The sequence below is a fragment of the Coregonus clupeaformis genome, chromosome 29, assembly GCF_020615455.1.
Source record: "Coregonus clupeaformis isolate EN_2021a chromosome 29, ASM2061545v1, whole genome shotgun sequence".
Lineage (NCBI taxonomy): Eukaryota > Metazoa > Chordata > Actinopteri > Salmoniformes > Salmonidae > Coregonus > Coregonus clupeaformis.
In genome coordinates, this window is record NC_059220.1 from 25,744,154 (window position 1) to 25,888,332 (window position 144,179).

The window sequence follows — 144,179 nt, forward strand, 5'->3', positions numbered from 1 at the left end:
CAGGTTGCTTCCATCCTTAAAATTTCAAAGACAGCGGTTCATAAGAACAAGGTCAAGCAGCAGACATTGCGGACAACAAAGCTACAGACCGGCAGAGGGCGAAAACGACTCTCTACTGACCGGGATGACCGCCGACTCATTCGAATGTCACTCAACAACCGTAGGATGACATCAAGTGACCTACAAAAAGAATGGCAAACGGCAGCTGGGGTGAAGTGCAAGGCAAGGACGGTTCGAACCAGGCTCCTAGGGGCAGAGCTGAAGTCGTGCAAAGCTAGAAAAAAGCCCTTCATCAATGAGAAGCAAAGAAGAGCCAGGCTGAGGTTTGCAAAAGACCATAAGGATTGGACCTTAGAGGACTGGAGTAAGGTCATCTTCTCTGACATGTCCAATTTTCAGCTTTGACCAACACCTGGTTGTCTAATGGTTAGACAGAGACCTGGAGAGGCCTACAAGCTACAGTGTCTCGCACCCACTGTAAAATTTGGTGGAGGATCGGTGATGATCTGGGGGTGCATCAGCAAGGCTGGAATAGGGCAGATTTGTCTTTGCAAAGGATGCTTCCTTTTGCTCTGACATTGTTCCCCAACTCTGAGGATTGGTTTTTCCAGCAAGACAATGCGCCATGCCACACAGCCAGGTCAATCAAGGTGTGGATGGAGGACCACCAGATCAAGACCCTGTCATGGCCAGCCCAATCTCCAGACCTGAACCCCATTGAAAAATTCTGGAATGTGATCAAGAGGAAGATGGATGGTCACAAGCCATCAAACAAAGCCGAGCTGCTTGAATTTTTGCGCCAGGAGTGGCATAAAGTCACCCAACATCAATGTGAAAGACTGGTGGAGAGCATGCCAAAATGCATGAAAGCTGTGATTGAAAATCAGGGTTATTCCACCAAATATTGATTTCTGAACTCTTCCTAAGTTAAAACATTAGGATTGTGTTGTTTAAAAATGAACATGATTTTATTTTATTTTCATTATTCGAGGTCTGACAACACTGTTATTTTGACCAGTTGTCATTTTCTGCTAATAAATGCTCTAAATGACTATATTTATTTGGAATTTGAAAGAAATGTTGTCAGTAGTTTGTAGAATAAAACAAAAATGTTAATTTCACCCAAACACATACCTATAAATAGTAAAACCAGAGAAACATATTTTTGCAGTGGTCTCTTAATTTTTTCCAGAGCTGTGTATATATAAATATATATTTGCTAGAAAATCAAACATATGGGGGATTGGAAGTGATGCAGACAATTACATTGATGGAAGTTACAGTCTATCTGCAATATTAAAGCTGATCTACCCCCTAAACAAAAAATTACAAAAAATAAATAATAATTCTGAATTCAATGTCTGATTTGTTATTGTTACCCATTTACCAAGCACTGCCCTTTAGAGGCTTTCGAAAAGCTCCCTGGTCTTTGTAGTTGAATCTGTTCTTGAAATTCAGTACTTGACTGAGGTACATTACAGATGTTGTATGTATGGGGGACAGAGGAAGGGGTAGTCATTCAAAAATCATGTCAACCCCTATTATTTCACACAGAGCGAGTCCATATAACTAATTATGTGAATTGTTAAGTCAAATTTTACTTCTGAACTAAATTTACCCTTGAATACTTATTGAACGACTATATTTTAGTTATTACGTTTTTATTAATTTGTAGGATTTTTCACTTTGACATTATGGAGCTCAATGACAAAATTACAATTAAAACTCTTTCAATCCCACTTTGTAATTTAAAAAAATGTTGGCACTGTATATGTTTATTATTTATTGAATTGGACTGTGTCAGTTTGAATATAGACAGACACGCTGTGATTAAATGATCCTTTCAAACTCTGGCAATGTGTGTTTGTGTGTGCATGTGTATTCTGTGTTTATTTCCATGTCATTCCTCGAGCACTACAGATAATCAAGTGCTATTTTCATGTGATGCATTTGCTCCATTGTTTACATGATGATTAGCTAGCTAGGTTTCAATTAACTTGTACAGTGACTTTTTTGTAGACATTTAGAAAGTTTGCATAGAAAATAGATGCGACAATTGCCTGCCATTGTGTGTTTCCATTGAACTGTCTTGTCGATTAAAAACCAATAGGGTCCAGCCGCGACATCATCTCTCAGAGCAGTCATCCCTCAGGGTCTCTTTGCTGCCACCTACTGATATGTCATCTCTCAGAACAGTCATCCCTCAGGAAAAGTGGGGGTGTCGAAAGGAACCATATAAGGGGAAGTGGGGGTGTCGAAAGGAACCATATAAGGGGAAGTGGGGGTTTCGAAACGAACCATATAAGGGGAAGTGGGGGTTTCGAAAGGAAACATAAGGGGAAGTGGGTGTTTCGAAAGGAGTCTTTGAAACACTAGAAGTGCTTGAATTCCATAACTACTAGAACCGCCATGACTTGATATTTCAATTATTATTATTTCAAATATTCAATAATAAATAAACGTAACATTACATACATGGCTACCGGTAGGTAACGTTCAAAGACATATTCACTCACTGTGAGCTGTAATAGTTTTTTGTTGCATAACTGAAATCCCTTACTGTCATCTCTGCAGACCATGACTAATGTCCGATAAACCAAAAGACATCTTGGCACCTTTCGAAACCCCACTTCTTCTTTATATATGGAGCATGATGGAGCCGGAGGGCATGGCTGCCGTTTTATGGACTCTTAACCAACCTGCTATTTTGTGTGTTTTTCGCATTGTTTGTAACTTATTTTGTACATAAGGTTTCTGCCACCGTCTCTTATGACCAAAAAGAGGTTCTGGACATCAGAACAGAGATTACTCACCTTGAACTGGATGAATAATTTTTATTTTATGACACACGACAGGGCCCTCATCCCCGTCATTTGCAGTAGAAAGAAAATGAGATATTGCGGAAGGTTACCCACTCGCCGACAAATTCTCACAAGGCACCCTGATCGCCGCCCCCTGTTTTTTTACTTATTTTCTTAATGCGAATGATGGGGATTTGGGCCTTGTCTGGGAGCAACATTATATCCTTCACGGCAGACTTATTAAAGAATGAATCTTCCTCCAGTTCGAGGTGAGTGATCGCTGTTCTGATATCCAGAAGCTCTTTTCGGTAATAAGAGACGGTAGCATCAACATTATGTACAAATAAGTTACAAACAATGCAAAGAAACACACAAAATATCACAACTGGTTAGGAGCCCGTAAAACGGCTGCCATCCCCTCCAGCGCCGTCCTGCCAAGTTTGGTAGGCTACTAATGACCATCAGCAGCATCAGCGCTTGGAGAAGCCTAATTACCGTGACTAAATGGTCACATGGAATTTGACTGCTTTCATGACTCGTGACCGCCAGTGTGGCGGTAATACGGTCAACGCAACAGTCCTACTTATCGTCATGGTCCATGCCATGGTGAAACTTGCATTCATGTAAGTAATTTTTACAAAAATATAAATGCAACATGTAAAGTGTTGGTAGCATGTTTAATGAGGTGAAATAAAGGATCCCAGAAATGTTCCATATTCACAAAAAGTGTATTTCTCTAAAATGTTGTGCACAAATCTGTTTACATCCCTGTTAGTGAGCATTTCTCATTTGCCAAGATAATCCATCCACCTGACAGGTGAGGCATATCAAGAAGCTGATTAAACAGCATTATCATTACACAGGTGCACCTTGTGCTGGGGACAATAAAAGGCCACTCTAAAATGTGCAGTTTTGTCACAACGCCACAGATGTCTCAAGTTTTGAGGGAGCGTGCAATTGGCACGCTGACTGCATGAATGTCCACCAGAGCTTTTGCCAGAGAATTGAATGTTCAATTCCCTACCATAAGCTGCCTCCAACATTGTTTTAGAGAATTTGGTGTCCAACTGGCCTCACAACCACAAAATAAAAATCAACCCCTGTTGAACGGATAAAATGTTAGTCGCTCTTTAGAACATTTCTCCTACATCTGCCGTTTTCGTTATTTGTTGCGAGATTGCTTTTGTGGAATAAACCTTGGTCAATGGAAACCTGCCTACTGTTCTGATGAAGTTCACTGATGGAAACTTCAAGCTTTTTAACTTTGCTTAAATAAAACGATGCATTTTTAATGGTGAGCAAGTGTTGCAACTTTTCCTTCTGAAGGAAACCTTGACATGATACAACTGTCTACCTCTGGGGTTTAATCCAGACTAAATCCTTCAATAACCTGAGGCCATTTTTTTTTAGAATGTTTAAACCAAATCAAAAGGATCTTGCATTGTCTTAATTCTGTCTCCTTAAGCGGTTTGACCACAGTAAAAGTCCAGCAACACTTCCTATTACCTAGCTTTTTGTTCAAACACACCTTTTCTGTATTCTAAGGACTCTGAGTAGACTGGACCCTGGTTTTATGGACACACAATCAATCGTTTTTCCTGTACAGTGAAATTTGTTTGTGCAATACAACAACAATACAGTAAGACTTTTCTTAAACATTTACTTTTCAAAATTACATCCTTGAACAATAGCATCTGTAAATTAACAATTATACAATCAAAATAATGTTTTCTTATTTTAATTGTGTATATTTTTTGTCAGTAGGCGAATATTATGTACTTAACATTAATTTACTTAAGCTACAACTATTTCTCAATGTGCTCCACCTTATAATATTCTTTATCTTATATAAAGTAGAAATCCTCTTTAGATTTTCCCCCGATGTGTTTTTTTACATTATGCACTATGCAAAGCTGCAAAAAATATAGATTTTTCCTATCATACACCTAGCGTTTTACCACGGACTTGTATTTCGAAGGCAAAATCTGAAAACTGGAAGTCCCGTGAAGCTAAAGCCTGTGCAATCTGGGATCCTGCCCTAAACACTAACCTTAACCCTTATGCCCTTACCCTAACTATAACCATAACCTAACCCTACCATTTTAAAACGTTAACTTCCCAAGGATCCCAGATTGCACGGACCGTGACGCTAATAGTGTTCAAAGTTTGTAGTTACCACATCCGGGTCTTTTGCGTCCTTAGCTACCACTCCAAAAGAAAAACATCACCACGCCTGCTTCAACAGCTATCAGGTATCTAGACTATATTTATAATTTAACGAAAAATACAACAGAACATTTGATTTATTTACCTATATACTTAATTCAAAATGCTCGATTATAAAATTGGGTTACGTTAACGTTACCAGAGCACCCATGGATATTACGAGAGGCAGTTTAGACGATATCTCCCGCCCGGCATCCAGCGAGCGTTCTCGCCCCGGTAGCCGTGTATCAACTGTGTTAATGCCTGACGTCGGGAGAGTTTGTCACCCCAGCCCGACGTCCCTGGTGGTCCTGAGCGATGATGCCCCCAACAATAAGCAGGTACCGTACCTGCAGTGGCGATTTTAGCATGTAAATCTTGTTGAGGCAATAAAAATAAATAAATAAATATGCATGCCAGCAAAGCCACTACACAACACAACACTAAACAATACATTAATTGCACTATAATGGTGACAAACGGTGCCCACAAACTGTTAGGGCCTTCATAAAGCTGTCCCAACACAACAGCAGAGCTTTCTTTTCAGCACCATGGAGTGAATCCTTACCACCCCTTCACCTGGCTATCAGCGGAGCCTTGTCTGGCAGCGAAACAGTTAATTCAGCCTCATTTACTGCCTTAAAAAAAAAACATAGCTGATATGGCTGACTTGCTTGAACAAATGTGGTTTCTACTGACAATTGAGATGTACAACCTATGGCATAAGGGAATGATGAGCGTATAAGAGGCAATCCGTAATTTCCATTAAGACATTAATGAGCGAGCTAGGACGGACGTAGTCAATATAACTATTTGTTCAGCACTTTTGAAATGTACAGCGACAGAATTCATTACATGGGCCGTTCTTACAGTATTCTCCCTGTACACCAAGTTAGAACCATAGGATCAATTATTTATTTATTTTAAATAAATAAATAAAGGGGGCATATAAGCAGACAATGAAAACTCTTACAATATTCGATGATTACAGTTCTCTAAAACAGGCTATAGGCTACATGTGCACCACCAAGTCAGAACAGTAGGCTAAGTTATGAGGGGGAAAGGGACCAAATTATTAGGGTGAGGCACATGGGCTACTAACAGCTTCTACACAACATACACTTAGTATTACTTTCTTAGCTACAGTATACATATCTCCCTGGCATATTACATCATTTATGCAGCAGCCTACAAGACATTTTTGGACTCACCTTGTTGTGCTGTGTGCAATTGAACAGGAAAGTGGTTCGGCGGTCCTTCTTGTGGGCAGATCTTGTCATCAAACTTTGTCATCAAAGTCTGGCATTCTCTGGATTTATGGTGCTTTCAAGAAAACTGGGAACTCTGAAAAAAACAAGGTTGAATCATGTCGTCAGTGATCTTCAGGTCAGAGCTCTAGAAAGATAATTCTGTGTTGGATGACCGTTCAAAACGTATTGTTTTTTTCAGAGTTCCCAGTTGTCTTGAACTCACTGAAGTCTGAGATTTCCCAGTACCGAGTTTCCAGTTGTTTTGAACGCGGCAGAAGTCATGCTGGATTGACAGCATGGCCAATGTATTCAACAAATTTTCTGGACCATGGTGTTGCATGTGAATGTTAATCCTTTTAATCTTGGAAAAGAGACCCTTAAATGCAGACTTGGACCACACACCTTCTTTCACATTTTGTTACATTACAGCCTTATTCTAAAATGTATTAAATACATTTTTCCCTCATCAATCTACACACAATACCCAATAATGACTAAGCGAAAACAGGTTTTTAGATATTTTTGCAAATGTATTAAAAATGTAAAACAGAAATACCTTATTTACATGAGTATTCAGACCCTTTGCTATGAGACTCGAAATTGAGCTCAGGTGCATACTGTTTCTATTGATCATCCTTGAGATGTTTCTACAACTTGATTGGAGTCCACCTGGGGTAAATTCAATTGATTGGACATGATTTGGAAAGGCACACACCTGACTATATAAGATCCCACGGTTGACCGTGCATGTCAGAGCAAAAACCAAGCCATGAGGTCGAAGGAATTGTCCATAGAGCTCCGAGGCAGGATTGTGTCGAGGCACAGATCTGGGGAAGGGTACCAAAAAATGTCTGCAGCATTGAAGGTCCCCAAGAACACAGTGGCCTCTATCATTCTTAAATGGAAGACGTTTGGAACCACCACGACTCTTTCAAGAGCTGGCCGCATGACCAAACTGAGCAATCGGGGGAGAAGGGCCTTGGTCAGGGAGGTGACCAAGAACTCGATGGTCACTCTGACAGAGCTACAGAGATCCTCTGTGAAGATGGGAGAATCTTCCAGAAGGACAACAATCTCTGCAGCACTCCATCAATCAGGCCTTTTTGGTAGAGTGGCCAGACTGAAGCCACTCCTCAGTAAAAGGCACATGACAGCCTGCTTGGAGTTTGCCAAAAGGCACCTAAAGGACTCTCAGACCATGAGAAACAAGATTCTCTGGTCTGATGAAACCAAGATTGAACTCTTTGGCCTGAATGCCAAGCGTCACGTCTGGAGGAAATCTGGCATCATGTTTTTCAGCGGCAGGGACTGGGAGACTAGTCAGGATCGAGGGAAAGATGAACGGAGCAAAGTACAGAGAGATCCTTGATGAAAACCTGCTCCAGAGCGCTCAGGACCTCAGACTGGTTCACCTTCCAACAGGACAACGACCCTAAGCACACAGCCAAGACAATGCAGGAGTAGCTTCGGGACAAGTCTCTGAATGTCCTTGAGTGGCCCAGCCAGAGCCCAGACTTGAACCCGATCTAATATCTCTGGAGAGACCTGAATATAGCTGTGCAACGACGCTCCCCATCCAACCTGACAGAGCTTGAGTGGATCTGCAGAGAAGAATGGGAGAAACTCCCCAAATACAGGTGTGCAAAGCTTGTAGCGTCATACCCAAGAAGACTGGAGGCTATAATTGCTCCCAAAGGTGCTTCAACAAAGTACTGAGTAAAGGGTCTGAATACTTATGTAAATGTGATATTTCAGTTTTTAATTTTTGATACATTTGCACAAATTTCTATAAACCTGTTTTTGCTTCGTCATCATGGGGTATTGTGTGTAGATTGATGAGGGAAACAAACAATTTAAATCATTTTAGAATAAGGCTGTAACGTAACAAAATGTGGAAAAAGTCAAGGGGAAAGTAATACTAAGTGTATGTTGTGTAGTAAGCTGTTAGTAACCCATGTGCCTCACCCTAATAATTTGTTGCCTTTTCCCCTCATAACTTAGCCTACTGTTTTGACTTGGTTGTGCACATGTAGCCTATAGTCTGTTTTAGATAAGTGTAATCATTGAATATTGTGAGCTTTCATTGTCTGCTTATATGCCCCCTTTATTTATCTTACGGTTCTGACTTGGTGTACAGGGAGAATACTGTAAGAACAGCCCATGTTCTGAATTCTGTCGCTGTACATTTCAAAAGTGTTGTGTTGTGTAGTGGCTTTGCTGGCATGCATCTAAAAATGATTTTTTCAGTTTGCCCCACCAAGATTTACATGCTCTGTGTGTGGCCATCAAGATTTGTTTGCTCGAGACCTAAGATACGTGCACATGATTCATGCATACTAACCGAAGTCTTGCAGCTGTTTACATGGTTTTGCGCATGTGCCAGGTGATAGAAATTTTAACAGCAGTACCGTCGGTTAAATAATACTTTCTTATGGATATTTTGGCAAAAATGTTGACCCACTGAAGGACCAACTGCACAGACAACCGGTAGGGTAAGTCCAGATGTAACCTCATCCCCAGGCTATTGCGCACAGAGCATATAAACCTGGGATATCAAAGATTCAAAGTTGGCCTTAGTGGGAGTGACCCACTGAGTAAAGTATTTGAATCATAACATTTATGTGAATCACACGTCTGCGAGGCGTATTGTGGGAGATGATTGGTTGGTAGATTAAGCCAAAGCCGATATGTGCCTGGAGTTTCTCCACGTCTTTCTGTTTTGGCTAACGGTCTTTCTGCATTGGTTTAAAAAGGCCACGTTTGATGCGTTGGTCCTCCAGACTTCGCACATTTGGGCGGAAGTGTCTGGGAACGAGATTAGTTCAAATGTAATTTGATTCAACATTCTGGCTTGTAAGGAAACTTTCCACGTTTTTGCAGCTTTGTTTCAGACTGTATACCAATAATTGGTATCACAGTCTGATTTATTACATTTTACATTGACATTTTAGTCATTTAGCAGATGCTCTTATCCAGAGCAATTTACAGGAGCAATTAGGGTTAAGTGCCTTGCTCAAGGGCACATCGACAGATTTGTCACCTAGTCTGCTCAGGGATTCTAACCAGCGCCCAATGATCTTAACCGCAAGGCTACCTGCCGCCCCTATAATTAGACAAGGGTCGGAGCAGTTTGAGAGCAGTGTTGCCTATATTCAACCGGTAGAAAATGAATGGTGGCAGAAGGCGGTAATCTAACGCTATGTTAACTTTTATGCCTATCTGAACTATACTGAAATAGTAAGATCATCTTGTTGTGTACTCTTAACTTGGCTTTTAAAAAATTATTTTACTGTTACCCAGTCCTTACAAGGCAAGCCAACCCTTTATCCTAAACGTTGCTAGTTTAAAAAATATATATATCTGCCTCTAGCCAAGTTTCTAGACCGAGTGGGACTCAGGTCTTGTTATAACATATACCCACCCACCTTGCTAGTTATTCCCGACCCGTGACTGTGCCTGTTAGGCAACACTTTTCCCACCTCCGAAGGTACAGTATATCAGTAATCGGTAGACGGTTCTGATTGAAAAGTCGTCATTTGTATCACTGCGGAGTGCCCAAGAAACAATTAAATCCAATTGTAACAATATTGAGTAGTTATTTATGATGCAAGGTGGTTTGTATATTAGTCAGTCTCGACTCTCCTTTAAAGCCGGCTGTAATGTCGAAAGCGCACGTTTTCGCTGCCTTCGGCTGAGTGGCTTTCATGTGCACGAGCACCGCTGATCGGTGCTCGTGCAGTGTTCCGCCCCCCCGCCTAGCTCCATTGAAAATGTATGGGAAACTGCCTCCACTTCTTGTCTGGAAAGCCCTTAAGACGGAATGTTAATGTTAAAATAACTATACTTACTGTTATTAACTGTAAACATGACGGCTAACGTTGTAGGGCTAATCTGCCTCCTGACTTTCCCCATCAATGGGCCTAGAACCTGCGGTTTGAATAGATGTTACAATTACTTTCCTAGGATCACAGCAACTCGCATGAAAACCTCAAGTCTCCAGATGAAAGTCTTCCTGAGAAAGGTAGGCATAAGTACATATCACTATGACATTTTAGGAAGTGGAATATATATATATATATATATATTTAAAAAAAGATTAACGTGTGTGTATGTATGCATCTCTTTGAATGAATGTCCAGATCACTTCATTGGAGATGTATCTGATGAGGAGAACGAAGATCCAGAACTCCAGATGGCCATCAAGAAAATGAAAATACTTGATAAAATCTTGGCTTCAAGGATCTCAAATGAAAAAGAAGTCAAGAGAAAAGGGAAGGAGCTCCATCAAAAACTATGGCAGGAACTTTTGGTAAGCACAGGGATACACAGAGTACACACATGAAATGACATTTAAAAATGTGTATATGCTAAAGGCTATTTTCTACCTATTTCTGTGCAGCAGATAAAGCCCAACAGATATTCAGAATGGGCAGATGAAGCAGAAAATACAAGGATGTTTTTGGCCCTGGCTCCTTCCAGTAGTAAGTGAAATAGTATACAGTAATTCCAGAACGCAGATCATTGTGGATACTGTCTACAACACATTGACTGACTTTGAGGACAATGTACTCATATGCCAAATTACGATTCCATGATAAACAAAAAAAACATTATTTATACTGTATATCACCATTTCCGATGAGCTTTTTTTTGTATGGGATATGTCACAGCAAATTGATAATGTTATTTAGATTCAGTCTCAGAATTTGAATATGGTAATTTACTATTAATATGCAGGCTATGTGTTATAATACATTTTCATTCACCCTAGCTCATGGATCCAGTGAAGAAGTAGACTTTGTTCCTGTGTTTGGGACTCAAGTGCCTAACAAAGAGTATGAAAGACACAACAGACAAGTGGAGGAAAGTGAGTTTGTTTAAATATGCTGAAACATAATTATACACTTTACATCATTAAGTTGCTCATATGTATGTAGGCCAATTTACACTGTAACTAGTCCTGTAACAAAGTTAGGCCTACATTGCAATGCAGTTTTAGTATTCTATGCTAGATGGCAGTATAACCTAGGAAACAATGTAACTGTTTTGTACTTTCACTGTGTATTCAGTTTTCTTGGTGCTTTCATTTCTGAAAACACCACATAGGCTACAGGTTTCCCTCTAAACTATCCATGAACAACTTTTCCCATCTTCTTTTAAATTTGCTGTATGACATGTCACTCAGTCATAGTTTGAGAGCCATGAACATTGTGGAGTGGGCTCTTTTCTAATTGCATGTATTTCAGTGGTTTCAGAAAAATAACATGCATCAAGTCAAATCAAATCAAATTGTATTTGTCACATACACGTGTTTAGCAGATGTTATAGCGGGTGTAGTGAAATGCTTGTGCTTCTAGCGCCGACAGTGCAGTAATATCTAACAATTAATATCTAACAATTTCACAACATATACCCAATACACACAGAACTAGGAAGGAATGGGATTTAAGAATATATACATATATGGAAAAGCAATGACAGAGCGGCATGGACTAAGATACAGTAGAATATTATAGAATAGAATGCAGTACAGTGGGGAAAAAAAGTATTTAGTCAGCCACCAATTGTGCAAGTTCTCCCACTTAAAAAGATGAGAGAGGCCTGTAATTTTCATCATAGGTACACGTCAACTATGACAGACAAATTGAGAAAGAAAGATCCAGAAAATCACATTTTATGATTTTTAATGAATTTATTTGCAAATTATGGTGGAAAATAAGTATTTGGTCACCTACAAACAAGCAAGATTTCTGGCTCTCACAGACCTGTAACTTCTTCTTTAAGAGGCTCCTCTGACCTCCACTCGTTACCTGTATTAATGGCACCTGTTTGAACTTGTTATCAGTATAAAAGACACCTGTCCACAACCTCAAATAGTCACACTCCAAACTCCACTATGGCCAAGACCAAAGAGCTGTCAAAGGACACCAGAAACACAATTGTAGACCTGCACCAGGCTGGGAAGACTGAATCTGCAATAGGTAAGCAGCTTGGTTTGGAGAAATCAACTGTGGGAGCAATTATTAGGAAACGGGAAGACATACAAGACCACTGATAATCTCCCTCGATCTGGGGCTCCACGCAAGATCTCACCCCGTGGGGTCAAAATGATCACAAGAACGGTGAGCAAAATCCCAGAACCACACGGGGGGACCTAGTGAATGACCTGCAGAGAGCTGGGACCAAAGTAACAAAGCCTACCATCAGTAACACACTACGCCGCCAGGGACTCAAATCCTGCAGTGCCAGATATGTCCCCCCTGCTTAAGCCAGTACATGTCCAGGCCCGTCTGAAGTTTGCTAGAGTGCATTTGGATGATCCAGAAGAGGATTGGGAGAATGTCATATGGTCAGATGAAACCAAAATAGAACTTTTTGGTAAAAACTCAACTCGTCGTGTTTGGAGGACAAAGAATGCTGAGTTGCATCCAAAGAACACCATACCTACTGTGAAGCATGGGGGTGGAAACATCATGCTTTGGGGCTGTTTTTTCTGCAAAGGGACCAGGACGACTGATCCGTGTAAAGGAAAGAATGAATGGGGCCATGTATCGTGAGATTTTGAGTGAAAACCTCCTTCCATCAGCAAGGGCATTGAAGATGAAACGTGGCTGGGTCTTTCAGCATGACAATGATCCCAAACACACCGCCCGGGCAACGAAGGAGTGGCTTCGTAGAAGCATTTCAAGGTCCTGGAGTGGCCTAGCCAGTCTCCAGATCTCAACCCCATAGAAAATCTTTGGAGGGAGTTGAAAGTCTGTGTTGCCCAGCAACAGCCCCAAAACATCACTGCTGTAGAGGAGATCTGCATGGAGGAATGGGCCAAAATACCAGCAACAGTGTGTGAAAACCTTGTGAAGACTTACAGAAAACGTTTGACCTGTGTCATTGCCAACAAAGGGTATTTAACAAAGTATTGAGAAACTTTTGTTATTGACCAAATACTTATTTTCCACCATAATTTGCAAATAAATTCATAAAAAATCCTACAATGTGATTTTCTGGATTTTCTTTTCTCATTTTATCTGTCATAGTTGACGTGTACCTATGATGAAAATTACAGGCCTCTCTCATCTTTTTAAGTGGGAGAACTTGCACAATTGGTGGCTGACTAAGTACTTTTTTCCCCCACTGTATATACAGTGGGGAGAACAAGTATTTGATACACTGCCGATTTTGCAGGTTTTCCTACTTACAAAGCATGTAGAGGTCTGTCATTTTTATCATAGGTACACTTCAACTGTGAGAGACGGAATCTAAAACAAAAATCCAGAAAATCACATTGTATGATTTTTAAGTAAACCATTTGCATTTTATTGCATGACATAAGTATTTGATACATCAGAAAAGCACAACTTAATATTTGGTACAGAAACCTTTGTTTGCAATTACAGAGATCATACGTTTCCTGTAGGTCTTGACCAGGTTTGCACACACTGCAGCAGGGATTTTGGCCCACTCCTCCATACAGACCTTCTCCAGATCCTTCAGGTTTCGGGGCTGTCGCTGGGCAATACAGACTTTCAGCTCCCTCCAAAGATTTTCTATTGGGTTCAGGTCTGGAGACTGGCTAGGCCACTCCAGGACCTTGAGATGCTTCTTACGGAGCCACTCCTTAGTTGTCCTGGCTGTGTGTTTCGGGTCGTTGTCATGCTGGAAGACCCAGCCACGACCCATCTTCAATGCTCTTACTGAGGGAAGGAGGTTGTTGGCCAAGATCTCGCGAAACATAGCCCCATCCATCCTCCCCTCAATACGGTGCAGTCGTCCTGTCCCCTTTGCAGAAAAGCATCCCCAAAGAATGATGTTTCCACCTCCATGCTTCACGGTTGGGATGGTGTTCTTGGGGTTGTACTCATCCTTCTTCTTCCTCCAAACACGGCAAGTGGAGTTTAGACCAAAAAGCTCTATTTTTGTCTCATCAGACCACATGACCTTCTCCCATTCCTCCTCTGGATCATCCAGGTGGTCATTGGCAAACTTCAGACGGGCCTGGACATGCGCTGGCTTGAGCAGGGGGACCTTGCGTGTGCTGCAGGATTTTAATCCATGACGGCATAGTGTGTTACTAATGGTTTTCTTTGAAGCTGTGGTCCCAGCTCTCTTCAGGTCATTGACCAGGTCCTGCCGTGTAGTTCTGAGCTGATCCCTCACCTTCCTCATGATCATTGATGCCCCACGAGGTGAGATCTTGCATGGAGCCCCAGACCGAGGGTGATTGACCGTCATCTTGAACTTCTTCCATTTTCTAATAATTGCGCCAACAGTTGTTGCCTTCTCACCAAGCTACTTGCCTATTGTCCTGTAGCCCATCCCAGCCTTGTGCAGGTCTACAATTTTATCCCTGATGTCCTTACACAGCTCTCTGGTCTTGGCCATTGTGGAGAGGTTGGAGTCTGTTTGATTGAGTTTGTGGACAGGTGTCTTTTATACAGGTAACAAGTTCAAACAGGTGCAGTTAATACAGTTAATGAGTGGAGAACAGGAGGGCTTCTTAAAGAAAAACTAACAGGTCTGTGAGAGCCGGAATTCTTACTGGTTGGTAGGTGATCAAATACTTATGTCATGCAATAAAATGCAAATTAATTACTTAAAAATCATACAATGTGATTTTCTGGATTTCTGTTTTAGATTCCGTCTCGCACAGTTGAAGTGTACCTATGATACAAATTACAGACCTCTACATGCTTTGTAAGTAGGAAAACCTGCTAAATCGGCAGTGTATCAAATACATGTTCTCCCCACTGTACATATGAGATGAGTAGTGCAAGATATGTAAACCTGATTAAAGTGACTAGTGTTCCATTTCTTAAAGTGGCCAGTGATTTCAATAGGCAGCAGCAGCCTCCAATGTGCTAGTGTTGGCTATTTAACAGTCTGATAGCCTTGAGATAGAAGCTGTTTTTCATTCTCAGCTTCATTTCCAGCTTTGATGCACCTGTACTGACCTCACCTTCTGGATGATAGCGGGGTGAACAGGCAGTGGCTTTTGGCCTTCCTGTGACATCGGGTGCTGTATGTGTCTTGGAGGGTGGGTAGTTTGCCCCCGGTAATGCGTTCGGCAGAACGCACCACCCTCTGGAGAGCCCTGCGGTTGTGGGCGGTGCAGTTGCCGTACCAGGCGGTGATACAGCCCGACAGGATGCTCTCAATTGTGCATCTGTAAAAGTTTGTGAGGGTTTTAGGTGCTAAGCCGAATTGCTTCAGCTTTCTGAGGTTGAAGAGGCTCTGTTGCGCCTTCTTCACCACACCGTCTGCGTGGGTGGACCATTTCAGTTTGTCGGTGATGTGTACGCCAAGGAACTTGAAGCTTTCCACATTCTCCACAGCGGTCCCGTCGATGTGGATAGGGGGGTGCACCCTCTGCTGTTTCCTGAAGTCCACGATCATCTCCTTTGTTTTGTTAATGTTGAGTGAGAGGTTATTTTCCTGGCACCACACTCCCAGAGCCCTCACCTCCTCCCTGTAGGCGGTCTCGTCATTGTTGGTAATCAAGCCTACGACTGTTTTGTCGTCTGCAAACTTGATGATTGAGTTGGAGGCGTGCTTGGCCACGCAGTCATGGGTGAACAGGAAGTACAGGAGGGGGCTGAGCACGCACCCTTGTGGGGCCCCAGTGTTGAGGATCAGCGAAGTGGAGATGTTGTTTCCTACCTTCACCACCTGGGGGCGGCCCGTCAGGAAGTCCAGGACCCAGTTGCACAGTGCGGGGTTCAGACCCAGGGCCTCGAGCTTAATGATGAGCTTGGAGGGTACTATGGTGTTGAATGCTGAGCTATAGTCAATGAACAGCATTCTTACATAGGTATTCCTCTTGTCCAGATGGGATAGTGTGATAGTGTGCAGTGTGATGGCGATTGCATCGTCTGTGGATCTATTGGGGCGGTATGCAAATTGGAGTGGGTCTAGGGTGACAGGTAAGGTAGAGGTGATATGATCCTTGACTAGTCTCTCAAAGCACTTCATGATGACAGAGGTGAGTGCTACAGGGCGATAGTCATTTAGTTCAGTTACCTTTGCTTTCTTGGGTACAGGAACAATGGTGGCCATCTTGAAGCATGTGGGAACAGCAGACTGAGAAAGGGAGAGATTGAATATGTCCGTAAACACACCAGCCAGCTGGTCTGCGCATGCTCTGAGGACGCGGCTAGGGATGCCGTCTGGGCTGGCAGCCTTGTGGGGGTGAACATGCTTAAATGTCTTAATCACGTCGGCCATGGAGAAGGAGAGGCCACAGTCCTTGGTAGTAGCACTGTGTTATCCTCAAAGTGGGCGAAGAAGGTGTTTAGCTTGTCTGGAAGCGAGAAGCCGTTGTCGGCGACGTGGCTGGTTTTCCTTTTGTAGTCCGTGATTGTCTGTAGACCCTGCCACATACGTCTTGTGTCTGAGCCGTTGAATTGCGACTCCACTTTGTCTCTATACTGATGTTCTGCCAGTTGAATTGCCTTGCGGAGTGAATAGCTACACTGTTTGTATTCTGCCATATTCCCAGTCACCTTGCCATGGTTGAATGCGATGGTTTGCGCTTTCAGATTTGCGCGAATGCTGCCATCTATCCACGGTTTCTGGTTAGGGTAGGTTTTAATAGTCACAGTGGGCACAACATCACCTATACACTTCCTGATAAACTCAGTCACCGTTTCAGTGTATATGTCTAAATTATTTTCAGAAGCTACCCGGAACATATCCTAGCGTGATCAAGTTTAATTGATACATGGTAATATGGAATAATTGCTTCGATTGTTGACAATGTCTCTCCAAAATGTCTCAGGATGATACTAGGCAGAACCTTCTAGTGGTTCTTAAACTCGTGAGTTTACACGTTTACCTGCTGGAATCCCAAAAATGCATGAACAACTCCCACCAGTGGAGGCTCCTCAGAGGAGGAAGGGGAGGACCATCCTACTCATTAAATTTCATAAAAATAAAAAGAGTGAAACATAAAAAAAAGTTATCCTTTTTAGATAAAACTATACTAAATACAGTGCATTCGCAAAGTATTCAGACCCCATGACTTTTTCCACATTTTGTTACATTACAGCCTTATTCTAAAATGGATTAAATTGTTTTTTCCCCTTGTCAATCTACATAAAATACACCATAATGACAAAGCAAAAATAGGTTTTTAGAAACGTTTGCAAATGTATAAAAAAATGGAAATATCACATTTACATAGGTATTCAGACCCTTTACTCATTACTTTGTTGAAGCACCTTTGGCAGCGATTACAGCCTCGAGTCTTCTTGGGTATGACGCTACAAGCTTGGCACACCGGTATTTGGGGAGTTTCTCCCATTCTTCTCTGCAGATCCTCTCAAGCTTTGTCAGGTTGGATGCGGATCATCGCTGCATGGCTATTTTCAGGTCTCTCCAGAGATGCTCGATCGTGTTCAAGTCTGGACTCTGGCTGGGCCACTCAAGGACATTCAGAGAGATTCAGAGTCCCAAAACCACTCCTGCATTGTCTTGGCTGTGTGCTTAGGGTCGTTGTCCTGTTGGAAGGTGAACCTTCTCCCCAGTCTGAGGTCCTGAGCACTCTGGAGCAGGTTTTCATCAAAGGATCTCTCTGTACTTTATTCCGTTAATCTTTCCCTCGGTCCTGACTAGTCTCCCAGTCCCTGCCGCTGAAAAACATCCCCATAGCATGATGCTGCCACCACGATGCTTCACCGTAGGGATGGTACCAGGTTTCCTCCAGACGTGACATTTGGCATTCAGGCCAAAGAGTTCAATCTTGGTTTCATCAGACCAGAGAATATTGTTTCTCATGGTCAGAGTCCTTTGGGTGCCTTTTGGCAAACTCCAAGCGGGCTGTCATGTGCCTTTTACTGAGGCGTGGCTTCCGTCTGGCCACTCTACCATAAAGGCCTGATTAGTGGAGTGCTGCAGAGATGGTTGCCCTTCTGGAAGGTTCTCCCATCTCCACAGAGGTAACTCTGGAGCTCTGTCAGAGTGACCATTGGGTTCTTGGTCACCTCCCTGACCAAGGCCCTTCTCCCCCGATTGCTCAGTTTGGCCGGGCAGCCAGCTCTAGGAAGAGTCTTTGTGGTTCCAAACTTCTTCAATTTAAGAATGATGGAGGCCACTGTGTTCTTGGGGACCTTCAATGCTGCAGACATTTTTTGCTACCCTTCCCCAGATCTGTGCCTCGACACAATCCTGTCTCGGAGCTCTACGGACAATTCCTTCAACCTCATGGCTTGGTTTTTGCCCTGACATGCACTGTCAACTGTGGGACCTTATATAGACTGGTATGTGCCTTTCCAAATCATGTCCAATCAATTTAATTTACCACAGGTGGACTCCAATCAAGTTGTAGAAACATCTCAAGGATGATCAATGGAAACAGGATGCACCTGAGCTCAATTTCGAGTCTCATAGCAAAGGGTCTGAATACTTATGTAAATAAGGTATTTTATGTTTGTTTTTGAAAATCTAAAAACCAGTTTTTGCTTTGTCATTATGGGGTATTGTGTGTATATTGATGAGGAACATTTTTTAATTTAATCCATTTTAGAATAAGGCTGTAACGTAACAATGTGGAAAAAGTGAAGGGGTCTGAATGCACTGTATTACCAAATAATTGATTAAAACACGCTGTTTTGCAATGAAGATCTACAGTAGCCTCAACAGCACTCTGTAGGGTAGCACCATGGTGTAGCTAACTTCCGTCCTCCTCTGAGTACATTGACTTCAATACAAAACCTAGGAGGCTCATGGTTCTCACCCCCTTCCATAGACTTACACAGTAGTTATGACAGCTTCCAGAGGACAGCCTCCAACCTATCAGAGCTCTTGCAGCATGAACTGACATGTTGTCCACCCAATCAAAGGATCAGAGAATCAATCTAGTACTGAAATCATAAGCCACAGCTAGCTAGCACTACAGTGCATAAAATGTGGTGAGTAGTTGACTCAAAGAGAGAGAAAGGCAATAGTTGAACAGTTTTGAACAAATTAATTTCTTACAAAATGAAGGAGAAACGAGAGAGAGGGGAATAGCTATATTTCATTTTTTTTCCCTCACTTACTTAGCTAGCAAATGCAGCTAACTAGTTTAGCCTACTCAAACACCCGGCTCAAACTGAGGGATGCTATTTTAGCTAGCTGGCTATGACTATCCAACACAACACTGGAACTCTTCCAAGTCAAGGTAAGCTTTTGGTTTGACTAATTTACAGTGAGGGAAAAAAGTATTTGATCCCCTGCTGATTTTGTACGTTTGCCCACTGACAAAGACATGATCAGTCTATAATTTTAATGGTAGGTTTATTTGAACAGTGAGAGACAGAATAACAACAAAAAAATCCAGAAAAACGCATGTCAAAAATGTTATAAATTGATTTGCATTTTAATGAGGGAAATAAGTATTTGACCCCTCTGCAAAACATGACTTAGTACTTGGTGGCAAAACCCTTGTTGGCAATCACAGAGGTCAGACGTTTCTTGTAGTTGGCCACCAGGTTTGCACACATCTCAGGAGGGATTTTGTCCCACTCCTCTTTGCAGATCTTCTCCAAGTCATTAAGGTTTCGAGGCTGACGTTTGGCAACTCGAACCTTCAGCTCCCTCCACAGATTTTCTATGGGATTATGGTCTGGAGACTGGCTAGGCCACTCCAGGACCTTAATGTGCTTCTTCTTGAGCCACTCCTTTGTTGCCTTGGCTGTATGTTTTGGGTCATTGTCATGCTGGAATACCCATCCACAACCCATTTTCAATGCCCTGGCTGAGGGAAGGAGGTTCTCACCCAAGATTTGATGGTATATGGCCCCGTCCATCGTCCCTTTGATGCGGTGAAGTTGTCCTGTCCCCTTAGCAGAAAAACACGCCCAAAGCATAATGTTTCCACCTCCATGTTTGATGGTGGGGATGGTGTTCTTGGGGTCATAGGCAGCATTCCTCCTCCTCCAAACACGTCGAGTTGAGTTGATGCCAAAGAGCTCGATTTTGGCCTCATCTGACCACAACACTTTCACCCAGTTCTCCTCTGAATCATTCAGATGTTCATTGGCAAACTTCAGACGGGCCTGTATATGTGCTTTCTTGAGCAGGGGGACCTTGCGGGCGCTGCAGGATTTCAGTCCTTCACGGCGTAGTGTGTTACCAATTGTTTTCTTGGTGACTATGGTCCCAGCTGCCTTGAGATCATTGACAAGATCCTCCCGTGTAGTTCTGGGCTGATTCCTCACCGTTCTCATGATCATTGCAACTCCACAAGGTGAGATCTTGCATGGAGACCCAGGCCGAGGGAGATTGACAGTTATTTTGTGATTCTTCCATTTGCGAATAATCGTACCAACTGTTGTCACCTTCTCACCAAGCTGCTTGGCGATGGTCTTGTAGCCCATTCCAGCCTTGTGTAGGTCTACAATCTTGTCCCTGACATCCTTGGAGAGCTCTTTGGTCTTGGCCATGGTGGAGAGTTTGGAATCTGATTGATTGATTGCTTCTGTGGACAGGTGTCTTTTATACAGGTAACAAGCTGAGATTAGGAGCACTCCCTTTAAGAGTGTGCTCCTAATCTCAGCTCGTTACCTGTATAAAAGACACCTGGGAGCCAGAAATCTTTCTGATTGAGAGGGGGTCAAATACTTATTTCCCTCATTAAAATGCAAATCAATTTATAACATTTTTGACATGCGTCTTTCAGGATTTTTTTGTTGTTATTCTGTCTCTCACTGTTCAAATAAACCTACCATTAAAATTATAGACTGATCATTTTTTGTCAGTGGGCAAATGTACAAAATCAGCAGGGGATCTGCTAAACTGCTTACTGACTGTACACTGCACTACATGATTGTAGCAGGTTTACTAACGCATTAGTTCTATTAGCTATGTTGACTATGACGTTACTTTAGCTAATATGGTGACAACAATGTAGGCTGTGTGTAGCGGTTATGATATGGTTTGGCTTGGAATGTTTTTTTAGCCTGGTCACATACAGCTGATGTGTTGTGCATTGAAGTCCACAAGAGAAGGGAAAAGGTGAGAGGAGGAGAGCGCATAGATGCGAGAAGGAATACAACCTGGCTGCTATGAAAGTGAGCTGTGTTTACGTGTGATCAGGGGTGTATTCATTCCGCCGATTCTGTTAAAAAACGTTTCTGAAACAGAAGCAAACGGAACGAAACGGGGATAAACATACTTTAATTTCATCAGCTAGATGTTCTCTCGACCTGTGTGCATCTACATAGTAAACTTTCATTCATAGGCTAGGTTGTATCAACCTCATGATGGGTAGGGAAAATGTGAGTATCATTTATGTAGTAGCCTAAACCTATCAATGTTACATTGAACTGGGTGAATGGAATATGAATGACAGTCATCCAATATGCTGTAATAGAAATAAGGCAATGCTCATAATTTTTTTTTGTTGAAAAGTAGTCCTCCCTCAACTTAAACTGCACCGACCGCCACTGACTCCCACACAGGTGAAAAGGACCTCAACAACACAGCAGCAGACTTGGCTGAAGTGGGTCAAGAAGAGAGGGCAGACGAATCAGAAGGCAGCCAGAGTGGAGTTCCCAGGGGCAAAAATAAACCAGACTTTGTGAAGAAAAATATTGAGGTATGTCAAAGTTTAATGTTGGGCCAGGTGCAGTGTCAGACTGTCACATGACTTTGGACAAGTCTCACATTACGTGTGTTTTTTTTTTTCACTGGGAAAAATAAACTCACAAAAAAAGAAACGTCCCTTTTTCAGGACCCTGTCTTTCAAAGATAATTTGTAAAAATCAAAATTCATTGTAAAGGGTTTAAACACTGTTTCCCATGCTTGTTCAGTGAACCATAAACAATTAATGAACATGCACCTGTGGAATGGTCGTTAAGACTTACTACAGCTTACAGACGGTAGGCAATTAAGGTCACAGTTATGAAAATTTAGGACACTAAAGAGGCCTTTCTACTGACTATGAAAAACACCAAAAGAAAGATGCCCAGGGTCCCTGCTCATCTGCGTGAACGTGCCTTAGGCATGCTGCAAGGAGGCATGAGGACTGCAGATGTGGCCAGGGCAATAAATTGCAATGTCTGTACAGTGAGATACCTAAGACAGCGCTACAGGGAGACAGGACGGACAGCTGATCGTCCTCGCAGTGGCAGACCACGTGTAACAACACCTGCACAGGATCGGTACATCCAAACATCACACCTGCGGGACAGGTACAGGATGGCAACATCAACTGCCCGAGTAACACCAGGAACACCCTCCATCAGTGCTCAGACTGTCCGCAATAGGTTGAGCGAGGCTGGACTGAGGGCTTGTAGGCCTGTTGTAAGGCAGGTCCTCACCAGACATCACTGGCAACAACGTCGCCAATGGGCACAAACCCACCGTCGCTGGACCAGACAGGACTGGCAAAAAGTGCTCTTCACTGACGAGTCGCAGTTTTGTCTCACCAGGGGTGATGGTCGGATTCGCGTTTATCGTCGAAGGAATGAGTGTTACACCGAGGCCTGTACTCTGGTGCGGGATCGATTTAGAGGTGGAGGATCCGTCGTGGTCTGGGGCGGTGTGTCACAGCATCATCGGACTGAGCTTGTTGTCATTGCGGGTAATCTCAACGCTGTGCGTTACAGGGAAGACATCCTCCTCCCTCATGTGGTACCCTTCCTGCAGGCTCATCCTGACATGACCCTCCAGCATGACAATGCCACCAGCCATGCTGCTCGTTCTGTGCGTGATTTCCTGCAAGACAGGAATGTCAGTGTTCTGCCATGGCCAGCGAAGAGCCCTGATCTCAATCCGATTGAGCACGTCTGGGCACGTCTGGGACCTGTTGGATTGGAGGGTGTGGGCTAAGGCCATTCCCCCCAGAAATGTCAGGGAACTTGCAGGTGCCTTGGTGGAAGAGTGGGGTAACATCTCACAGCAAGAACTGCCAAATCTGGTGCAGTCCATGAAGAGGAGATGCACTGCAGTACTTAATGCAGCTGGTAGCCACACCAGATACTGACTGTTACTTCTGATTTTGACCCCCTCTTTGTTCAGGGACACATTATTCAATTTCTGTTAGTCACAAGTCTGTGGAACTTGTTCAGTTTATGTCTCAGTTGTTGAATCTTGTTATGTTCATACAAATATTAACACATGTTAAGTTTGCTGAACATAAACGCAGTTGACAGTTAGAGGACGTTTCTTTTTTTGCTGAGTTTATATAGTTCTTCAACTCAAAGACTCAGGGGCCTGATTGAAAATAACTACAATCTGATCTGATGAATGATTGTTGTCACTACTTTGTCAAACATGACAGTTGGCGAGTGGTGCAGGAGGCCCAATGCAGATGACACAGGATGAGAAGTATCGTCTCGAGGAGCTCCTCAGAGACATGGAGGAAGAGGAAGGGGACAATGCTGGGAAGGCAGGCTGTGAGGTAGGCCAAAATACAGCTCTGATGGTGAGCATGTGGTGTAGGATGACTCTTGTTTTCAAGTGTCTGAATGTGGCAAACAGAGTTCATCTAGACTGCACCATTTGTCTCTCACAGCACTTGGTCTACACACAAACATTTCACTTATTATGTTTAGAGTAGTAGTAGCCAGTAGACACTCGTTATCATGGTGTGAATAGTTTGTAATGTATTGAGCAACTTCTTTCAAGCACTGTGTTACTCACATAGCTGTTATGGTTGTTGCTATGGCCAATACTCATGAGTACACAGAGAAACTGTTTAAATGAACAACCGTTTGAAATCATTTGCCAATCAGATGATATTGTAAAAATCTAAGTGGCCTAACTAAACTGGCCTAAACGCTGACCTACTTTACAAGTATAGCACATGTTGTAATGTAGGTTAGATATGGGCAATTCCACGGTAACAGAGTGATGCTGAGACACAGATTTTTTTCTTTAAAATGTATGTCAAATAAAACGCAATGGTGGCAAAGTTAAACAAACCAAAGTGAAATATCTGAGTCTCAGCATCACTCTGTTACTGTGGAATTGCCCATATGCACGTTTTGAAACAATGACTACTTGGCAACGACAGTAGCTGATTTTGACTCCCCATAGTCGTTATTTACCAGATGTCATGTGCCATGCAAAGGTCACAGGGATTGCCACATCTTCTGAATATTAGACAGCAATCTTATTGCTTCACTTTAGTCACAAGATTCAGTATTATGGTTTATTCGTATGTGCTGAAAATCTGTGCTTATGTAGTGCCAGGTGCATTTGAATAGCCCCTTGTGTTCCTTTGTTTAATATAATTTGTGAGAGTGTTTGCTACATGGGGAAAACCATTTTCTGTTCTGCAGCCACCCTCTGATCCACACCCTGTAAACTTAAAATTGTTGATTTTCAGATGCAATTTTCCCCAAATGGCTTAGCTGGCAGCTTTGGCTGCAAAGCTGAATTTTGAGGTCAGTTATGATTAACCTTGCCCTGCTGTGATGAGAAGACCTAGACTAGCACTTATCTCTCACATACGGTACCATTTAGTCTGACCAGGACTGCCATGCATCCCTGGAACGTCTTGCCAACGTTTTGAAGTCTGGCTGCCGTATTTATGATGGTTTCCTTTACTTTTTAGAACAATACTACTGTAATTGCGTGGTGGATATCAAACTGAGGGGAGCATAGATGCTGGAGTCTTTTATTGGTTAGAATAAGACTTCCTGTTATTGCGCGGTGTGCTGTTATGAATGGCTGTTGGACAGGGAGCACATATTTCATGTTGATAGTCAGGAATCCACGGTGACCATGCGGGCAAGTGCATCCAGACAGGGAACTTGGCAGGGCCAAGTAGGACTCGTAATCAACTACAGGCCATAGCGCTGCGTCTCTGTCTCTCCTCCTGAAACACTTTTATGATGACCTTTCCTCCATTACTTGCACAATCCTCAACTGCATATTGTACTAGAAACCCGGGGTGATAAACATGGCATCACAGTGAGTGCTCTTTATAAGGCTGCCTTTCCATAAACACAGGAAGACTTGTCTCTTTAAAAAGTTAATCGCTTAGGCCTACCTCAGGCCTCACTGTGTTAGCAGTGTAGGACAGGACACAATGTTCCTCAAATTTTTCCTCACATTAATCTTACAGATCATAGGTACAGTATATAGGCCTTTTGATACAGGGTGTTGAAGAACAACTCTGTGCCTCATTCTCTATGCCTCAACAGTTTAAATAAATAAATTGTGCGTTCAGGATCCTGGATAGCTCTGTTTCGTCATGTCTCCTCCTAGATCAATCCTGTTGTGCTGCACATCCAGTAGCAGACTGATTTGTCTGACAATGTGTCAATTTGTGCTACTAACAATAAGACTGTCCTCTTTTTACATTCATATTCTATCATTCTACTGTATTCACATTCGATTGGTCGACTGTATTACTACGTGTTTTTATCACTAAGTAATCACACACAAAAAAACAGTAACTGGGCATATAACTAATGGGCTATAATGTTATTGAGATGGGTCATTTTGAAGTCCTTGGTTTGTGCTAGTTGGTAGTTGAAGCTTTATGGCTCTGTTTGTTGATAAAATATTATCCTGTTCACTCATCTTCATGCACTGAGATCATAGCGTTAAAGGGTTTGGCTCTCTCTGTGGAGCCACTACTGAGATCTCTGAGCTTAGCAGTAGGCTGCTGGACAAGTCTTAGCTCACTACTGGGCCCAAAATGAGCTCACCACCCACCTGCTGTTTCATATGATTTAATGTAAGCCTTACGAGACAGTCACTCATTGTGAGGCAGAGGCAATTGTTAAATATCTGGCATTTTGGAGAGTTCTTGGCAAGACCCATGGAGTGTCCAGTAGTCTGTCTTCCATCCAAAAGCTAATTCTGGGTGCAAGAAAGAGTTGTATTTAGAGTGCCTTTCGTAAAGAGTGTGTAATTTGTGACTGTAGTTTGGATGGGAGGTAAAATAGTCCAATTTTATTTTTGAATAATAACCAGAGAGGTAGATTTAACTTGGACATGGCTTAGGTCAGGTTTTGAAGATATAGGGTCTGCCAAGTATTTCTGACAGAATTATCAGTTGAGAGTTTTTTGGGCTCAACCTTTTTTCTTTTGTTGTTATTTGGGGGAAGTGTTTGTGCCCTTGCTACTTGGAGGGAGGGGCCGCTTGTCATATACTTCAGCCTATATGTTTGTCTTCTTCCTAGGGAGACATGTGGGTCGTTCCAGTACCAGCGGGTGAGGGTTACACCCCCGAACCAACAGAACGAGACCAGCTAATTCACATTGACTCCAGACTGCAGCTCCTCCTTCCTGTTGAAGACTTCCTGTCTGTGCGAAGCCCCTACCCTGACCACAGTCTGCCCCAGGCCCAGGTATGTACTGTACAGCCCAACTGTCTACTGCCTAATAGGTCTGGGTTCACAAAGGTGCCATTAACAACTCAAAACACCATCTACGCCTGCAAAGAGTCAAGGTCATGAAGACTCATAACAAGGTCAACACAGTGGGACATCAACTACAGATTCTTGTAAAAGCTTTGTTCATTGAACCTCAGGGAGACCCACTCCCACTTTCCTTAAATGGGAAAATGTGTGATTTTGTGTTGGTAGTTTGCACCCTAACTTTAGTACTCTTATATTGAGTCATATTTCCCACAACACCCACACTAAATGCAACATAATTGCATAGTTTACCCCTTGTAAATTGTCCCCCCCCAAAAAACATTTGTCTAAGCATCAGCAAGTTGTAGGCTACTTTAAGTTGCTTCTAGACTGAGCTTGAGAAATGCCCAATAAATATTCATTCACTTTTCATATGTTGCGTGCACAAATCTATCTGACTCTTACCCATTCTAATGCAGTACAACAAAGTATATTGAAAATATAAACAAATCTGGGTTTGAGGCAAAGGATGACGGGAACGAGTTCCCTTCATAAAACTACCACTATGGAAGAGGAACATTGTGTCCATTGATTCACATGAGGATTCCAACATCTCCTTGTGTGCTGTTTGAATGTACTGTTCTGGCATGGCATGGTAATTTATATGCTCATTAAAACCCTATGTGGTACTTGAAAGTCAATTCTCAACTGTTTACCATTTCAACACTGAATATCTCATTTATCTTAGATTTGAATTTCAAAGACAGAATAATAAGGCTAATTTATTCAGCTTCTACACTAGGAAAGCAGAAGCTGTACTTTTCTTCAGGTTAGGTAGATGAGACTGAGAGCTTGTTGAGGAGCATGACTCCTCTGGCTCTCCTCCTTTACTGGGTTTTTGAAGAAGAGGAATCAACACAATAAAAGATGGCAATGGTCATAATTAGTATTGATACCCCTTCGGTAAATACCATTTTTGAGGACATTTAAGTTCATTGTATTGGCACCAGATTAACTTTTGTCCTCACTTTAGTGACTTCTCCCAGACATGAGCTCACTCAGAATTATCTCAGAACCTTATTGCTAAATTCACTAGGCCAGATGGCATCCTCATCAGTGTCTTCTGTAGAGGCCATGTTCCTGGGGAATATGTTTTTGAAGTAATAAAATGTTTTAGGATAAGAATTTGGAGCATCTAGGGTATCATTTAATTCTGTCACTTATTGGATCACAGTTTGGAAAAATAATGGCCATGGAATCCCAGCTTTTCAATGTCAAGTTCACGTTGTATTTCGTAATGTCCTGAGTATTTATTGTGTTGGAGAGGAGTAGATTCATCTTTGCCTGTCCGATTTGACCTTTTTTTTCTCATGCTCCCACCAGAGGCCTATATCTTCTCAACCATTCAAAGAATATTAATTACAGAATGTGACACTGGAGGGACCATATGAAGTTTGATGTCAAAAGGTAAAAATAATATATTAGATGTTGCAAGCGGCTGTGCCCATAAAGCAGTTTGATTCCTATGTCTGAGGGGGCAGGGACTTGAAGGTATGGTCACAGTTATGGCATGCATATTAAAGCTGGACTACAGTGTCAATAAATCGCAAGCTTGGGACTATAAGGTTCTGTCTGCATTTTTGTCAACATTTAGTTATTGACATGTTCTGTTCAATGTTCCCTACCTATATAGTACTCTGAATACCCCAATTAATGTTGTTAATTTCAAAAGAATACAAGACAGACATTGCTGACAACATTCAAACTAATGAGGGTTCGGAACTTTAAAGCCAATTATCTCAGAATCATATTTTGGCAGATAGAACATTATAGTCCCAAGCTCTCGAAATCACTATCTACACCAGCTGTTCATTCTGCCTCAGTGGCGGTAAATCCAAGGGTGGTCGTAAACGTAAATATGCTTTTGTTTTGTGGTTGCCTTTCTTCTCGGCAGTAGCTTGCACCAGTCTGACTCCTAATTCAAACCGTTTGGATGCACTGTAATAGCCTGCTTACGTGCCGTATACATACCGCCAAGTTATCGGAAAAAGTTATTTCTTGGAAAGTTCTTCCTTGCTCACACTATACAAAATGAATATTGTGCTGATTTAAATGAAAGATGCATGGATTCCTGAAAGATCCATGTTGTTAAATGGCACATAAACCAGAACAAGTCTGGTATTTGTTGATTATAAGAAACACTCGTCAAATGGCCATTTCACGGCAAGGGTACTCCTGTCTCAGGTGGAGGGCTTACATAAGAGAGGCCCTGAACTCTTTCCCCTTCAATATTTTGCTTTTTTATTCTAGGAAGTAGCCATGTATCATATCAATCTCATACCTTATCTGGAATAGGATGGTAACAGAACCTAACTTTGTGCTCTGTGTTATAAACATATAGTTAACCTCACCTTGTTACAAATAGGATGTGGTACCAAGAAGTTGTGGACATGGTTGTCTATCATTACTGTAAATGCACCAGCCCCTTACAGTGTGTTTATGTGGGAATGTGTGTACCACCAACATGTTAAATCCAGAGGTGGGGACTCTGTTATGAGCATCAGCTGTTGGGTGGTGCTGCTTTTACATATCCTTATAACACATGCTATTCCTGCAAGAGGTGGCTGGTAGAGAATGTAGTGGTCAAAAGGGGTGGTCACCATGGCAGCAGATGCAGTGGGATTTGACTGTGGACCAGTTTTCTTAGTGACCGTTGCGATTGCACCTGATCCCCAAGAATATCAAGGCCTTGTTTACATTTGCCTAGTAACTCCAGCATTGCTATTGTTGTGTGCTGGCAGGCTATTTCTGCTATAAGGCTATGACGTCACTTTGTGGGTTTTGATGAAACCCATGGTTTCACTGCACTGAATGGTGAGTCAGAGACCAACACAGAAAACGCCCTGCTGACCACCACATGAGCAGAGTTTACTAGGCCTATACTTTGCAAACTCAGCTTATTTGATATCTTAAAACTTCTTAGCAGATTTGGCAACGTGTACTAGCCCATCTTGCCATCCCATCGCTACAGGAGTAACAAATCACGTCGAGGCTTTGGAGATCGTGTCATCTCTCAAGCAATCACAAATACTCCTCAGTCCTAAAATGACCTAGAACGTTGTATGATGTTTTGAGCACTTCTGTTTGTTTTTCATTGTGTGCCTTGGCCTCAACAGGACTAGAGTAATTGATATGAAAAAATAGCGCCAGTGTAGATTTCAACAGAACAATATCAGTTCATCTAATCCTTTGCCAATAGGAAGATAAGAGTATAATTATTTGCCTTAATATTAGAAGAAAATGTCCTCCTTGATGTATTAAAAACACTTTTGTATCTGTCCAACTCGTAGTACATTGCACATTGTTAAACCAATCTGACACAGTTGAGCACCAAGCCATTTAGACAAGGCAGTCAACCTATGGTCTGTCAGGGGCTGAAAAGTCTGGTATCAACCTTAATTTGAGGATAAAGTATAAAACAGGATGGTAAAGAGAGCTTGGCCTTGGGAGCAGTGAGATGTCATCTGGTGGCACTTTAATGTTTCTTGCATGGGTAAAGAGACTGTACTCCACACCCTTCCCTTCCCTTCCTTCCCTAGCCTGTAATTCCCATGAATCAGGTTTATAGGCTCTTTATAAACAATTTTCCCATTGGTGTTATCCACAGGAACACTGGTGTTTATTTATTTGGTTAACTTTCTTTTTTTTCTTTTTTATTCTGATGTTAAGACTCATGAGTTTGATATACAGTGAGGGAAAAAAGTATTTGATCCCCTGCTGATTTTGTACGTTTGCCCACTGACAAAGAAATGATCAGTCTATAATTTTAATGGTAGGTTTATTTGAACAGTGAGAGACAGAATAACAACAAAAAAATCCAGAAAAACGCATGTCGAAAATGTTATAAATTGATTTGCATTTTAATGAGGGAAATAAGTATTTGACCCCTCTGCAAAACATGACTGAGTACTTGGTGGCAAAACCCTTGTTGGCAATCACAGAGGTCAGACGTTTCTTGTAGTTGGCCACCAGGTTTGCACACATCTCAGGAGGGATTTTGTCCCACTCCTCTTTGCAGATCTTCTCCAAGTCATTATGGTTTCGAGGCTGACGTTTGGCAACTCGAACCTTCAGCTCCCTCCACAGATTTTCTATGGGATTAAGGTCTGGAGACTGGCTAGGCCACTCCAGGACCTTAATGCGCTGCTTCTTGAGCCACTCCTTTGTTGCCTTGGCCGTGTGTTTTGGGTTATTGTCATGCTGGAATACCCATCCACGACCCATTTTCAATGCCCTGGCTGAGGGAAGGAGGTTCTCACCCAAGATTTGACGGTACATGGCCCCGTCCATCGTCCCTTTGATGCGGTGAAGTTGTCCTGTCCCCTTAGCAGAAAAACACCCCCAAAGCATAATGTTTCCACCTCGATGTTTGACGGTGGGGATGGTGTTCTTGGGGTCATAGGCAGCATTCCTCCTCCTCCAAACACGGCGAGTTGAGTTGATGCCAAAGAGCTCCATTTTGGTCTCATCTGACCACAACACTTTCACCCAGTTCTCCTCTGAATCATTCAGATGTTCATTGGCAAACTTCAGACGGGCCTGTATATGTGCTTTCTTGAGCAGGGGGACCTTGCGGGCGCTGCAGGATTTCAGTCATTCACAGCGTAGTGTGTTACCAATTGTTTTCTTGGTGACTATGGTCCCAGCTGCCTTGATATCATTGACAAGATCCTCACGTGTAGTTCTGGGCTGATTCCTCCACGAGGTGAGATCTTGCATGGAGCCCCAGGCCGAGGGAGATTGACAGTTATTTTGTGTTTCTTCCATTTGCGAATAATCGCACCAACTGTTGTCACCTTCTCACCAAGCTGCTTGGCGATGGTCTTGTAGCCCATTCCAGCCTTGTGTAGGTCTACAATCTTGTCCCTGACATCCTTGGAGAGCTCTTTGGTCTTGGCCATGGTAGAGAGTTTGGAATATGATTGATCGATTGCTTCTGTGGACAGGTGTCTTTTATACAGGTAACAAACTGAGATTAGGAGCACTCCCTTTAAGAGTGTGCTCCTAATCTCAGCTCGTTACCTGTATAAAAGACACCTGGGAGCCAGAAATCTTTCTGATTGAGAGGGGGTCAAATACTTATTTCCCTCATTAAAATGCAAATCAATTTATAACATTTTTGACATACGTTTTTCTGGATTATTTTGTTGTTATTCTGTCTCTCACTGTTCAAATAAACCTACCATTAAAATTATAGACTGATCATTTCTTTGTCAGTGGGCAAACGTACAAAATCAGCAGGGGATCAAATACTTTTTTCCCTCACTGTAGGTCTGGGCCTATACTAGTGATACAATGATAAATGGATTTAAGAAACAAAGGCACAGCAAGCCATTTAAACTATGCCTTCTGATTGCCTGCTTTAGGCTATCCTTTATGGGAATCCATTCCCTAGTTACTTGCCTTGCCTGATACAGTTGTAATAATATTACACTGCTCAAAAAAATAAAGGAAACACTAAAATAACACATCCTAGATCTGAATGAATGAAATAATCTTATTAAATACTTTTTTCTTTACATAGCTGAATGTGCTGATAACAAAATCACACAAAAATTATCAATGGAAATCAAATTTATCGACCCATGGAGGTCTGGATTTGGAGTCACCCTCAAAATTAAAGTGGAAAACCACTTTACAGGCTGATCCAACTTTGATGTAATGTCCTTAAAACAAGTCAAAATGAGGCTCAGTAGTGTGTGTGGCCTCCACGTGCCTGTATGACCTCCCTACAACGCCTGGGCATGCTCCTGATGAGGTGGCGGATGGTCTCCTGAGGGATCTCCTCCCAGACCTGGACTAAAGCATCCGCCAACTCCTGGACAGTCTGTGGTGCAATGTGGCGTTGGTGGATGGAGCGAGACATGATGTCCCAGATGTGCTCAATTGGATTCAGGTCTGGGGAACGGGCGGGCCAGTCCATAGCATCAATGCCTTCCTCTTGCAGGAACTGCTGACACACTCCAGCCCCATGAGGTCTAGCATTGTCTTGCATTAGGAGGAACCCAGGGCCAACCGCACCAGCATATGGTCTCACAATGGGTCTGAGGATCTCATCTCGGTACCTAATGGCAGTCAGGCTACCTCTGGCGAGCACATGGAGGGCTGTGCGGCCCCCCAAAGAAATGCCACCCCACACCATGACTGACCCACCGCCAAACCGGTCATGCTGGAGGATGTTGCAGGCAGCAGAACGTTCTCCATGTGCTCAGTGTGAACCTGCTTTCATCTGTGAAGAGCACAGGGCGCCAGTGGCGAATTTGCCAATCTTGGTGTTCTCTGGCAAATGCCAAACGTCCTGCACGGTGTTGGGCTGTAAGCACTACCCCCACCTGTGGACGTCGGGCCCTCTTACCACCCTCATGGAGTATGTTTCTGACCGTTTGAGCAGACACATGCACATTTGTGGCCTGCTGGAGGTCATTTTGCAGGGCTCTGGCAGTGCTCCTCCTGCTCCTCCTTGCACAAAGGCGGAGGTAGCAGTCCTGCTGCTGTGTTGTTGCCCTCCTACGGCCTCCTCCACGTCTCCTGATGTACTGGCCTGTCTCCTGGTAGCGCCTCCATGCTCTGGACACTACGCTGACAGACACAGCAAACCTTCTTGCCACAGCTCGCATTGATGTGCCATCCTGGATGAGCTGCACTACTTGAGCCACTTGTGTGGGTTGTAGACGCCGTCTCATGCTACCACTAGAGTGAAAGCACCGCCAGCATTCAAAAGTGACCAAAACATCAGCCAGGAAGCATAGGAACTGTGAAGTGGTCTGTGGTCACCACCTGCAAAACCAGTCCTTTATTGGGGGTGTCTTGCTAATTGCCTATAATTTCCACCTGTTGTCTATTCCATTTGCACAACAGCATGTGAAATGTATTGTCAATCAGTGTTGCTTCCTAAGTGGACAGTTTGATTTCACAGAAGTGTGATTGACTTGGAGTTACATTGTGTTGTTTAAGTGTTCCCTTTATTTTTTTGAGCAGTGTGTATATATAGCCGTTCGTTCAACAGTATGACAGGAAATTATCACATTCCCCTGTAGTCACTACTTTTCTGAATGTATGGCCCTGGCCAGCTATACATTAACCACTGGCACTGCTCCCTGTTTAGCAATCTGTGTCCTTTAATAAACATCATTGTATAATTAAGCAATAAGGCCCAAGGGGGTGTGGTATATGGCCAATATACCACAAACCCTGAGGTGCCTTATTGCTATTATAAACAGGTTACCAACGTAATTAGAGCAGTAAAAATAAATGTTTTGTCATACCGTTGGTATATGGTCTGATATACCACAGCTTTCAGCCAATCAGCATTCAGGGCTCGAACCACCCAGTTTACAATTAAACCATATGTAAAGCTTGGAGGAATGTATAGTGTGTAATGTTTTTGAAGTCTTGCATGGGTAAAATGTTCTAAACATTTCTCGGCAAAACAGGACCTATACTAACATCAGGTGTAATATATTGCCTCTGTGTTTATGCTATTCACTCACCGTCACAACCCAACAATTCTACTAAAGCATAGGGAGACATTGGAGACCACTAACCAACGTATTTAATTGCCTGTTGTGAGACACAATACATAATATTTGTGCAATATTGTATTCAATGTTGTTTTTGGGTAGTAGATAAGCCATGAGGTTTTGATCTATGCATCAATGATTGCTCCAGACCACCCTCAGTTCCCCAGAAATGAACTATAAAGTCCAGATGACCCACGAGTACATCTTCTAATACCTCAGGAATGTCCAGCAATCAGAATGTCATCTGCTGATGATCCAGCATGCTGTTGTAAAAGCTGAACTCGTGTGTGAGGGAAGGAAAAGGTCAACTTCGACACAAGCTAATATCATAACTAGGACATTTGAAACATGTAAATATACACTACCTTTCAAAAGTTTGGGGTCACTCAGAAATGTCCTTATTTTCCATGAAAACATACATGAAATTAGTCTGAATAGGAAATATAGCAAAATGCATAGGAAATGTAGTAATTGACAAGGTTAAAAATAATGATTTTTAATTGAAATAATAATTGTGTCAAACTTTGCTTTCGTCAAAGAATCCTCCATTTGCAGCAATTACAGCCTTGCAGACCTTTGGCATTCTAGTTGTCAATTTGTTGAGGTAATCTGAAGAGATTTCACCCCATGCTTCCTGAAGCACCTCCCACAAGTTGGATTGGCTTGATGGGCACTTTTTACGTACCATATGGTCAAGCTGCTCCCACAACAGCTCAATAGGGTTGAGATCCGGTGACTGTGCTGGCCACTCCATTATAGACAGAATACCAGCTGACTGCTTCTTCCCTAAATAGTTATTGCATAGTTTGGAGCTGTGCTTTGGGTCATTGTCCTGTTGTAGGAGGAAATTGGCTCCAATCAAGCGCCGTCCACAGGGTATGGCATGGCGTTGCAAAATGGAGTGATAGCCTTCCTTTTTCAAAATCCCTTTTACCCTGTACAAATCTCCCACTTTACCACCACCAAAGCACCCCCAGACCATCACATTGCCTCCACCATGCTTGACAGATGGCATCAAGCACTCCTTCAGCATCTTTTCATTTGGTCTGCGTCTCACAAATGTTATTCTTTGTGATCCGAACACCTCAAACTTTGATTTATCTGTCCATAACACTTTTTTCCAATCTTCCTCTGTCCGGTGTCTGTGTTCTTTTGCCCATCTTAATCTTTTCTTTTTATTGGCCAGTCTGAGATATGGCTTTTTCTTTGCAACTCTGCCTAGAAGGTCAGCATCCCGGAGTCGCCTCTTCACTGTTGACGTTGAGACTGGTGTTTTGCGGGTACTATTTATTGAAGCTGCCAGTTGAGGACCTGTGAGGTGTCTACTCCAGATACTCAACTAGTCTCAAGAAGGCCAGTTTTATTGGTTCTTTAATCAGCACAACAGTTTTCAGCTGTGCTAACATAATTGCAAAAGGGTTTTCTAATGATCAATTAGCCTTTTAAAATGATAAACTTGGATTAGCAAACACAACGTGCCATTGGAACACAGGACTAATGGTTGCTGATAATGGGCCTCTGTACGCCTATGTAGATATTCCATAAAAAATCAGCTTTTTCCAGCTACAATAGCCATTTACAACATTAACAATGTCTACACTGTATTTCTGATCAATTTGATGTTATTTTAATGGACATAAAAATGGCTTTTCTTTCGAAACAAGGATATTTCTAAGTGATCCCAAACTTTTGAATGGTAGTGTATACTGAACAAATATATAAACACAACATGTAAAGTGTTGGTCCCATGTTTCATGAGCTGAAATAAAAGATCCCAGAAATGTTCCATACGCACAAAAAGCAAATGATATGCACAAATGTGTTTACATCCCTGTTAGTGAGCATTTCTCCTTTGCCAAGATAATCCATCCACCTGACAGGTATGGAATATCAAGAAGCTGATTAAACAGCATGATCATTACACAGGTGCACGTTGTGCTGGGGACAATAAAAGGCTCTCTAAAATGTGCAGTTTTGTCACACAACACAATACCACAGATGTCTCAAGTTTTTAGGGAGCATGCAATTGGCATGCTGACTTCAGGAATGTCCACCAGAGCTTTTGCCAGAGAATTGAATTATTAATTTCTCTACCAGAATTTGGCAGTACGTCCAACCGGTCTCACAACCGCAGACCACGTGTAACCACCTCTGGCTTCGTCACCACATCTGGCTTCGTCACCTGCGGGATCGTCTGAGGGGGTGCTGAGGAATATTTATGTCTGTAATAAAGCCCTTTTGTGGGGAAAAACTCATTCTGATTGGCTGGGCCTGGCTCCTATGCCCTCCCAGGCCCACCCATGTCTGCGCCCTTGCCCAGTCATGTGAACTCCATAGATTAGGGCCTAATTAATGTATTTCAATTGACTATTTCATATGAACTGTAACTCAGTCAAATATTTTAAATTGTTGCATGTTGGGTTTATATTTTTGTTCAGTCAGTATATGATCCGACATTGTCCTCTTTTTTTTTTTTTGTATATGTTTTTCTATGTCAGTCAGGTATCTAGTAAGTAGAGGGAGACTGAGAGAGATCAGTGTGGGCTGTAGTGTATGTCTTTGTAGGTTGATTAGTGTGTGGTTAAGGGGTTGTTACTGTTGGATTGACCTCCATGTCCAGGCATCACTCTGCAGGTGGTGCTGACAGGCCACAGCTGCATTTCACACCTCTGTCTGCGAGGTGGGGAGAAGGATTATGGATCATGGCTGGGCAAAGCGTCAGTCTGACTGAGAGGATCTCAGCCGGTGCTTCCGCACGGCACGGCGGACCCCAGAGCTCTCGCAGAGCTCTTGGCGAGGCATGTGGAAAGGCCTTGGCAGATAGCCAGAGTCCACGTGGCACAGCCCAAATACGAAGCTCCGCTGTAGCCCAGCCTGAGAGGGGAGCATGCTTTTCTAAAAAACAACTGCTCTGAATGAGTCAGACAGACAGGCTAGTTCCTGTTTTCATAATACACATTCAGCTTTCACTGCTTACAGTGAAGAGCTCTGTCAGAAGGTCACCTTCAAGACAACAAAATGTTGATAATTTATTAGATATGCAAAACAGTGAGTAACCTTTTTCAAGCTAGACAGGGTCGAGCATGGTTAGCACTAGGATGAGAGTTTAAGCCCCTGCAAGAGCATTAGACCTATGTCAATGTGTATCATGAGTATTGCTTTTAGCAATATCAGTGACCAGAATGCACTGTGGTCCTTGATGCATTATTGATGCATTATTGATTATTGGACAGCGGGCCATCTCTTTGTTTATCTTATTTCCTACTATGTTCGGAAAACACAGGCTCTGTTTGGCTCCTCTTCAGTCTGTTGACAAGGGAGTGGTGCAGTTTCAGTGGCTCTTGTTATTCTTACCTGAATCTGGACTCCCGTAGTCAAGAATAAATCTAACATCAATGTGCTTGCAAGCTGCTGCCATGTATCGACTGTCAGAATAAATATATGGCTCCTATGAGAACACACAACGTGCAGATGGTAAGTGCAAATGTGACCTAATTAGTTGTCTTGTTGCAGTTGGTGGGCTATGCAGTGGTGTCTGTATCAATAGGGATCCAGCTGTTGATCTTGGCAAGCAGCAGGACAGATGGGACCCACATTGGAGCAGGCACTGCTCAGTATCAGTCTCAGTGGCTGTTCTTCACTCCTGAAAAATAAAAGATTTGCACAACGACATGTGTCACTGGTTCAGGTACAGGGCCTAAAAAATACGAAAAATGTCCCCACCTCTGATATGATGCCAGGAGTTATCTTTACTTGTACCACTCTGATGATTGATTGATTGATTGATTGATTGATTGTATTTTAATTTTGTCTTGAGTAGGGCTGTAGCGGTCATGACATTTTGTCCGCCGGTTATTGTCATGCAAAAGTCTGCCGGTCTCATGGTAATTGACCGTTAATAAACTGAAACACCTTTAGCATCTCCAGGCCTCCATGCACACAAGCTGCATACAAGCGACAGATGCATGCCTTTGGAACATCAATTTAATATACACATCAAAAATAAATATATTATGATATGAAGAAAATGTATTTCAGAAGAACAGAATATGAGTTGCCCTACCCTACTGTATGTTATCTGGCTATGCTCCATGCCCCACATTTGTGGGAGTTGGCCTAAATGGATAGGGCTACATTTAAATGTTTCTTACGGAAGAAATATGAAAATGCGTAAGCATGGTAGCAATTTAAAGGGGACAGTTTGAGGATTATCTGAAAGTTATTAGAAAAAAAGTTGAGGACACAACAGTTCACCTGACACAAGACTGAATCCAAACATTACACTGTTGATTTTATGTGCATTTTACATTTACTTTACTTTTCGCCGCATTTGTTGATAACAAAATCTGAAAATATTCTGGATACATTCAGTAACATGTGGGGTAGTTGTAACATAAGACAAAAAAATTGAAAGGGTTTGAGTGAGAGGACTAACTGGTGTCTCAATGTGGCTACACACCTCTCCAAACTGCACACCAGTGGCGGTCGGTGCCGTTTAAGATGAGAATGACCTTATTTCTATTACAGCATATTGGATGACTGTCATTCATATTCCATTCACCCAGCTCAATGTAACATCCATAGGTTTAGGCTACTACATTTTCCCTATACCCATCATGAGGTTGCTACAACCTAGCCTACGAATTAAAGTTTACTATGTAGGTGCACAGGTTCGAAAGAAATTAGAGTAATCAAGGTGACTGACAGTGACACATTCAATACCGCCTTGCACACTTTTGCCTGCATCTAGCTGATCTAGGTGGTAATCATTAGCCAAACAGTTGCAAACAAGAGTTTCTATTGGACAAATTCAGGTATGTTTATCCCCGTTTCGTTCCGTTTGCTTCCATTTAAGAAACGTTTTCGACAAAATCAGCGGAATGAATACACCCGATCACACGCAAACACAGCCACATACAGTGCATTCGGAAAGTATTCAGACCCCTTGACTTTTTCCACATTTTGTTACGTTCCAGCCTTATTCTAAAATTGATTAAATTGTTTTTCTCTCTGCACCTGAGCTCAATTTCGAGTCTCATAGCAAAGGGTCTGAATACTTACAGTACCAGTCAAAAGTTTGGACACACCTACTCATTCAAGGGTTTTTCTTTATTTTTACTATTTTCTACATTGTAGAATAGTAGTGAAGACATAAAAACTATGAAATAACACATATGGAATCATGTAGTAACCAAAAAAGTGTTAAAGTAGCCACCCTTTGCCTTGATGACAGCTTTGCACACTCTTGGCATTCTCTCAACCACCTTCATGAGGTAGTTACTTGGAATGCTTTTCCAACAGTCTTGAAGGACTTCCCACATATGCTGAGCACTTGTTGGCTGCTTTTCCTTCACTCTGCGGTCCAACTCATCCCAAACCATCTCAATTGGGTTGAGGTCGGGTGATTGTGGAGGCCAGGACATCTGATGCAGCAGTCTATCACTCTCCTTCTTGGTCAAATAGCACTTACACAGCCTGGAGGTGTGTTTTGGGTCATTGTCCTGTTGAAAAATAAATGATAGTCCCACTAAGCGCAAACCAGATTGGATGGCGTATCGCTGCAGAATGCTGTGGTAGCCATGCTGGTTAAGTGTGCCTTGAATTCTAAATAAATCACAGACAGTGTCACCAGCAAAGCAACCCCCACACCATCACACCTCCTCCTCCATGCTACACGGTGGGAACCACACATGCAGAGATCATCCGTTCACCTACTCTGCATCTCAGAAAGACACAGCGGTTGGAACCAAAAATCTCCAATTTGGACTCAGACCAAAGGACAGATTCCCACCGGTCTAATGTCCATTGCTCATGTTTCTTGGCCCAAGCAAGTCTCTTCTTCTTATTGGTGTCCTTTAGTAGTGGTTTCTTTGCAGCAACACTTTTATGGTTACTACATGATTCCATATGTGTTATTTCATAGTTTTGATGTCTTCACTATTATTCTACAATGTAGAAAATAGTACAAATAAAGCTAAAACCCTTGAATGAGTAGGTGTGTCCAAACTTTTGACTGGTACTGTATGTAAATAATGTATTTATGTTTTTTGTTTTTTTATACATTTGCAAACATTTCTAATAACCTGTTTTCGCTTTGTCATTATGGGGTATTGTGTGTAAATTGATGAAGATTTTTATTTATTTAATCAATTTTAGAATATGGCTGTAACATAACAAAATGTGGAAAAAGGGAATGGGTCTGAATACTTTCCGAATGCACTGTATGAACCACAATCACTTTGCTCGTTGTATATATAATTCTTTATCGTATTGACGCTCTATCAGGAAGTGTATAGTAGATGTTGTACCCACTGTGACTATTAAAACCTACCCTAACCAGAAACCGTGGATACATGGCAGCATTCGCGCAAAACTGAAAGCTCGAACCACCGCATTTAACCATGGCAAGGTGACTGGGAATACGGCAGAATAAAAAAAAGTGTAGTTATTCCCTCCGCAAGGCAATCAAACAGGAAAAACATCAGTATAGGGACAAAGTGGAGTCGCAGTTCAACGGCTCAGACACGAGACGTATGTGGCAGGGTCTACAGACAATCACGGACTACAACAGGAAAACCAGCCACGTCGCGGACACCGACGTCTTGCTTCAGTACAAGCTAAACACCTTCTTCACCCGCTTTGAGGATAATACAGTACGGCCCGCTACAAAGGACTGTGAGCTCTCCTTCTCCGTGGCCGACGTGAGTAAGACATTTAAGCGTGTTAACACTCGCAAGGCTGCCGGCCCAGATGGCATCCCTAGCTGCGTCCTCAGAGCATGCGCAGACCAGCTGGCTGGTGTGTTTACGGACATATTCAATCTCTCCCTTTCCCAGTCTGCTGTCCCCAGCTAGTCAACTGAGATATGCCATGCATAAAAAGTTTATATGTAAAAAATAAATATAAATAAAATCTGAGAAAATAACGAAATTATAAAGAAATAGAAAATAGAACAGAATATCATGCTGGTAAACTGAGATATTCCATGCATAAAATGTTTGTTTCCTATGCGTAAAAAGCAAACAGAAGATGAAACTATGCATCTAAAACAGACAGGAAAGTAAAAATGTATTAATGTGATGCAGATCAACTGTGTTATAAGTACAAATGTGTTCCATTATTTAAACAATTTGATGCACTGAATTAAGCTAATCTTAAAGCACTTAAAATGAACTTTTAGCAATATGCCATGCATAAAGCTCTTAACCAACAATGCAGTTCAAGAAATAGAGTTAAGAAAATATTTACTAAATAGACTAAAGTAAATTTTTGTATAAAAAGTAACACAATAAAATAACAATAACGAGGCTATATACAGGGGGTACCGGTACAGAGTCAATGTGCGGGGGTACAGGTTAGTCGAGGTAATTTGTACATGTAGGTAGGGGTAAAGTGACTATGCATAGATAATAAACAGCGAGTAGCAGCAGTGTAAAAACAAAGGTGGGGTGGGGTGTCAATTTAAATAGTCTGGGTGGCCATTTGATTAATTGTTCAGCAGTCTTATGGCTTGGGGGTAGAAACTGTTAAGGAGACTTTTGGACCTAGACTTGGCGCTCCGGTACCGCTTGCTGTGCGGTAGCAGAGAGAACAGTCTATGACTGGAGTCTTTGACAATTTTTTGGGCCTTCCTCTGACCTGGATGGCAGGAAGCTTGGCCCCAGTGATGTACTGGGCCGTACGCACTACCCTCTGTAGTGCCTTACGGTCGGATGCCGAGCAGTTGCCATACCAGGTGGTGATGCAACTGGTCAGGATGCTCTCGATGGTGCAGCTGTATAACGTTTTGAGGATCTGGGGACCCATGCCAAATCTTTTCAGTCTCCTGAGGGGGAAAAGGTGTTGTCGTGCCCTCTTCACGACTGTCTTGGTGTGTTTGGACCATGATAGTCTGTTGGTGATGTGGACACCAAGGAATTTGAAACTCTCGACCCGCTCCACTACAGCCCCGTCGATGTTAATGGGGGCCTGTTCGGCCCTCCTTTTCCTGTAGTCCACGATCAGCTCCTTTGTCTTGCTCACGTTGAGGGAGAGGTTGTTGTCCTGGCACCACACTGCCAGGTCTCTGACCTCCTCCCTGTAGGCTGTCTCATCATTGTTGGTGATTAGGCCTACCACTGTTGTGTCGTCAGCAAACTTAATGATGGTGTTGGAGTCGTGCTTGGCCACGCAGTCATGGGTGAACAGGGAGTACAGGAGGGGACTAAGCACGCACCCCTGAGGGGCCCCAGTGTTGAGGATCAGCGTGACAGATGTGTTGTTGCCTACCCTTACCACCTGGGAGCGGCCCGTCAGGAAGTCCAGGATCCAGTTGCAGGGGGAGGTGTTTGGTCCCAGGGTCCTTAGTTTAGTGATGAGCTTTGTCGGCACTATGGTGTTGAACGCTGAGCTGTAGTCAATGAACAGCATTCTCACATAGGTGTTCCTTTTGTCCAGGTGGGAAAGGGCAGTGTGGAGTGCGATTGAGATTGTGGCATCTGTGGATCTGTTGGGGCGGTATGCGAATTGGAGTGGGTCTAGGTTTCCGGGATGATGGTGTTCATGTGAGTCATGACCAGCCTTTCAAAGCACTTCATGGCTACCGACGTGAGTGCTACGGTGCGGTAGTCATTTAGGCAGGTTACCTTCGCTTTCTTGGGCACAGGGACTATGTTGGTCTGCTTGAAACATGTAGGTATTACAGACTCGGTCAGGGAGATGTTGAAAATGTCAGTGAAGACACTTGCCAGTTGGTCCACGCATGCTCTGAGTACACGTCCTGGTAATCCGTCTGGCCCCGCGGCCTTGTGAATGTTGACCTGTTTAAAGGTCTTGCTCACATCGGCTATGGAGAGCGAGATCACACAGTCGCCCGGAACTGCTGGTGCTCCCATGCATGCTTCAGTGTTTGTTTTTTTGTATTTAGCTCGTCTGGTAGGCTCGCTGCTTGGTTTCCCTTTGTAGTCCGTAATAGTTTGCAAGCCCTGCCATATCCGACGAGCGTCAGCGCCGGTGTGGTACGATTCAATCTTAGTTCTGTATTGACGCTTTGCCTGTTTGATGGTTCGTCTGAGGGCATAGTAGGATTTCTTATAAGCGTCCGGATTACTGTCCTGCTCCTTGAAAGCGGCAGCTCTAGCCTTTAGCACGGTGCAGATGTTGCCTGTAATCCATGGCTTCTGGTTGGGATATGTACGTACGGTCACTGGGGGGGGGACGTCGTCGATGCACTTATTGATGAAGCCGGTGACTGAGGTGGTATACTCCTCAATGCCATTGGATGAATCCCAGAACATATTCCAGTCTGTGCTATTAAAACAGTCCTGTAGCGTAGCATCCGTGTCATCTGACAACTTCCGTATTGAGCGAGTCACTGGTACTTCCTGCTTTAGTTTTTGCTTGTAAGCAGGAATCAGGAGGATAGAATTATGGCCAGATTTTCCAAATGGAGGGCGAGGGAGAGCTTTGTACGCGTCTCTGTGTGTGGAGTAAAGGTGGTCTAGAGTTTTTTCCCTCTGGTTGCACATGTGACATGCTGGTAGAAATGAGGTAAAACGGATTTAAGTTTGCCTGCATTAAAGTCCCCGGCTACTAGGAGCGCCGCTTCTGGGTGAGCATTTTCTTGTTTGCTTATGGCCTTATACAGCTCGTTGAGTGCGGTCTTAGTGCCAGCATCGGTTTGTGGTGGTAAATAGATGGTTACGAATAATATAGATGAAAACTCTCTTGGTAGATAGTGTGGTCTACAGCTTATCTTGAGGTACTCTACCTCAAGCGAGCAATACCTCGAGACTTCTTTAATATTAGACATTGCGCACCAGCTGTTGTTGACAAATAGACACATACCCCCACCCCTCGTCTTACCAGACGTAGCTGTTCTGTCCTGCCGATGCACGGAAAACCCAGCCAGCTGTATATTATCCGTGTGGTCGTTCAGCCACGACTCGGTGAAGCATAAGATATTACAGTTTTTCATGTCCCGTTGGTAGGATAAACTTGAACGGAGATCATCCAGTTTATTTTCCAATGATTGCATGTTGGCCAATAGAACGGATGGTAGAGGCGGGTTACACAATGCACCCCGATCTCTGCCCCCTGTATTTCCGTATTTTCTTCACGCGAATGACTGGGATTTGGGCCTGGTCTCGGGGAAGCAGTATGTCCTTCGCGTCAGACTCATTCAATAAATAATCTTTGTCCAGTTCGAGGTGAGGAATTGCTATTCTGATATGCAGAAGCTCTTTTCGGTCATAAGAGACGGTAGCTGCAACATTATGTACAAAATAAGTTACAAACAATGCAAAAAAAAATAAAAAATAGCACAGTTGTTTAGGAGCCCGTAAAACGGCGGTGCCTTGTTGCAAGCAGCATGTTTTGAAATTGTTATTCTGTACAGGCTTCCTTTTCACTCTGTCAATTTGGTTAGTATTGTGGAGTAACTACAATGTTGTTGATCCATCCTCAGTTTTATCCTTTCACAGCCATTAAACTCTGTAACTGTTTTAAAGTCACCATTGGCCTCATGGTGAAATCTCTGAGCGGTTTCCTTCTTCTCCAGCAACTGAGTTAGGATGGACGCCTGTATCTTTGTAGTTACCCATCTACCAATAGGTGCCCTTCTTAGGGAGGAATTGGAAAACCTCTCTGGTCTTTGTTGTTGAATCTGTGTTTGAAATTCACTGCTCGTCTGAGGCAGTATTTCAAAAATCACATTAAACACTATTATTGCACACAGAGTGAGTCCGTGCAACTTATTATTTGACTTGTTAAGCACATTTGTACTGTTGAACTGATTTAAGCTTGCCATAACAAACAGGTTGAATACTTATTGACTCAAAACATTTCAGCTTTTCATTTTTTATTATCTATACACTACCGGTCAAAAGTTTTAGAACACCTACTCATTCAAGGGTTTTTCTTTATTTTTTTTATTTTTTTTCTACATTGTAGAATAATAGTGAAGACATCAAAACTATGAAATAACACATGGAATCATGTAGTAACCAAAAAATATTTTATATTTGAGATTCTTCAAATAGCCACCCTTTGCCTTGATGACAGCTTTGCACACTCTTGGCATTCTCTCAACCAGCTTCATGAGGTAGTCACCTGGAATGCATTTCAATTAACAGGTGTGCCTTCTTAAAAGTTAATTTGTGGAATTTCTTTCCTTCTTAATGCATTTGAGCCAATCAGTTGTGTTGTGACAAGGTAGGGGTGATATACAGAAGATAGCCCTATTTGATAAAAGACCAAGTCCATATTATGGCAAGAACAGCTCAAATAAGCAAAGAGAAACGACAGTCCATCATTACTTTAAGACATGAAGGTCAGTCAATACGGAACATTTCAAGAACTTTGAATGTTTCTTCAAGTGCAGTCGCAAAAACCATCAAGCGCTATTATGAAACTGGCTTTCATGAGGACCGCCACAGGAATGGAAGACCCAGAGTTACCTCTGCTGCAGAGGATAAGTTCATTAGAGTTACCAGCCTCAGAAATTGCATCCCAAATAAATGCTTCACAGAGTTCAAGTAACAGACACATCTCAACATCAACTGTTCAGAGGAGACTGTGTGAATCAGACCTTAATGGTCGAATTGCTGATTTCCGCATGTGTATTTCCCACCGTGAAGCATGGAGGAGGAGGTGCTATGGTGTGGGGGTGCTTTGCTGGTGACACTGTCTGTGATTTATTTAGAATTCCAGGCACACTTAACCAGCATGGCTACCACAGCATTCTGCATCGATACGCCATCCCATCTGGTTTGGGCTTAGTGGGACTCGTTTGTTTTTCAACAGGACAATGACCCAACACACCTCCAGACTGTGTAAGGGCTATTTGGCCAAGAAGGAGAGTGATGGAGTTCTGCATCAGATGACCTGGCCTCCACAATCAGCCGACCTCAACCCAATTGAGATGGTTTGGGATGAATTGGACCGCAGAGTGAAGGAAAATCAGCCAACAAGTGCTCAGCATATGTGGGAACTCCTTCAAGACTGTTGGAGAAACATATTGTTATTTTGGTGCGCATAGAAAGGAGTCATGAGTGCATTCAGGTGCGTGTTCGGTGGCTAATTTTCTTCACAATAGACAAACATAGGCTCATTCTGTTCAGAACAACCCAGGGTATGATGCCATGTCATCTTGTAGCTGTACATCAAACATAGTGATCATAAATGTTGACACTGTATCTGGCATGAGTTTTATGATATGCACATTTGGACTCACAGTTGTTTTGGCTAGCTTTTATGACATCAAAGCGGTATTTATTATAATCTTCAACATCGCATCTTTCAAAATACATTGAGTACTCTTAATTTACAGCATTTCCCTCACTCAGACAACAAAACATTTGCAAAAGTTGGCCAATTAGCGGGAGGGATAGGGGCAACTTATTGTTGCTTGCGTTTCTCAAGTTCAGAACAGCTGACAGTCAAAACCCATACAGCGCTGTGAAGCACAGAGCCTGAACTCTGATGTCATTTATGGCATGTTACTGTACAGCCACTGCGTTCCAATTTAGGCCCTTATCAGTGCCCAAATCTGCCATTGGTAAAGGGCTACAGTGAGTTATGTTGTAACTGAAAATAGTCAAACTGATCATTCAAATTCTTTCATTTGACTTAATCATATAAATACTTAATAAATGAGAGATGGAATCTCTTGGTCAGGTTAGGCATATCTTAATCAGACAAATGCTAAGTTGTCTTTCCACTGTGTAGATATGCTGTTGAATGGATAAAATATGGATATATTGATATCTCTAACCTTAATTACAGTACATTCAATAGAAATAGCACACGATATACATGTAGCCTATGTGGCTATTATAAGTGATAAAATGTATACAAAATAAAACATCCTCAATTATATAAAAAACAAGTCAATGGTATTTCAAGCCTAAATGTACAGTGGGGAAAAAAAGTATTTAGTCAGCCACCAATTGTGCAAGTTCTCCCACTTAAAAAGATGAGAGAGGCCTGTAATTTTCATCATAGGTACACGTCAACTATGACAGACAAAATGAGGAAAAAAAATCCAGAAAATCACATTGTAGGATTTTTAATGAATTTATTTGCAAATTATGGTGGAAAATAAGTATTTGGTCAATAACAAAAGTTTCTCAATACTTTGTTATACAGTGGGGAGAACAAGTATTTGATACACTGCCGATTTTGCAGGTTTTCCTACTTACAAAGCATGTAGAGGTCTGTAATTTTTATCATAGGTACACTTCAACTGTGAGAGACGGAATCTAAAACAAAAATCCAGAAAATCACATTGTATGATTTTTAAGTAATTAATTTGCATTTTATTGCATGACATAAGTATTTGATCACCTACCAACCAGTAAGAATTCAGGCTCTCACAGACCTGTTAGTTTTTCTTTAAGAAGCCCTCCTGTTCTCCACTCGTTACCTGTATAAAAGACACCTGTCCACACACTCAATCAAACAGACTCCAACCTCTCCACAATGGCCAAGACCAGAGAGCTGTGTAAGGACATCAGGGATAAAATTGTAGACCTGCACAAGGCTGGGATGGGCTACAGGACAATAGGCAAGCAGCTTGGTGAGAAGGCAATAACTGTTGGCGCAATTATTAGAAAATGGAAGAAGTTCAAGATGACGGTCAATCACCCTCGGTCTGGGGCTCCATGCAAGATCTCACCTCGTGGGGCATCAATGATCATGAGGAAGGTGAGGGATCAGCCCAGAACTACACGGCAGGACCTGGTCAATGACCTGAAGAGGCTGGGACCACAGTCTCAAAGAAAACCATTAGTAACACACTACGCCGTCATTGATTAAAATCCTGCAGCGCACGCAAGGTCCCCCTGCTCAAGCCAGCGCATGTCCAGGCCCGTCTGAAGTTTGCCAATGACCATCTGGATGATCCAGAGGAGGAATGGGAGAAGGTCATGTGGTCTGATGAGACAAAAATAGAGCTTTTTGGTCTAAGCTCCACTCGCCGTGTTTGGAGGAAGAAGAAGGATGAGTACAACCCCAAGAACACCATCCCAACCGTGAAGCATGGAGGTGGAAACATCATTCTTTGGGGGATGCTTTTCTGCAAAGGGGACAGGGACGACTGCACCGTATTGAGGGGAGGATGGATGGGGCCATGTATCGCGAGATCTTGGCCAACAACCTCCTTACCTCAGTAAGAGCATTGAAGATGGGTCGTGGCTGGGTCTTCCAGCATGACAATGACCCGAAACACACAGCCAGGGCAACTAAGGAGTGGCTCCGTAAGAAGCATCTCAAGGTCCTGGAGTGGCCTAGCCAGTCTCCAGACCTGAACCCAATAGAAAATCTTTGGAGGTAGCTGAAAGTCCATATTGCCCAGCGACAGCCCCGAAACCTGAAGGATCTGGAGAAGGTCTGTATGGAGGAGTGGGCCAAAATCCCTGCTGCAGTGTGTGCAAACCTGGTCAAGACCTACAGGAAACGTACGATCTCTGTAATTGCAAACTAAGGTTTCTGTACCAAATATTAAGTTCTGCTTTTCTGATGTATCAAATACTTATGTCATGCAATAAAATGCAAATTAATTACTTAAAAATCATACAATGTGATTTTCTGGATTTTTGTTTTAGATTCCGTCTCTCACAGTTGAAGTGTACCTATGATAAAAATTACAGACCTCTACATGCTTTGTAAGTAGGAAAACCTGCAAAATCGGCAGTGTATCAAATACTTGTTCTCCCCACTGTATACCCTTTGTTGGCAATGACACAGGTCAAACGTTTTCTGTAAGTCTTCACAAGGTTTTCACACACTGTTGCTGGTATTTTGGCCCATTCCTCCATGCAGATCTCCTCTAGAGCAGTGATGTTTTGGGGCTGTCGCTGGGCAACACGGACTTTCAACTCCCTCCAAAGATTTTCTATGGGGTTGAGATCTGGAGACTGGCTAGGCCACTCCAGGACCTTGAAATGCTTCTTACGAAGCCACTCCTTCGTTGCCCGGGCAGTGTGTTTGGGATCATTGTCATGCTGAAAGACCCAGCCACGTTTCATCTTCAATGCCCTTGCTGATGGAAGGAGGTTTTCACTCAAAATCACACGATACATGGCCCCATTCATTCTTTCCTTTACACGGATCAGTCGTCCTGGTCCCTTTGCAGAAAAACAGCCCCAAAGCATGATGTTTCCACCCCCATGCTTCACAGTAGGTATGGTGTTCTTTGGATGCAACTTAGCATTCTTTGTCCTCCAAACACGACAAGTTCTATTTTGGTTTCATCTGACCATATGACATATGACATTCTCCCAATCCTCTTCTGGATCATCCAAATGCACTCTAGCAAACTTCAGACGGGCCTGGACATGTACTGGCTTAAGCAGGGGGACACGTCTGGCACTGCAGGATTTGAGTCCCTGGCGGCGTAGTGTGTTACTGATGGTAGGCTTTGTTACTTTTGTCCCAGCTCTCTGCAGGTCATTCACTAGGTCCCCCTGTGTGGTTCTGGGATTTTTGCTCACCGTTCTTGTGATCATTTTGACCCCACGGGGTGAGATCTTGCGTGGAGCCCCAGATCGAGGGAGATTATCAGTGGTCTTGTATGTCTTCCATTTCCTAATAATTGCTCCCACAGTTGATTTCTTCAAACCAAGCTGCTTACCTATTGCAGATTCAGTCTTCCCAGCCTGGTGCAGGTCTACAATTTTGTTTCTGGTGTCCTTTGACAGCTCTTTGGTCTTGGCCATAGTGGAGTTTGGAGTGTGACTGTTTGAGGTTGTGGACAGGTGTCTTTTATACTGATAACAAGTTCAAACAGGTGCCATTAATACAGGTAACGAGTGGAGGACAGAGGAGCCTCTTAAAGAAGAAGTTACAGGTCTGTGAGAGCCAGAAATCTTGCTTGTTTGTAGGTGACCAACTACTTATTTTCCACCATAATTTGCAAATAAATTCATTAAAAATCCTACAATGTGATTTTCTGGAGAAAAAACATCTCATTTTGTCTGTCATAGTTGACGTGTACCTATGATGAAAATTACAGGCCTCTCTCATCTTTTAAATGGGAGAACTTGCACAATTGGTGGCTGACTAAATACTTTTTTCCCCCACTGTATGTCTCATCTAGTCTGCTGACGATGGTTGTGATTTCTTGAAAGTAGGGCAGAATAAGCTGTCTTTTCCAAATTAATGGTCTGTCTTTCCCAACGATTTTTTAGAAATGATTTTTTATAAACATGTAGTTAGTGGTGTGAATAAGGTAGTAAAACTAGACTTTAATTTGTATTTTGCCTTGTTTGGTCGGCGTGTTTCTCACTCAAGTGCACGAGAGCAACCTGATCCCACAGTGGTAGTCCATTGTGAGTGAGTCTGAAGGGCTCTAATAACAACCACTTAAAAGAGACATCACATGGAGGTTGTCATCGTTTTCCTCAGGCTCAGGGAAACTACAGGGCATTTATAGGTGAAGCCACACAGACACTACACATGCCATGTGTTAAAAGAGGGCCTTTCTTTGTTAAAATCGAAAATTGATAAAATAATGTCATAGTGCTTGATGAGTTCGTGGCCAGAAACGTGGATATCAATAGAATTGTGATTGACACTTATTGGAAGTAGTTGACACTTATGGAAGTAGTTATGAGGTCTTATGTCAGACATAAATGTATTACATTTGTGTAATGCTTCGTTACTGAGCTCTCAACTCTGAACTCAACTTGTATATGAAATCATAATTGTGTCATAACAATTATTTACTTATTTTTTTTGTTTGCTTGGAACAGGCCTCTCCCATAACCTACTATATCACAATGAGTGAATCTCACTCACAATTTCTATTTTTCATGATATTTCCATCAGTTTTATATTATTAGATCATAAATAGTGCTGCATGTCAAGCTGACCAGAGGATATGGAGACTTTATCCACATATCACTGGTTAGACAAAAAAACAACCCTGTGGTTGGCTACATCCTCTTAGAACCAACAATTATTTTACTTAGTTAGGTCTTAAATGTGCACTCATATATTTTAGGGGTTGGATTGTGACCTTACTATAGGTCATCTATTGGTCACTCAAAGCACGAAAGTGTCAGTGTGAACCCATTGCTGTGAATCACCTTAATGATAATTTACAGTAAAGCACTGTAATGTAAACTATTATAAACATATGTGATCTATGGATTTCTGTGGTAGACATCTGTGTCTCTATGGAGTCTAGACCTCATGATGATGCCTGCTCAGAGTTTCTCTCCTCTGTAACCAAGATCTACCCAGACCTATGGTCTACCCATGAAACAGATCCCATGGTCATGACAAGCTCTCGAGGCCTTCTCATTCATCAACCCTGGATAGTCCTCCAGGCATGATTCATCCATTTCCTCCTGACCCATTTTCAACATTTGCTTTGGATGTAGCATACTGCAGTCTATGTGTCCCCATAAATATGAGATTTATGTTGGACCCCATGAGGAGTGGAGTGGGGTTATTCAGTTTCCTCAGCTCTTACGACGGTTTGGTTTCAACTCTCCTATGTGTCTCAGATTGTTTCTCATAAATCTAAAATGTAGTACAGAAATATACCATTGGGTTTCATTGCATTGTATTGTATTGATTACAGTGCATCATTACAGTGAAGTTCTACAGACAGACTAATTCGACTTTAGGATGATGGCATTTTTATACAATGTAGTTATTGGTTTAAGTGGAAGTCTTTTGATGGTTGTTTCCTGTGTGACAGTTTCAACTCTGCCTCATGGGAGTCCCCTCTGCTTTTATGGTCAAGTGAATGTCTCCTTCTACATGTGTGATGATTAGTGGTGTGTTTCCCATGAGAACATGTACTGTCTGTTGTGTGTCTGTCAGGATCTGGAGGCTGGCTGGGACAGCGAAGGGGACAGGTTGCCAGGAGAGAAGGTCCTGCAGGATATAAGGGAGAAGAGAGGGCAGGAGAGGCGCCTCCAAGAGATCCAGCTGCATCTAGAGCTGCTGGGCCAGGGCCAAGAAATGACTGTGAGTTCAAAGCAGCCACACACATCCACACACACACACACACACACACACACACAACACACACATTATGCATGCACACGCACTGACACAATACATAGTTTGTAGGTGAATTGAAAAGAGCCTAATCACTGCTGGCAAAAATGTCACAGGGCATTGGGCAATTAACCTTAGGTCAGATTAAGCATTTCATTATTTTATTGCACTGTGCCTAGAATTACAGGTAGTTGCCAAAATAAAGGAAATACTTGAATCAATGAGGGATACCACACAGGTGTGGTTCTTGAGCAATTAAAACATCCCATCATTCTTAGGGTCATGTATAAAAATGCCCAGCTGCCCATTATTTTGGCTGCTATGGCTAGAAGATATCTCAGTGACTATGAAGGAGGGGTCTCAAAGGAGCATAGGAGGTTTAAAGGTTGTGTGTCAGTCACCAGATTTCAAACCAATTTAACACTTATGGGAGATTCTGGAGCGGTTTTCATCACCATCAACAAAACACCAAATTATGGAATTTCTCGTGGAAGAATGGTGTCGCAGCCCTCCAATAGAGTTCCAGACACTTGTAAAATCTATGCCAAGGTGCATTGAAGCTGTGCTGGGGGCTCGTGGTGGCCCAACGCCCTATTAGGACACTTTATGTTGGTGTTTCCTTTATTTTGACAGTTACCTGTAAATCCATTGACTTTATTTATTTATGCATATCACGTTTTAGGTCTTTAACTGCCTTATTTAAGAATCCTGAACACATTTTACTCTTAATTTGGGAACTCGTTAATTCCATTGATTGTCTGTGCCCAAGGTTCCTTTTTAGTGTTTAATGGCTCACTGCAATTCTTCCCTCAAATTATTTTCCCCCAATGTCCCCTGGAAACAATTGAGCATGGCCTCGTTCTAGGACTCTGTAGAGTTACAACCACAACTATTACACATGATGGCAAAAGCTCTGGTTTCTAAGGGCAAAAACGCATAAACACAGGAATGTACCTGGAACAAAGGGTGATGGATTTGTTTTCTCCATCCACTGACATTTGTGACTTTAATTTATTGTGTAGCAAAAGAGGGCATCAGCCGTGGATTCAGTGATTCTGCCATGTCATTTTTCAAAGGGGCGGCTCTTTATAACTCCACACAATGTCTTTCTGGGGTACCTGACTGGTAGTATGGATGTTTATTGTAGGTGTCATTTTCGGAGTCTATGAAATATGCCTTGATCCCATTTAGGGCTACCACTTTACCAACTGGTTGTACACTTTGCCATGGTGAACCAGAACTCAACTTATCCATGCTTATTTAAAGCATCAGTAGACACTATTATGCTAAACAGTTAAAGGTCCAATGCAGCTGTTTTTATCTCAATATCAAATCATTTCTGGGTAACAATTAAGTACCTTACTGTGATTGTTTTCACTTAAAATTGTCAAAAAGAAACAAAAATAGGTCACAGGTCCTCAACTGGCAGCTTCCTTAAATAGTACCCGCAAAACACCAGTCTCAACGTCAAATGTGAAGAGGCGACTCCGGGATGCTGACCTTCTAGGCAGAGTTGCAAAGAAAAAGCCATATCTCAGACTGCCCATCTTAATCTTTTCTTTTTATTGGCCAGTCTGAGATGTGGCTTTTTCTTTGCAACTCTGCCTAGAAGGTCAGCATCCCGGAGTCGCCTCTTCACATTTGACGTTGAGACTTGTGTTTTGCGGGTACTATTTAATGAAGCTGCCAGTTGAGGACCTGTGAGGCGTCTGTTTCTCAAACTAGACACTCTAATGTATTTGTCCTCTTGCTCAGTTGTGCACCCACTCCTCTTTCTATTCTGGTTAGAGCCAGTTTGCGCTGTTCTGTGAAGGGAGTAGTACACAGCGTTGTACGAGATCTTCAGTTTCTTGGCAATTTCTCGCATGGAATAGCCTTCATTTCTCAGAACAAGAATAGACTGACGAGTTTCTGGCCATTTTGAGCCTGTAATCGAACCCACAATTGCTGATGCTCCAGATACTCAACTAGTCTCAAGAAGGCCAGTTTTATTGCTTCTTTAATCAGCACAACAGTTTTCAGCTGTGCTAACATAATTGCAAAAGGGTTTTCTAATGATCAATTAGCCTTTTAAAATGATAAAATTTGATTAGCAAACAACGTGCCATTGGAACACAGGACTGATGGTTGCTGATAATGGTGCTCTGTACGCCTATGTAGATATTCCATAAAAAATCAGCTGTTTCCAGCTACAATAGCCATTTACAACATTAACAATGTCTACACTGTATTTCTGATCAATGTCATGTCATTTTAATGGACAGAAAAATAGCTTTTCGTTCGAAAACAAGGACATTTGTAAGTGACCCCAAACTTCTGAACGCTACTGTATACTATATATATATATATATATATAATCGCACCAACTGTTGTCACCTTCTCACCAAGCTGCTTGGCGATGGTCTTGTAGCCCATTCCAGCCTTGTGTAGGTCTACAATCTTGTCCCTGACATCCTTGGAGAGCTCTTTGGTCTTGGCCATGGTGGAGAGTTTGGAATCTGATTGATTGATTGCTTCTGTGGAAAGGTATCTTTTATACAGGTAACAAGCTGAGATTAGGACCACTCCCTTTAAGAGTGTGCTCCTAATCTGAGCTCGTTACCTGTATAAAAGACACCTGGGAGACAGAAATATTTCTGATTGAGAAGGGGTCAAATACTTATTTCCCTCATTAAAATGGAAATCAATTTATAACATTTTTGACATGCGTTTTTCTGGATTTTTTTGTTGTTATTCTGTCTCTCACTGTTCAAATAAACCTACCATTAAAATTATAGACTGATCATTTCTTTGTCAGTGGGCAAACGTACAAAATCAGCAGGGGATCAAATACTTTTTTCCCTCACTGTAGGTTGGAGTCATGAAAACTAGTTTTTTAACCACTCCATGAATGTCTTGTTAACAAACTATAGTTTTGGCAAGTCAGTTAGGACACCTAGTAATTTTTCTATAAAAAAATTCATAAATAGATACATAAACGTAAGTGTAGTTTGTACAATACAGTTAGAGCAGAGCAATTTTGGCATCGAACTCAAACACATTTTGAAATGCAACATAAAAAAACATTCAACTGAATTAATAAATATTTCAATAAATAAACATACATTTAAACAGAACATAATCCAACACACGCATAACGCAAACATTAACATTTGGTAATTATTACTAGAAAGTAATTTTTCCAACAATTGTTTACAGACAGATTATTTCACTTATAATTCACTGTATCACAATTCCAGTAGGTCAGAAGTTTACATACACTAAGTTGACTGTGCCTTTAAACAGCTTGGAAAATTCCAGAAAAGGATGTCATGGCTTTAGAAGCTTCTGAGATGCTAATTGACATCATTTGAGTCAATTGGAGGTGTACCTGTGGATGTATTTCAAGGCCTACCTTCAAACTCAGTGCCTCTTTGCTTGACATCATGGGAAAATCAAAAGAAATCAGCCAAAACCTCAGAAAACTAATTGTAGACCTCCACAAGTCTGGTTCATCGTTGGGAGCAATTTCCAAAAGCCTGAAGGTACCACGTTCATCTGTACAAACAATAGTTCACAAGTATAAACATCATGGGACCACACAGCCGTCATACTGCTCAGTTCTGTCTCCTAGAGATGAATGTACTTTGGTGCGAAAAGTGCAAATCAATCCCAGAACAACAGCAAAGGACCTTGTGAAGATGCTGGAGGAAACAGGTACAAAAGTATCTATATCCACAGTAAAACGAGTCCTATATCGACATAACCTGAAAGGCCGCTCAGCAAGGAAGAAGCCACTGCTCCAAAACCGCCATAAAAAAGCCAGACTACGGTTTGCAACTGCACATGGGGACAAAGATCGTACTTTTTGGAGAAATGTCCTCTGGTCTGATGAAACAAAAATAGAACTGTTTGGCCATAATGACCATCGTTATGTTTGGAGGAAAAAGGGGGACGCTTGCAAGCCGAAGAACACCATCCCAACCGTGAAGCACGGGGGTGGCAGCATCATGCTGTGGGGGTGCTTTGTTGCAGGAGGGACTGGTGCACTTCACAAAATAGATGGCATCATGAGGAAGGAAAGTTATGTATCATGAGGAAGGAAGTTAAAGCTTGGTCGCAAATGGGTCTTCCAAATGGACAATGACCCCAAGCATACTTCCAAAGTTTTGGCAAAATGGCTTAAGGACAACAAAGTCAAGGTATTGGAGTGGCCATCACAAAGCCCTGACCTCAATCCTATAGAACATTTGTGAGCAGAACTGAAAAAGCGTGTGCGAGCAAGGAGGCCTACAAACCTGACTCAGTTACACAGGCTCTGTCATTAGGAATGGGCCAAAATTCACCCAACTTATTGTGGGAAGCTTGTGGAAGGCTACGCGACACGTTTGACCCAAGTGAAACAATTTAAAGGCAATGCTACCAAATACTAATTGAGCGTATGTAAACGTCTGACCCAATGGGAATGTGATGAAATAAATAAAAGCTGAAATAAATCATTCTCTCTACTATTATTCTGACATTTCACATTTTTAAAATAAAGTGGTGATCCTAACTGACCTAAAACAGGGAATTTTTACTTGGATTAAATGTCAGGAATTGTGAAAAACTGAGTTTAAATGTATTTGGCTAAGGTGTATGTAAACTTCCGACTTCAACTGTATATAGTACTAGTCAAAAGTTTGGACACACCTACTCATTTAAGGGTTTTTCTTTATTTTTACTATTTTCTACATTGTAGAATAATAGTGAAGATATCAAAACTATGAAATAACACATGGAATCATGTAGTAACCAAAAAAGTGATAAACAAATCAAAATATATTTTATATTTGAGATTCAATAAAGAAAAACCCTTGAATGAGTAGGTGTTCTAAAACTTTTGACCGGTAGTATATATAACACAGGAAAATCACTTTTTGACTGCACCACACTCTAAAATATATAATAAGATACAAAGTCTGTTTTTAGCCTCATTAGTGATCAACAAATAGGATTTTATGTTAGTTAATTAAGGTCACATTTTCTGAAGGATACTCTAATTATGAAAACCCCCACCTAAATAACGACATGATTCTGTTCCCAGACTAGATTGATGTGTTCTACCTCTTTAGATTTACCCTTAGACTCTAATCAGAACCCACTCATTTAGGAGTTGTAAGAGTAGGGTTCTAGGGTTTGATAGTATTGGACAGAAATAGAAACAAGTGTATAGGGAGACTAGGTTCACATCATTGACATGGTGAGTTTGCTTGGTCCAAACTCAGTTGACTGCTTCATGTTGATGTTCCTGCTGCCTGGTTACAGCCCTTTTGGTACCAGCCAAGTGTGTCTGTCCTTAGGACTTTATTTTGTCATCCATTCTGCATAGTTATTGCCCTGGTTAATGTGCCAGGAACAAGCCTGTAAGAGAGGCAACACAACTTAATCTAGGGGACTAGGGATCCTGTTAATACTGGGATAAATCAAAAACATAATTCTGCATATGCTGCAATGAACGGGAAAGACCCCCCTTCCAAATCAACAGATCCTAAATAAATAGCTTATAACTACCTAGAGCAGTAGCAGTGGTTTCTCTCCCAAAACATGTAGAGGAAAAGAGGTATGCTCTCTCAAATATTTTTTGTCTGAGTCTCTGGAATTCAGCACTTTTCGGAGAGGAGGAAAATCTTAAAAGGTTTGGTGAACTAAACTGTTGATGTAAGTCACAGATTAATGACCAGAGACCTCCTGTGGCCTGTCACATTTGATGGATTTCATTGTGGTTGATTTTGATTTAGGTGATTTAGTCTTATCTGTATGGATCATGGAAACATCAATTTTACCCCAATACAGTGCTATGTACAGGTAACTGCCAAAATAAAGGAAACGGCAACAAAAAGTGTCTTAATGGGGTGTTGGGCCACCACGAGCCAGAACAGCTTTAATGCACATTGGCATATATTTTACAAGTGTCTGGAACTCTATTGGAGGGATGCGAGCGACACCATTCTTACTCCCATAAGTGTTCAATTGGGTTTAGATCTGGTGACTGAGACAGGCAAATGGTTTACATCGTTTTCATGCTCATCAAACTATTTAATGACTACTCGTGCCCTGTGGATGGGGCATTGCCATCCTATGTGGGCATAGCCATGTTAGCCAAAATAATGGCCAAACTAATGGCCTGCCCAGCATTTTTATAGATAGCCCTAAGCATGAAGGGATGTTAATTGCTGATTTAACTCAGGAACCACACCTGTGTGGAAGCAACTGCTTTCAATATACTTTGTATCGCTCATTTACTCATTTAGCTTTATTGGCGTCAGTGAAGCTTCCCTGTTCCAAATTCTCCTGACCCCCCCACTCCTCTCTCATCGAAATCCATCTCTGGAAGTGATGTTTCTCCCACCTTTTGTTCCCCATCTTGCTGGAATGCCTCTGTATCATGTTGAAATACATGAACCTATACATATCGTCTCATTCATTTATTATGACCATCTATTTGGTACATTGTGTGATGATCCCCCCCTCTGTGTTTCTCAGTAACAAAAACATTAAAAGTATTCTTGTTGAGATGTGATAACTCTGCTCTTCAGCTGTCTGCAACAGGTCAAAGTAAAAATGTATTTATTCCCATCAGCTGCAGAAATGTCCCGCACCCTCTTCTGGCTCTGCCTCAATATCAACAGTATGAGGAAGCACAATCTCAGAATTTACAGTAAGACAGGATACATCCAATGGGGCACTCCTCATTTTACTGCTAATACATCATTAATCATGTCATTACCCATTGTCTCAGATTTGACAATGGGTAATGACAATCCAAAGGCCATGTTTTTACACACACTTACACTTTTGACAAAAAAATATTCGATGTTAGATCTCTGTGAAGTATTGTTGTAGTAGATACATTTTTCACACAGTAGTTGTTGACAGACTAGTACAGGTTCAGACTGTGCTGATTAGAAAAGAAGCCTGTCGTATGTGGAATGTGTTTGCTCTGGGCAGGTGGAGATACAGTGGGGGAAAAAAGTATTTAGTCAGCCACCAATTGTGCAAGTTCTCCCACTTAAAAAGATGAGAGAGGCCTGTAATTTCCATCATAGGTACACGTCAACTACAATTATTTATTTATTATTATTTATGACAGAAAAATTGAGGAAAAAAAATCCAGAAAATCACATTGTAGGATTTTTAATGAATTTATTTGCAAATTATGGTGGAAAATAAGTATTTGGTCACCTACAAACAAGCAAGATTTCTGGCTCTCACAGACCTGTAACTTCTTCTTTAAGAGGCTCCTCTGTCCTCCACTCGTTACCTGTATTAATGGCACCTGTTTGAACTTGTTATCAGTATAAAAGACACCTGTCCACAACCTCAAACAGTCACACTCCAAACTCCACTATGGCCAAGACCAAAGAGCTGTCACAGGACACCAGAAACAAAATTGTAGACCTGCACCAGGCTGGGAAGACTGAATCTGCAATAGGTAAGCAGCTTGGTTTGAAGAAATCAACTGTGGGAGCAATTATTAGGAAATGGAAGACATACAAGACCACTGATAATCTCCCTCGATCTGGGGCTCCATGCAAGATCTCACCCCGTGGGGTCAAAATGATCACAAGAACGGTGAGCAAAAATCCCAGAACCACACGGGGGGACCTAGTGAATGACCTGCAGAGAGCTGGGACAAAAGTAACAAAGCCTACCATCAGTAACACACTACGCCGCCAGGGACTCAAATCCTGCAGTGGCAGACGTGTCCCCCTGCTTAAGCCAGTACATGACCAGGCCCGTCTGAAGTTTGCTAGAGTGCATTTGGATGATCCAGAAGAGAATTGGGAGAATGTCATATGGTCAGATGAAACCAAAATATAACTTTTTGGTAAAAACTCAACTCGTCGTGTTTGGAGGACAAAGAATGCTGAGTTGCATCCAAAGAACACCATACCTACTGTGAAGCATGGGGGTGGAAACATCAAGCTTTGGGGCTGTTTTTCTGCAAAGGGACCAGGACGACTGATCCGTGTAAAGGAAAGAATGAATGGGGCCATGTATCGTGTGATTTTGAGTGAAAACCTCCTTCCATCAGCAAGGGCATTGAAGATGAAACGTGGCTGGGTCTTTCAGCATGACAATGATCCCAAACACACCGCCCGGGCAACGAAGGAGTGGCTTCGTAAGAAGCATTTCAAGGTCCTGGAGTGGCCTAGCCAGTCTCCAGATCTCAACCCCATAGAAAATCTTTGGAGGGAGTTGAAAGGCTGTGTTGCCCAGCGACAGCCCCAAAACATCACTGCTCTAGAGGAGATCTGCATGGAGGAATGGGCCAAAATACCAGCAACAGTGTGTGAAAACCTTGTGAAGACTTACAGAAAACGTTTGACCTGTGTCATTGCCAACAAAGGGTATATAACAAAGTATTGAGAAACTTTTGTTATTGACCAAATACTTATTTTCCACCATAATTTGCAAATAAATTCATGAAAAATCTTACAATGTGATTTTCTGGAATTTTTTTTCTCATTTTGTCTGTCATAGTTGACGTGTACCTATGATGAAAATTACAGTTCTCTCTCATCTTTTTAAGTGGAAGAACTTGCACAATTGGTGGCTGACTAAATACTTTTTTCCCCACTGTATGAGGGAATGGAGCAGCTAGAGAATATGGCTCTGACACATGACTCTCAGTCTACTCGTAGGCGGAAGGCTGGCTCTGCTGTCAGAGATCTGTTATGTTCAGTATTCAGGTGGTGTAGTATATGGGCTCTTTGCTCTGCCAATCTGGTCATTTCATAACAGTTTTCCGCATTAGAGCGGTCAAGCTGTCCAGAAAGGCCTGTTTGTTTGTGTCTGTGGGGAGGAAAGCACAGGAATGTGAATGACAGGGGCAGGTCAGTTAAAGCCTCAGGATGGTGCTGCTGCACACTGCACTGCTACACACCCTGGATGAGTATTAAAAAATGATATATACAGTACCAGTCAAAAGTTTGGACACACCTACTCATTCAAGGGTTTTTCTTTATTTGTACTATTTTCTACATTGTAGAATAATAGTGAAGACATCAAAACTATGAAATAACACATATGGAATCATGTAGTAACCAAAAAAGTGTTAAACAAATCAAAATATATTTTAGACTTCAGATTCTTCAAAGTAGCCACCCTTTGCATAGATGACAGCTTTGCACATTCTTGGCATTCTCTCAACCAGCTTCACCTGGAATGCTTTTCCAACAGTCTTGAAGGAGTTCCCACATATGCTGAGCACTTGTTGGCTGCTTTTCCTTCACTCTGCGGTCCAATTCATCCCAAACCATCTCAATTGGGTTGAGGTCGGCTGATTGTGGAGGCCAGGTCATCTGATGCAGCACTCCATCGCTCTCCTTCTTGGCCAAATAGCCCTTACACAGCCTGGAGGTGTGTTGGGTCATTGTCCTGTTGAAAAACAAATGATAGTCCCACTAAGCCCAAACCAGATGGGATGGTGTATCGCTGCAGAATGCTGTGGTAGCCATGCTGGTTAAGTGTGCCTTGAATTCTAAATAAATCACAGACAGTGTCACCAGCAAAGCACCACCACACCATAACACCTCCTCCTCCATGCTTTACGGTGGGAACTACACATGTGGAGATCATCCGTTCACCCACACGCGTCTCACAAAGACACGGCGGTTGGAACCATAAATCTCAAATTTGGACTCCAGACCAAAGGACAAATTTCCACCTGTCTAATGCCCATTTATCGTGTTTCTTGGCCCAAGCAGGTCTCTTATTTTTATTGGTGTCCTTTAGTAGTGGTTTCTTTGCAGCAATTCGACTATGAAGGCCTGATTCACACAGTCCCCTCTGAATAGTTGATGTTGAGATGTGTCTGTTACTTGAACTCTTTGAAGCATGTATTTGGGCTGCAATTTCTGAGGCTGGTAACTCTAATGAACTTAACCTCTGCAGCAGAGGTACAGTGAGGGAAAAAGTATTTGATCCCCTGCTGATTTTGTACGTTTGCCCACTGACAAAGAAATGACCAGTCTATAATTTTTATGGTAGGTTTATTTGAACAGTGAGAGACAGAATAACAACAAAAAAATCCAGAAGAACGCATGTCAAAAATGTTATAAATTGATTTGCATTCTAATGAGGGAAATAAGTATTTCACCCCTCTGCAAAACATGACTTAGTACTTGGTGGCAAAACTCTTGTTGGCAATCACAGAGGTCAGACGTTTCTTGTAGTTGGCCACCAGGTTTGCACACATCTCAGGAGGGATTTTGTCCCACTCCTCTTTGCAGATCTTCTCCAAGTCATTAAGGTTTCGAGGCTGACGTTTGGCAACTCGAACCTTCAGCTCTCTCCACAGATTTTCTATGGGTTTAAGGTCTGGAGACTGGCTAGGCCACTCCAGGACCTTAATGTGCTTCTTCTTGAGCCACTCCTTTGTTGCCTTGGCCGTGTGTTTTGGGTCATTGTCATGCTGGAATACCCATCCACGACCCATTTTCAATGCCCTGGCTGAGGGAAGGAGGTTCTCACCCAAGATTTGACGGTACATGGCCCCGTCCATCGTCCCTTTGATTCGGTGAAGTTGTCCTGTCCCCTTAGCAAAAAAACACCCCCAAAGCATAATGTTTCCACCTCCTTGTTTGATGGTGGGGATGGTGTTCTTGGGGTCATAGGCAGCATTCCTCCTCCTCCAAACACGGCGAGTTGAGTTGATGCCAAAGAGCTCGATTTTGGTCTCATCTGACCTCAACACTTTCACCCAGTTCTCCTCTGAATCATTCAGATGTTCATTGGCAAACTTCAGACGGGCCTGTATATGTGCTTTCTTGAGCAGGGGGACCTTGCGGGTGCTGCAGGATTTCAGTCCTTCACGGCATAGTGTGTTACCAATTGTAGACATAGTTAATGTTGTAAAGGGCTATTGTAGCTGGAAACGGCTGATTTTTTATGGAATATCTACATAGGCGTACAGTGGCCCATTATCAGCAACCATCAGTCCAGTGTTCCAATGGCACGTTGTGTTTGCTAATCCAATTTTATCATTTTAAAAGGGTAATTGATCATTAGAAAACCTTTTTGCAATTATGTTAGCTCAGCTGAAAACGGTTGTGCTGATTAAAGAAGAAATAAAACTGGCCTTCTTGAGACTAGTTGAGTATCTGGAGCATCAGCAATTGTGGGTTATATTACAGGCTCAAAATGGCCAGAAACAAGTAACTTTCTTCTGAAACTCGTCAGTCTATTCTTGTTCTGAGAAATGAAGGCTATTCCATGCGATAAATTGCCAAGAAACTGAAGATCTCGTACAACGCTGTGTACTATTCCCTTCCCTTCACAGAACAGCGCAAACTGGCTCTAACCAGTATAGAAAGGGGAGTGGGAGGCCCCGGTGCACAACTGAGCAAGAGGACAAATACATTAGAGTGTCTAGTTTGAGAAACAGACGCCTCACAGGTCCTCAACTGGCAGCTTCATTAAATAGTACCCGCAAAACACCAGTCTCAACGTCAACAGTGAAGAGGCGACTCCGGGATGCTGACCTTCTAGGCAGAGTTGCAAAGAAAAAGCCATATCTCAGACTGGTCAATCAAAATAAAAGATTAAGATGGGCAACAGAACACAGACACTGGACAGAGGAAGATTGGAAAAAAAGTGTTATGGACAGACAATTCGAAGTTTGAGGTGTTCGGATCACAAAAAAGAACATATGTGAGACACATACCAAATATAAAGATGTTGGAGGAGTGCTTGATGCCATCTGTCAAGCATGGTGGAGCCAATGTGATGGTCTGGGGGTGCTTTGGCGGTGGTAAAGTGGGAGATTTGTACAGGGTAAAAGAGATCTTGAAGAAGGAAGGCTATCACTCCATTTTGCAACGCCATGCCATACCCTGTTGCCGGCGCTTGATTGGAGCCAATTTCCTCCTACAACAGGACATTGACCCAAAGCACAGCTCCAAACTATGCAATAACTATTTAGGGAAGAAGCAGTCAGCTGTTATTCTGTCTGTAATGGAGTAGCCAGCACAGTCACCGGATCTCAACCCTATTGAGCTGTTGTGGGAGCAGCTTGACCATAAGGTACGTAACAAGTGCCCATCAAGCCAATCCAACTTGTGGGAGGTGCTTCAGGAAGCATGTGGTGAAATCTCTTCAGATTACCTCAACAAATTGACAACTAGAATGCAAAAAGGTCTGCAAGGCTGTAATTGCTGCAAATTGAGGATTATTTGACGAAAGCAAAGTTTGAAGGGCACAATTATTTTTTCAATTAAAAATCATTAGTTCTAACCTTGTCAATGACTACATTTCCTATGCATTTTTCTATATTTCCTATTCAAACTCATTTCATGTATGTTTTCATGGAAAAGAAGGACATTTCTAAGTGACCCCAAACTTTTGAACGGTAGTGTAATTCTGTCGATGTGCCCTTGAGCAAGACACTTAACCCTAATTGCTACTGTAAGTTGCTCTGGATAAGAGCGTCTGCTAAATGAGTAAAATGTAGGAGGGGAGGATTCTCCCTGACTCTCTCTAATTCTGACTGACTCAGACTGGGTTTGTTTTGGGCTCTGGCCAAGTGGCCACTGCCTGCCACTGGACGAGACATCTAATGAAAGATTTAATGGAGCACTTTACCATCTAGCAGAAATTAAACATATTTCCATAAAGACTCTCCTGCCAGAGTGTGAATAAGGCTTACTCACCCTTGTATTCACACCCAAAATACTACAGCTCTACAGTCCTTCTGGTCATTATGTATACCTGTAGGTATCAACCCACTTTATTTATCAGAGTCAGGTCAAAGTGCATCTGTCATAATCTCACTAAACGAGTGCCTTGTCATACTGAGCCATCCCTCTGCAGCCCTCTACTGATGAAGACCAGGAGAGGGCTCCCTGTTGTGTCTTGTCTGTTTGACTTACAGAAGCAATTAGGTTTAAGTGCCTTGCTCAAGGGCACATCAACAGATTTTCCACCTAGTTGGCTCGGGGATTCAAACCAGTTGACCGTTTATTGGCCCAACGCTCTTAACCGCTAGGATACCCCAGACCTAAACTTATCCCCAGGATAAGTTGGCCTTAGTGGGAGTGACCATATAATTATATGGGAGTGACCTTATTGAGTAAAGTATTTGTCATAATTTATTTTTTGCGAGTCACACATCCCTCCCTTTATTAGAGGAGCATTGGCCCCAGGTTACTTTGGCTGAATAAAAAAGTGGAGGTATGTGACTGAAGCCTGTGACCTTGTAACTTGAGCAGTCCACAATGTGGGAAGCTAACCCTGAACCCTGTGTGTACAGGAGCTCAACAGAGAGCCCTCTGAGGTGGTGTGGTCCAGGCTGGGATGGGATGCGCTGGCCTGGGCTAGGTGAGGTTGGAGGTATGGGGTGGGGTGGCTGGAGGGTTTGAGGGTGTTGATAGATGCATCTCCAGTGGGCCACCTGTGTGAAGGGGAAGCTATGATCTGTCGACAGCTGTCATTGTTGATGTTTGTTTGAAGAACTTGAACACATTAAGAGAGGCAGTCACTAATCATCTGACTCCAGGGTCTCCTCTTACTCGCAATTCAAATTCTAGAATAAACAAACCTACCACTTCCTGAATTTACCCTGCAAATGTAGTATATGCATGGCCAAGGTTCAGCTGATGTGTTGTTATATGAATTTTGAAAGGTTTAGAATATTTGACTGTCTGAAATGAACCATATGTGACTGTCTGGTGTGCATGTGGTGCAGCCAGGAAGAGTGGGGAATATGGAGAGATGTCTGTCTGTCTGGCCCAGCCTAATTAGGATGCTGTAACAACCGCCAGACATATGGCCTTCTGTGATGGATCTATACACCATGTCTCGTTCTACTCCTTCAGACCTCCATGTCTTCCCTTCTCTAGAATATAGCTGATCCTGACAAGAATCGGCAGCATCACATTTATGCAGAAGTATTTTTGTTCTTCATAGTTTATGTCTTTATAGCCCATACTCTATCATAATTTTTTCAAAACCTGTGCAATTTCCTTTACATAGTGTTACTTACAAATGGATCAGAAAGCTGTAATTCACGCTTTGTGTTTATTGAGCCAGTCAGAAATGAGATCTATGAATCTGGCACCTCTGCCCTATATTTCACATGTCCGTGAGGAGGTTGTATCGCTGTGAGGAAGCTGACCACAACAGGTCCGCAGCTGCACACTTCCTGACTGGCTCGGAGTTGGTCAAAAGCGAACATGTATTATTAACTTGTATTTATTCAGGGTAGCCCAATTGAGACCAGGGTCTCATTCCCAATGGTGCCCCGAGTACATTATTATTGTATTTTTTTACAAACAGGAAGAAACATCTGCATTACAAAAAAGAAAAAAATCATCAAAATAACCACAAGGCACAACCTCAACAACACAATTTCAACAAATAAACCACTACAATCAATCGAAACAACTTCAATCCTCACTGAATTCAGCAGTCCTAAACTGCTCTAGCGGCACAAGGGAATCATGATGTAAGGAATTTTGTAGGTTATTCCAAAAATGGGGGCACTAAAACTAAAGGAGGATTTACCTAAATTGGTCGAGACCAGAGGGACCTCGAGTTAAACAAACCTTTTAATATAGGATGCAGTGGTAATTATTAAAACTGTCACCTGTGATAAAGCGAAAGGCGCTATGATAGATGCCATCCAACGATTTAAGAGTAGTGGCTACTGTAATCTGGTACATGGTGTCACCATAGTCAAGAACTGGCAGGAAAGTTGACTGTACAATCTGCTTCCTGCTATTTAGGAAGAGGAGACAATATATATATATATTTTTTTTTAAAGAAGCCCACTTCAAATCTTAGCTTTTTAACTAGCTTATTTTTAACTAGCTTGTTTTTTAAGGCTAATAGGGATTTATTTTCCTTTACTCTTATCAGATTGAAACTTTACCAGTTGAAAGTATACATAAATACAATATATTTTAGCATTACAAGCTGTATTTTTATTTTATTTTTTATATGCAAATGAGGCAAAACCTCCTTAAAATGTGCTAATTTGCATATTGCGAGAATCTGTTTTTCAACACATTGCTTCATGGCAGAATTATTGTTTTTGTTTTATTGTGATAAGACACTCCATGGTCAGACTTTTACGGAACAGTTTATCAAAATATTGTCATTTCAAGGAATTCTTTAAAAAACACGTATGTGTAAAATGTATGACGGATGCATATTTTGCATATATTTACAAATAAAAGGACACTTCAAATCAACACAACACAAGATATTTAAAAAAAAACTCTGTAAAAGTCTGACTATAAGACCTAAGAACTGTGTGTGGAATAATGTGAATGTACGTCCTTTGAAGCCTGAGAAAAATGTATTGGCTCACAGGAAACATGTTATTTAGAGAACATGGCCAATAAAGATAGGCTAATGCAATTAAAATGTACTTTCCATAAATATGACCATTAATTAATCTCTTATTCATATATCACTTCTAAACTGACAAATAAACATCAAATATACCTTTTACAAATACATTAGCACATTTAATAAAAATTTTCAAGCAATAGAGCATATGCTTTGAATACTTGTCTGTTGGGCAAATCTGCAGTTTTGGTCAAATTCTCATTTCACTTTGCTAAATTTCTCGCATACAAGGCTTTTGTATGGCTGTTGAAAAGTGCAGAACATTCATCAGCTATGCCTGCCCCATATGTAAGGCCCTCTTTGAGTTGTTGTTGGTGCCGCTTTACTTTCTTGACCATCATGGGACCTGTGCCTATGCTTGGCACACTCCATTAAAGCAGCATCAGCTCTCACAACACGCCTCGCATTCTCCTCTCTGATTGCTTCCACTGCCACCAAAGTGCTGTCAAGCCACAATTTGTCCATCACATTTGATATAGCAGTGGCTCCCTCATTGAACATGCCCACTGCCATACTGGCTGCTGCGTCAATGCAGCTTTTGCCCACAAAGACAGTTTTGGGGCATCGCGACCATATTACAGAGTTCAGACATTCATTTGAATTCTGGGTTCCACCGTGCTCTATTCTTTTGAGGAGGTTATCATTTGACATCCTATAATATACAGGTACCATTTTCTGTGCAACGTCTCTATAAAAAAATGTATTGCCTCCATGGTTTTTGTGACTGGGTGGATCTTCACCATTTTCTAGGGCTCACTGGTACCAGCACCAATGCACACACCTATCCCGTAGTTGGAAGTGAATCGTCTCTTGTGCCAAGTGCCATCAAAGGATACATGAATGTCTATGATGGCATCCTCATCCTCCTTCAGCAACTCTGCTATGTCTGGGTCTACTGTATATCTGTGCTCTTCTAATTAGCATTGCAGCACTCTCCATTGACTGTAGCCCTCTCTGCAACTCGGGGGGAGTACTTATTATGTCTGTCGACATTACAGTCATAACTGCAGGACTAAATATCAGCATGTTACCCTATGTACAGTGGGGGAAAAAAGTATTTAGTCAGCCACCAATTGTGCAAGTTCTCCCAATTAAAAAGATGAGAGAGGCCTGTAATTTTCATCATAGGTACACGTCAACTATGACAGACAAATTGAGAGAAAAAAATCCATAAAATCACATTGTAGGATTTTTTATGAATTTATTTGCAAATGATGGAGGAAAATAAGTATTTGGTCACCTACAAACAAGCACGATTTCTGGCTCTCACAGACCTGTAACAACTTCTTTAAGAGGCTCCTCTGTCCTCCACTCGCTACCTGTATTAATGGCACCTGTTTGAACTTGTTATCAGTATAAAAGACACCTGTCCACAACCTCAAACAGTCACACTCCAAACTCCACTATGGCCAAGACCAAAGAGCTGTCAAAGGACACCAGAAACAAAATTGTAGACCTGCACCAGGCTGGGAAGACTGAATCTGCAATAGGTAAGCAGCTTGGTTTGAAGAAATCAACTGTGGGAGTAATTATTAGGAAATGGAAGACATACAAGACATTTACATTTACGTCATTTAGCAGACACTCTTATCCAGAGCGACTTACAAATAGGTGCATTCACCTTATAGCCAGTGGGATAACCATTTTACAATGTTTGTTGTTTTTTTTTTTTGGGGGGGGGTTGGAGTAAAGGGGGGGGTAGAAGGATTACTTTATCCTATCCCAGGTATTCCTTAAAGAGGTGGGGTTTCAAATGTCTCCGGAAGGTGGTGAGTGACTCCGCTGTCCTGGCGTCGTGAGGGAGCTTGTTCCACCATTGGGTTGCCAGAGCAGCGAACAGTTTTGACTGGGCTGAGCGGGAACTATGCTTCCGCAGAGGTAGGGGAGCCAGCAGGCCAGAGGTGGATGAACGCAGTGCCCTCGTTTGGGTGTAGGGACTGATCAGAGCCTGAAGGTACGGAGGTGCCGTTCCCCTCACAGCTCCGTAGGCAAGCACCATGGTATTGTAGCAGATGCGAGCTTCAACTGGAAGCCAGTGGAGTGTGCGGAGGAGCGGGGTGACGTGAGAGAACTTGGGAAGGTTGAACACCAGACGGCTGCGGCATTCTGGATGAGTTGTAGGGGTTTAATGGCACAGGCAGGGAGCACAGCCAACAGCGAGTTGCAGTAATCCAGACGGGGAGATGACAAGTGCCTGGATTAGGACCTGTGCCGCTTCCTGTGTAAGGCAGGGTCGTACTCTCCGAATGTTGTAGAGCATGAACCTACAGGATCGGGTCACCGCCTTGATGTTAGCGGAGAACGACAGGGTGTTGTCCAGGGTCACGCCAAGGCTCTTCGCACTCTGGGAGGAGGACACAACGGAGTTGTCAACCGTGATGGCGAGATCATGGAACGGGCAGTCCTTCCCCGGGAGGAAGAGCAGCTCCGTCTTGCCGAGGTTCAGCTTGAGGTGGTGATCCATCATCCATACTAATATGTCTGCCAGACATGCAGAGATGCGATTCGCCACCTGGTTATCAGAAGGGGGAAAGGAGAAGATTAGTTGTGTGTCGTCAGCGTAGCAATGATAGGAGACCACTGATAATCTCCCTCGATCTGGGGCTCCACGCAAGATCTCACCCCGTGGGGTCAAAATGATCACAAGAACGGTGAGCAAAAATCCCAGAACCACACGGGGGGACCTAGTGAATGACCTGCAGAGAGCTGGGACCAAAGTAACAAAGCCTACCATCAGTAACACACTACGCCGCCAGGGACTCAAATCCTGCAGTGCCAGACGTGTCCCCCTGCTTAAGCCAGTACATGTCCAGGCCCTAGTTTGCTAGAGTGCATTTGGATGATCCAGAAGAGGATTGGGAGAATGTCATATGGTCAGATGAAACCAAAATATAACTTTTTGGTAAAAACTCAACTCGTCATGTTTGGAGGACAAAGAATGCTGAGTTGCATCCAAAGAACACCATACCTACTGTGAAGCATGGGGGTGGAAACATCATGCTTTGGGGCTGTTTTTCTGCAAAGGGACCAGGACGACTGATCCGTGTAAAGGAAAGAATGAATGGGGCCATGTATCGTGAGATTTTGAGTGAAAACCTCCTTCCATCAGCAAGGGCATTGAAGATGAAACGTGGCTGGGTCTTTCAGCATGACAATGATCCCAAACACACCGCCCGGGCAACGAAGGAGTGGCTTCGTAAGAAGCATTTCAAGATCCTGGAGTGGCCTAGCCAGTCTCCAGATCTCAACCCCATAGAAAATCTTTGGAGGGAGTTGAAAGTCCGTGTTGCCCAGCGACAGACCCAAAACATCACTGCTCTAGAGGAGATCTGCATGAAGGAATGGGCCAAAATACCAGCAACAGTGTGTGAAAACCTTGTGAAGACTTACAGAAAACGTTTGACCTGTGTCATTGCCAACAAAGGGTATATAACAAAGTATTGAGAAACTTTTGTTATTGACCAAATACTTATTTTCCACCATAATTTGCAAATAAATTCATTAAAAATCATACAATGTGATTTTCTGGATTTTTTTTTTCTCTTTTCGTCTGTCATAGTTGATGTGTACCTATGATGAAAATTACAGGCCTCTCTCATCTTTTTAAGTGGAAGAACTTGCACAATTGGTGGCTGACTAAATACTTTTTTCCCCACTGTATGAGGGAATGGAGCAGCTAGAGACTATAGCTCTCACATGGCTCTGACACTGTAGGCCTACGTGACAGTCTCATTGTATAGTTTTGTTTTCCTATCACTCTGTTTATTCACGTTGAATACATTTGCTGGAGCAAGGAAATATATATTATTTATACACAGCAAGTCACCTGACAATAATGGCCTTCTCTCCCTTTTTATTTACCTGATATTATTTACCTGATATGAGCTGAGAAGCAAGGAAGGAATCCCTAGGACTTTGCTTATTTTCTTTAGAGCTGCATAACCAAGTCCAAGTTCGTGGGCTAGAAGAACCATCCTCACATTTATATCAAATGCCACATCTCCCCTGGAGCACTCCTGCAGCCTGGAGGAAGTGTAAACACCTCCTAAATGCATCACGATTACCTTCACAGTGTGCACATTCTATCATGACAGAATTACAGAATCCCTGGTTGGTGGGGTCTATGGTGATTGTGTTTAGACACCAGTGTTTAGACACTTAGGGCAAATGATATCATATATAAGTTGGTTTATTTGTAACGTGGAATAAAAGCCATTGTTGGCTGGCTGCTGTCTGTTTGATCGCTGCTAGCTGTCATCTTCATCTCAAGTAATTTGCGTCTCGACGTGCTGCTGCCGGCTACCTCCTTTTCCTCTACCTGTACTGCCATTGCCTCGATCGGCTGATCAGGCCAATTTTTTATTTCATTCACTGCTTTTCTCTCATTGGCTAACTGACTTTGCTTCTTTTTATTCACATACTGTAGGTATATTCTTCGATATTTTCTAATTTTGTCTCTCTTTACGGGGATTCTTCGCGGGAAATATTTTCAAACAAGGAAGTGCTGCGCGGCACATGAGGCATTTTAACCAATCAGGTTGCCGGAAAGGGCCTTTAAATGCCAGTAACCAATCGGATGTCAGGAAATTACTAATCTTTCAGCACGACGTCTACAACGGATATAGCCATGTATGGACTAGCTAACGCTATGCTCCGGAAAACAAGCTTTTTAATGATGTATGATTCAACGTGGAGAATTTAAAAAATAGCGGTTGAAGTTCTACATGAAACATGCTAACAAGAACGACATTTATGCTAGGTGTAGTTGACGGAGTTGGGATAAAATAATTCAAATCAAGTATTTATATACATTATTGCCGATGTATTTGTATATTTTATGAAAGTATGGGAGTTATTGTTGCAAAATATCCCAAAATCTGAAAATTGACAGATGGAAGCGAAATCACAATTTTTGCCTGTGGTGCCTGGCCTTAAACATTGTCTTTGTCAATCCAAATGCCAGATTTATTTATTTTTATTTTACCTTTATTTAACTAGGCAAGTCAGTTAAGAACAAATTATTATTTACAATGACGGCCTACACCGGCCAAACCCAGACGACGCTGGGCCAATTGTGCACCGCCCTATGGGACTCCCAATCACGGCCGGTTGTGATACAGCCTGGAATCGAACCAGGGGGTCTGTAGTGACGCCTCAAGCACTGAGATGCAGTGCCTTAGACCGCTGCGCCACTCGGGAGCCCTTTTTATAGGCAGGAACCTGATCGATGGGAGAACCATCCAATTAATAAAGATGTACTTCATCTGAAACATTTTTGCGAGAAATTAGAACACAACATATATTTAGTCTTGCCCGCATTAAGTACACGTTTTAAACTGACCAGGGCTTTCTTTAAGGCAGCAAAGTTGCATTGCAGCTGTAACATAGCCTGGTCAACAATTGGGGCAATGCATATATAATATTGTGCCATAGTGTTTCCCAGCTCACTCCCCAGAGTGTTCAAACGGATTGTCTCACAAAGACATGCATTCTCCAGGCTGTCCTTTTCCCAACGGAACCAACGTTTGATAGCTTTGCTCTGCGTTACAAGTGCCCAACGAGGCCTGACGGCCTCATTCCCCACTCAATGATAACCCTGTGAGAGAGTGCAGTCCCAAAACACAGCACCTCATTGAAACAAGTCACTTTTCATTTATTTTGGAAAGGGTTCCTCACTTTCCTGTCAACGCAGCACTTTCTCTGTTTGCTGGAATGTGATCTCTGGGCTGCTGGACGGCATCCCAGAAGCCCCGGCTGCAGCACAGGTCTTAATGAGTGGGAGCTATGGAGAGCAGACTGGGCAGAGACAGACTGGGTACAGACACACTGGGCAGAGACAGACAGGGGAACACACATCAGTCACCCAGCAACACCCCCGGCCCGCACGGCAGAGGGGCATCTAGGGTCAGCCACTCCGTGGGATCAGAGCACTTTGTTATAGCTATTAAGGCTACTCTCTCTCCATAGGGGAAGCTCACATGTGCTTCCCATGTCCAACGCACATGTTATTGGTAAGCCTAGAGCCAGATGTACCCATTACTGCAAGCTGACCATGGGGTGATTTTTTTATTGCCTCATCCATGAACACTCAAACTCTGACTGTAATTGACCGATGGCAATGTGTTTTAATGATAGTGGTTTCAAGTTGCAATAATGGCTCATTTACAGTCCAGCACATGTACAGTTGAAGTCGGAAGTTTACATACACCTTAGCCAAATACATTTAAACTCAGTTTTTCACAATTCCTGACATTTAATCCTAGTAAAAGTTCCCTGTCTTAGGTCAGTTAGGATCACCACTTTAATTTAAGAATGTGACATGTCAGCATAATAGTAGAGAGAATGATTTAAGCTTTTATTTCTTTCATCACATTCCCAGTGGGTCAGAAGGTAGCATTGCCTTTAAATTGTTTAACTTGGATCAAACGTTTCGGTTAGCCTTCCACAATAAGTTGGGTGAATTTTGGCCCATTCCTCCTGACAGAGCTGGTGTAACTGAGTCAGGTTTGTAGGCCTCCTTGCTTGCAAACACTTTTTCAGTTTTGCCCACACATTTTCTATAGGATTGAGGTCAGGGCTTTGTGATGGCCACTCCAAGAAATGTTTAGTCATTTAGCAGACGCTCTTATCCAGAGCGACTTACAATTAGTACATACATAATTTTTTAATTTTTCATACTGGCCCCCCGTGGGAAACGAACCCACAACCCTGGCGTTGCAAACGCCATGCTCTACCAACTGAGCTACATCCCTGCCGGTCATTCCCTCCCCTACCCTGGGCCAATTGTGAGCCGCCCCATGGGTCTCCCGGTCACGGCCGGCTACGACAGAGCCTGGATTCGAACCAGGATCTCTAGTGGCACAGCTAGCACTCCGATGCAGTGCCTTAGACCACTGCGCCAATACCTTGACTTTGTTGTCCTTAAGCCATTTTGCCACAACTTTGGAAGTATGCTTGGGGTCATTGTCCATTTGGAAGACCCATTTGCGACCAAGCTTTAACTTCCTGACTGATGTCTTGAGATGTTGCTTCAATATATCCACATCATTTTCCTTCCTCATGATGCCATCTATTTTGTGAAGTGCACCCACGGCATTATGTTGCCGCCCCCGTGCTTCACAGTTGGGATGGTGTTCTTCGGCTTGCAAGCATCCCCCTTTTTCCTCCAAACATAACGATGGTCATTATGGCCAAACAGTTATTTTATTGTTTCATCAGACCAGAGGACATTTCTCCAAAAAGTACGATCTTTGTCCCCATGTGCAGTTGCAAACCGTAGTCTGGCTTTTTTATGGCGGTTTTGGAGCAGTGGCTTCTTCCTTGCTGAGCGGCCTTTCAGGTTATGTCGATATAGGACTTGTTTTACTGTGGATATAGATACTTTTGTACCTGTTTCCTCCAGCATCATCACAAGTTCCTTTGCTGTTGTTCTGGGATTGATTTGCAAAGTACGTTAATCTCTAGGAGACAGAACGCGTCTCCTTCCTGAGCGGTATGACGACTGCGTGGTCCCATTGTGTTTATACTTGCGTACTATTGTTTGTACAGATGAACGTGGAACCTTAAGGCATTTGGAAATTTCTCCCAAGGATGAACCAGACTTGTGGAGGTCTACCATTTTTTTTCTGAGGTCTTGGCTGATTTCTTTTAATTTTCCCATGATGTCAAGCAAAGAGGCACTGAATTTGAAGGTAGGCCTTGAAATACATCTACAGGTACACCTCCAATTGACTCAAATGATGTCAATTAGCCTATCAGAAGCTTCTAAAGCCATGACATCATTTTCTGGTATTTTCCAAGCTGTTTAAAGGCACAGTCAAGTTAGTGTATGTAAACTTCTGACCGACTGGAATTGTGATACAGTGAATTATAAGTGAAATAATCTGTCTGTAAACAATTGTTGGGAAAATGACTTGTGTCATGCACAAAGTAGATGTTCTAACCGACTTGCCAAAACTATAGTTTGTTAACAAGAAATTTGTGGAGTGGTTGAAAAACAAGTTTTAATGACTCCAAGCTAAGTGTATGTAAACTTCCAACTTCAACTGTATTTCTAGTCGCTGTCGTTCCCTCATGACCCTTATCATTTAGTGTGTGACCCAAACACACCAGTAAAACATTTTAGGTTGAGAGAAGGTTAAGTGTGTAATGTTTCTCAGTGGTTAGTGTTATCACCATATATTCAGTACACACTGTCTCCGCACTGTTCTTCAAGTAAATGTGTTTTTGTAAAATTTTCGGTGGACATTGTTAAAAGTAGTCCTTTTGAATACGTCAAAGGAAATATACACTGCTCAAAAAAATAAAGGGAACACTTAAACAACACATCCTAGATCTGAATGAATGAAATAATCTTATTAATTTTTTTTTTCTTTACATAGTTGAATGTGCTGACAACAAAATCACACAAAAAATTATCAATGGAAATCAAATGTATCAACCCATGGAGGTCTGGATTTGGAGTCACCCTCAAAATTAAAGTGGAAAACCACACTACAGGCTGATCCAACTTTGATGTAATGTCCTTAAAACAAGTCAAAATGAGGCTCAGTAGTGTGTGTGGCCTCCACGTGCCTGTATGACCTCCCTACAACGCCTGGGCATGCTACTGATGAGGTGGCGGATGGTCTCCTGAGGGATCTCCTCCCAGACCTGGACTAAAGTATCCGCCAACTCCTGGACAGTCTGTGGTGCAACGTGGCGTTGGTGGATGGAGCGAGACATGATGTCCCAGATGTGCTCAATTGGATTCAGGTCTGGGGAACGGGCGGGCCAGTCCATAGCATCAATGCCTTCCTCTTGCAGGAACTGCTGACACACTCCAGCCACATGAGGTCTAGCATTGTCTTGCATTAGGAGGAACCCAGGGCCAACCGCACCAGCATATGGTCTCACAAGGAGTCTGAGGATCTCATCTCGGTACCTAATGGCAGTCAGGCTACCTCTGGCGAGCACATGGAGGGCTGTGCAGCCCCCCAAAGAAATGCCACCCCACACCATGACTGATCCACCGCCAAACCGGTCATGCTGGAGGATGTTGCAGGCAGCAGAACGTTCTCCACGGCGTCTCCAGACTCTGTCACGTCTGTCACATGTGCTCATTGTGAACCTGCTTTCATCTGTGAAGAGCACAGGGCGCCAGTGGCGAATTTGCCAATCTTGGTGTTCTCTGGCAAATGCCAAACGTCCTGCACGGTGTTGGGCTGTAAGCACAACCCCCACCTGTGGACGTCGGGCCCTCTTACCACCCTCATGGAGTCTGTTTCTGACCATTTGAGCAGAAACATGCACATTTGTGGCCTACTGGAGGTCATTTTGCAGAGCTCTGGCAGTGCTCCTCCTGCTCCTCCTTGCACAAAGGCAGAGGTAGCGGTCCTGCTGCTGGGTTGTTGCCCTCCTACGGCCTCCTCCACGTCTCCTGATGTACTGGCCTGTCTCCTGGTAGCGCCTCCATGCTCTGGACACTACGCTGACAGACACAGCAAACCTTCTTGCCACAGCTCGCATTGATGTGCCATCCTGGATGAGCTGCACTACCTGAGCCACTTGTGTGGGTTGTAGACTCCGTCTCATGCTACCACTAGAGTGAAAGCACCGCCAGCATTCAAAAGTGACCAAAACATCAGCCAGGAAGCATAGGAACTGAGAAGTGGTCTGTGGTCACCACCTGCAGAACCACTTCTTTATTGGGGGTGTCTTGCTAATTGCCTATAATTTCCACCTGTTGTCTATTCCATTTGCACAACAGCATGTGAAATGTATTGTCAATCAGTGTTGCTTCCTAAGTGGACAGTTTGATTTCACAGAAGTGTGATTTACTTGGAGTTACATTGTGTTGTTTAAGTGTTCCCTTAATTTTTTTGAGCAGTGTAGTATTCTTTATAACAAATATATCTACATATATTTCAAACAGTTGACATTTGAATTCTGTCATCCGTGTAACCCATTTCTGTGGATTGGCTATCTCCTTGAACTCCCTGCATTTCCAAAAGGCTCTGCGAAGACTCTTACTTATCTGCAGAAAAACAACCTCTCGTCCAACTACAAGTGTTTTAGGCAAACCATTTTGTGGGACGCAGTCCAACCAAGCACAGGGACTTCCGTGGCAGGTTCATTTATCATCTTGAAATACCACTGCTATCAATGGTAGAGCATTTTCATCAGAGCTTATCGGAACCAAGTCATCGGCCTACTAAAAATGGCTGCAGTAGGAATACTGCTATTTCTTGTTTCCTTTACAGTATTTTGTCTCTCTGTCTTTGTCATTGTCTCTGTCTGTCTATCTCTCTCTTGCCCTCTCTCTTTCCAGTTTGACACACCAATACTACTGGAGGAGCAGCTGAGGACTCTGTTGGAGAAGTGTGAGATATCCCAGAGCTGGGGACACGGTCTGGGGACAGGGGACACATCACCCAGGGACAACTCTGATACGGAGAGCCTGCCGGACAGCACCCCTCATCTCTCTGACTCTATCCTGTCAGAACTGCTTAGAGATGCATACACCACCAGCTTTAGCCAGCTGGACAAAGCGACCACTATGTGTTCACCGTAGAGTATTAACACATTTCTTTAGTGGGACAAATATACAAATGTGTATATTTATATGGTTGTATGGTGCTAACAACCAGCCTGCGGTCATGTCACCAGAAGGGCAGCAATATGGATCTCTTCCAGACAGACTCTCCCACACCAACTAACACACAATGACTGTATGAATCACTGAATTGTAAAACTGTGTAGTGTATAATCATAAGAATATAGAGAAATAAACATATTATACAAGTATTTTGATGTTTATCTAGGCTTTATACAATGTCTTAAGATTTCTTAAATGGTGTGATACAGTATGAAAAATCTAAATGAATTAAACCTGTAACTGAGATTTTTTTTCTCAATTGCTTTATTGTGCCTTTTTGCAATGATTGCTCCCCTAGGTCTATATATTCCACTTGAGTATTTCCATTCATTTACACTTTCCGGTAGCTCCAAATGAGGAGTCAGAACAGTAGGAGAGCCCATTGTATTAACCCTGCTAATGTAGATGAGAACAGACCGTTTATGGTCTCATTAAACTTACCAACGGATTTCTTTGACCGCAGAATGTACTAAATGCATAACCATTTAGCTGTGAGCAGTGGGAGTGTGGGCCTGTTGGACAGACAGACCCCCAGGAACCAAACTATATGTATCTGAAGGGACACAGATGTTGCAATCTATCAAATCATTATTGCAGTTATTGGCAGGATAGTATGGTTCAATCAGAGTGATTTGAGGAGCCAGTGATGTCCTCTAGATATGGTCTGCTAACCTTCACTCCATAACAATGAGGTCAACTCTGAGGTATAGGGAGCAGTAGCAAGCTGGGGCTGTCTGGATTTGGATTTGGCATGAACTTGCAGTGTTGCCATTGACTGTCAGAGATGTGCCCTGTAAAATGACTGAATCAACAATCTTTAATTCTATTTGTAGACAATATAAATTACAAGCTCAATGTCTCTTCTACAGAAGCCAAAGAGCAAAGGCTGTAGGTCTGTGGAATGCCTCAGATAGGTGTGACTCTAAGCTATTTCAGGTTTCATTCACTGGGCAATTCCAATAACTATGCACATTGCTATGTGGGTTACAGTATATTGTTCTAATGGTGGCAGATATTGACATAACTTGAGTTTTGGCTTTGGTGCTAAAGTCCTATGGCTCCTGAGCAATGTTCCCTCAAAATAATGTAGGTACTGAGAACATTTCAGGTCTGCTGAGTGCAAACTTGAACGTTGTGAAAATTCTGTAGAACTTCAGCTGCGCGTTTACTATGAACACCTGCTTTAAGTTAGTTTTAACAGTGGCCAAGTAGGCTACTGTGGCTATTTGATCATAATGTAGGCCTACCAGAGTGGCCTACCATCAAAAACAATGGAGAAAAACACATCCCATAACATTTTAACATGGAAATAGCTGTTCTATCATTCAGCTTACAGTAGCAGCCAATGTGTGGTGTTCAATGCCTACATTCCATGAGACTTAACAAAAACAAACATGTAGGGCTTGACATTAACCTGTTTAGGAGTTGACTTAAAATGTTGTGTTTGATTCAATAAACCACTTTACAAAATAAAATGCATTATTATTCCCATACCATTATTACAGTGAATCAGACAAATTATGCTACGCACTGCCTATTGGCTACTTAGCTTATTCAAGACAGTCTCAAAATACAACACTTCCCCTTTAAGACATAAAAAAAGCTCTTTACCTGATTCGCTTTTCAAAGATGGCTAGAAATACACACATTTTGTGCTCTTGTTGGAACCAACCACTCCCCCATTGTTGACTAGAAATTAGCTATAACTGGGCTAATAACACTCTAACTAGCAAAGAATATTAACAAATGTGCACACATGGCTACATGCAGCTCTGACTTTGATCTCAAAACAAGCGCATCTACTCCTGACCACTCATACAGTAGCCTAAACACAGTCCAGTTCAAAGTGAATGGCACAGATCCATATATGGCAATGGCTATTTGCATATAGGCCTACTGCAGCTCTGATTGGTTATGGCGCACTGGTCTGTGTAGAGTACGGCCTGAGTCCTGCCTGTCAATGCAATAAAATCCTACTCCAATGCGCTCTGCCTACAAGAACATCTCTTGCACAGTTAGTTTTGCATACTAAATTTTGCATATTTCGTTTTGGTATATTACATTGAAAGTGGCTAATATTGCTTTGATTCGATCACAATTCCCACAGTAGAGCGAAACGTTGATAGTGTTAACTAAAGGGGAAAACGTTAAGTTCAATCTCGTGCTTCTCTGCAGGGGCACATATTTTTTATGTGTGGCAGTGGTAGGGGAGCTGTGCGCACATTGCTCCTGAGATTGTGTTGAATGTGGATAATGTTCTAAAACTGGGCCTTAGTTCATCTTAAATGATCATGTTGTTGACTCTCAAGGATACTCCCTTTCTCAGAGGGCTCCTGGGACTCAAATCATAGATTCCAGCAGAGTTGACAGAATATGGCATCTTTCCCTGTAATGCTATAGTCCTGTAGTTATTAAAGCTGAGAATCCATAAGAAAGCAAAGGACACTCAAACATAATATATTTTTCCTCATGTATTTATTGTTTGGTTGAGATTACAAAATAACTGGCAGGAGTATAAACAGCATTTGGGGAGTAAAACTATGCTACAAATGTTTATAGACAAGTATCACTAACAGTAAAAAAAATATTTAAAAAAATCAGATACAAAACAAAACAATATCCAAAGACATCCTCATATCAGTTTGCAAACAAGTTTATACAAACAGAAACACAGGTCATGTTTCTTGATAAATTATTTAAATAGCATTTATCTACACATATGAAATAACCTCTTAACATAGAACAGACAAACCTAACAATAATTTATCCATTACAAATGCACAGGACATTAATAAAGCACACCATATTTATGAAAACGTTTTTATCAATTGCTTTAAGTTGAGGAATTTTCTGCTACAAAAATATCTTACAGCATAAAAATGATTGTTCTACAGTGACACACAAAAGAAGAATCCAACCAAACTCTGCTGCTAAAAAGGTACTATCATGTTTTGTTGGTTTCAATAAAAAAAAGAATGAGGTAATATTTGTACATAAAGGTTTTCCTTTGTTTTTACCATCAGAAATGTACACACATTCTCAAGCACACAAGTCAGACATACTGTGCAAAAAGAACAATGAGATTTAAATGACACCTAATTAGTCTATTTTGGAAGGTTGGAATGAGGGATAATACTGATAATACTGCACACTGTTATGAGAGGACTTTTTAGAGGGATTTATCCCAGTTTCAAGATTCCAATTATTTAGAACAGGTTTCTATGAAAATAAGACAGAGATGATTAAAGACAAGAGATATCCTAACTCTAGGATCATGTGTCAATACGCTCAACTGATAAACAAAATATGTAATAAGTTATATACAACCTTAGTAACCATAGTACTTTCAAGGCAGGTTAGACTGGCCCATTTGGTTTTTGTCCCTACACTTATGTCTGAGCTAAGATTAGAGAAAACAAAAAATATCTTCCTGGAATTCTGGTGAAATAGCAATTGTGTTGTTGTTGTTCGCTAGTAGTCTATATTGGCTTTTGGTGCTAGTCCTGGTTCTATGCCCCTTCCATATATTATCTAGTGTTCTTTCCTGACAAACCACTTGGCAAGCCTGGTCAAACCCTGAGGACATACTTCATACTGAGCTGAACTTCAAGGGTCTACTAAAAGCCAATTAGTTACCAAATATAACTATTTTTAGACTCAGGGGGAATTTAAAGTTATCTAGAATTTGAAATGGCTAATGCCTTGACTACAATTGGCTTAGGTGCCTTTATCACAAAGCTCTTCATGGGTAACATTCACTCTCTTTGATAGTAACAGTCAATCCATACTGTCCATGGTGCCTCCACAGTTCCTTCAACGGGTTTCTTTGGCCCATCTGTAGAAAATCTACTACTTTCTTCATTAGGAAACAACTCAAGTCCTTTTGAGTCCACAGCAGATCTGAACTAATGCTCGTAAATAAAGAAAATACTCTTCCCTTTGGACCTCCATCCAGAGAGGGATACCAACTAGTTCAGAAGTGCAGAGAAATCTGTCTGGCTCTCTTCCCATGCAGAGTACAGCTAGAGAAACTTCAGAGATTGAGAGAGAGAGACCGATTTCTTCACTGATCAAAGTTATGCTCAACCTGCTGTTAGTTCAGGGATCTAGTCATCCCAGGGCAGTCAGTTGGCCTATGTCCTGAAGTCAGTCTGCCTCAATGCTACGCACTTGCTCTCCATTCCACCAATGTGCGTGTTGCAAAGGAAAGAGTAATAAAGATATGGTCCCAGGTCATACGTTACATTTATATTTGAGCAGGTAGATACATTCTTCTAAAAGCCTCTCTGGTCCGATTTAAGAATCTGGAGGAAAAAGAGAAGGAAAATAATCTGTTAAATCCCTGTAAGAATTCAGACTCAAAGGGCGTGAGCTAGTATGTATTTTGTTTGCCAAAACATTAATAAAAAGCATCTTACCTCTGCATTCGTATTTGAGGTCTGAGAAGTATGTCATCTCCTGAGAGAAGACATACATGCCTAGTCTTCCACCAGCATAAGTCTTGTCATAGATATTTCCAGAATCAGCCATGATTCTCTTGCCTTCATACATCACAACTCTAAAAGGAGGGAAGATGACATGAGATCATTAGCTCATGAAAGCAGGAGTTTGTGTGGCCTCGGTAAAGGCGGAGGACATTCAGAGCTAAAGGTAATCTGAGCTCACCTGATGAGTCCAGACTTGGGCCTGTGGATCAGGTGCCATCTGTAGGCGGTGTAGTCTTTCCAGCCGATGTTCTTGGGGTCGTGCCACAGAGTACGCACCTAAGAGGAGGAATAACAAAAAGACATGAGAAATGTTTCCTGCCCAGTGGTTTTCTCTCTCACTGCTCTTAGATATGGCCTGTGCTCTTAATGTGGAGTGAAGCTAAGCGTACCTGTCCAGCAGTGTCACCAGTGTGCCAAAGGGCATTCCTCAGATGCTCCCCAGGTCCTGTGGTGGAGTTGACTACTTTGATGGACACTCCGGAGTAGCCCTGAGCTCTAGTCGGGGTGTGGGACCAGTAGGTCTGTGTGATCTGCTTCCACATCACCACATAGAACCTGGAGCTGGACTGGTAGCCAAACACAAAGCCAGCGTAGTCATCATCCCTGTCTGTGTTGATGAAGAACGTTCCACTGAAGTCCACTGCGTTGAACTCATCGAACCCTATAGACAACAAAGAGAGATGGTTAGGACTTTCCTCAATGGACCCATGATCTACAAATGGTAGTTATTTTTGTAGTTGTTTTCCTTAGTTCCAAAGGTGTTATATTATTGTTACAGTACATACCAACAGCGATGCCAGGGTCACAGTTGACAGTCTGCACCAGCTCTTTGCCCTGGTGGCGGACCACCCAGTTGGGGTCGATCTGGGAGGTGCCCTTGGGGTCCAGTGGTACCATCTGGAACCTGCGGAAGTCCGTCTCACTGATGGCAAAGTTCTCAGGGCACACATCGTATATATCAAGTATGTTGTCTTGGTCAAAGTCATCTTTGCAAATATCTCCACGACCATCACCTGACAGGAGGAGGCAGAGAAAAACACTTAGACATTTCTGCATGGAGACAACAGGCTGACCCTATGTTAATCTCTGTGACTCTGCATTTCTGTAGAGCGTACTGTATCTTTCTAGATGAATCGTTCTATAGGTCAGTTGAATGGCACCAATGTTTGATAGAGCTACTGGAGAGTGTGGCTCACCATCAGAGTCCAGCTGGTCAGGGTTGAAGGCCAGCCTGCAGTTGTCCTTGTCGTCAGGGATACCGTCATTGTCGTCATCGTGGTCGCAGGCGTCACCCTTGCCGTCTTTGTCGTGGTCGGCCTGGTTGGCATTGGGGATATAGGGACAGTTGTCCAAGTTGTTCTGGTGACCGTCCTCATCAATGTCCTGGTTGTTGTCGCACTTGTCTCCCACACGATCTGAGTCAGAGTCAATCTGGAGGACAACACAATTAATTTAGTCTTCACAAAAGCACATTCTTACACACTTGTATAAGATAAACTTCTCACTACTTCAATGCTCTCAGACATGATGAATGTATTTCACCACTCATCTCCCTTAATATGAGAGGTGCTATTATTTCCCCTCATCCTTAAATGTACCCCCTTGTCTTCAGGTATGCTAGCAATGTCTCTTCAAACAAGAATCCTGTGTCCTTGCATCTTGGCAAGACTACACACACACACACACACACACACACACACACATTCATATCTCTTCAGAAGGGGGGAATGAATAAGGGGAGGAGGAGCATTGCACTCATTTTTCTCCCAGCTTTCACATTCCTGTCTTTCATTAAAACTGACCACAGATGCAATCTATGGCTACTGTCCTAAGAGGCGGGGGGCCTATGAAAGTTCTACATCCCTCTAAGATATTTGATAAGATTGGGTCTTATGTATTAGAAGATAAAAGCTGCAGTTACCTGGTCTGGGTTGTGCTCAAGAGGGCAGTTGTCGCAGTGGTCTCCCACTCCATCCCCGTCAGTGTCTCTCTGGTCCACATTGTAGACATAGGGGCAGTTATCCCTCTCATTTAGAATACCTGCGAAGTGAACACACACTTACATCAGTCTATGATACCTTTTAACAAGGACTTTGATAATGACTGACAGCACTGAGAGATTTCATTGTCTGATGCTGGAGGAGTGATGATCTCTTACCATCACCGTCGATATCAATAGCACAGGCATCCCCCTCTCCGTTGTTGTCTGTGTCGACTTGGTCAGGGTTGCTCTCATGCACACAGTTATCACAGCGATCACCAACGTCATCTGTGTCCACATCATACTGAGCGGGGTTGTAGACCATTGGGCAGTTGTCCTATTAGTACATTGAACATACAGTATTAGATAGGCTATTGTATTGGAAATGGGAAAAACTCTTTACAGCTGGCTAGTGTGTAAGTGATTGTGCTGGAATCTGATATTTCACTAAGAAAGCTAGTGTTTGCTTACCACATACATTTTTTTATTTGATTTTTATTTGATTTCTCCCTGGCCTATTTACAGTATGCACACTATGAATTATGGGCATAAAGCCATGCTGTTTTGCACTTTTGGCCACATGCCCGAAATGATATTATTTCTCATATTTCTCCCTGACTCCTCCACTTTCTCTAGCCTAGAAGAGAAATGCCTACTGAGTGCTATGTTTGGTTTCTCTGTGGATAACAAAGTCCTGAGAGAGAGGATGTTTTGATGTCTCACCCTATCATCAGGGATCCCATCGTTGTCATCATCGTGATCGCAAGCGTCACCAAGCCCATCTTTGTCGTGGTCCTCCTGCCCAGAGTTGGGAAGGTTTGGACAGTTGTCCTGCAACAACAAAAGGGTTGGTTAGAGAGCCATAACCACAATAACACAGTGGAGAAGCTAGGAATAGACTGTGTGCAGTGCTGGGGGTGGGATCCTTCCTACTTTCTTGCAGTGGTAGGTGGCGTTCTCCACACACAGGAGGTCTTTGTTGGGCCATCCATCCAGGTCGGTGTCATCTCCACAGATGTGGCCGTTGCCAGCGTAACCAGGTTTGCACTCACAGCGGAACATGGTGTCGCTGAACTGACCCAGGTAGATACAGTTAGCATTCTTGTTGCAATCATGGCTGCCATCTTGGCAGGGGTTACGGGGTGTGCACACCTAGGGGGAAGCAAGAGATATGTAGAGTTAAGATGTGCTTCTGAGCTCCTAGCATCAGAATAAAAACAAATCCTCACATTCTTGTATTTTGTCGTGTTAGTCAAAGCTGTCTCACTTGTTTCTTGGCTGTGGCCTGCTCCACTCCCCTCCCGAAGGGCTGTGGTCCTGAGTAGCGAGGGGGGCAGGTAAGGCAGTTGTAGCCAGGATCAGTGTTCTCACAGCGGTGGACTCCGTTGAGTGTGAAGCACGCATCAGGGACCTCCTTGCACTCGTCGATGTCCTTGCAGTTGATGCCGTCTCCGGTGTAGCCCACTGGGCATGAGCCACACTTCCAGGAACCATTGTCAAAGCTGGTACACTTAGCTCCAGCAAAGCAGGGGTTGGACAGACAGCCATCTGTAGACAGAAGCAAATTGATTTTAAATACTGAACAATATTAGATTTGTACACTGTTAGGTAAAAATAACAAATCCCATCCCTATTAATAAAATGCTTACTGATAGGGCAGTCCTCTTTGCCACACAATTGGGATGTTTTGGTGTCACCCTGACATTCCTTCCCTCTGTACTTGGGGGCGGGGTTGTTACAGAGACGCTGGCGAGTCTGGAGTCCACCTCCACAGGTGACAGAGCAGGTGTCCCACAGAGACCAGGGTCCCCAGCCTCCGTTAACTAAAGTACAGAGAGAGAGAGAGATGAGATACACCTGTATCTCCAGACAGATGGATAGATAGGTACATGTGTTTAGATGCTGCTCTTCTACTTACTTGGACAAGGTGATTTCTGGCAGACCTCTGTCTCTCGGCCCTGTCCTTGGCAGTCTCTGCCTCCCATCTGGGGAGTGGGGGAGTTGCAGAGGCGGATGCGGGTGATGACTCCCTCACCACAGGTCACAGAGCAGGAGGACCAGGGAGACCAGTGGCTCCAGCCACCATCCTGCTTGACTGTAGAGAACAGACACGTAATTATTCATTAATTTGCTATTACAGTACATATGAGAGGGATGTTACTGAGAGAGACTGTAGAGTAGAAATGGTAGGTTTACTTACAACGCTTGTCACATTCCTGAGGGTAGCAGTCGCGGGTCTGCACAGAGGTGCCCTCGCAGTTGCTGTTGATGCGGTCGCAGGAGCGGCCTCGCTGCTGGATACCCCGTCCACAAGACACAGAACAATGGGTCCATTCAGACCAGGGGGACCAGCCATCCTCAGCATAGTCACTCGCTGGGGGCAGAGAGATAATGGGAGAGCTATTACCACCGCAGAGCTCAGCCAGGGGGGCAAAGGATTTGTAAAGAACGGGGCCTATTAGAATCAATTTAGCTTGGAGATTTGAGACCTGGCATTCCAAGGTGTACTCAGGGAATGTGAAGGACTGAGAAATGTTAATGAAATGTCAAATGGATGACATTTGGCAAGTTAAAATACACCTGATAGGCAGGTTGTCGAAAAAGTTCAACTTCTAGCTCAAGTCCACCTCGCAAAAAAGTACTACAATACTATTACAGCCTAGGCTTGGTTTCAACACTAGAAGAGTACTTACGGGTTCCACAACGTGGGCAGCACTCTCCATCAGGCACGGTGGCATTGGCACAGGGCATCAGGGGGCAAGAGATTTTGCGACACACAGTGGCAGAGTTCTGTAGAGAGGATTGGTGGGATTAGTAAAGGGTTTGTCTCCAGAGCAGACTGTCCGGTAACAGCAAGGGAAAATAATCTGGACCATTAACTTTGCATTACGCAAAAGCGGTTGCTGCTTTGCCAGGACTAATTGCAATGTTTGGGAACATTGGGATGGTCTCTGGCTAGGGCAGGGGGATCCCTGCTATGCTACCACCTCAGTTCAGTGCACCTGCACTGGGTTCAGGACAAGCAAGGTGCCGGGGGTCTGGAGGGAAGGATAGTGGCAGTAGGAAAGGCAGAACAGAGGGTCTCAGCAAATGTCCTAATTAAAGACACATTCTTGATACCTAGCCAAATAGATAACTACAATAACCCCACCCCCCACTCCCTACTGCTTTATTGCTATTCTCTCTAACATCTCATTAGTGGTGAGGTGATGGCTAGCAGACGGACACTGCCTGGTCACACATGGGCTTTGGTTAAGTCTATAAACATAAGAGCCCATTAGCACCTTATTACAGAAGGGGTTTAGGAGCTACTGCCTTGTTTTCACATAGTTTACTACTGCCTTGATGACTGGATAACTGCATTCCAACAAGTGTGATGACACCTACCTGGCAGGTACACTCTGTGCAGTCGTCCACGGTCCACTCATCTTTGTCCTTGTGCACAATGCCGTTGTGAAGACAGACCCCACTGTGGATGTTCATCTGGTTCATGAGCAGAGTGCTCTCCTTATTCTGCACACAGGAGGGGAGGTAGAGAGAGGAGCATGGTTTCAGACACGAGGATGGAAACTTTTACATAGCCAAGGTTCCAGTAGAAATGAATCACCTACCAACATTGTGATTAAAACATAGCTTGATTTAACTGAAGCAAATACAAATTAAATGACAGCCAAACATATCTGTGTACTCATATGGGAGTCATTAGGGATTTGGCAGGGGATGCCATTCCGGGGACAAGTGGCTGTGAAGTGGAGAGGTTTTAACTGGGAACAGATAGACTAGAGAGGGAGGGAGACAGGATGATAGTGCGCGGACAAGCTGCTTTCTGTGCTTACCACTCTGTTGAGCTCATTTGACAGCTGCTTAACAACCACACCGATTCCCTTGAGCTCCTTGAACATGCTGGCGATATCCTCACAGGAAAAGCCGCAGACCTGTTGAATATCTGGAGAGGAGAAAAGCAATCAGTTAGTTACCTACCTCCTTCACATTAACAGTTGCACACAGACAAGTATAAGCAAATGACTTTGTCCATGGAGAGTGAAGTCTGGTCTCACCTTTGGTTTTGTGGGCAGTGTAATCAGTCCTTATTGCTGGGCTGGACCCATTTACTGAGTTGTCCAGGGTCATGACATCAGTCAAAGTTGCAGCTGGAGAAGAACAGACACATGAATTTCCATGAACAACATAATAACACTCACTGTGAATTGACTTTAATGACCATAGCAATATAATTACTAGTAATTCTATTTGGTAATGGAATGCATTTAGATTTGGACAATTAACAAGCATTGGATAACATGTACTTACACAGTAATTCCAACATTTAAATGCAAAAATAACGTTTATATTTTGTAATTCACACTTACAGCTTTGGCATCCCTTATTGCGTAAAATCGACTCCAAAGTGGTTCCAAAAACGAAGCGCAAGTTCTGAAGCACTCCCTGCAGATGTACACATTCCATTTAGAGTTATTCCATATTCACACATTTACATCTCTTCAATACATTTCCTAAGGGATCATAATAGCCTATTATAAGTTTTACGTCAAATATTAGGCTACATCCCTGTGAGTGTGACTATCCTCGCGCACAAAACGCTGCGCTGTGCGCGATAGCCTCCGGACAAGTTTAGGCCTACTCAGACTAGGCTATAACTTCAGAAGTGTAACATTTATTTGTATATAATTACAACATTATTTGCAATGTATTTATGACCTCATAAATCAATTCATATTTACCATAAATCTATCTTTCACAGCTCCTTTTCCGATCCTCAGACGGGCAATGTCGGCAACCTCATGCGTCAGGACCTTTTGGATGGGCACATCCATTTCTGATATATTGATCTCTTCACACCCCACGAACAGCTGGGCACGATCCTCCTGAATGAACAGCGTGATATTCTTCCAATGTCCGGTCGCCAGATCCGCATCTTCTATGGACACTACCTGTTGCTTGTTCCCGGTGGAGTATACCACATCCAGAGTTTGCGCCTTGCCATTAGAAATTATTTCGAATAACGGTCCTGATCCGTCATCCTTCTCCACAGTCAAAAGACTGCCCCTGGTTTTCTTGAACTGCTTGAAGTTGACCAGGAGAAGGAATCCCCTCTCAGCTTGTATCGAATCAATGAGGTCCCTGAAGGAGATCTCGGGAACCGGGGGGATCAGGTCTGCGTTCAGGACCTTATAGGCTGGGCTGTAAGGATCTGCGCCTTTTACCAAGGTAACTCCTTGGTGCCTTTTGTTCACTTTCACAAGCTCGAACAGGTCGTATACACTGTTATCATCTCTACTCTCTGTGAAGGGAGAAACTGTAGTGAGTCTCTATGGGCAACTTCGAGTTCACAGATAAACTATTGCCAGAACTTTTAACAGAATAATTTAATTATTGATTTTAATATTTATATATTTAATATAACATTTCCAAAAACTAACCTGCCACCCTGCTGCCCTCACAATTCCAAAGCACCAAAAGGAGAAAGACTCCTGTCAGCTTCATCTTGAAACCTCAGAAATCTGTGTAAACCAGAAGGTAGAAACACAGTTAAATATGTATTGTCATTTAGACACTTTTCAAGATTACAGTCCAATTATAAAAACGTAATAAAAAGCTTATAATACATGTTATTCGAAGAAAATATTATGATTAGAATTTACCGACCTGAATAAAATAAAATAAATAAGTCACAGATGGATAAGTTGAAGAAACTCCTTGATTATCAGAGCTTCGTTGTCCCGTTATTTCTTCTTTAATTCTCAAATGTATTCCCTTTGTTGAATAGTCTTAGAAATCTTAATGTTCGCTGAAAACTCTCTTTCAAGTTCGTTCTGTCTTTATTCCGATGCTCAGACTATTCTACTAACACTGTGGACATAAGTGCTATTTAAATAGTTTCGTGACATTCCTGAGACAACATTTCCTCCAATCAGAGCACGGAAGGAAAAAGGGACGAGCTTATTACCTCACGACGCTGAGCGTAATATCCGAGACATACACATGGAAAATAAACTTTCAGAGCCGATTTCCATCAGTGGATAAATATTTTATAGACGGACAGGGGCCAAGTGTGCCAACCCGTCATTTCCTGTAAAAAGTAAGCTACCTTACTTGTGAAATATGCTTCTCTCCTTATTTTCATTGTCACGTTTTAATAACATTTCATATAAAATGGATCAGAATAAACCATGTAGATCCCCTTAAAATAAAATAAAAAAACATGTGGGTGAAGTTGTTAGCCCATATGTTATGAAGGTAATCATATATAAATGGATTTTGTTTTACTTTAATAAGCTATAATGGCAAAATATATAACATAAATATATGTGAATAGGCCTATGTCTGCTTTTTGAGAGGATGTGTATTGCTGGTCTATTCTTCTTGCCATTCACAGTTCATCCACTGAGAGCCGTTGTGAGTTTAGGCTACACCTTTGAGTTGGTCAGACTTTCCACTAACACATACACTGAGTATACAAAACATTAAGAACACCTGCTCTTTCTATGACAGTATACAGTGCCCTCCGTAATCATTGGGACAGTGAAGACTTCTTTCTTCTTTTGGCTCTATACTCCAAAAGACTTGAAATCAAACAATGACTATGAGGTTAAAGTGCAGACTGTCAGCTTTCATTTGAGGGTATTTTATCCATATCAGGTGAACCGTTTAGAAATTACTGCACTTTTTGTACATAGTCCCCCCCTCCATTTTAGGGGAGCAAAGGTATGGTGCCATATTCATAGCACGCAATGGCTACATCAAGCTTGTGATTATCGTGAATAATGATGAGTGAGAAAGTACAGACACACACATTTCATACCCCCAAGACATGCTATCTTCTCACAATTACAATAACAGGGGAGGTTAGCATTTTGGGGTGGGTATGATATGTGTGTCTGTAACTTTCTCACTCATCATTATTCATGATTAATTCAGGATTATCCACAATCATGGTAGCATCCACATTCATATAGAAGTGTTTAGAAACATATTCTATTCTTATTTACAACAAAAGTGACTTTAAAATGACACAATACATGATTTACAAAGAATTTCTATTGGGCACAAAATAATCTGAAACAACCAAAACAAACAGCAAATACAGTCGTGGTCAAAGGTTTTGAGAATGACACAAATACAAATTTTCACAAAGTCTGCTGCCTCAGTTTTGATGATGGCAATTTGCATATACTCCAGAATGTCATGAAGAGTGATCAGATGAATTGCAATTAATTGCAAAGTCCCTTTTTGCCATGAAAATGAACTTAATCCCCAAAAAACTTTTCCACTGCATTTCAGCCCTGCCACAAAAGGACCAGCTGCCATCATGTCAGTGATTCTCTCGTTAACACAGGTGAGAGTGTTGATGAGGACAAGGCTGGAGATCACTCTGCTGATTGAGTTAGAATAACAGACTGGAAGCTTTAAAACGAGAGTGGTGCTTGAAATCATTGTTCTTCCTCTGTTAACCATGGTTACCTGCAAGGAAACACGTGCCGTCATCATTGCTTTGCACAAAAAGGGCTTCACAGGCAAGGATATTGCTGCTAGTAAGATTGCACCTAAATCAACCATTTATCGGATCATCAAGAACTTCAAGGAGAGAGGTTCAATTGTTGTGAAGAAGGCGTCAGGGCACCCAAGAAAGTCCAGCAAGCGCCAGGACCGTCTCCTAAAGTTGATTAAGCTGCGGGATTGGGGCACCACCAGTGCAGAGCTTGCTCAGGAATGGCGGCAGGCAGGTGTGAGTGCATCTGCACGCACAGTGAGGCGAATACTTTTGGAGGATGGCCTGGTGTCAAGAAGGGCAGCAAAGAAGCCACTTCTCTCCAGGAAAAACATCAGGGACAGACTGATATTCTGCAAAAGGTACAGGGATTGGACTGCTGAGGACTGGGGTAAAGTCATTTTCTCTGATGAATCCCCTTTCCGATTGTTTGGGGCATCCGGAAAACACCTTGCCAGGGCGGATTGCAGAGGTCTTGAAAAAGAAGGGTCAACACTGCAAATATTGACTCTTTGCATAAACTTAATGTAATTGTCAATAAAAGCCTTTGACACTTATGGAATGCTTGTAATTATACTTCAGTATACCATAGTAACATCTGACAAAAATATCTCATAACACTGAAGCAGCGAACTTTGTGAAGACCAATACTTGTGTCATTCTCAAAACATTTGACCACGACCTCTCCAAACTTCCATCCAACACATATGTAGGGTCATAAGCTTGATGTAGTCATTGCGTGCTATGAATATGGGACCAAATACTTAACTTTTTACTACTCTAATTTTTAAATGGTTCACCCGATATGGATGAAAATGCCGTCAGATTAAAGCTGACAGTCTGCACTTTAACCTCATAGTCATTGTATAATTTTAAATCCAAGTATAGAGCCAAAGAAGAAAAAATGCTTCACTGTCCCAATAATTATGGAGGGAACTGTAGGTAGGAGTAAAGTGACTAGATAATAGACTGAGCTGTAGCAGCATCGTATGTGAAGTAGTAGCAGCAGCATATGTGGTGAGTGTGGAAGTGTGAGTGTGTGTGTGGCGTCAGTATGTAGTGTGTGTGCATATGTGTGCGTTGGGGTGTCAGTGTAAGTATGTATGAGTGTGTGGGTAGAGTCCAGTGTGTGTGCATAGAGTCAGTGCAAGAGAGTTAGTAAAAAAAAAAGGGTCAATGCAGGTAGTCCGGGAAGCCATTTGATTAGCTATTTAGCAGCCTTGTTTAGCAATCTTATGGCTTTTGGTTAGAAGCTGTTCAGGGTCATGTTAGTTCCAGACTTGGTGCACTGGTACCACTTGCCGTGTGGTAGCAGAGCGAACAGTCTATGGCTTGGGTGGCTGGAGTCTTAGACCATTTTTTAGGCCTTCCTCTGACAGCGCCTGGTATAGAGTGATGTACTGGGCCGTACTCACCACCCTCTGTAGTGCCTTGCGGTCGGGTGCCTTGCAGTTGCCATACCAAGCGGTGATGCAGCCAGTCAAGATGCTCTCAGTGGTTCAACTGTAGGACTTTTTGAGGATCTGAGGGCCCATGCCAAATCTTTTCAGCCTCCTGAGGGGGAAGAGGTGTTGTCACCCTCTCTTCACAACTGTGTGGGTGATGTGGATACAGAGGAGTCGTGTACGGCCACACAGTTGTGGGTGAACAGGGAGTAAAAGAGGGGACTAAGCACAGATCCCTGAGGGGCTCCGTGTTGATGGTCAGCGTGGCGGATGTGTTGTTGCCTACCCTCACCACCTGGGGGCGGCCCATCAGGAAGTCCAGGATCCAGTTTCAGAGGGAGGTGTTCAGTCCCAGGGTTTTGAGCTTGGTGGGGACTAAGGTGTTGAATGATGAGCTATAGTCAATGAACAGCATTCTTACATAGGTATTGCTTTTGTCCAGGTGGGTGAGAGCAGTGTGGAGTGCAATAGAGATTGTGTCATCTGGTTGACTTCAGGTCAGGCGATGTGAGAAGACATGTTTGAGAGGTCCCAATGAAACTTTAATTGTAACTTTTTTTTCTTACATGCTGCTGTTAGTTCTTATGTGGATGTATCAGTTGGTTATATTATTTTTATCACTTTTCATGGTACCATGAGCAAGACCAACCTGAAGAGAACTTCTACGACTAATACATGGTCGAAGGCCGAACCAACTACTCGAACACAGACAATGGTTGCTGCCTTGTCTATGACCATGCTTGTAGTAGAGCTAGCTAAACAAAGAAGTAGCCTAAAAGAGGATATGTCTTCTCTCATCAGCGCTTCACTGGCACCTCTCCAAACTTCCATTGACGCCTTTCGAGAAACAGTCAACACGTTTGGGCGACGCCTCACTACACTAGAAGGTTTCTCCACTGACAACACCGAGCGGATTGCCGAGCTAGAGGCAGCTGTATCTAATATGAAAACGGCGAACACAGCTCTACTTTCCAAGGTATATTATTTGGAGAATTATACCAGAAGCGAAAACACCCGGATCGTTGGCGTCATGGAGGGAATTGAGACTGGAGTCAACCCTGTGAAATTTTGTCTCCAACATGCTGGTGTAAGTGATGGATAACGGTGTCTTTGATAAGCCGCCGGAGCTCGACCGAGCGCATAGATCCCTCGCCCCCAAACCCAACTCAGGGGAACGGCCTATGGCGATCATAGCCCGCTTTCATCATTACCAAGACAAGGAACGTGCAATGCGCTGGGCGAGGGAGCATCAACCAAAATTCCGTGGGTAAGATATACGATTCTACCTGGACCTGAGTGCCAATCTCGTGAAGAAAATAGCTGAATTCAAGGACATCAAAACCTGTCTCTACAATGAGGGGATATAGTTTCAGCTCCTACACCCTGCCCGTCTTCGTGTCTTTTATGAGGGAGAGACCCTAATTTTTGACACACTGGCCGAGGCTAAAGCATTCTATGTCCGGCGCATAGAGTAAAGGAAGCGGCCCAGCTGGCTAGCAATGGCGGGAGGGATATGTGGCTGGCTACTTTGCTAGCTGGCAACGGACTGATTTTTATGACATCCACTGGGATATTACTTTTCACATGAAAGCAATGTTTGTTTTTTTCTCATTCCAGGAGCACCCGATTACATCTTTATTTTTTAAGTTTTATTTGACTGAGATTAGTGGCAACGTTAGCTAGTATGTCACAATCAAATTGGCTGGTAAGCGGGAGCTGGCACACTTGACTGTTTTTACACTGCAACAAGATGAATGCTTAACTCCAGGAGCACCCAGGGATATCTTTATTACGTCTATACTTGGCTGAGAAGATTTCAGAAAACAGAAACATTGGGCTGACTTGCTAACATGGCTAGCTACGCACAACAAAAACCGGAGTGCTGAAGGAATGACTTGGCTATTTGAATGTGGCGGTGGATTTAGCTAAGCACTTCTCCACCATTTCTAGCGGCTAGCTGGCTGAAATATAGCTTGACAACTACCTAGCTAGCTAGTACATCTAGAATCAACTGAACGAAGACCTGTATCTATGTAAGTGATTTTGGTGGGCTGACTAGCTTAGCTGGTACTAGTAACACGTTAAATATCCAACGTGAGTTTGTTTTTGTTTGAACTAACTTAAGCTGCCATTAGCTTGTCATTTAACGTTACCTCTCTAAATACTATTTACTAATGCTACAATCTTAGTGTTTGACTCGGGTCACTTTCTTGTTTTCATTTGATTTCATGTGATTGTAATGCCTTTGTTTGATTGAGTGGGTGTTTGGATATATTTAGCTTTCGCCTCTACGGAGGTTCATGGACGTTGGAGTATTTTGGCGTTTGTGGGGTGCGTTCCCTGCTGTGGTCGCGCTGCGCCTGAGTATCCTGTTTTACCCTTGTGGTTGTGGACACAGTTGCGCCCTGCAGCTGCAGGAACGTGGCGTGGAGCGCGCCCCTAACACGATCCATGGGCGAAGTCTTGACTAACAGAAGCATTGTATTTGGCTATTTGCGTTTGTTAAAGCCAATGGAGTATGTAACTGATCGACAGTTGAGTGACACTGTTAATATTTGAGTTTAAACCACTTAAAACTGGCGTTGTAAATAATTGGGAGCCCTCTTGTGTAGGGTAAGTTAAGTGGCAGATGGTTAACCGGGAGTTTGACCCTATTTGGGGAAGCCTGAAGTCCGCCCTAGAGGCGAGCATAGGACAGTGTTATTTTGTACAGTTTATTTTGTTGTGTTATTTTGAGGGTTTTATGTCAGGAGGGTGGGGGGACGTTGTTTGCCTTCATTAACCATTTGATTGTTACATATTCTGCTTCAACAGTATTTTCTCTAACATTTCGGTACATGCTTTTTCTTTTGTCACAGGATATGATTGGTGGTCTTATACAGGGTTTTTATCTCTATTCCAGTTATAATTTAGTATTCTCAATTTTTAATGACAATTCAGATATTGGGGTGGGAGTTGGGGGGTCAGCTATTAGGTTTACAAGCTGGAACGTCAAGGCAATGAACGGCCCGGTTAAACGGGCTAGAGTATTTGCTCATCTTAAGAATTTAAAAACTGATATAGCATTCTTACAAGAAACACATCTGTGTACAGCAGATCATGGTAGACTCCGTAAAGCTTGGGTAGGACAAATATTCCATTCAAAATTCAATGCTATGGCAAGGGGAACAGCAATACTTATTCATAAGAAAGTACAAATTACTGCTGCTGATATAATATCAGATCCACAGGGGCGTTTTATTATGGTATCTGGTTCTCTCTTTCACACCTGTTTTGCTTGTAAATGTGTATGCTCCCAATTGGGATGATGTTGAGTTTATTAACAAACAAATTTCTTTGCTGCCCAATCTCAATTTACACTATTTAATCTTTGGAGGCGACTTGAATTGTGTGATCCACCCACTCTTGGACCGCTCAAACCCTAGATCATTATCTCCCTCAAAAATGTCCATCGCTTTGTCTGCGTTTATGAGCCAGGTGGGATGTGTCGATCCATGGAGATTCCTTTTTCCCAGTAACAAATCATTTTCTTTATTTTCACATGTGCACCACTCCTATTCCAGAATAGACTACTTTTTCGTAGATAAAGCCCTTCTCCCCTCTGTTAAGAAAGTAGAATTGTTATTAGTGACCATGCTCCTCTGTCGCTCGACCTCTCATTCTCATTGAACTATACAGATCGCCCCCCATGGAGACTTAACTGATCTTTACTTTCAAACAATTCATTCTGCACCATTCTATTGAATGAAATTGATGTCTTTATTGAGACAAATAAAACAGAATCGATCTCTCCATCTACACTTTGGGAAACACTTAAAGTTGTTCTTAGAGGCAAAATAATTTCCTATTCCTCTCTTCTCAGTAAACAACGGAAAATTAAACAACAACAGCTGATCGACGCAATTCTGGAATTAGACCAACAATACTCTGCCTCTCCATCACCAGAACTTTACAAACAGTCTTCAATCTCAGTACAATTTACTATCCACAGATAAGGCTGAGCAGCAGCTACTCCGCACACGCGGTTTTGTTTACGAACATGGAGAAAAGGCTGGTCGACTTCTAGCTCATCAACTCAAGTGCAAATCTGCCTCGCAGCTGATACTTCAAATTCACAACACCTCAGGTGTCTTAACAGTTAGTCCCACTGAAATCAATAATACTTTCAAACATTTTTATTCAGATCTTTACACGTCAGAATCACCAGAAGACAATTCAATTATGAATGATTTTCTTGACAACTTGGAAACTCCTACCATTAGTACAGAGAAGAGAGAGGAAATTGATCAACCTTTGCAGTTAGGGGAGATTATTAATTAAATTACAGCAATGCAAAGTGGGAAATCCCCTGGCCCAGATGGCTACCCAATTGAATTCTACAAGAAGTGTTCTGCCAAACTGCCCCCACTCCTGCTTGAAATCTTTGAAAACGGCCTGGACCAGGGTGTTTTACTCCCAACCCTGACAGAGGTGTCGATCACACTTTTGTTAAAACCCGGCAAAGATGCATCTGAGTGTGGCTCATACAGACCAATCTCACTTTTAAATGCAGATGTTAAAATATTAGTGAAATTGCTTGCCTCTCGAATAGAGTCCACTATGACAGACATCATATTGACTGATCAGACAGGGTTTATTAAGGGTCGCCACTCCTTTTCTAACATTCAACGTCTGCTTGTCATGCACTCTCGTGCATCTTCGGACGTTCCTGAAGTAGTTATCTCTTTAGATGCGGAGAAGGCATTTGACGGGGTAGAATGGGAATATTTATTCTCTGTACTGGGAAGATTTGTTGCTAACTTCATTTCCTGGGTTCGGCTGTTGTACTCATCACCCAAGGCATCAGTACTTACAATCATACTTCGTTCACAGTATTTCCCATGATCAAGGGCCACACACCAGGGATGTCCAATGTCCCCTCTGTTATTTGCCCTGGCGATAGAACCCCTTTCTATTATGCTAAAGGCCACACCCTCAATACATGGTATCTACAGATGGGGACTGGAACACAAAGTTTCCTTGTATGCAGATTATTTGCTTTGTAGTGGACCTACTGCGTAGGTTTGGTGTGTTTTCGGGTTATAAATTGAATTTCTCAAAAAGTGAATGTGTTCCTATTAATGAATTACCATTACAAATTCCAGGGGATACTATTCCATTTTGTATGTCCAAGTCTGGCTTTAAATATTTAGGAATCAATATCACCCGTACCTTGTCTTCCCTCCATGATGAGAACTTTACTCCCCTGATTAGCAAACTTAAAGTGGACTTTCAGAGATGGCGTATTCTCCTTTTTACTTTAGCTGGTAAAGTTAATTGTATCAAAATGAATGTATTGCCCAGATTTCTGTATTTGTTCCAATGTCTCTCTCTTTTTTTTACCAAAGTATTTTTTCACTTCAGTGGATAAGCTTATCTTTTTTTTTATGGGGCAGTGGGAATCCAAGAATACGTAAAGTATTCCTCCAGAGAGATAGAACACACGGAGGACTAGCCCTTCCTAACTTTATGGATTATTACTAGGCAGCAAATATACACAAGATTGTTTACTGGCTTCACACCCCAGAAACGGACTGGTGTCAAACAGAAGCCAACTTCTGATTCTCTTCCTCTTTGTCAGCTTAAGTCACCTCCAATCTCCCTCTTTCAGCTTCGCGCTACACATCCAATCCAATTGTTGGCAATACTCTTAAACTTTGGACTCAATTCCGTCAACATTTTAAACTCTGTGATTTCTCTATTCAAGGACCTATATGTAATAATCACCTCTTCCTTCCAGGCAAACTGGATTCAGCTTTCAGGCTGTGGCAGAGGAATGGCCTTACTAAGTTTAATGACCTTTATATTGATGGCACCTTTGCCAATTTCGAAGACCTCGCTATCAAATGTAATCTACCCCATTCAAGTTTATTTAGGTATTTCCAAATACGCCAGTTTATTTGCACTCAAAGCCCAACCTTTCCAATTCTATCACCCGGATCGGGTCTGGATGCCCTTTTGAAAACACCTTTTCAACTAAAGGGACTCATATCCTGTATTTTTGAGATAATCATGTCCCTTGATAACCCGTCACTCAATAAAATCAGATCTGAGTGGGAAAGGGAACTTGTTGGAGAGATCTCTGATGAAGTCTGGAATGGTACCTTACTTAGGGTAAATGGAAGCTCCTCTTGTGCCCGGCTCAGCCTTATACAGTTTAAGGTACTTCACCGTATCCAGTTCAGTAAGGCCAGATTGTCCAAATTCTACCCAAATATTGATGGTACATGTGACGGGTGTAAAGGCTCCTTGGGGGACTTGTTCTGGTCCTGTCCCTGTCTGGCAGATTATTGGTCCACTATATTTAAAACCCTTTCTGAAGCATTTTATATAAAGTTGCAGCCTAGTGCAGAAATTGCTATTTTTGGAGTACCAAACAACAATCATTCTCTGACCAATGGACAGCTGGATGCCATTGCCTTTACCTCCCTGTTAGCACGCAGAAGGATTTTATTGGATTGGAAATCTATCAGTCCTCTCTTAGCCTCTCTTTGGCTCAAAGATATGATGCTGTTCCTAAAATTAGAAAAAATTAAGTATACCATTCGAGGGTCAACCAACTCATTCTATTCCACCTGGGACCCGATGATATCCTATTTTGAACAGCTCCAAACACTTCCTCCAGATTAGTACTCTTGGCCCCACCCCCACCCCTTGAGATTACTGCTATAGGCCTATAAGATCACCTAATCACCTGAAATTGTTAGGCTATTACATTTGCTTGTATTGAAGTAACATCGTTGTATACTTTGTTTTTGTTTTCTGACATGTAACTCAATTATCTTTGGTTTATTTTTAAATGTGTTTGGAGGCATTCTGGGGGGAGGGGAGGGGAGGGGAGGGGGGGGTTAAAGGGGGACAGAAAGTGGAAAAAATGTACAATGTCTTTAAATGTTATCTTTCATTTATTGTGAATAAAAATATTATATTAAAAGAGATTGCGTCATCTGGGGATCTGTTGGTGCAGTATGCGAATTGGAGTGGGTCCAGGGTGTCTGGGATGATGGTGTTGATGTGAGCCATGACCAGCCTTTCAAAGCATTTCATGGCTATAGATGTGAGTGCTACGAGGCAATAGTCATTTAGGCAAGTTAACTTGGCGTTCATGGGTACAGGGACTATGGTGGTCTGCTTGAAACAAGTTGGTATTACAGACCGGGTCAGGGATAGGTTGGAAATCTCAGTGAAGACACTTGCCAGCTGGTCAGTGCATGCTCTGAGTATGCGTCCTGGTATTCCATCTGGCCATGCGGACTTGCGAAGGTTAACCTGTTTAAAGGTCTTAGTGACATCAGCTATGGAGAGCGAGATCACACAGTCATCCCGAACAGCTGGTGCTCTCATGCATGGTTCAGTATTGCTTGCCTCGAAGTGAGCATAGAAGGTGTTTAGCTCATCTGGTAGGCTTGTGGTGCTGGGCAGCTCGTGGTTGGGTTTCCCTTTGTAATCCGTGATAGTTTGCAAGCCCTGCCACATCCGTCGAGCGTCAGAGCCGGCATAGTAGGATTCGATCTTAGTCCTGTATTGACGTTTTGCCTGTTTGATGGCTCGTCAGAGGTTGTAGCAGGATTTCTTATAAGAGTTCAGATTAGTTTCTGCTCCTTGAAAGCGGCTGCTCTAGCCTTTAGCTCAGTATGAATGTTGCATGTAATCCATGGATTCTGGTAGGGGTATGTACGGTCACTGTGGGGATGACGTTGTCGATGCACATATTAATGAAGCCGGTGACTGATGTGGTAAACTCCTCAATGTTATCGGATGAATCCTGGAACATATTCCAATCTGTGCTAGCGAAACAGTCCTGTGGTTTAGCATCCGCTTCATTGGACCACATCCGTATTGAGCGTGTCACTGGTACTTCCTTTTTTAGTTTTTGCTTGTAAGCAGGAGGATAGAGTAATGGTCTGATTTGCCAAAGGGAGGGCCTTGTGTGTGGAATAAAGGTGATCTAGAGTTTTGTCACCTCTAGTTGCACAGGTGACAAGCTGGTAAAAATTAGGTAAGACGGATTTTAGTTTCTCTGCATTAAAATCACCAGCCACGAGAAACGCAGCCTCTGAATGTGCATTTTCTTGTTTGCTTATGCCCCTATACAGCTCGTTGAGTGCGGTCTTAGTGCCAGTATCGGTGTGTGGTGGTAAATAGACATCTACGAAAAATATAGATAAACTCTCCTGGTAAATACTATGGTCTGCAGCTTATCAAGGTATTCTAACTCAGGCAAGCAAATACTGGAGACTTCCTTAACATTAGAGATTGCGCACCAGCTGTTGTTAATGAAGAGACACACCCCTCCTCCCTTTGTCTTACCCGAGTCTGCCATCCGGTCTTGACGATGCATAAAAAACCAGCGAGATGTATATCCATGTCCTTGTTCACCCACATCTCTGAGAAACATAGGATATTACAGTTTTTCAGGTCCCATTGATAGGATAGTTTGTTCTCCAGTAATTGCATGTTCACCAATAGAACAGAGTGCAATGGCAGTCTATTTGTTCGCCTTCGTATTTTCGTCAGGGTGCCTGCTCGCCTGCATTCTTTCGCCGCCGCTTCCTCTTTCGAGTCCTGGGGATTAGGGCCTCGTCCGCAGACAGCAAAACATCCAGAGCTGCACATTTTTGTCCAAATCAAAATTAGTGGTTCTAATGTCCAGAAGCTGTTTTCGGTCATAGGAAATTATGGCGGAGACATTATGTACAAAAATAGTTAAGATCCGCATAAAAGAACACACTAAAAAAAGACAGATCACGTGAAAGGTAAAGCCATGCAGTAGCCTCTGAGTCATTCCTAAACTCTCTAAAGCCCCTTTCACTACATCTGTCTCCTCTCATTCGGTGTCAACTCAGATGCTAGACCCCTGCTATGTAATGACAGCTTCCCCCCTTCCTGATTGAGACTTGTTCCACATTTCACTTTTGGCAGGAGATTATGCATTTTAGCCCAAATCAATGTTAGCTAATTCTTGGAACAACTTCCCTCCAGATGTAGATGAGGAGCAGAGATGAGGAGGAGACAATGACAGTAATGGAAACACTCTAGACAAACAGCAGGAGACTCACAGCACCTCACCTCCTACGCATCATCACTTATTGATGTAGGATCTTAATTTGATCACCCTATTTCAGGATAACTTTCCTGCAATGCAGGACATTTAAAACTTGTAGTGTATTTTGAGGTTTAAAAAGGCTTAAACCCCTATAAAATGGTCCATTAATTATAATCCACATATTAATTAGGGGTTCACAGCAAAGCTGTGAAACCTATTGTTGTTGTTATTATTATTATTATTATTATTATTTTTGAAATCCTTGACATTGTCAAATAACTGAAGCATAGATTGGTAGAAAAAGAAAAAATGTGCACACACAAACTAGTAACCAAGTGTAACATGGTCAAAAACAATGGCACTAATTGGCCTATAGGTTGCGCTGTTATAAGCAGTCTCACTTAAACCCTCATATCCGCCATCCCATTTGATCTAGAGACTTGAAACGTTGTATATATGTGTCTTTCCTCATGCTGAACACATTTACCTCAAGGACCCATAAAGTCCGTCAGGATAGATTTTTCTCCATCTTGGACATTTTGGAAAACCTTTGAAAAACTTCTCATAAACCATCTCATGATCCAAATTCCCTTTAACCAAAGGGATTGGTTAAAGGAACATTTCTAAAATGTTCAACTTCATGTTCATCATCTCCAGCACAACCCTAGATTTTGAAGTAAAAAAGATAGAAGATAAGTGTTTCCAATGTCATCATCGGTGTGCATAGTGTGATTTTAGCAAAATATAATTAGGCATTGCCTACTAATTGTCTACTAATTGACTGATGATGTCATTGGAAACACTTTTCTTCCTCTATCTTTTTTACTACAAAACATAGAAATGTGCAATTTTCACATACACTACCAGTCAAAAGTTTGGACACACCTACTCATTCAAGGGTTTTTCTTTATTTTTACAATTTCTTTTACATTGTAGAATAATAGTGAAGATATCAAAACTATGAAAAAACGCATATGGAATCATGTAGTAACCAAAAAAGTGTTCAATAAATCAAAATAGATTCTATATTTGAGATTCTTCAAATAGCCACCCTTTGCCTTGATGACAGCTTTGCACACTCTTGGCATTCTCTCAACCAGCTTCATGGGGTAGTCACCTGGAATGCATTTCAATTAACAGGTGTGCTTAAGTTAATTTGTGGAATTGCTTTCCTTCTTAATGCGTTTGAGCCAATCAGTTGTGTTGTGACAAGGTACAGTGCCTTGCAAAAGTATTCATCCCCCTTGCCGTTTTCCTATTTTGTTGCATTACAACCTGTAATTTAAATGGATTTTTATTTGGATGTTATGTAATGGACAGACACAAAATAGTCCAAATTGGTGAAGTGAAATTACAAAAATAACTTGTTTCAACAAATTCAAAAAAATCAATAACGGAAAAGTGGTGCGTGTATATGTATTCACCCTCTTTGCTATGAAGCCCCTAAATAAGATGTGGTGCAACCAATTACCTTCAGAAGTCACATAATTAGTTAAATAAAGTCCACCTATGTGCAATCTAACTGTCACATGATCTGTCACATGATCTCAGTATATACACCTGTTCTGAAAGGCCTCAGAGTCTGCAACACCACTAAGCAAGGGGCACCACCAAGCAAGCGGCACCATGAAGACCAAGGAGCTCTCCAAACAGGTCAGGGACAAAGTTGTGGAGAAGTACAGATCACTTTGAACATCCCACGGAGCACCATTAAATCCATTATTACATTTACATTTACATTATTATAAAAAAATGGAAAGAATATGGCACCACAACAAACCTGGCAAGAGAGGGCTGCCTACCAAAACTCACGGACCAGGCAAGGAGGGCATTAATCAGAGAGGCAACAAAGAGACCAAAGATAACCCTGAAGGAGCTGCAAAGCTCCACAGCGGAGATTGGAGTATCTGTCCATAGGACCACTTTAAGCCGTACCCTCCACAGAGCTTGGCTTTACAGAAGAGTGGCCAGAAAAAAGCCATTGCTTAAAGAAACATTTTTTTGTTGAATGCTTGTTTCTTATTGGCTTGAAGGGCATTCTAGAGTGTACATTATTTCCCTATAACGCACAGTATATTTGCATGGTATAATTCAGTTGAACACATTTCTACTGGCAAATGAACTCATTTCTAGCGGCAAATGTGTTAAATTATAGCCATGATATAAAAGGGATAATGAACTCGGGGCTCTATGATTTCTCTGGAATATAATGCAACCATGTGGAAGGTCAGTTCCACTCCGCTAGCGCGTCGTGGAACACACCGTTCACGTTGTTAATTATTTTCCATAGAACGCATAGCCCCTCGTTGATTATCCCTTACATAATCACATATTGTTGCCCTATTATGTGGTCTGAACGTAGTGAAATGTGGATCTTTTATTCTGTAAAATTAGGAACCGGAAGTCCTGCCGCTTGCGCTATAAGCATGTTACAGCTGTGAGAGTATTGAAGTATTTTGGAAAGCTAATTTGGAGGGTACCGACTGAGATTTAAATCAACATGGTAATGATTTCACTTATTGCACATAAAGGAAGATAGTTCCTACATGATAGAGTGCTTGCTTTCTTATCCAACTGATATTTTGTCCTTTCTGTCATCCTGTGAACCCTCTTCATTGCTGCTCACAGCTATATTTCAGATTTCCTGTTGCTGCAGGATTATTTTCCTGCTGTAGCAAACTGGCTCAAATTAATATCCTAAATCTGTACACCCTAAAATAGAGAGGCTCCTATAAATGGAGGCAGGCAACATCTGAACACCTGCCCCACAGCTGGCAGCATATATATACCATTGGAATGTGAAAGACTTATGACTGGGAATATTTACGACAGCCATTGACCTGTAGGCTATTCACATCAGTGTTCCAGTAGTTTGGAGAAACAGGAAATGATAATGCAATAGTGTTCAAGGGTCGAGTAAATGTATGCTCTGATGGAAAATGTCCTGCGGGGGGGGTCTCATGTTTCAGAGACAAGTTGGTAGCACACAGAGAACATACGCAGGTGTGACCAGACGTGTCAGGTGGGGTATGTCTGTGACCTCACAGCATGGGACTCGGGGTTGGCGACGTGTGTGTGTAGAGGGGGAGGGGGGTTGTGTAGGAACATGCAGGGTCCTGATGAATACCCATCAACCACCCAGCGAGCCAAGTTCAGACTGCAGCGGAAACAGCCCATAGATAGCAGTGTTTTTACTCATTTTCTTTCTCTCTCACCCAACCCATCTACACACACACACACACACACACGTACGCGCGCACACACACATGTAGTAGAGACTTATTCGTTTCAGGGTAGGAGCTGGAGAGTTTCTGTCTGTTTAATATTTCTTAAGAATTTCTACGCATTGTCTCACCCTTGACCATCTGTCTTAAACAATGGAAACAATGACCAATGACACCATTCATTAATCCTGTCTATTGCTGTGAATACCTTCCCATCCAGGACTGGTAATGTCTTACCAGTAACTCTGTAGTTAGATACAGTATAGAAATAAACATTGTGTACTTAATTAAACGTAGTACATCTATGCTCAGTCTACAAATCTCTTGTTGTGTTGAAAACTTTGCTGGTTTAGCAATGATGACAGTGTCTGTAGGTACTGACCAGAGTGCATGCTGATTGATTATTAACTCAACATGTCTGGGTCAGAGGAGCTGGACAAGACTGCTCCATGAACACTTGCAAATTGCCTGAAGGAAATGCAGAGATGAAAATAAACAAGTGCATTGCTGAAGTGGAGGTCACTAGGGTACAATTGTTTCAGTAAGATGCCATGACTGGGGTCGGCTGTGGCCACAGTCGGTGTAATGTTTTCTGACTGACATTGTTCAGAAGACAATTGTTGTAAGGTTTTACCTTTCTTTTACTCTCAGAAATCAATTGTGTGAGAAAAGTATTTTTGATGAGTTATGAGGGGAATGGTTCACTACTATCAATTATGATACATCAGTTTGAAAATCTTTGTCTATCAGATGTATCAGAGATTCTGAACATAACGGTTCATAGTGGATCACATGGATATGTGTTTCACTCTTAACCACCCATATACTGATCCCATACAGATGAGTGATAAGATCTTGCAGCTGCAGGACTCCCATCTCTTTGACAGACCAATGGCTGTTTATGGGTTTTATTAGACTGTGCATGAACCAGTAGGCTAGCTTTAGCACACTAGCAGATTAGGAAATTCGTCCCTGTTCCCTGAGACCTGGAATCTACAACCACTCATGATGAGTCATTTAACGCACATTAGTACTCACCACCAACAGACTGGACGCTTTCCCACTCTGTGCCCTGCAGGCATGCGTTTTACTGCAGCAACCATGAGAAGTCCTTACGAAAAGAGGTCTGCCGTGAAGGAGTGCGTGTATTTGTTTTGGCTAACATTTCGGCTTAAGGCACATTATGGTTCCCTCTGATGGCGTAGTCTGTCACGAGTGCTCTAATGTTATCTACTGAGTAAATGCTTCAGTAAATCATCAGTAAATTATCCCCTGAAAAATAAATAAAAGACAGCAGTGCCAGTGCTTACATTTGTGAGAGCACAAGCAGAAAATGTACAGGATGATCAAGCAGCCTTGAATGGCACGTTACCATCAGACGATAAAAGTTGAAGCATTGCTGGCCAGTTCCTGGACCACAATGAAGAATTACAGGGGGACAAGTGGCATGGCTCTAGCTGGAGAGATGAAATGAAGGTTATAGGCAAAAAAGTCTCTAGCCCCCTTTCCATCAGATTCTTCCATGGAAGTCTAAGAACCAAACCATCTTTTACAAGTGAACATGAAGGAGTTTGTTGCCAGACTTGGCCAAAGGTTTTTCTTGTTCTGCTGTTTGTTCTCTAGGACATGCCAATGTCCTGAAATGAACTTGAACTGCTGGCCGTCGTAAATCACTGATGGTAATCCACACTTCATCCCTAAATGCTAATAAGGGAAGTATGGCTTTTACCATAGCATTGGAACTGCCTGGCAAGGCTTGATCTAAATTATGTACTATGAAATAACGTCATGATTGCCTGTTTAATCTTTTCACCATAAAACTGCCATAGAGCCTGGCAAACAGCATGTTCTGATCTGGAAACAGATATAGGTCATCATTGCGTATCCATATGCAGTATACTTGTATATAGTATGTGCTGTAAATCTCTGAGGCAACATGTTTGGAGGTAACTTAGCTAAAGCACTTCCAGTGCAGTGTGTTAGCTAACATTGGTGTCCTCCTGGATCCATGCTTGATGATTAATTGGTTGCAGTGACTCTGGCCGATTCCTGTAAGTGAAGTCATAGTGTGAATATGTTGGATGCTCTTCTCTCAAAGGCCTTGTCTTCACTCATTGTTTAGAGACAGACACCAAGTCATCCGCAGTGCTCCCTGTGTGCCAAACTTGCAAGCCCAGAACATTCTAGCTAATTGGCTCAGAGCTGGTGATAATGGACGATCAGCTTTCTTTTCAGGGTATAGGTATGTCCCACTGTGCTTTGCCTGGTCCATGTGCTGTACTAAATGTATGGATGAATAATGAGCTGACAGACCACATGCCACTCAACTCTCAGCCAGAGAACCCACTGAATCCAGGAATGTAAAAATGTATTTTGAAAGTCACCCTGAAACACAGTGTGCCGTTTGTAAATGAATCATAAAGCATTACGATATGCAGAGCAACAAGGGGTATCATCACATCATTACATTAGAGGTCCTCCTGGCGACCACACACGTGGATAATGATGACATTGTCTGAGTGCCATGGACATGCAGACTGTATTTCACTACTTCAGACTGTCGCCAGTGGTTGAAAAGCTGCAGTTGACTGACTGGAACCAGTGGAACAGAATGATTCTGAGACTTCCCATACTGACACTGATGAGGTTTAGAAGAAAAGTTATTGGAAAGGGAACTCATATGCATGACTAATGATATTGTTCTGTGACGTCCTTTCAAGCTTAGTGAAAATTACATTTTTGTGTATTAGCAAAAACACAAGAAGATAACATGAACCTTGTTACTACGGAATATGGAATTAAGTTGTCCCAAAAAACCCAAAGCAGATAAATATGTAAACATTACTAGTACAAAGCAATAATATTTTCACTATAATCATACATCATGTTTTTTGGGGAATATGTCCTGTTCCATTGCTCAGTTTCCAGTGGACATTGTACAAACCTCTGTTTCATCAGTCCATCAGTCCATTCAGAGAAAGACGGCAGCTGTAGGGATGATCTTATTGTGTTTGTTTGCTTTTTCGGTATGTAAACACATCTGTACCAGCAATATTATGTAATTTCAAATCTTATTGGCAGGGTACCGTACCTTGGAGTATTGCCAAACTATCGTAGTTTAATAATATGGCATGAATGTAATCTGAGTGAGTGGACATACAGTTGAAGTCGGAAGTTTACATACACTTAGGTTGGAGTCATTAAAACTAGTTTTTCAACCACTCCACAAATTTCTTGTTAACAAACTATAGTTTTGGCAAGTCGGTTAGGACATCTACTTTGTGCATGACACAAGTAATTATTCCAACAATTGTTTACAGACAGATTATTTCACTTATAATTCACTGTATCACAATTCCAGTGGGTCAGAAGTTTACATACACTAAGTTGACTGTGCCTTTTAAATAGCTTGGAAAATTCCAGAAAATGATGTCATGGCTTTAGAAGCTTCTGATAGGCTAATTGACATCATTTGAGTCAATTGGAGGTGTACCTGTGGATGTATTTTAAGGCCTACCTTCAAACTCAGTGTCTCTTTGCTTGACATCATGGGAAAATCAAAAGAAACAGCCAAAAATGGTAGACCTCCACAAGGCTGGTTAATCCTTGGGAGCAATTTCCAAATGCCTGAAGGTACCACGTTTATCTGTACAAACAATAGTACGCAAGTATAAACACCATGGGACCATGCAGCCGTCATACCACTCAGGAAGGAGACGCGTTCCTAGAGATTAACGTACTTTGGTGTGAAAAGTGCAAATCAATCCCAGAACAACAGCAAAGGACCTTGTGAAGATGCTGGAGGAAACAGGTACAAAAGTATCTATATCCACAGTAAAACAAGTCCTATATCGACATAACCTGAAAGGCCGCTCAGCAAGGAAGAAGCCACTGCTCCAAAACCGCCATAAAAAAGCCAGACTACGGTTTGCAACTGCACATGGGGACAAAGATCGTACTTTTTGGAGAAATGTCCTCTGGTCTGATGAAACAATAAAATAACTGTTTGGCCATAATGACCATCGTTATGTTTGGAGGAAAAAGGGGGATGCTTGCAAGCCGAAGAACACCATCCCAACTGTGAAGCACGGGGGTGGCAACATAATGCCGTGGGTGCACTTCACAAAATAGATGGCATCATGAGGAAGGTAAATGATGTGGATATATTGAAGCAACATCTCAAGACATCAGTCAGGAAGTTAAAGCTTGGTCGCAAATGGGTCTTCCAAATGGACAATGACCCCAAGCATACTTCCAAAGTTGTGGCAAAATGGCTTAAGGACAACAAAGTCAAGGTATTGGAGTGGCCATCACAAAACCCTGACCTCAATCCTATAGAACATTTGTGAGCAGAACTGAAAAAGCGTGTGCGAGCAAGGAGGCCTACAAACCTGACTCAGTTACACCAGCTCTGTCATTAGGAATGGGTCAAAATTCACCCAACTTAATATATATATTATATTATAAGATACAAAGTCTGTTTTTAGCCTCATTAGTGAGGAACAAATAGGATTTTATGTTAGCTAATTAAGGCCAAATCTTCTGAAGGATACTCTCATTATGAAAACCTCCACGTAAATAACGACATGATTCTGTTCCCAGACTAGATTGATGTGTTCTACCTCTTTAGATTTACCCTTAGACTCTAATCAGAACCCACTCATTTAGGAGTTCATCACAAAGCCCTGACCTCAATCCTATAGAACATTTGTGGGCAGAACTGAGAAAGCTTGTGCGAGCAAGGAGGCCTACAAACCTGACTCAGTTACACCAGCTCTGTCAGGAGGAATGGGCCAAAATTCACCCAACTTATTGTGGGAAGCTTGTGGATGGCTATAAATAAATCATTCTCTCTACTATTATTCTGACATTTCACATTCTTAAAATAAAGTGGTGATCCTAACTGACCTAAGACAGTGAATTTTTACTAGGATTAAATGTCAGGAATTGTGAAAAGCTGAGTTTAAATGTATTTGGCTAAGGTGTATGTAAACTTCCGACTTCAACTGTAGGTGTTCAATACTTAATAATTGAGTGGATGATAAGAGTGCATTAGTAGAGTTGTGCAACCTTTCACTGTACAGAACACCAACATAGCCTGCCTTTCCCACTAGCCAACACTGATTTGAATGAAAGTAAATTCTTCAGTGAGGGTTTTGTGCATTAGGGTTCGAAGGTGAACAATGGTATTTCCTCCTCCCACATATACTTACAGTTTTATTTACTGTGGCTACTCAGCTTTTGTCCATTCTGATAGTATGGGTGTTTGTGCAATTTCAGCTGCTCAGGCGCTGGATGATGTTGAGACCCACGCATCGAAACTATTTTGAATAATGGCAACAAATTGAAGCCAAACCTCTCCCTTGTGCCACCCCCCAGACACTGAGCACCCATTAACGGCCAGTCGGCCACAGCTCTCCACAGTGTGCCAGCATACATCATTCCCCTGACATCATAGCAATCTGCTGATGTAGAGGTTATAGTTCTGTCAAAGTCACTTAACGGACCTGGATATGAGTCCATAGGGAGCTCTGGCTCTCAATGCTCCTACAGTATGAGTGTAAACACTTCCAGTGCTTTTTATTGGGCCCTTTACGGGGCCAGAGTGCTCTGAGGGAAAAGAAAAGTGCACAGACAGCTCACAGGTTGATCTTATAACTGCTTTAGGCATTGGGCTAGTTCTGTCTATGGGTTAGGAAACCAAAGGTACTGCACACAACACAGTCTTACTACAGTCATGCTTTCATCTGCACTTTTTGCACCCCACAAAAACCTTATGAACTAGGCTTTGGATAAATAAAATATGATGACTCATGGAATTATCTACATAGCTGAACAATGTAGGGTTATTATGACCATCCACGTGTAGTTAACAATGTAGGGTTATTATGACCATCCACGTGTAGTTAACAATGTAGGGTTATTATGACCATCCACGTGTAGTTAACAATGTAGGGTTATTATGACCATCCACGTGTAGTTAACAATGTAGGGTTATTATGACCATCCACGTGTAGTTAACAATGTAGGGTTATTATGACCATCCACGTGTATGATTTACTTATACTGTAAAAACATCTGCTTTCGATTGTTGGATCAAAAGCTCTTGTTGCAAATCACTTTATCATATCACACCGTGCGCTGTCACATAATAGGAGCAAAAGTGTAAAATGAAAGTCTCGCGATGGAAACATTAATCATTCGGAAAATAAAAGCAACGTTCCTTTGCATTACGATGCATCATCCATACATATCACGAAGCCAAGGCAGTCTCTGTTGCCACGCATCATCCATACACAAGTCACAGATAGTTCAGTAGGGTAAGCTATATCTGATTAGAAACAACTGGGAAAAACCCAGGTGAATTCCTCGGACATTGATGGCTTGGGAATCCCTTTTATCCCAGGTGTCAAGACAGAGTGTGCAAATCAACAACAGAACAAGATCATCGCTCATTTACAGGAAGCATACATTCTTCTTCTGATTTGTGGCATATGACTGATCAACTTTTAAAAGACTAGTAGAAAACTACCCCCTTGTTCTGTGAAAGTATTTATTGTCATTTTGGACTATGAAAACGACCACGAAAACCTGTGAAAGCATGCCGTGCTGTCCTCCCCTCCAATTTGTGGGGAGCACTCAGTGTGTCACATGTCCGATAATATTATTTGTATAGAGAAGTAACTAATTAGAATAGTTTTATGACGCATAACTCCATAGTGCCCTGGGTCTGAACCCCTTCCTGTGCTACTGGGTCCTGGACTTCCTGATTGGCCGACCCCAAGTGGTGAAGGTAGGCAACAACACCTCCGCCACGCTGATCCTCAACACGGGGACAGGTGCTCAGCCCCTTCCTGTACTCCCTGTTCACCCATGACTGCGTGGCTATGCACATCTCCAATTCAATAATCAAGTTTGCTGATGACACAACAGTGGTAGGCCTGATTACCAACAACAACGAGACAGCCTACAGGGAGGAGGTGAGAGCCCTGGCGGAATGGTACCAGGACAATTTACATTTAGTCCTTTAAAAAAAAAAACATTTCAGTAATTTAGCGGACGCTCTTATCCAGAGCGACTTACAGTAGTGACTGCATACAATTTCATACTGGGCCCACGTGGGAATCGAACCCACAACCCTGGCGTTGCAAGCGCCATGCGCTACCAACTGAGCCACACGGGACACCTCTCCCTCAACGTCAACAAAACTAACGAGCTGATCGTGGGCTACAGGAGACAGCACGCCCCCATCCACATCAACGGGGAGAGGATCAAAATCTTCAAGTTCCTCGGCGTGCACATCACTGACGACCTGATATGGTCCCTTCACACAGACAGTGTGGTGAAGAAGGCGCAACAGCGCCTCTTCAACCTCAGGAGGCTGGAGAAATTTGCCTTGGCATCTAAGACCCTCACAAACTTCTACAGATGCACCATTGAGAGCATGCTGTTGGGCTATATCACCGCCTGGTACAGCAATTGCACCGTCTGCATCCGCAGGGCTCTCCAGAGGGTGGTGTGGTCAGCCCAACGAATCACCGGGTGCACACTGCCTGCCCTCCAGGACATCTACAGCCCCCAGTGTTCACAGGAAGGCCAAGAAGATCATCAAGTACCTCAGCCACCCGAGCCACGGCCTGTTCATCCCGCTTCCATCTAGAAGGCGGAGACAGTACAGGTGCATCAAAGCTCGGACCGAGAGACTGATAAACAGCTTCTATCTCCAGGCCATCAGACTGTTAAACAGTCACCACTAGCCGGCCTTCGCCCTGCACCTTAGACTGCTGCCCAATGTACATAGAGTCATTGAACACTGGTAACTTTAATAATGTTTACATACTGTTTTACCCACTTTATATGTACAGTACGTACTGTATTCTAGTCATGGCTCATCCTACTGTCCATACTGTCTATACACACCATTATTACCAAAAGTATGTGAACAACTGCTTGTCGAACATCTCATTCCAAAATCATGTGCATTAATATGGAGTTGGCCCTTTCCTGCTATAACAGCCTCTACTCTTCTGGGAAGGCTTTCCACTAGATTTTGGAACATTGCTGCGGGGACTTGCTTCCATTCAGCCACAAGAGCATTTGTAACAATTTAACCTCTCTCTTTTGCAGATGAGCCCTGCATCCATGAGGTACTATGATTTGTATGGCCTCTTTGGATAAGGCTTGGGAATGTCTACCCATTTCCAGCCCCAAAAAATACAGAAAAGGTTTGATTATCTTCATCTTGTTTCATGATTAAGTTGACTGGGTGTCATAAACAGCAAGTAACCACCCGTCCAAATAGGGCTTCTGTTTGGTTTCAGTTTGTGGCGCACACTTGGGTCCATCTCCTACTGTTTATATGGTTACCTAAGAGGACACAGCATTATTTTTGGTCTCCTCACAGTAAATGTACCTTAAACTCATGATCAATGAAGCAATACCGGTCCTCAAGCACTCACATTAAGAATAATATGATACTAAGTACAGACGACTGGTATAGCCATGAATTGAATACATTCTGAAATAATGCTGTGTTTTCATAAGAAAGACGAGGAATTACACAACTGAATTATACCTTTTTAAGGTATTTTACAGATGTTAGCACCACAGCCGCAGTTGCTTTCACTGAAACCCTGCACAACAAAGAAGTGGAGGAATGAATTGGCTTGGCTGGATTGCCTCAGATCCAGATTGATTGGCTTTTGATGTTGGATCATGTATGAATTACCTCCTATTTTTAATTTTGACAATGATGCTGTCTAAATGGATTTTCAACTTCTCATTTTCTCCAGACTAGTTATCTATAACCAACAACATGTTGTTGATTCACCTTCAATAATGTCCTGATGGACAGGCATAGCGTGACATAGATGGATTCTACCACAAGTTTCTACTAGAATAAGCACGTTTCTAGTGTGAAACATAGTCATACTTTATACACCAGTTAAGAGTTCAGTGAGACCTGGCATTAGACTGGAGGACATGCAGGCTCTCCACAGTGATTCATGCCAAAGCTCCAAGAGGTCGCCATGGAACTCTCCAAGACTAGCTGTGCATCATTTCCAGTCATTTGTTACAGGGAATTGGCCAGTAGAAGCAGATGTTCACTGGATGGGTCCTAACTAGGATCTCAGCACAAGCAGCATCACTATCTGTCGCTGGTTCTTTCATACTGAATGTTTGAATACATTAGCAGACTATGAATTTCATCCTTTTATGATAATCAGGAGCAGAAAACCATCCTCAGCCACAGTCTAGGGGGGTTGACCAATGTAGCAATTAGGCTTATTTTGTGTGTCTAGTCCCTTCATGAGAAGCCCTTGAACATGATTTACTACCTTTGCCTGTCAACATTGAAATTCGAGGTAAGCCGTTTTCTCTCTAATCTACCATTTAAAAACATGGGAGCAGATAGTTGGCCACAAAAACAGAGAAGGTTATCTGCAAGGTCTAGTGACAATTGCCTGCTATGTGTTCATGTCTAGAGGAACTCCCTCGTCTCTCCCACATTGGACTTTAGATTACAGTATGTGTTCTTAGTCACCATTCAAAAGGAATGACGACTATTATTCATGTGTGTGTGTGGAAGATTCAATAAATATTTTGTCTGCATGAGTAGTCTGTCTGTATTTGTTCATATTTAGCAGTGATTAGAGTCTGAAGACTCCTAAGCTACAAGGGCTGTAAACAAGACACAAACCATGTGTTCTGCACATTTAGTACTGTATATAGTTTCCTGTATTTGGAGTAAGAATCACATGAAAATAATTTATTCTGATTTTGGCACACATTGTGGAGGAAACAAACTGAGAAGGCTCCACCGTGTTGTAAAAAGTTATCACCATCCCAAGGATAACACATGAAACTCAAACCTGCAGTTGAACACGTATGTCTATCCGCTAGATTTACTGGAACAAGCAGGAAAGCGGTTGTGGAAGGCAGTCCATTGAGCTATAAAAGAACTGGAGACTTCGTCCAGAAGCATGACAGACAATGGATGAATATAAAATGGTAATATCTTCGGCTGAGAGTGATGAAAAACAATCTGCCTCAACTAAAATTATTATAATAATTCAATGAATGTTTGTGCAAAAAGGTGATGAATAAAGTGTCTTATTAGGAATTTTCTCATTAGACTTCTCTATGGGGCCGTATGGGAATTGTCTTTCTGGGCTGGACTTCAGTTAAACTGCAATACTGAAACTGTCCTCTGGGTACAGTGGAAAGCGTGCTTCTAGACCCGGAAACCTGAGGCCTTAAGGTAGTCTGGGCTCCGCTAGACAAACTAAAGCCTTGTTTACATTGGCAGTTTGAAGTGACTCAAATCCAATTTTTTTGCATATCCGATTCGAATCTGTTCTTTTTCCTGCAGTTTTCAACAGCCAAAAAAGCACATAGAATCAGACATTTCAAGTCACATTTCAAACCACCTTCATAGGTTCCTGGCCATGCGACTTGTCTGAATGGTCAAATCTGATTTATTTGCCCTCAAGTGGTTTTTAGACTGTTATTTGGCATATCTTGTTGCTTGCTAGCTACTCTGTTGACAGTTTGACAAGAACATGTGGTAGCTAACTAGCTTGTTAAAGGAGTAGTTCACTATTTTACAACTTGATGTTAGATGGTTCCTCACCCTGAAAGTAGTCTATGGGGCAAGAGAAACTGTAATCTATGGTTCAGTTTTCTTTGAACAGCCACTTCAGCTAACCTTAGCCACCACAAGCTAACAATCAATGGAAGCGATTCGGGCATGTGAGCATGTTCAAATCACCTGAAATCTATTCAAATCAATGCCATATTTGGTTTAATGTTACTTAAAGGTGATTTGGCCATTAAAAAAAATATATAAAAAATCACTTCCATTGATTGTTAGCTTGTGAAAAAAAAGTTTATCCTCGCCCATACACTACTTTCATGGTGAGGAACCATCTAGTTTTAAGTTGTAAAATAGCGAACTATTTATTTAATTTTTTACAAACAAATTAATGAATGTGCTAAAAAGCTAAACAGCTTCCTAGCTAGCTAAGTGACTGCTGTGGCTAGCCAAAAAGGACAAGTTTTGAAAGTTGGATCATCATATCTTTTGAGGCTTTAAAAGTGTTCTTACACTATGATTTTGAATATTCAAAGCAACTGGGAAACATCCATGGCAGGCATTGTTGTCACTTTAGCTTGCTACATAGGAAGCAGGAGCATCACCACCAATCAGCCTACACCACAGCACACACACCCATCGTTACTATGACAACTAGTGTAGCCATGTCAGCAAATGACTGCTGTCTGAACACACACAAATCCGATTTGGTCACTTGTAACTTGCTGTTTGGACAGTCAGTATCCAAAATGGATTTGAAAAACAATACTGATTTGAGCATTAAAGCTGCAATATGTAACATTTGGGGCAACCCCGAACAAATTCACTTAGAAATGTGAGTTATAGATATGTCATTCTTATTGAAAGCAAGTATAAGAAGCGGTAGATATGTTCTATGTGCGCTATTTCTGTGCTTCCCGGTCTTAAGTTGAGTTTTTGCATCTTTTACTTTTGGTTTTGTACACCAGCAGTTGAAAATACAATATTTTTGCATTATGGAAAATAGATTTCCCCACGGTTTAGATTGTACAAGGTAGCATAGTGGGTAAGAGCGTTGTGCCAGTAACCGAAAGGTCACTGGTTCTAATCCCCGAGCCGACTAGGTGAAAAATCTGTCGATGTGCCCTTAAGCAAGGCACTTAACCCTAATTGCTCATGTAAGTCGCTTCGGATAAGAGTGTCTGCTAAATGATGTAAATGTAATTCTCTACACTATACTTGCATATTTTGTCACTTAAACAGAAATTAGGTTAACTATTAGAATTTTAGTAAGCAGGAAATGGCGGAGCCATTTCTGCATAGTGCACCTTTAAGACCTGCAGTGTGACCAAGGCTTAAGAGGCTTTCCCAGATGAGGGGAGTGAGAACTGGGGGATCTCTCCATAGTGCCACTGCAGTGCCCTCACACACACACAGGGTGTTTCTCAATATGTTTAATACCGTGCTCCACGCTCTCATGCTCCCAAGTGTATTCTCCGAGGACGTTCTCTTGAGTATGTTCTTGTGAGGATGAGAGTGTGGAGTACGCATAAAACATTACATTTGAGAAGCACTCACACTCACCCTAGTGTATTACCTCAGTCTGCACCTCCCCATTCACTGAACCTTCTTCCAGCCAGGACAATGGCAATAGAGACTAAACAAAATATACACAAAGCAAACGTTTTACTTCATAACTAATCAGCTAGCTATATTTGAATTGGAATAATCTACTGTCGCTAATTAGATCGTTCAACAGGCAAAAATTACCTAAAACTAATGTTATGCAAGGTAGATGTCAATTATTTGTGTGTAGCTAGCTACCAATTCTTCATGGCTATCTAGATAGCTAACAGTAGTAGCTAGCCAGTTAGCCCTATTGACTTACTATGGGATTTACGCACACAAAACATGCCAAATCATGCCAAAATTAACACAGTATGTATTTATTAACATATCAAGATAAAATATTGTAGTCAGACAACATATGAGATGTGAATGGGCAACATTTCATTCTGAAGTCAGAGTTTCTTTTTCTCTCGCTTCAGCTCAAATAATGGACGCCATTGATTTCAATAAATTTAGCATCCTTTTTTACTTGATTGCGTCATATTTCTGTGCATACTTTCCATTGAAGCTTGCATCGATGCATTCTTCAAAATACAGTATGTACCAACGGAGTACGCATCCGAGAAGTGCCCTCCGTGCTCCGTTTCGCATACTTTGATTTGGACTCATACTCCAACCCTCCTGTGCTCCAATTTGCGTGCTCGGTGAGTGGTAGTAGCATGTTGCGAAACACCACACAGTGTTTGTATAGTACATCAGAAGGAGGTTTCCTGTATCTTCACACTGCTGTTTGGGGGTACTTACAGAGACGTGTGAGAATGTACTAAAGTTGTACATGTTTGCCAAAGTAGAGTAGCAATGTATCCAAGAAAAAAATATATATTGCTAATCATTAATCAATGCTTCAGTGTGTTGCTTTACAACGAGCCAAGAGCAAAATGCTAACAGTCCAAGCAAAGTCTGTGACTTCTCTGGCGTATTTACAACAGTCAGTCACTAGACACGTTCTTTGGGCGGCAGGTAGCGTAGTGGGTAAGAGCGTTGTGCCAATAACCGAAAGGTCGCAGGTTCTAATCCCCGAGCCGACTAGGTGAAAAATCTGTCTGTGCCCTTAAGCAAGGCACTTAACCCTAATTGCTCCTGTAAGTCGCTCTGGATAAGAGCGTCTGCTAAATGACTAAAATGTAATTCTTTCAACATTTTCCAGTTGGTAGCTTGGGCTGCTGTGTAGAATATGGACATGAATCATGTGTACTCAAACACTACAAGTATCACTCGGTAGAAATTTGAGTCTTGTTTATGTCGAATCTGCTTTGAAGTTTCTTGACATTAACCAGGACCATGTGGTGGTAATTAATTAATTTCTTCCTCATCTATTTTCTTTCATCCAAAAACAGAAAGTAAAATGTCACAGTGCGGAGAAACACAAACATCTGCTAGAGTTTTTAGATCAGTTGCATGTGCCTTATGTTTTCATGTTGGGCATAATGACAGGTTGTAATCCTCAACTGTAGTGTTTCTACAACTCAATGTGCTCTTATAGCCCAACTTGCTCATAATACTAAAGTACACACCTCTTGCTCCTTTAAATAAAAGTATTTCAAGCAAATGTTGAAGAAAGAACTACCTAAAGAACATTTCTGTTAACTTCCATCCAGTTTGTTTTAGTTACTTGACCTAGATCATGCGATCATTAGATCATCATATAGGCCAACATTAAATGTTCCTACTCAGTGATGTGGCCCCTAACTGTCTGTCAATGGGGACTAATTTGTTCAGGAAGCTTTATTCCTGAAATCAGTTCAGTAGTACATCCTCTTGGACCAATATATCACATAGTGTCTGAGGTGGGATTTCTTTAGCAGATGATACGTGGCAGTAGAAAAATCAGGAGTCCATCGGATGTCAACAAATGACTAATGTTCCAAGTCAGCTGTGTTCAAAGGTTTCACGAACATCCCTGATGAAGACAAACTGGTAAAACAATCAATAATACTGTACGGTCACTGTCCTTCTCTTTTTTCTCTAGTTCTCTAGCACTCAGAATGTGCCATGAAGTACCTGAAACAGCTATAGCACTTCTTCATGAGATTTCCCCAAAACGGATAATACATTTTCCCCATTACACTGCTCAGGAGGTAACGTGAGGTTCACCATATATAATTGGAGTAAACAAATGACAACAACACTTAGGCTTCTACTTCCAGCTTATACATACTATATACATTTTACGGACACAATGTATTTTACAAAAGTTATCTTTTGTTTGTCTTTAATCCCATCCTTCAGCTACCCTCAACCCCTCCCATCTATCTCTGAAGACATTCCAATTTGATTTCTATTTGCCCATGGTTTGTTTACAGATAGCTGGGCCTCTGCTGGGCTTGTCATGGAAGGCCATTTTGTCATCTGCTGATAGCAGAAGTGGTGAACGCCACAGCAGTTCCATTGAGAGAGCCAGTCACATAATGACCTACCCATTCATTTCCACGTCCCACAGGGTTAGCTACTGCTCCCTGCACACTCACACAACGTACTGCATCTACACTAGAGGTCCCATACAGCGGGTATGTGCCCTCTGAGATGTGCTGTGTCAGTGAAAGTGGAGAAACAGACATAGACTGTTTTTGGTCTTCTAGGTTGCTGTTGATGGCTGAGTCTCGTGACACTTTCCGGTGGTTTTCCCATTGGGAGGCATAATACAGGGATGTGTAAACTGCTGAGCCACAGCAATGAAAAGCAGCATCTACTCGAACCCCTCGCTTGGATATCTATTATCCAGATCTCATCAGAGCCCAGAGACATGGAGAGCCAAGAGAAGCTGTGAACGGGGCTAAGGGGGCCTGCAGGAAATTGGACATAAGTACAGACCTCTGAGACGTGTATGGGGATTGTTAACGTTAACGACAATAACACACATTGTTTCAATTAAAGTGGTATGAAAAGTATAAAAACATCTAAGAAATAGTTTATATTCTGTTCATTATGGAACATTCTAATGTTTTACTAATCTTAAAGGAATCTGGTCTGGTGACTAAACAAGCTGAATCTGGTGAAGAAATGAATGGTAATGTTTTAGTTTTGGCTTATCTGCTATCCCAACAGATGAGCTCCAGTCTGTGGAATGCATCTGTATATAAGGAGACAAAATGGTAGATGTGTTATTGCATCCATGTTAAGTTGGTTTGAGTATCCAGTGTCATTGTCAATCATTGTTTTCTGTTCTATTTACATATTTCAGACCGGGTTCCAAATAGCTCAGCACCCCTCATTAGAATTGATGGCTATAAAATCTTCCGAGCTCATTTCCAGAAGTTAACTGAAATGCTTCATTACACAGTTCACTGTTGATATTTCAACTTAAGTAAGATATTATTGTACATGATGAATCTCAAAATGTTCTGTAGTATCCTCTGTAGGATTTGACATACAAACCTAGTGACCTCCATTGATGGAAGAGGTGGTCTGCTTACAATCTACAACGCTCTGATGTCAAGTAGACAAGATGAATAGCCGGAGGATGGCCCATTTATCCAAACAAGATGGCTAACAGACTACAATTGGTGTCCATATAACAGAAATGTGGTCCACACTTTTCAAAGGCTCTGTTGTTTCTACTGGTGTTTGTGGTCAATTGCCCAATTTTTACCATCAGCCTACCATTAGCGGGCAGAACCATTAAAGATGTCAAACTGATGAGAAAATGTGTTACGAGAACCTTGTCATCCAGTCTCTGTCATCTTAAGAATGAGAAATACAAACCAAATGCATGTCTCATCAAAGAGACTAACATGTAGTCAAGTCTGACAATGGGGAGAGACCCATATTTACTTGCAAGCTGTTGAACATAAGCATAGTGTAACTTAATGCTATGATTGGCAAGAGGCAAACCATTTACATAGTAATCCAGTAAATTGACAACAGGGGAAGAGAGCAGACAAACAGCGACAATACTGGTGTGTCATGCCAGTGGGGAAGAGCAATTGGAAAGGGAAAATGATATCACTCGTTTGTGGATTAGACGGTCTGACTACGTAAACTGAGCTCAACACTTGAAAAGATTGCGGTGACATCTGAAATGTTGGAAAAACCTCAAAACAGAATCCAAAGCTCCCAATCCTGCTTTGGTTGTTCTAGTTAAACCAGGGATCAGAAGGCTGTTTATTTGAGATGTCGGCAGGAATACGAAAAGCTTTGACTATAGTCTCAATCAGCCTGGTTTGCATTGTTTTATTTTTTATTTTTTTTAGGGGGTAGATCAGCTTTAATACTGCAGATAGATTGTATCTTCCATCAATGTAATTGTCTGCATCACTTCCAATCCCCCATATGTTTTCTTCCCACAAATATATAAATACATACAGTTGAAGTGGGAAGTTTACATACACCTTAGCCAAATACATTTAAACTCAGTTTTTCACAATTCCTGACATTTAATCCTAGTAAAAATGCACTGTCTTAGGTCAGTTAGGATCACCACTTTATTTTAAGAATGTGAAATGTCAGAATAATAGTAGAGAGAATGATTTATTTCAGCTTTTATTTCTTTCATCACATTCCCAGTGGGTCAGAAGTTTACATACACTCAAATCGTATTTGGTAGCATTGCCTTTAAATTGTTTAACTTGGGTCAAATGTTTTCGGTAGCCTTCCACAAGCTTCCCACAATAAGTTGGGTGAATTTTGGCCCATTCCTTCTGACAGAGCTGGTGTAACTGAGTCAGGTTTGTAGGCCTCCTTGCTTGCACATGCTTTTTCAGTTCTGCCCACAAATGTTCTATAGGATTGATGTCAGGGCTTTGTGAAACCACTCCAATACCTTGACTTTGTTGTCCTTAAGCCATTTTGCCACAACTTTGGAAGTATGCTTGGGGTCATTGTCCATTTGGAAGACCCATTTGCGACCAAGCTTTAACTTCCTGACTGATGTCTTCAGATGTTGCTTCAATATATCCACATAATTTTCCTTCCTCATGATGCCATCTATTTTGTGAAGTGCACCAGTCCCTCCTGCAGCAAAGCACCCCCACAGCATGATGCTGCCACCCCCGTGCTTCACGGTTGGGATGGTGTTCTTCGGCTTGCAAGCACACCCCTTTTTCCTCCAAACATAATGATGGTCATTATGGCCAAACAGTTCTATTTTTGTTTTTTCAGACCAGAGGACATTTCTAAAAAAATTACGATCTTTGTCCCCATGTGCAGTTGCAAACCGTAATCTGGCTTTTTTATGGCGGTTTTGGAGCAGTGGCTTCTTCCTTTTTGGCTGTTGTTCTGGGATTGATTTTCACTTTTCGCACCAAAGTACATTAATCTCTAGGAGACATCTCCTTCCTGAGCAGCTGTGTGGTCCCATGGTGTTTATACTTGTGAACTATTGTTTGTACAGATGAACGTGGTACCTTCAGGCGTTTGGAAATTGCTCCCAACGATGAACCAGACTTGTGGAGGTCTACAATTTGTTTTCTGAGGTTTTGGCTGATTTCTTTTGATTTTCCCATGACGTCAAGCAAAGAGGCACTGAGTTTGAAGGTAGGCCTTGAAATACATCCACAGGTAAACCTCCAATTGACTCAAATGATGTCAATTAGCATCTCAGAAGCTTCTAAAGCCATGACAGTCAACTTAGTGTATATAAACTTCTAACCCACTGGAATTGTGATACAGTGAATTATAAGTGAAATAATCTGTCTGTAAACAATTGTAAAAATTACTTGTGTCATGCACAAAGTAGATGTCCTAACCGACTTGCCAAAACTATAGTTTGTTAACAAGAAATTTGTGGAGTGGTTGAAAAACAAGTTTTAATGACTCCAACCTAAGTGTATGTAAACTTCCGACTTCAACTGTACATATAGACACTCACTCTACACACACGTACACATGGATGTTGTATTGTAAATATGTGATAGTGGAGTAGTGGCCTGAGGGAACACACTAAATGTATTGGGTAAAGTGTTATGAAATACAATGTCATGTAATATTTTAAATTGTATATAGCTGCAAAAATACAAATACTCTCCACAATAAACAATCACACACAAAGACAAGGCGGCAGAGGGAACACTTATACAGGTACTGATGAGGGAATATGAACCAGGTGTGTTTAATCAACAAGACAAAACAAATGGAATGATGAGATGAGGAGCGGCCAGTGATGACGAACACCGAAGCCTGCCCGAACAAGGAGAGGAGGCAGCCTCGGAGGAAGTCGTGACAGTAACCCCCCTTGACGCGCAGGTCCAGCAGCGTGCCGACACCGGCCTCGGGGACGAAAAGGAGGACGCGGAGCAGGGCGAGCCGGATGGCGACGGTGGAAATCCCGCAACAGGGAGGGATCGAGGACATCCCTCACCGGGACCCAGCACCGCTCCTTCGGACCGCACCCCGCCCACTCCACGAGGTACTGAAAACCCCCCACCCGACGCCTCGAATCCAGGATGGAATGGATGGAGTACGCCGGGGCCCCCTCGATGTCCAGAGGGGGCGGAGGGACCTCCCTCACCTCAGACTCCTGGAGCGGACCAACCACCACCGGCCTGAGGAGAGGCACATGGAACGAGGGATTAATGCGGTAATCTGGAGGGAGTAGTAACCTATAAGTAACCTTGTTTAGTCTCCTCAGGACTTTGAATGCCCCACAAACCGTGGGCTCAGCTTCCGGCAGGGCAGACGGAGGGGCAGATTCCGGGTCGAAAGCCAGACCCAATCACCCGGTACAAAGACCGGGGCCTCACTGCGGTTGCGGTCAGTATTGGCCTTCTGGTGACGTGAGCAGCGTTCCATGTCTCCTCCGCGTCCCGAAACCAGTCATCCACCGCAGGAGCCTCGGTCTGGCTCTGATGCCACGGTGCCAGAACCGGCTGATAACCTAAAACACATTGAAATGGCGTTTGGTTAGTGGAGGAGTGACGGAGAGAGTTCTGGGCATATTCGGTCCATGGCAAGAACCTACCCACATCCTGATTCATCCGTTCCACCTGCCCATTAAACTCGGGGTGAAAACCAGAGGTCAGGCCGACCGAGACCCCCAGACGCTCCATGAATGCCTTCCAGACCCTGGATGTGAACCGGGGACCCGGTCAGACACTATGTCCTCTGGCACCCCGTAGTGCCGGAAGACGTGTGTAAACAGGGCCTCCGCAGTCTGCAGGGCCGTGGGGAGACCAGGCAGAGGAAGGAGGCGGCAGGCTTTGGAAAAGCGGTCCACAACGACCAGGATGGTGGTGTTACCTTGAGAGAGGGGAAGATCAGTAAGGAAGTCAATACACAAGGGGGACCATGGCCGTTGTGGAACTAGTAAGGGCTGTAACTTACCCGCTGGAAGGTGCCTAGGTGCCTTACTCTGGGCACACACCGAGCAGGAGGAGACATACACCCTCACATCCTTAGCCAAGGTAGGCCAGCAGTACTTTCCGGTCAGGCAGCGCACTGTACGACCGATACCTGGGTGACCAGAGGAGGGGGCCGTGTGTGCCCAATAGATCAGACGGTTACGGACGAGACGGCACGTACTGCAGCCCAGCTGGACACTGAGGTGGAGATGGCTCTGTGCGTAACGCCCGCTCTATGTCCGCATCCATCGCCCACACTACCGGCGCCTCAATGGAGGACGCCGGGAATATGGGGGTGTTGTCTATGGGCCTCTCCTCTGTTGTATACAGCCGTGACAGTGCGTCTGCCTTCATGTTCTTCGTACCCAGTGTTTCGCCCCCTCGAGCCAGTGCCTCCACATGGTCAGGGCTCGGACAACAGCCAACAGCTTCCGATCACCAATGTTGTAGTTTTGCTCCGCAGGGCTGAGCTTCTTGGAGAAAAAGGCACAGGGGCGGAGCTTGGGTGGCGTGCCCGAGCGTTAAGATAGGACAGCGCCTATCTCTACCTCGGACGCATCCACCTCCACTACGAACTGTAGTGATGGATCGGGATGGGCCAGTACCGGGGCTGAGGTGAACAGAACCCTCAGGTTACTGAAGGCCCTGTCAGCCTCAGCAGACCAGCGGAGCTGGGACGGCCCACTCTTCAACAGAGATGTGATGGGAGCTGTGACCTTGACAAAGCCCCAGATAAACCTCCGATAGTAGTTGGCAAAGCCAATAAAGCACTGCACCTCCTTTACAGTGGTTGGAGTCGGCCAATTACGCAATGCTGAAATGCAATCTCCCTCCATCTCCACACCTGAGGTGGTAATGCGGTATCCGAGGAAGGAGACGGACTGTTGGAAAAAACAGAATTTTCTGCCTTGGCATAAAGGTCATGTTCCAACATTTGGACCAGCACTTTGCGAACCAGGGACACATGCTCGGCGCGCATAGTGGAATACACCAGAATATAATCGATGTAGACCACTACACCACGACCAAGCATGTCCCGAAACACCTTGTTCACAAAGGACTGGAAGACAGATGGAGCATTCATCAAACCGTAAGGCATCACCAGGTATTCGTAATACCCCGTGGTTGTGCTGAATGCTGTCTTCCACTCGTCCCCCTCTCAGACACGCACCAGGTTGTACGCATTCCGGAGATCTAATTTTGTGAAGAAGCGCACCCCATGCTTTGACTCGATCACAGATGGAATGAGGAGTAGAGGATAACTATAACATATTGTCCCCTTGTTCAGTGCTCGGTAATCAATGCAAGGGCACAGACCTCCGTCTTTCTTCTTCACAAAAAATAAACTTGAGGAGGCGGGCGAAGTGGAGGGACATACAGTGGGGAAAAAAAGTATTTAGTCAGCCACCAATTGTGCAAGTTCTCCCACTTAAAAAGATGAGAGAGGCCTGTAATTTTCATCATAGGTACACGTCAACTATGACAGACAAAATGAGAAAAAAAAATCCAGAAAATCACATTGTAGGATTTTTAATGAATTTATTTGCAAATTATGGTGGAAAATAAGTATTTGGTCACCTACAAACAAGCAAGATTTCTGGCTATCACAGACCTGTAACTTCTTCTTTAAGAGGCTCCTCTGTCCTCCACTCGTTACCTGTATTAATGGCACCTGTTTGAACTTGTTATCAGTATAAAAGACACCTGTCCACAACCTCAAACAGTCACACTCCAAACTCCACTATGGCCAAGACCAAAGAGCTGTCAAAGGACACCAGAAACAAAATTGTAGACCTGCACCAGGCTGGGAAGACTGAATCTGCAATAGGTAAGCAGCTTGGTTTGAAGAAATCAACTGTGGGAGCAATTATTAGGAAATGGAAGACATACAAGACCACATATAATCTCCCTCGATCTGGGGCTCCATGCAAGATCTCACCCCGTGGGGTCAAAATGATCACAAGAACGGTGAGCAAAAATCCCAGAACCACACGGGGGGACCTAGTGAATGACCAGCAGAGAGCTGGGACCAAAGTAACAAAGCCTACCATCAGTAACACACTACGCCGCCAGGGACTCAAATCCTGCAGTGCCAGACGTGTCCCTCTGCTTAAGCCAGTACATGTCCAGGCCCGTCTGAAGTTTGCTAGAGTGCATTTGGATGATCCATAAGAGGATTGGGAGAATGTCATATGATCAGATGAAACCAAAATATAACTTTTTGGTAAAAACTCAACTCGTCGTGTTTGGAGGACAAAGAATGCTGAGTTGCATCCAAAGAACACCATACCTACTGTGAAGCATGGGGTGGAAACATCATGCTTTGGGGCTGTTTTTCTGCAAAGGGACCAGGACGACTGATCCGTGTAAAGGAAAGAATGAACGGGGCCATGTATCGTGAGAGTTTGAGTGAAAACCTCCTTCCATCAGCAAGGGCATTGAAGATGAAACGTGGCTGGGTCTTTCAGCATGACAATGATCCCAAACACACCGCCCGGGCAACGAAGGAGTGGCTTCGTAAGAAGCATTTCAAGGTCCTGGAGTGGCCAAGCCAGTCTCCAGATCTCAACCCCATTGAAAATCTTTGGAGGGAGTTGAAAGTCCGTGTTGCCCAGCGACAGCCCCAAAACATCACTGCTCTAGAGGAGATCTGCATGGAGGAATGGGCCAAAATACCAGCAACAGTGTGTGAAAACCTTGTGAAGACTTACAGAAAACGTTTGACCTGTGTCATTGCCAACAAAGGGTATATAACAAAGTATTGAGAAACTTTTGTAGGTGACCAAATACTTATTTTCCACCATAATTTGCAACTAAATTCATAAAAAATCCTACAATGTGATTTTCTGGAATTTTTTTCTCTCAATTTGTCTGTCATAGTTGACGTGTACCTATGATGAAAATTACAGGCCTCTCTCATCTTTTTAAGTGGGAGAACTTGCACAATTGGTGGCTGACTAAATACTTTTTCCCCCCACTGTATGAACCCCTGGCGCAGGGACTCAGAGACGTATGTCTCCATAGCCTCCGTTTCAGCCTGCGACAGGGGATACACATGACTCCTGGGAGGCACAGTGTCTACCCGGAGGTTTATCGTGCAATCCCCCGCCCGATGAGGTGGTAATTTTGTCGCCTGCGTTTTGGACAACGCGTGCGCCAAATCGAGGTATTCGGGGGGATTTGCGCACGGTGGAGGTATTGTCTGGAGTTTCCACCGTGGTTGCACCAACGGAAACACCTAGACACCTACCCTGACACTCTCGCAACCACCCCGTGAGAACCCTCTGCGGCCATGAAAAGGTGGGGTTGTGTAGCGCTAACCAGGGAAGACCTAACACAACAGGGAAATCAGGAGACTCAATAATAAAAAAAAGTGACTTGCTCTCGATGAGTATTGTGCGTAACCATAGTGACTGGTGCTGTAACTTCCCTAACGAACCCGGACCCTAATGGTCGACTGTCAAGTGCTCTGATGGGGAGTGGAATGGATAGGGGAACCAAGGTAATGCCTAGACTATATGCAATTGACCTGTCCATAAAGTTCCCAGTTGCGCCTGAATCGACCAGCGCCTTACACTGCGGAACTACTGTGAAATCAGGGAATTGGATGTGTAGGGTACAGTGCGCATCAGAGGGCGCATCAGTGGGTGTTCGATACCTGGGGTGACGTGAGAGTGCCCTGCCGCTGCCTCCAGACCCAAAAGAACGCAGAAGACAGCGTGCTGGAGATTGTCCTCTCGCACCACGAGAGTGACACTGGCAGGCCCCTTCCAGGACGTCCTCTAGCAGCCAGCAGGTTGTCCAACCGGATGGCCATGTCCACTAGTTGATTGAAAGACAAGGCTAGCTCCCTTCGGACGTCCTCTCGTAGATGGCACCAGAAGTGGTCGATGAGGACCCGCTCGTTCCACCTGGACCCAGCCGCTAGAGTCCGAAACACCAGGGTGAAGTCCTGCGCGGTCCTCGTCCCCTGCCTCAGGTGGACCAGCCGCTCGCCCGCCTCTCTACCTTCAGGCGGGTGGTCGAAGACTGCCCAGAAGAGGTGAGCGAACTCCCCGTAGTTGTCCAACGCGGCTCCTCCTTTACTCCAAACCGCGTTGGCCCACTCCAGGGCTTTCCCCGAGAGACAGGAGACGAGGGCGGACACCTTCTCCCGCTCCGATGGAGCCGGGCTGACGGTTGTGAAGTAGAGGTCCAGCTGCAGGAGGAATCACTGGCAGCAGGCAGCTGTCCCATCATACTCCCTTGGTCATGATAGTTGAATCCCTCTGGGTGCGGGGTGTGGGTGGCTGGATCCGGTCGCTCAGCTGGTCTCGAAGGATCTGGTCCTCTCCTCTCCAGGCGTTGGATGACCTGGAGAACCCGATACATCGCTTCTCCCAAGCTGGCTATCATATCAGAATGCTCCCGGACCCGTGCCACGACTCCTGGCATGTTCGCTTCTCCTGCTGACTCCATGTTCGGGTGTATGATTCTGTAATGAGGTGATGTTGAAGGAGTCAGGCGCAGGAGGGTAAATCACAGAATAACAGGCTTTATTCCGCAAACCACAAAGTACGCAGTAACGCGTCAAAACACTCCAGTGCACAAAACAGGTGCACTGGAAACTACAAGGCACACGGGGAAATATCACGGCGATACAAAATACAAGGAGCTCCACTGAGCTTCACTACTCTCCACAATAAACAATCACACACAAAGAAAAGGGGGCAGAGGGAACACTTATACAGGTACTTATGAGGGTGATATGAACCAGGTGTGTGTAATCAACAAGACAAAACAAATGATGAGATGAGGAGCAGCAGTGGCTAGAAGGCCAGTGATGTCGAACACCGAAGCCTGCCCGATCAAGGAGAGGAGGCAGCCTCGGAGGACGACACCGGCCTCGGGGACGACCAGGAGGCAGCTTCAGAGATAGTCACGACAATGAGACAATGTGAAAAGATCTTGTGTTGTGTTTAAGTATTGGCAGTGCAGTTGTTTTACTTGGTGACAATGAGGCATTTTAACAATGTATTTATTGTGCTGGGAATGTATTATGCCAGGTTTACAGAGGATTGTCTGGCTCGTAGTGCCTTGCAGACCTACCCGGTGCTGCTTTATCCATTGAGTTTTTATTATCAAGCTCTAAGTAGTTATAAATGTGCATGCATTATGTCGTAAATTAAGACAGTTGAGTGAGACAAGGCACGTTCCATGGAAGGACTACTAACCATCTGCATGCTGATCATCCAGAGCTGCATCACGCTGTTGGCCTGAGGGGCTTTAGGGGGCTTGATACATTCAGCTGGAGGGAGACGTCTAAACACACAGAAGAACTTGACCTGAGGATCGACTGTCAGTGGAAAATGCTGACACTGCTCCAATGGACCAAATATATCTACTGAGAAAATAAGCAGTTTTGAACTGCTCATCTGTAAAACAGTTTAGCCTTGGAAGTAGTGGTGGAAGCAGATCAAGGCACTGTTGACTTAAAGCCAGTTGGATATATACCTGCAGTGCGAGACTGATACTATAAATTAGCACTCAGGATTCCACAGAGGTTGAAATGTTTGATGATCAGCAGAGCACGTTTCACTTCATCATTTCATCGATACAGACAGTCACGTTTGTTCACAGATGATAAAAAAGAAAAGGTCACAGAGTTGATCAAAAATACAGGTTTGACAGCATTACATGGTTCCATAGTCCAGATGAGAGCAGGGTCAGGCAAGTCCAGATCCTATCTCCAAATGAACTCTCAAGGTGACTGCCAAGGGCTATTTGGGGTTGGCGGGAGAAAATAGTTCAGTGACAGTCTTTAAAAAGATAAAGGTAATAATGCACATCTTACAAAGTGACACATTGGCCAAAGAGGAAGGAAATGTTGCGAAATGAGTGAGCTTAAAGGGAGATAGCAGAGTGATGGGGGGATAAAGTCTTGATTGCCCCCTCCGCTCCCTGCGTGCGTTTACCTTGAGAAGCGATTAAAGGATCTCACATCAATATTCCACCACTTTGTTCCCTGGCCTCCATTAAGTTTGAACTGGGACAGGATCCAGGCAGTAGCTAGTGATGTTGATTGCATGTGGGAATCAGTGGGGAAGGGGTATCATGCTGGGCATTACCCCCTAATGCAATGCAAATCGCCCTGCCGTAGGAAGGCCCGGCCCGCATCGCTCCACAGCACGTGTGGCAGGGACCAGAGATAAACAGAGTAACACATTGTCAAAATGTGATGCCTGACATATAAGCACAGCTAGAGAAAGTAAAAACAACGTTATTGCATTTCTCCATGTTGATTTAAACTTGCACATTTCTCTACTCGAGACCTCTGTGGTATCTGTTTTACCCTGAGCCATCCTCTCTGACTGGCTGATGCGGCGGTGAGGTGTTATGTCTCCAACATATGCAAACACACAGAAAGGCCTCCTCTGCAAGTAATTATCAAATCTGGATGCTATTCTAATCGTGAAGAGGGTCATGCTCTAATGCAGGGCATAAACAACGGCTCTCTTCAATCATATTTGGTAGCATGTGAGGTGGTTATTATTCTGTCAGGCACTAGAAGACTCAGGACAGTGGATTAATGAACAGATGCAACAGGTAAGAGCTCAGTCATTAGAGAAACCATGTTGTGGAATTGAGCTTTTCTAGGTTCCTCCAAAATGGTTGTTCATCAACACGATGGCAGTTATGATGGAATTCAACCTGACTCTTTCAATCACTGAGTATTATAGGTTATATAAGCCCGAGCAGTATACACAGTGCTGGCAACATCATGTCAACAGACAAATATTCTTGAGAGTGCTGAATAGTATGTAATTGTATTTTGTACAGTAGTAAGTGGTCTACATTTGGCTGACTGATAAGGTTACTGGAATGATTTTGCCACTTGGCGATTCTCCATGTTTGGTTTGGACAAATGTCTATGCTTGCACAGACAGTGGTTCGTGTCTATGTTTACTAGTGCTGAAAGGTCATTCATTCATATTTACTCTCTTTAGACTGATTGGGACTGCACTCCTGAAGGTGGTAAATTACCTTTTAATGGCATCAGACCAAGGCTCTGCATCTGTCCTAGTGCTCTTAGACCTGAGTGCCACTTTTAAACACCATCGATCACCACATTCTTTTGGAGAAATTGGAAACCCTAATTGGTCTACACGGACAAGTTCTTGCCTGGTTTAGATCTTATCTGTTGGAAAGATATCAGTTTGTCTCTATGGTTTACCCTCTGACAAATCAATTGTATGTTTCGGTGTACCTCAAGGTTCCGTTTTAGGACCACTATTGTTTGATCTGACAATTAATCTTGATGGTTGTACAGTCGTCTCAAATAAAACTGTGAAGGACCTCGGAGTTACTCCGGACCCTGATCTCTCTACAGCGGCTAGAATATTGACTAGAACCCAAATATTTGATCATATTACTCCAGTGCTAGCCTTTACTACACTGGCTTCCTGTTAAGGCTAGGGCTGATTTCAAGGTTTTACTGCTAAACCTCAAAGCATTACATGGACTTGCTCTCTCCGATTTGGTCCTGCCGTACATACCTACACGTATGCTATTGTCACAAGACGCAGGCCTCCTTATTGTCCCTATTTCTAAGCAAACAGCTGGAGGCAGGGCTTTCTTCTATAGAGCTAAATTTTTATGGAATGGTCTGCCTATCCATGTGAGTGACGCAGACTCGGTCTCAACCTTTAAGTCTTTACTGAAGACTGATCTCTTCAGTAGGTCCTATGATTGAGTGTAGTCTGGTCCAGGGGTTTGAAGGGGAACGGCAAGGCACTGGAGTGACGAACCGCCCTTGCTGTCTCTGCCTGGCCGGCTCGCCTCTCTCCACTGGGATTGTCTGCCTCTGACCCTATAACGGGGGCTGAGTCACTGGCTTACTAGTGCTCTTCCATGCTGTCCCTATGAGGGGTGCACACGTCGTGTAAGGCTTTTTTGCGCTATACTCGACTTGAGTGGGTTGAGTCACTGACGTGATCTTCCTGTCCGGTCTTGCGCCCCCTCGGGCTCGTGCGCTGGAGGAGATCTTCATGGGATATACTCAGCCTTGTCTCAGGGTAATACGTTGATGGTCTGTTGTTATCCCTCTAGTGGTGTGGGGGCTGTGCTTTAGCAACGTTTATGGGGTTATATCCTGCCTGGTTGGCCCTGTCCGGAGGTATCATCGGACGGGGCCACAGTGTCCCCCGACCCCCCCATCTCAGCCTCCAGTATATATGCTGCAATAGTCTATGTGCCGGGGGGCTGTCAGTCTGTCAGTCTGTCCTATCTGGTGAAATTATTCTGTCTTTTCTGGTGTCCTGTGTGAACTTAAGTATGCTCCCTCTAATTCTCTCTCTCTCTCCCTCTCGCTTCCTCCCCTCCCGGAAGACCTGAGCACTAAGACCATGCCTCAGGACTACCTGGCCTGATGACTCCTGGCGGTCCCCAGTCCACCTGCTTGTGCTGCCGCTCCAGTTTCAACTGTTCTGCCTGCGGCTATGGAACCCTGACCTGTTCACCGGACGTGCTACCTTGTCCCAGACCTGCTGTTTTCGACTCTCCTTCTCTCTCTCTCTCCCTCTCTCTCTCCCCTCCCTCTCCTCTGAATGCTCGGCTATGAAAAGCCAACTGACATTTACTCCTGAGGTGCTCACCTGTTGCACCCTCTACAACCACTGTGATTATTATTTGACCCTGCTAGTCATCTATGAATGTTTGAACATCTTGAAGAACGATCTGGCCTTAATGGCCATGTACTTTTATAATCTCCACCCGGCACAGCCAGAAGAGGACTGGCCACCCCTCAGAGCCTGGTTCCTCTCTAGGTTTCTTCCTAGGTTCCTGCCTTTCTAGGGTATTTTTCTTAGCCACCGTGCTTCTACATCTGCATTGCTTGCTGTTTGGGGTTTTAGGCTGGGTTTCTGTATAAGCACTTTGTGACATCTGCTGATGTAAAAAGGGCTACATAAATACATTTGATTGAAATGTCATTGATTGGGGAAAGACTGTTAGTAAAGGCCTAAAACAGCTGGGTGTTTGGAGATATCAAAAACAGATGTGGCCTGGAATGTTGTCCACATGGAAAACCTGATGGTGCCCATGCCTCTACCTCTACATTGATCCAACAGCTTCGGCCATTACATATACACAACATCACTGGTAACACCTCTGGAAAGTTATCTTAGGTTTGATTAATGCTCAAGTTCTGTACAGTTCTCTCACAGTTTTCGTTGCTTTGATCTTCATGAGATGAACACGCTTTGACTATCTGAAAGGTTTCCATTCTAAATGCAATGAATGCATGCCATATAAATCTAAAGCCTGCTCAAAAGTTCACACAACTTTCTTGAGGGTTTCTACTAATTCATCTTGATTTACACAAACGCTAAGGATGTGCTCCATTAACTTACAATCCCGTGACATCCTTTCTTTCTCTATTGGGGGGAATGTCATCTGTTTTTCACCATCAGAAGCACAACACAGCAGTGGCTATAAATTCACACACAAAACTTGTGTACAGTATTTCACCAGTTTTCCTGGCTTGCTTCAGTGAGCCAGGTCCACATACCTTAACCTGACTGTGTGGACAGGATTGCACATATGAAGAGCATATGTCCTCCTTAGGAAGCACCAAACACATTGCTGCATGGGGAAGCAACTGAGGAGGATGGACAGTGGACACTTTAGATCTGAGTACTGTTAAGCAAACCTTAACAGTGCTCTTCAAAAGAAGATGGGTTTTTCTAGATCATGTTATGATAGGAGCCAGTGAACTCTTCAACTTCTCTACCATGGTCCATCTGAACATCCTCGCTCGAGACCAGTACAAGCATTCGTCACAGATCACTGCAAGTATTTCTTCACTTAAGCCCCCCAGAGAAAGCCACAGAATGGCAATCAGTTGGTAGAGCATGGCACTTGCAACACCAGGGTTGTGGGTTCGATTCCCACGGGGGACCAGTACAAAAAAGTATGAAAATGTATTTACTCTCTACTGTTTGTCGTTCTGGACAAAGGTGTCTGCTAAATGACTAAAATGTCAAATGTACAAAAAATATGGCAATGCTGAAAACCATTCTACTTACTTGGTTGGACAGTGGTGGAGACTTCGATTTGAACATGTGATTTAGTGGCATACCTCTCTCTCCGACCAGCACTGTAGACAACCAGCTTCCTTCTGCTAAATCACTTAGTACAACGATAGTTTCAGAACCTTTGTGTTGAGCTAGCCCTGGAGGCAAGACGAAGAGGGAGGCAAACCACAAGTCCTGTGCATATATATATTAACTCTGTAACTTGTCCTTGGCCTGATCACTGAGTTTGTATTTCAAACACTTTGGACAAGTTCCTTAGGCATACAGTGCATTCGGAAGGTATTCAGACCCCTTCCCTTTTTCCACATTTTGTTAAATTACAGCCTTAATCTAAAATTGATAAAATTATTATTCTTCCCTCATCACTCTACAAACAACACGCCATAATGACAAAGTGAAAACAGGTTTTTAGAAATGTTTAGCAAATGTATTAAACATAAAAAATACGTTATTTAAATATGTATTCAGACCCTTTGCTACGAGACTCGAAATTGAGCTCAGGTCTATCCTGTTTCCATTGATCATCCTTAAGATGTTTCTACAACTTCATTTGAGTCCACCTGTGGTAAATTCAATTGATTGGACATAATTTGGAAAGGCACACAACTGTCTATATAAGGTCCCACAGTTGACAATGCATGTCAGAGCAAAAACCAAGCCATGAGGTCAAAGGAATTGTCCATAGAGCTCAGAGACAGGATTGTGTCAAGGCACAGATCTGGGGAAGGGTACCAAAACTTTTTTGCAGCATTGAAAATCCCCAAGAACACTGTGGCCTCAATCATTCTTAAATAGAAGAAGATTGGAACCACCAAGACTCTTCCTAGAGCTGGCCGCCCGGCCAAACTGAGCAATCGGTGGAGAAGGGCCTTGGTCAGGGAGGTGACCAAGAACTCGATGGTCACTCTGACAGAGCTCCAGAGTTCCTCTGTGGAGATGGGAGAACCTTCCAGAAGGATAACCATCTCTGCAGCACTCCACCAATCAGGCCTTTATGGTAGAGTGGCCAGACAGAAGCCACTCCTCAGTAAAAGGCAAATGACAGCTCGCTTGGAGTTTGCCAAAAGGCACCTATAGACTCTCAGACCATGAGAAACAAGATTCTCTGGTCTGATGAAACCAAGATTGAACTCTTTGGCCTGAATGCTAAGTGTCACTTCTGGAGGAAACCTGACATCATCCCTACGGTGAAGCATGGTGGTGGCAGCATCATGCTGTGGGGATGTTTTTCATCGGCAGGGACTGGGAGACTAGTCAGGATCGAGGGAAAGATGAACAGACCAAAGTACAGAGAGATCCTTTGATGAAAACCTGCTCCAGAGCGCTCTGGACCTCAGACTGGGGCAAAAATTCACCTTCCAACAGGACAACGACCCTCAGCGCACAGCCAAGACAATGCAGGAGTAGCTTCGAGACAAGTCTCTGAATGTCCTTGAGGGGCCCAGCCAGAGCTTGGACTTTAACCCATCGAACATGTCTGGAGAGACCTGAAAATAGCTGTGCAGCAACGCTCCCCATCCAACCTGAGAGAGCTTGAGAGGATCTGCAGAGAAGAATGGGAGAAACTCCCCAAATACAGGTTTGCCAAGCTTGTAACGTCATACCCAAGAAGACTCGAGGCTGTAATCGCTGCCAAAGGTGCTTTAACAAAGTACTGAGTAAAGTGTCTGAATACTTAGGTAAATGTGATATTTCCGTTTTTTGTCTAAAAGCCTGTTTTTGCTTTGTCATTATGGGGTATTGTGTGTAGATTGATGAGAGAGAACAAAACAATTTTATCAATTTTAGAATAAGGTTGTAACCTAACAAAATGTGGAAAAGGTCAAGGGGTCTGAATACTTTCCGAAGGCACTGTATGTACCGAAAGCAAGCTCTTAGTGAGAGTGACAACTGTTCCACTATCAATCCCAGAAGTCGTCCACAACCTCTACAGTATTTTGTTTGATCTCACAAAAGTGAGCTCCTGGCTTTGCTGTGTAAACAGTATAAACCTGTGACCTGACAGACATCAGCATATAACGTTATGTAATTTCTTCACGATCCTCCATCAAATTCCCTATAGTCCGCCAAGGCAGCTCGTTAAAGGAGATTGGAAGTCTTCTCTATGGCCGAGTTCTCTATACAACACGTCACGTCTGAGGCGGTGAGCCTATTTCATAGTAGCTGTTTGTGAGCCCTTTGGAAATCAGCCCTGCTCAGACCAGGTCTGTCTGACTTCTCTATTTTCCATCTTGTGGTTTCTATATAAACACAGCCTGGATAAAGGACACCATATTTGGATTGGTTCACTGTTTGGTTGAGAGGTGTTCAACTATGCAATGAATAGGGGAATATCAAATACGGAATGAATATGGAAATATTAAAGGTGGTACCTTTAAAAGATTTTGATGAATTTAAAGTGATTTTTTCTGGTTTATAATTCAATCTGAAAGATTAGGAGGGTATAAAATCTTACGATGTCAAAGAACAAAACCTTAATATTGTACATATTTCTTAAAGAACACCTCTGTGAATAAGAGACATCAGAAAATGTGTTTTAGCTCAGATGTTTTAATTATAAGACATGGGCCAACTATGGAACAGGTATGGAGATGCAGGTTGGGCTGGAAAAAGGCCTAGCCCATTTCCTTATTCTTTATTTAAAGCAGATGGTTAATGGTTTTAATGATATTAGGGAATTTAAACTAATTCATACGTCTCTATGACAAGCTGAAATTGTATTCAGATGATGTTTTAAGTCTTGATTGCTTGTGGTTTCTTAAAAAGAATAGAAAAGATATGGGTGTGTCGCAGTTCAGGAAATGGCACTCATAGAATATCATTATAAACTTGGCATATAACAAAGTCTTTGTTCTAAAAATGAATGTTCTGGCACATTTGACACCTTTAGAAACCAATTTAATAATGGCAAATTAATGTGGATGATGCTCCAGCGTCATCTGCTTTAATGTGTGTATTATTGTACAGTATATCAGTTAGTGTTAACTGTAAAGGTGTAAACTTTGTGTCTTTCTCTAAGTGGAGGAGCAGTGTGTTCTTTAGTCAGGGGGGACAGGACAACCCTGAACACACAGACTGTATAGGGTCTCCTGGTTATTAAGTTCCAGATGTCTCTGTCAGAAAGGCTCTACGTGTAACAGAAGTAGATAGGAGAATGATAACTACAGAAGCCCGTTAACTCTCCCCTTTTACAGGGAGATTTTCCATGGCTTAAAGAGGCTTTTCACCGTTAAATCGCACCCCATTTTATCAAGCAAATGTCCTTGGCACACTGTAGGAGGAAGACTCATAATGAGCTTCTCCTGAGGAAATTCAATGAAGTCTGGAGACGACAGTTACATAAGAAGTGGGTTTCCTGTAGGATTTAGGTGTCCTCATCAGAGGGCATCAGCTGAGACCTATATGAGGATGAAATAATGTAATGATGGGTATGACGGCTTTCCCGCTCCACAACACTTGCATGCCCAGGCACTCGCTTGTCACTTCCCAAAAGTCAGCAGTCTGCTCTGGCTTCCCTCCTGCATCAAATGCTCCATCAAATGATCATGTGGTTAGTGTCTCTAAAACACATTTGCCTTTTTCATTTCACAGACGGTAGTTAAAGTGGCACTCCAGTCTCCTTTTCACCTCATTTAACACCTGATTTACTTAAAGGCCCAGTGCAGTCAAAAAATTTGATTTTCCTGTGTCTTATACAGTGGGGGAAAAAAGTATTTAGTCAGCCACCAATTGTGCAAGTTCTCCCACTTAAAAAGATGAGAGAGGCCTGTAATTTTCATCATAGGTACACGTCAACTATGACAGACAAAATGAGAAAAAAAGATCCAGAAAATCACATTGTAGGATTTTTAATGAATTTATTTGCAAATTATGGTGAAAAATAAGTATTTGGTCAATAACAAAAGTTTCTCAATACTTTGTTATATACCCTTTTTTGGCAATGACACAGGCCAAACGTTTTCTGTAAGTCTTCACAAGGTTTTCACACACTGTTGCTGGTATTTTGGCCCATTCCTCCAGGCAGATCTCCTCTACAGCAGTGAAGTTTTGGGGCTGTCGCTGGGCAACACGGACTTTCAACTCCCTCCAAAGATTTTCTATGGGGTTGAGATCTGGAGACTGGCTAGGCCCAGTGGCGGCTCCTGAAAAAATTCTCAGGGGGGGCAATTTTTCTGATGATTTAGGTGACCTACACACATTTTTAAAAAGATATGTGTTAGGCCTACTGCTGCTAGGTAGCTCTCTCTGCTCTCTCCCTTCCCTCTGTCTGTCCTTGATTGCAGGAGTGAAGTCTGGTGTGCGGGAGTCAGGGTTCCAGCTGCAGCTCATTCACCATAATCACCTCAGCCTTTAAGACCCGGTCAAACTTACCACTCATCGTCAGATCATAGTCAAGACGACCATGTTAGTCTCGCTGCCGACTCAACCTGGTTATTTTTGCTCTTTGTGTTTTTGGTCTGTTCTATTTACTTTTTCTCCTGTGCCACAGATATTTGGAACCTGACTCCTGCCTCCGCTTCACTCCTGCCACCACCATCCTGCTCTCCAATACCGGACCTCTCTTTTGGACTCATCACGGACACTAGGACATTACGGTACCACACCTGCCCTGATCTGGATCTGTTACCCTCCCTGTAACCTGGACTTGCTCTTCCCATATATTTGGAAACCTGGACTTTGAACATTGTAAATAAACCTGTTAAAACTTCTATGGCTTCGTGTACTTGTCTGCATTTGGGTTCTTATCCAGTTAAATCATAACAGTATGATCTGACCAACATGAACCCAGCAGACAGTAGCTCGGATACCACCCCAGAGTGCACTGAAATTTGGACTGCCATAGCCAATCAGGGCATTTTACTTGGCCAACATGATACCCTGTTTAAGACGATTGCTGAGGACAGTCAGGTGCTGCTTAATCAGGTTCAATTACTCACCAATCAAGTGTCTGCCCTTACTACCCCTTCAGCCCAGATCAGAGAGCCTTTTGTTCCTGCTCCAGAGCGCTATGACGGGAACATGGGAACCTGTGGCGATTTTTTGACTCAATGCTCGTTAGTGTTTGAACAACAGCCCCTCACCTACGCCTCAGAAAGAGCCCGTATTGCCTACCTTATTAACTCTACTAGCGGTTCCGCTCGTGCCTGGGGATCCGCGGTATGGGAGAGTCAGTCGGACATTTGCAACGCTTTACGTTGCCTTCACCACGGAGATGAGGAAGGTTTTTGACCACCCCGTACGAGGCAAGGAGGCTGCGAAACGGTTGTTCTCTCTTCGACAGGGGCTCGTAGTGTGGCGGAGATGGCAGTGGAGTTTCGGACTTTAGCAGCAGTGAGTGGTTGGAATGACGAGGCATTACAAGGAGTGTTCATCAATGCTTTGTCTGAGACTTTAAAAGATGAATTGGTGTCATATGATGAATCGGCTACGCTGGATAATCTTATTTCACTCACTATCAGGTTGGATAATCGGATTCGGGAGCGCCGCCGGGAGAGGAGTGTTAGTTCCAAGCAACCTGTCTGTCATCAACAAACTCCTCCCTGCATCTTCCCTACGGAGAAAGCCGTGTCTTCCCGAGTCGATACGAGGAGCACTGAACCCGAAGCCATGGAGGTGGGTCGTGCACGGTTGTCCTCAGAGGAGCGTGCACGTCGTATTCAGGCTCGGGTCTGCCTGTATTGTGGAGAAGCTGGTCATTTCGTTCCTTCCTGCCCAGTTCGTCGGGGAAAAGGGCCGGCTCATCATTAATGGGAGAAGTTTTGGTGAGCCGAGCAGCGGATTCTTCCTCTTCTCCCCGCATTCTGCTCCAGGCATCCCTCCAGTGGCAGTTCCAGAATTTCTCTGTTAGTGCGCTGATTGACTCTGGTGCCGACGAAAGCTTTTTGGATAGAGAGTGGGCTCAACAAATGGATTTGGAGACTGTTCCTATGGACTGTCCGCTGCAGGCTAAGGGTCTAAATGGACAATTGTTGACCCGTATTACCCATCAAACTGTTCCTGTTTGTCTTAGAGTGTCGGGAAATCATCAGGAGAACATTCAATTCCATATTATCGACTGCCCACAGACACCCCCTGGTCCTTGGTATCCCCTGGCTCATAAGACACAATCCACACATTGATTGGGTGACAGGTAACATTGTTTCATGGAGCACATTTTGTCATGTGAATTGTTTGTGTTCTGCTCAGACTCCTGCCAGTACTGTGCCTCAACCTCCACTGGAGTCCATGGATCTCTCTGCTGTCCCTGACGCGTATCATGACCTGGCATCCGTTTTCTGCAAACACAGAGCTACTTCTCTTCCTCCTCACCGGCCTTACGACTGCGCCATTGACCTCCAGCCAGGAGCCCCGCTCCCCAGCAGTCGCCTGTACAATCTCTCCCGGCCGGAGACGGAGGCTATGGAGAACTACATTCGGGACTCCTTGGCGGCAGGTATTATGCGTCCTTCCTCGTCACCTGTAGGAGCGGGATTCTTTTTGTTGCTAAGAAGGATAAGACCCTCAGACCCTGTATTGATTACCGTGGTCTTAACAACATCACCATTAAGAACAAGTATTCTCTGCCTTTGATTAATTCTGCTTTTCCCCTCCTTCATGGTGCTACCATCTTTACAAAACTGGATCTACGAAATGCGTATCACCTGGTGCGCATTCGTAAGGGTGATGAATGGAAGACTGCCTTCAACACACCCTTGGGACATTTTGAGTATCTGGTTATGCCTTTTGGGTTGTCCAATGCCCCTGCTGTTTTTCAGGCACTAGTCAATGATGTCCTTCGGGACATGTTGAATCGGTTTGTTTTTGTCTATCTGGATGATATCTTGATTTTCTCAGAGTCCTCCCAGGAACATGAACTACATGTGCGCCAGGTGTTGCAAAGGTTGTTGGAGAACAAACTGTTTGTGAAGATGGAGAAATGTGAATTTCATGTGTCTGAGACCTCATTTTGGGTTACATCATAGCTCAGGGGGAGTTGCGGATGGACCCAGCTAAGATCTCTGCTGTCACGGACTGGCCAGCTCCCTCTACCCGCAAACAACTTCAACGATTCCTGGGGTTTGCGAACTTCTATAGGAGGTTCATCAAGGACTACAGCCGCATTGCGGCGCCACTCACCGCTCTCACCTCCATCTCACGACCGTTCGCTTGGAATGAAGGGGCCGAATCAGCGTTCGAAGAACTGAAACATCGCTTCGCCTCGGCTCCCATTCTGATGCAGCCGGACCCCGACCGCCAGTTTGTCGTGGAGGTGGATGCATCCGACACTGGGGTAGGTGCAGTGTTGTCACAACGTTCTCCTGAAGATAACAAACTGCATCCCTGTGCTTTTCTCTCAAGGAAACTTTCTCAGGCAGAGAGGAATTATGATGTTGGCAATCGTGAACTGCTCGCCGTTAAGCTGGCTCTCGAGGAGTGGCGACATTGGTTGGAGGGGCGGAACAACCCTTCATCGTTTGGACGGATCATAAGAATCTGGCTTACCTCCAGTCAGCGAAGCAGCTCAACCCCCGTCAAGCCAGGTGGGCACTATTTTTTGGGAGATTCAATTTTTCTCTGTCTTACCGTCCTGGGTCACGCAACGGCAAGCCTGACGCCCTGTCTCGTGTTCATTCGGCTGTTGATACTGGTAGTAACCCTGAACCCATTTTGCCTCCTACCTGCAGTATTGCAGTCATCACATGTGACATCGAGGGGATTGTTAGACAGGCTCAACATCATCAAGCTGACCCTGGGAGGGGTCCTCCTAACCGGATGTTTGTCCCTGAGTCTGCTCGCTCCCAGGTACTTCAGTGGGCTCACTCGTCTCCCCTTACCTGTCACCCTGGAGTTTCGCGGACCCTTGACTTTGTGCGACGTAAGTTCTGGTGGGCCACGATGGAGGCGGACACTCGAGCCTTCATTGCTGCTTGTACGGTATGTGCACGAAGTAAGAACTCCACCCAGGCCAGCGCTGGTCATCTACGACCTCTACCTATACCCAGCCGGCCCTGGTCGCATATCGCTATGGATTTTGTCACTGGACTTCCCCCCTCGTCTGGTAAGACTGTCATTCTTACGGTGATTGATCGTTTTTCTAAGTTCGCTCATTTTTTGGCCCTACCTAAACTGCCTACTGCCAGAGAGACGGCTGATATTTTGGTTGAACATGTGTTCCGCTCTCATGGTCTACCCACGGATATTGTCTCTGACAGGGGTCCCCAGTTTGTCTCCCAGGTGTGGAAAGCTTTCTGTAAAGCTTTGGGCATTACATCCAGCCTGTCCTCTGGATATCACCCCCCAGACCAACGGGCAAGCCGAGAGAGCGAACCAGGAGATGGAGACCGCTCTTCGCTGTGTCACTGGGTCTAACCCTGGGTCATGGAGCTCCATGCTCCCCTGGGTGGAATATGCTCATAACACCTTGACTAACGCTTCCTCTGGTTTGTCTCCTTTTCTGTGTGCTCTGGGTTATCAACCTCCCCTGTTCCCTTCCCAAGAGAGGGAACTGGCGGTACCCTCGGTGCAGTCCCACATGCGCCGCTGCTTCAAGGTCTGGAGGAAGGCCAGGGTAGCTCTGTCCCGAGCTTCGGCGTACATGCAGAGGCAAGCCAACCGTCACCGGTCCCAGGCTCCCGGTTACTCTCCTGGTCAAGAGGTATGGCTGAAGTCACGGGACCTTCCATTGAAGGTGGAGTCTAAGAAGATGGCGCCTCGTTTTATAGGACCGTTCAAGATACTGTCTATTGTTAACCCCTGCGCGGTTAAGCTACAGCTTCCTGCCTCCCTAC

The 144,179-nt window shown here is 43.1% G+C and overlaps 2 protein-coding genes across 3 annotated transcripts; one reads left to right on the plus strand and one right to left on the minus strand.

Moving 5' to 3' along the window:
- The first annotated feature begins 4,990 nt into the window (after positions 1-4,990).
- Positions 4,991-79,369, plus strand: fsip1 (fibrous sheath interacting protein 1). 2 transcript variants are annotated; one of them, XM_041855196.1, is made up of 11 exons: positions 4,991-5,053; positions 5,170-5,347; positions 10,220-10,277; positions 10,396-10,565; positions 10,656-10,737; positions 11,028-11,123; positions 21,691-21,827; positions 23,515-23,634; positions 26,372-26,539; positions 51,940-52,086; positions 77,804-79,369. In XM_041855196.1, the coding sequence occupies exons 2-11, from the start codon at positions 5,177-5,179 to the stop codon at positions 78,044-78,046; spliced, it is 1,392 nt and encodes a 463-aa protein (XP_041711130.1). In that variant the 5' UTR covers positions 4,991-5,053; positions 5,170-5,176; the 3' UTR covers positions 78,047-79,369. The 2 variants fall into 2 exon arrangements, with proteins under 2 accessions (XP_041711130.1, XP_041711132.1); XM_041855198.1 differs by having other exon boundaries at positions 10,659-10,737.
- Positions 79,370-80,588: 1,219 nt separating this feature from the next.
- LOC121544935 (thrombospondin-1) lies at positions 80,589-90,442 on the minus strand. The gene is made up of 22 exons (XM_041855199.1): positions 90,266-90,442; positions 90,040-90,120; positions 89,341-89,900; positions 88,969-89,044; positions 88,657-88,749; positions 88,435-88,544; positions 87,986-88,111; positions 87,292-87,388; positions 86,799-86,972; positions 86,517-86,693; positions 86,248-86,421; positions 85,866-86,146; positions 85,532-85,750; positions 85,322-85,429; positions 84,776-84,935; positions 84,539-84,657; positions 83,814-84,048; positions 83,403-83,630; positions 83,007-83,278; positions 82,796-82,893; positions 82,549-82,688; positions 80,589-82,434 (listed from the first exon to the last, which is right to left on the minus strand). The coding sequence occupies exons 2-22, from the start codon at positions 90,101-90,103 to the stop codon at positions 82,427-82,429; spliced, it is 3,519 nt and encodes a 1,172-aa protein (XP_041711133.1). The 5' UTR covers positions 90,104-90,120; positions 90,266-90,442; the 3' UTR covers positions 80,589-82,426.
- Positions 90,443-144,179: the final 53,737 nt, after the last annotated feature.

What these genes read in the sequence shown, in the direction of transcription:
- fsip1 (XM_041855196.1), top strand. Translation starts at nt 5,177, where the DNA reads ATGGATATTACGAGAGGCAGTTTAGACGATATCTCCCGCCCGGCATCC. An exon ending in TGAAAGTCTTCCTGAGAAAG is followed by an intron (nt 10,278 to 10,395) that starts GTAGGCATAAGT and finishes ATGAATGTCCAG; the next exon opens with ATCACTTCATTGGAGATGTA. An exon ending in TTGTGAAGAAAAATATTGAG is followed by an intron (nt 21,828 to 23,514) that starts GTATGTCAAAGT and finishes CAAACATGACAG; the next exon opens with TTGGCGAGTGGTGCAGGAGG.
- LOC121544935 (XM_041855199.1), bottom strand. Translation starts at nt 90,103, where the DNA reads ATGAAGCTGACAGGAGTCTTTCTCCTTTTGGTGCTTTGGAATTGTGAG. An exon ending in TGAGGGCAGCAGGGTGGCAG is followed by an intron (nt 89,901 to 90,039) that starts GTTAGTTTTTGG and finishes CTCCCTTCACAG; the next exon opens with AGAGTAGAGATGATAACAGT. An exon ending in TTGAGCACAACCCAGACCAG is followed by an intron (nt 84,049 to 84,538) that starts GTAACTGCAGCT and finishes GTTGTCCTCCAG; the next exon opens with ATTGACTCTGACTCAGATCG.